Below are 143864 nucleotides of genomic sequence, written 5' to 3'. Positions count from 1 at the left end.
CTGCTGCATGATATTGGAATAATTTAAGCTAATTAGTATTACAAAAAAAAAAATTGAAACATAAGTTCAAACAAATACAGGATGCTCTGATTTGTCAATATATCCAAAGGCTTAAAATGTTACCAATTATTGGAAAATTAGAGCTTCAAGCTTCAATTTTACTAAATATATGTTGCATACTTTACTGGTGCCAGACTAGCTCATATATTCGATTCTGCTAAAATTCTGTTTATATCCTGAGTCAAAGCACCTTAAGTTTGAAGGTCAAATTTTTCCTCTTTGGTGTGATATGGATATTGTGAGAATGAAGTCCTTGCCTGTTCAAACTTCATTTCTTTCAGCTGATTATTTCAATGTCTAATGCTTAACTTTCATTACATAACTTTAATTCAACAAATCAAATTGAATAATATAAATAATTTAACATTGTCTGAAAAGCTGTTGATACATGCAACAAAAGAAATTACTTCAATATTGGAAAGATGATCTTTTAAAGAATATCTCCATTTTGAAGCATTTGTACAAGTATGTTCTTTTTTTGAATATAATATAGTGAACTGAGAAAATTTATTTTAGAATATAATCAGAAAAACAACTAAAAATTGAATAAATGTATTAAGTGACTATAACAAGTTATTTTGTTTATTTGTAAATGATATGGCTTTAAGATCTGAAAAATAGAATTTCACTGATTGTCAAGTTAACTTTTAATCTACTTTTAAATTATTTTTAAAGTTATGTCATAATTTTTTGAATCAGTAAAATATAACTGCCTACATTGTTGCAATTTTTGTATCAGTTGGTCATTTCTATTTTGCACACTATTATCTAAGCTAATTTCAATGAAAATAAGAACTCTTAGTACAAATTGTTTAAATATTTAAGTTATCTTACATGCTTTCTTTTAGATAAGAGCTCACATTTCATGATGCATAATTAATGTATCTTATTCATTTTGTTTCTGAGTTAAAAGAAATGGATTTTGGTTATAGATATGATTAAAGTAAATTTTATTCCATTCATATTATTGCTTATATTTTATAATGGTATTAAAGCATGAAAATTTTTATTGAAATGAATATTTATATGATTTAATTACTGTATTTTTACATTTCATACTTTTAAAACTTGATTTAGTATTTTTACATAATGTAAAGAAGTATCTTAAAAATTATTATTCTTTTATTTAAAAATCTTTAGAATATTTATTTATATATTATTCAGTAACATTTATTTATTGTGTTATTTATTTGACGAATAAACAGTTTTTAGTTCTTAAAACTCATTCAATTGCTGTTATTTATTATATTGATAAATAAACAGTCTTCTAAATAGAAATAGTTTTATTTATCATTTGGAATTTTTCTGTTAATGAATTTTTCTTTATTCTAAAATCTAGAGTTACGTGCATATGGGTTATATATATGTAGGAGATTTTAATATCTAATTTAATCCAAATTAATTTCCCAAATGTTTGCTTAATTCGGCCCATGTCCGGGTCATTCTAAGTTTTCTCTTGTTTCGAAAGTTTTCTCTTGTTTCATGATCCCATTCCACTGTTGAAACTTTGTAAAAATGATACGTCATCAGTTCCACGTGTCAAGTGAAAATGATCCCTTCGGTGCCCTTATCCAAGGTCAACACGAGTATTGCATTGACACGTGGCCGGAAATCCCATTTTATATAAGACTAATGATCCTTTGTTTCGCCCTTCCTTACTTTCGCTTTTGTTTCGCGCAGTTGTGGATGTGTTCTGTCCGCGCCTGCTTGTAAATAAACATTATTTTGGTTGCAACAGAAGGCAGGTTTGAAGACATCGAAGACGCTTTGGATTTTTAATTTCGTTTTATTCTCTACCTTGAGACAGACATGATTTTTTACAAGAAGGTGCAGTGCGACACAAAAGCAGAAGTAAGAAAAGGGATGAAGGGCAAAATCAAATGATCACTGCTCTTATATAACATGGGATTTCCGGTCACGCGCCAATTCAATACATGTGTTGACCTTGAGAAGGGCAACGGAAGTATCATTTTCATTTGATACGTAGAACTGATGGCTCATTATTTTTACAAAGGAATTAATTTAACCGAAAATGGAATTGGATCACGAAATAAGAGAATGAACTTACTATGGGCTAAATTAAAATAAAGTTTTGGAAATTAATTTGGATTAAATTAAGAGTTTAATATATATAGTTTTAAATTAATTTAAAGCATTTACTTTAAATATTGATTTGTTTGCAGTTGCATGGACTGTAGATTTTTAAGCGTAGGCTTAAAACTCTTCAGTCTATTTCAGTACAAACTTTATTATATATATTTATCTTTACATATGTATATACAAAACTGTTTTTAATGAGATAAAGCTTATGATTATTTTAAATATATGAAGAAATATAAACAAATGATCTAAAATACAGACATGACACAATTTTGTAGAAATGTGGATTATTAGCATTTTTGGAATCAAATGTTATCATTCTTGAGATCGATTAATTGTTTTGTAATAATTCTATAATACTTTTAAAATCTAAAGCGCTTTTTGTATAAATTTATTCATTTTATTGCTCAATTAATTATTTTATTTCTGGATACTTACATTTGGCACGATTCATTATTTTATGAAGTTGAATTTTTTTTTTATCCAAGCCTGTATCGTGTCTAAAAATATTTACAAAAATAAAAAATAAGTTTCCCTTGAAAATGATAAATATTTAAAAAAGAATAACCATTTTATAAGAAATGCCTCCCATATATCTTTGAATCGTAAATGTTGCTCTTTGATGTATACGTTTTTATTCATATATTAATGCATCAATAATTATTTAAAATATGTAGCTAATGATGTATAAAATGATTGTCATTTTTGAATTGCTGTTATTGATGTTTATGTACAAAATTGTACTAATTAAAACTACCTGTGTAAGGATTGCAATTAATTTCTATTTATTAAGAATATTTTCTGAATGTAACTGATGTTTATAATTATGTCCGTCTATTCATACGTTGTATGAAGGTTATATATAAAAAAAGTTTGTAATGTTCTGAGTGAAATTGATTCATTACATAATATTTATAGCTGATTTAAAAACAATTTAAATTTGTATATTCAAATTCTATATTAATTAACTGGCATGCACAATTTTTGTAAAGAATGTTTTGTTGTATTTGTATAATATACTTTTTCCTCAAAAATATATTGTTTTATTATTTGTAAAAATATTTATTTATTAGATTTTCTGAATTTTAATTAATTTTATCACTGAATTTCGACATAATAATATTATAGAATTTTAAATTAATATTGATAAGAAATGAATGTTTGCAAATGATTTTGTATTTGATATTGATTTGCAATAAATAGTTCTACACTGTTTCTCCATGTTTTTTTTATCTGTAAGTTCGGTAGAAAAGAATAAATGGGAATAAATGCGATATTTTGAACGAAATATAAGCGAACGAACGATATTTTGATGCGAAAAAAAGAATCATCAAACTTGTCAGTATAATACATACATTGTACTTTAAATATATTTTGTGCTTTTTTTTTTATTATTATTATTTTGAGAGTTGAAAACTACAGAACCTATGTATATGTTTTTTCCATGGATTTTTTCAGGAAACGACTTAAATTTGTTACAGAATATAGAGGGGTACATTGAGAAATTCTTTAATCAGATTCTTCTCTGATCCAGTCACGTATTTTATCAAACAAGTGCTTGAAATTCCAAGGTCATCGCTCATAATTTCTGACATTTTTTTCAACCTTCTTGAATTTTGTAAGTAGTTTGAATTACTTAAGGCATGATGGATTTTTTTCCACCTTTCCGTTTTCCCTCCCTTTTAATATTATAATTTAAAAAAAGTATAAAACCAGTCCTTGTACCTCCCGTCAATAATGGCTTATGCAATTTAATCATCATTATAATATTGTGCAGGAATATATTTTGGCTCAGACTAAATTTTGCCATTTTTAATAATTAATTTATAAGTTAATAAAAATAATGAAAATGTGAGCAATTACTGATTTTTATTAAAAAAAATTGAATTAAAGTTTTTTTTTTTTGCAGTTTTTTATTTGCGTGTATAAAAAATAATTATACAAAAAAAAGTGGTTTTTTTTTTTTTTTTTTTTTTTTTAAAGGTTAAAATAAACACAAACGTGAAGAAGCTCTTTTTTTAAATTCATTTTTGAAAAAAAAAAATTGAAATACAATATTTTTCAATTAATTTTTATTTATCATTAAGTATCTTCATTTTTAAAAAATTCAGTTGGAAAAACATTTTTGCAGTGATATAAAGTTTTAAAACTCTGCTTTTAACTTCTTGGAATTGAAATTTTACAAACTGTGTAACAAAATCGGTACTGCAGTTTCATAAACTACAGGACCATTAAATGAATGTAGACAGATTAAATGTGTAGCAAAAATGAATGCACTTGTTTCTGGATGTGCGCGTTAACAGAAGTCGATATTCAATTAAAATTCAGTACTTTATGAAATTTTCTTTCTCTATTATCGAGAAATAAATACCTTTTTATCTTACGTGTCCCATAGCCGGCGAGCAAGGGAAAATTATAGATACCACGGAGGGAAGTTTTAGGGGCCGGCATGAGGAATAAATCATGAAAGGTGAGAAAAAAAAAAAATTGTGGTCCGGACGCGGAACGGATTGCCAAGTGATATTTATAGTATTGAAATTGTATAATTCTGTTCAATTCTGATGAATGTACATTGACTTGAATACAACTATATTTTTCCATTATTCCACCCATATGTGATAGAAGAAAATAGAAATGGACAAACTAAAATAAATTGATTGATTCAACTAGTTTTGCTAATTTTTCTCAAATTCACTAACTTTCCTAAATTTGAACGATGTGCCTTTTTAAAATTATCTCTCCGATTGTGGATTCTAGCCTGGTAGTAAGGTTTTAGTTTGGAACCTAAGATTTCAGATTCGAGATTCAATTCCACCGAAGAACCATCGTGTAAGCGGTTTGGTGAACGTTAAATACTACGGGACTGAACGTCTTCCCGCCAGTGTAGGGGGGGGGGTGACAGCTCAGGTGTCGTTCTCGTCCTCTGACCGCGGCTCAAAATTACGAGGTCCGTCCCAAAATAGCCCTAGTGTTGCTTTAAAACAGGACATTAAAATAATTGACTTCAACCGATTGTGGATTCAAATAAGGTAGCCTTTTAGATAACGGTTGGAAAGTTTCGGTTTCTATTAGCTTCATCATGATGTCGATTAATCTAAGCATGGTTTTAATTATTTTTTTACATTCGCTGTAAAAACTTATTTTAAGTTGGATTTGATAACTGAGAGGATTGCATTCCATTGGAATTTGTTAAATTCTATTCAAAAGGATTTTTTTAAACCTTTAAATTTACTTTGATTTGTTGCCAGGATTGACCTGAGAACAACACAGTGCCAGACTTTAGCCGACTGGACTGATTACTCCCAATCAGGCCCTCGTTAAAGGGCCCCGTCTCAAAGTACAAACTATTCTTGACTCAGTGGTTCAGTGGCCTACAGAGTATTACAAATTGTTCGAATTATTGAGTATTCTAAATAGTTAAAAATTTTAAAAAGTTAAATTATTTTTTCTTAGCTCAGAATATTTTCAAAAAATGGTTCGAATCAAATCTAAATAAAATTAACACATGCGATCTTTTTGTTTTGCTATGTTTTTTACAGCTTTTTCTTGGGCTATGGTATAGCCATTTAAATTATTTATTTTTTTTCGATTCAAATTTGTTTTTGTACCATTAATAAAAATAAAAAAATCAAAATTTTACAAAAGTGGATCACTTTGAAGATTAAAGAAGTATATCAAAGAAATTTCTAGTTTATTTTTCTTCTTGTAATCCACGTCCCCCCCCCCACATTCTTTTTCTTTGATTCATTTAAAATAACGTGAAAAGAAAGAAGAAAAACATGCGGTGTAAGTTCACTGAAAACCAAGGCAGTTAATACATTGCAAATGGGCCCCGTGCCTCCCAAACTCGGCCTTGAGTAAAACGAATAAATTGTCAAATAAAACATTTGTGAACAGATTTGCCAAATTGCGATTTTTTCTGTTTTACGGGTAAATTTATTTATTCTCTCATTCACACTTTGGTCACTCACCTGCAAAAAAGCGAAACTCTGCTTGGATTTTTATTTTGGAAGAAGCATAAAAAAGAAGGAAGAGGAATTAGAAAACGGATTTTTACCGCTTTGTGAAATCTTTATCTGAAGCCTTATGAACTGCACATATTAACAAAACGGAATATTTACTTGCTAACCTTGGATCGCAGCTGATTGGAGGACAATTTGTCTTAATTAATTACTTTCCATCTTTTCAATGAATTCATTTAAGTGAAATCAAAGTCAACTAATAAACAGCTGATCTTGGCTAGCTGTTGGAGGCAAACATGACCCTAATATCTTCGGGACATTCATTCAGGAAAATAAGAATGGAAAGGAAGAAAATTGTTGAGACTCCTCTCCCCCTGCCTCTACTATTAAGTTATCTTGCCGTACAACATTTTTTTTTTTTTTTTTGGTTAAGCCAGTGGTTAAAATCATTTCTAATTTTCCTCGGTTAAAAACAATAAGCGGCTTCATCCCATTTATTTTCAATATTTTTTGAACATCTGAATCTAATATATGTTTCATCATCAACAGATAAAAAAAATGCAAGAAATAATTTCACATTAATTTTTCATATGAGTCAAATGCTCTCATCTTGTGAAAAGAGACGAAACTGAAGCCCAATCTCGATTTAAGGACTGCAGGATTGCAGTTTATTGAATACATGCTAATTCAATAATGCTATTGCTGAAGTATTGGAAATTTGATATGTCATTTTGTGACTTATAATTCTGCAGAAAATTTTGGTTTTAATCAATCGAAAAAAAAGGTGTCCAAAATGCACATTTAGTTTTCTGGTACTTTTTTATTAACAATATCCCAGAGATGAATCGTAAAATAATTGCCAAATATCACACGTTAACCCGTTATTTATCGAATTATTTTACCATCCATTTTCCAAATTTATTTTTGGACCATTAGTTAAGTTTTGATACAGAATAAAACCAAGAAGGAGGAAAAGAAACTTATTTAATTAATTAAAATAATTTAATTACTTAAATTAATAATAAAAGATGTTTTAATGTTATTTTTGATTAACATATACTGCTTTCTGTTGGAAATGCGTTCTTCGTGTTTTTTTAGATACTGTTAGAAAAAATAGTCACATTGTGAAGATATCAGATGGATTTAAACGATACTTTAAAGTACCATCGGTAAATAAAGGGTTAATAGGCTCTTTCGTAATTATTGTTCGCCACTGTGGTGAGCTTAATAATACACAAATATATGTATTAGAAAGTACGCGAAAATGTTTCGGGGAGACCGCTGTTATTTGCTTACACTAATGGCACGTATAATAGAATAGACCATTATTATTATTAGGGTTTTTTTATTGTTGCTGCGCAACGAAAAGATTGCGAAGTGATGAGAAAGAAAATGTGGGAAAATTTAAGTGATATTTTCTTTTTCCACATGGGACTTAAAATTCATAAAAAATGAGAAAATGGAGATAATAATCACTTTTTAATTTTTTTTTAATTTGCCTCTATCTGTTTATTTTAGCATTAGTTGTTAAGGTATCCGAACACGTTGAAAAGGTCGATTTTCAAAAATGACCAAAATGGCATTAAAAAAAATTCTTTTATTGGAAGAGACCAGTCTTTGAGCTATCCAAAACAGGTATACTTTTATCTGTAAGTTAATTAGAAGTCAAGATATTAATATTTTCGTAATAACCGGTAAACCGGAAGTGAATATTTAAATAACCGGAAGTACTGATGGTTCATATAAACACTTAACAGACAATTAAACTAACACATTTTTAATTTCTGTTAAAAATATTTTCTAGGGAGAATCATGAATATTAAGTTATGCACAAGTGAAAGTAAGCACAACCAAAATTCACGGTGAATCAGCTGGTCTCCAAAAGCGGCTAGGATTAATATAAAAGAGAATAATGTTTTTCACCTATGTTTTCTGTAAGAATTTCTAAATTTCATGTACTGATGTTATCATACCATATATTACTTCAAAATTGAATAATTGCTCTATAAATTTATCTTGTTCTTTACTTAAAGTAAAAATCTGAATAAAACAGATTTTTTTTCCTGTTTAAATCCGGTAGTTTCACTAAGCAAGACATAGAAGAGGGTAGTGTCTTGTTTGACAACTCTTCAATCACCTTTAGACATGGGTGTGGATAAACTGAAAAAGCATTCTATGATAATTCCAAAACAAATTTTTATTCTCTTTGGATACAAAACATTTCCAGAAAATTAAATTCCGAGAAGTACAACCGCCAAGGACAGTTGCCATTGTCAATGGTAAAAACCGAATAGACCCGGGAACTGCAACCGTAACACTTCCTTGTGAAAGCTAAATATGGATTTTTTGACCCATGAAACCTGACGTGCCACGCCTAAATACCTGTCTCTCAAGTGCGAGCACGTCTTTAATGCTCCATTAAACTCTTATTCATAATTATCATATCTTTAAAGAATAGAGTCTTTTTATTCCTGAAAGTCTGGGCAGAGATCTTGCATACAAATGTGATGCATACCCACTGTCCTTCCTTCTTATTATTTGCAAAGAAGTATTTTATTTATTTATTTTTCTGATCAAAATCAGTATTCAAAAGTAATAGTGGGTTCATTGGCAAACGATTTTTATTTTTACATCAAATATCAAACGATTTTCCATTTGTATCAAAATAAGTGACATATTTAATTTTTTTAAATGATTCATCAACAAATTATTACTATCTTTCCATTTTTTTTCTGAAATTTTTTTTTCGCGAATTGTGACAATGAAACTCTTTCAATATTTTGGATCAAAATACTTACATTTTACTGAAGCATTTTTTTTTTCATTTATATTTAAAAAAATAGTGAAAATTATATACTTTCTCTGTAATTTTTTTAACTATGAGCAATGGATTATTTTTTTAATACGCATAGCTTTAATTTTTTTTTTATTTCCATATGTAAGTTTCCTGCATATCTGCTATAAATTACTCAGATTTCTTTGCCTTGGATCAGATTTCTTTGAATTTCGGGAATTCTATTTATGCCCTTAAATCAGCGATTCTCAACCTGTGGGGCGCGCTTCCCTAGGGGGGGCGCGAGCACACTAGAGGGGGGGGGCGCAAGAATATCCAAGAAAAATATATTATTTAAAAAAATTGATTAACTGACTGAAAGGAAAGCACACATATACATAGAAAACAAAATACATTTCGACATATTTAATAACTTATTAAAGTAAAACAACTTACTAAATCAAAACTTACTTAATCAAAACATACTAAATTAAAACAAACTTAAAAATTATTAGTGTCTTCCTGGGGCCTGTCTTGCAGAGCAAAGTTTTTCGAAGGAAGGCTTGAAATTAGAAATAGACACTCTCAGTTCTGTCGAGATTTATATTTTGTCTTCACTTAGCCACAGCAGAAAATCCAGTTTCACAAAGGTAAGATGTTGAAAATGGTAATAGAATGCGAAATGCCCTTGTCTTTAGTGCAATTAAAATCATCCTCTACTCCTGTCCAAAATTCAAATAGTGATTTGTTACTAAATTGTCTTCTAGTTTCGCCACTTGTCGTGAGGTCTATGAATTTTTCTTCCTCATCAATTGTGAGTCCTTCAGGAATCTTATGAAATGGATTCCTAATTCAATCGTAACTTGCTATCAGTTTGTCATTAGCAAGAAAATACATTTTAAAATTCTTTGCCAGCATGGCTAAATGATTTTCAGTGGTTACAGAAACAACTTTTACATGTTCTTCTTCAGCCTTGTAGTTTTAGTACAATCATCCACATTTGCAAATATTGTTAGATTTCTTTGCTTAAATATTTTGCTCCCCAATTCCATTTTTCCACAAAAAGCATTAACTTTATCACTCGTATCCAATATATGTGTATTTTCTCCTTGGAGTTGAAGATTCAAGTTTATTGAAATTGATCTATTTGGTATGTCGGCCAAGTAGCTCAATTTCATCACAAATAAACCATCGCGAAAATTCTTGTTTTCTTCTTCTAGCAAAATGGCGATTTCTTCTCTTAATTCATAAACACGTTGCAAAAATTTCCCACGTGATAACCATCTTGCCTCGCTATAAAATAGTAACGCTGAATGCACTGAACTCATGTCTTTACAAAGTGCGGAAAAGATTCTCGATTTCAGGAGGTCTCATTTTTATATAAATTACTCCTGTTACAACCGTATTTAACACAATATTCAGACCAAGACTCATTTCTTTCGAAGCCAAAGCTTCTCTGTGAATCATGCAATGTGTCCAGACGCATTGAGGCGATTTTTGTTTTACAAGTGCTTGTATATCTTGGAATCTTATGGACATTGAACGAGCACCGTCGGTGCATATTCCGACGCAATTTTTCCATTCTATGTTTGATAGTTCATAAAATCATTTAAAATAGCAAATAATGCGAGGACTTTTGTTTTGAGTTCTATGGTTTGCAGAAAAGTAGTTCTTCTACTACTGACATATCACAAAATCGAACATAGGCAATTAAATGAGAATTTTTATTACTGTCTGCTGTTTCATCAAGGTGTATTGAAAACAATTTGTCACAACTTCGAGAAAAGCTGACACTACATCTTCAGCTATATCACCAATTCGACGAGCAACAGTATCATTTAAAACAGGTACTGACTGCAATTGTTTTGAAAAATTATCTCCAAACATAGTTTCTACAATCTCAATTGATGCTGGCAAAATAAGCTCTTCACCAATGGTGTTAGGTTTTTTACATCTAGCTATTTTATATGAAACTTTGTAAGATGCAATAAAGCTTTTTTATTCACAGACAAAGTTTCTTTAAAAAATGATTTTAATTTTAATTCGAAGAATTCTCTGGGTTTTTTTACGTACTCACTATGAAGCGCTTCCAAATGTCGTTTCATGCTGCCTGGGTCAACATTCTTGAGTAAATAATATACAGGGGCCTTTCTTCTTCATTTACTTCAGTACTGGTAAACCCAAAATTTAAGCATTCTTGAGAATATTTTCTTGATTTTATTTTCAGAACCATGCTCGTCTATGTACTTGTTGATGCTTGACTGTCGTCTAATGCTCGCTTACTTCTACAAAAAAATTTATCCATGAGTCTGCATAAATCTGCTGCCGTAAATATTTAATATGGTGAATTGCAATTAACACGAAAACATATATAACATAAACATTCCGGATATATTCGATAGCGATAGAAGGATCGACTCGAATGAGACTGGCTGGAATTGAAACTTGCGTTATCTAACATTTTCCTTCTTCCTGTGAGAAAACATCTGCGCGTGTTCGAGACGGCATCGGTCGTGTGGATTCTCTTCCACAAACATCACTTATTTTTTTCTCTTTTGTTTATACATGCTTCTGTTTTATTTCTTTTATTATTCGGAAAAATGTATTCCCAGTTTCTAAATTTAGCTCACCCCGGCTAGGTTAACTTTCATTAACGAATTTTCCTACTTTCTTATTCTTTTAACGTTGTCTCCCTGTTTGGCTTTCATTTCAAATATAATATTTAAATTTTCCCCGCTTTCATTCGATTCGTCTGTTCACTGCCCGCTTTGCAAAATGCCAGATGTGGTTTCTCGCCAATGTTTGGCTCGCTTTTACTCTTTTTTTGGCAGTTAGTTAAAAATAATTTAAAAACATATTATGTATATAACATAGTATATACATAATTGTTGTATACTTTTTATTGTAAGCGGGGGGGGGCGAGATGAAAATTATGATTAAAAACTGGGCCACGAATACTGAAAGGTTGAGAAACGCTGCCTTAAATTCTTCGCATGCTCACTAACAAAAATACTATTTTTAATATTTGCTAAACACAGTGCGCACATTTTTCCAAATAGCATTAGTAAAATTCCACAATTACCTTTTTTTTTATGATGGCTGACATTTTGAATTTCAAAATTATGAAGTTTTTAGGAAAAGATTGCGGAAATTCTTATGTGAATAAAATAATACGTAAGCTATTTTAAAATTCAGTAAATTCTCATTTATTTATTTAATTTTCAAATTTAAGTAAATAAAGTAAAAAACATCAATTTAATAACGTCACTTCCATTATCAAGTTATTTTATTCTAATTTCAATTCTATTTATTTATTACTACGAACACATCTATTCAAATAAATATATTTAAAATTATCACTAAATGCATGGGAACCAAGTTTGCAAATAAAATAATAATAGGAATATAAAAAATAATTTCTTTGATTATATACAATTAATAATATCAATATAAATATGGCTTTTTTTAACTGCATAATATAGTGGGAAAAAAAAAACAGTAATGAATTCTGAAAAAAAGTTCCTTTTTATCTTAAAAGATTTTATACGAAATTTTTGCTTTGCTGTAATTGTCACAGATCAATTTTTATTTACTTAGCTTATTTCATTTTTGAGTTTGTTTGACTTAGAAATTTATTCGTGTGTACTTCCCACACATTAAATTAAAACACTAAAAATAATTTTTCTCTCTTTTAGGAAGTCTAAAATGGAGATTTATCAAAATCTGAAAAGTGAATATTTTAAACGATTACAGTATTTTTTTCTGTAAAGCAACGAGAATGAAAGTACATTGGCGATGCAAATGAAGTGAAATGCTTATTATGTTTCGTATCAGATTGAAAAGGCTATTTTCGTATTCGAATTCAGAAGCTATTGATTCTATTAGCTGCCGGAGGCTAACCACTATCATGCCATCACAATCTGTAGTGAAAGTTGAACATACGGAAAAAAATGAATTCTTCAAAGCAAGTGCCTGGAATAAACGTAAATAAAAATTATTCAAATTTCTATTTTAAAACAGATTTACTCTCTTTTTTTTTTCTTAGAATATCCTTTAACGTTACAACTTTTTTATTCATTTGAAAGTTCTTTGTTCCGTAAAAAAATGTTACCTTTTTTTTTTCTGTCATAAAACCAGCAGAAATGGTCTCCCCAGAACTTTCTCGCGTACTCTCTAATAAAGTTGTTGCCCCAGAGAACGCCTTACATGGAATTGGCGTACAATAATTAAGAAATATTAACCTTTGGATTCAGCATCTTTACTGAATCTATCGTGTCATCCTTGGCAAGTTACTTGACGATTGATCCCTCGCATACTCTAATGTTTTCCAAAAACCGAATTTGTGTTTAAGAAATGCTTTTCTCAATCGATTGAAACAAAAATTTAACATAAAACTGCACTTGTAGCCATAAAATCCCATACCAAATTTGATATATTCAAATTATTGTGTTTATGAATTATCGCGTTTATATACTTCTGAAAGTGCAGGCCGACAGCTGGTTAATCCTTTGTTGGATTTGGCTCAAAATTTGACAGGTGTCAACACTAATAAATGCTAAATATGTATATCTAATTTCATCTATCTAGCTTTTTTCGTTTTGTAATCATCGTGTTAACTTAAATTGAAACAGCCGAACAAAACGGACTTAATCTGATCAGATTTTACTCAAAATTTGATTGATGATTTGATATACAAAGCGCATATCAAATTTCAACCGTCTAACAGACAGACGGACATTTTCCATAAATGTGTTTTTCGAACACAGGGATGTCTAAAACGAGGAGGTTCATCAAAATATCAAGTTCAGATATACTACGTATACGATAAAGTAAAGCAGTGAGAAAGCGAACTCGAAATCTCTTTTATTCATATTCTCGTAAAGCACGTGCTGAATTTGTTTACAATTTAAAGTTGGAATCTATTGAGCATCTTCAAATTGCTTTTTGCTATGTTAAGAACAATTCTTTTGCCATTTAAGATATTTTTTGATAACATGAATCTAGTTTCTAAATTAGAAACTTAATTAGAATTTTTATTAGTTTATTAAATTTATCTAGTTTGATCTCGCTCATTTTCTTTTAAAATGAGCATATTTTGTGTTCGTCTGAATGCAGAGTTCGTCCTCTAAATCAAATTGGCAGTTTTTGAATATTTAGTTAATTGTACTTAAAATATTTATTAGACTTTTTATATTTTTATTTTTATAATTGATTATACAAATGTGTTGGGGAATCAAATAGTGGGACATAAGCATATAACATTCCCTCAGAATTTTTATCGATCAAGAGAGATTAATTAAGTGGGAACTTGGAAAGCTTATTTATACAAAAATCACTTATTAGTGCATCTCAAAACTGAAAAAGAGCGCATTCAATTTTTTTCCTTTACAAAAACGAGCAGTTACAATTTTTGGATATATGTTAGATAACATGTGAAATAATGTTTGTATAAAATATGTTATTATCACTTTTCGTGTAAGTATCACTTAAATTGGGTACTAAGAAAGCAGTTTTGCCAATTTTGAATTAAATTCGAACCTTTTTCTTCCTTTTTTTTCAGAATAACTTCTACACATTTTATTTTATACAAAAGAGCATTTAAAATGTATGAAATCAGCATTTTTGTATTTAATTTTGATGTCTAAAAATTTAAGAATATTTTATCATTGGAGATGCTTAAGAAAATATATGAATACATAGGAATTACCTTCTTTCGAATCAAACATAGAAAATAAGGGAGGGAATCCAGTCCCGCCATTCAAAAGATTAAACTTTATGAAACAATATTAAACCATTTTTTAAGCAACTAATTAAATTTTTTTTTTTAAAAAATCGCTTTCTATTTTCTGACCAATGCAGTATTTTCTTAAGAGATAATACATTGGATTATTAATTTAGTCTTCATTCCACAATTATTTAAAAAAAATTAATTTAAAAAAAGAAAGAGAGAAGAAAACAAAAACAGTAAAAGGGCTAGACCAAGTTCTCAACCAAAAGGGTGGAGAGCCCGATTTTAAGGGCAGAATAAGAACAAATAGTTTAAAATTCACAATATCACTAACAAGATCAGGTACTCTAAAATTTCTCCTGGCTTCAATCAACAAGTTTGAATGCTGAAGAAATCATTTATCTTTATGTCGTTCAACTCTTAGTAATTATGATCAAGGTAACAAACAATTCGAACTCCACCCGCTTACTTATTCTGATCAATTTTCTTTCTTGCTTCAAGGTTAAGGAACATTAAAAGCAGATTAATTCTTTTACATAGTTTTGATTGACGTAGTTAATCTGATTTCTTTGTTAAATAAATTTGTTTTTGACTGTGGTCGGAATTTCTTTTTTGTGAAATGCAGTCAAGTCTTGTGACGTCAAAGCCACATATATTGACCCCATTATGGAATTACTAATGATACACAAATATTTTTCAACTGATTTTCTTATTAAAAAAATAAAATTTATAGAGAAAAAATGTAGAACGGTATCTCTTATTTCGGATGTAATAATACTTGTACTAATCAGCTGGAGATGTTTTACCATAGACTTTCTTGTACAATCTTTAATAAAAGTATCATCTCCCCACATGATGCTTGCGGACATTGGACAATGTGGAGTCGCCACTTAAGATTTTTATGACCCTCAGAATTAGAGACAGAAAAAAGGTAGAAGATAATAAATAACAGATATGGGGGTTCGGCCTCCTATTTCGACAAACGCGGGACACAAAATGTCAAATATTTTTATTTTTTCATTATCTTAAGAGAATAAATTAAAAAAGTACTCGTAAATTTTTTGAATACTTTGTTTCAATGAATGGAAATCAAAATTTGATACAAATCTATAATTTTGATATTAAAACTGCACGCCAAATTTAATTGTTACTACAACTGCAGTTCTATGTACACTTCATATGTGCTTTGTTACATGTATATCATGCTTTTTGTGTAGAATAAAGTTCCGCGAGCCAGTTGCACTTTTCCCAGTATACCCACCGAACGGATTTTTCTTAATAATATACTATTCCAAAATGCATACATTTATTTTCAGTGAATGACGAAGTGAAGTACAAAAGGCTCTATATTGTGGAAGTAAGACAGAAAGCCGGAAAAACACGCTTCATTATTTACTTGATACATTTAAAAATACTCCATTGATCACATTTGAAAATCTGACGCTAAGCTTGTTCATTAAACAAAGTGTCTCATTTTGCCGATTGTCATTCGATTATAGATTTAGTTTAATTCTAAAATGTTAAGTTGCAACTTTTTTATTCAACTTCCGGATCACGTGTCGAGATTTTTAAATTACATATTTAATTCTTTTAGCATACTCGAACAAATCTGCGCGGTTAATTTTGAAATATTATCTATTATGTATGTAAATACCTCATAAAGCCTCTAGCTTATGTAAATGCCAAATAAAGTCTAAGTAAAACCCAACACATTAAAAAAGCCTCCTAATTATAAAGTTTTGTTTGTGAATAAATTATCCTTATAATGTTTCTTCGATAATTACTTACACTTTTAAAAAACTAACGATTATGCTACTTTCTTATAACTGTTTACCATAGAATTTTGATTTGAAAAAGTGTTGAGTATGCGTGCAGTGGTCAAATGAAAGATTAGCTAAGACTAAATTTTTCGTTCCGCCTTTTAATTATTTCCGTCTCTTAATATTTGTCATTTCATCTGGAAAAGTTTATCCTTTTTTTATTTTTAATGCTAAATAATTATTTGGAGTTTTGATTTTGCGATCTGAAATGGGATAATCTGTCTTGTTTTTCACTTTTCATTCAATTAATATCGTTTGTGTTAAGTATTTTATTTAAAATTCTTAGTTTTATAAATCATTCTCTTTGGTCTATTTATTTTGTATTTTGTTTTAAAATTGTCCAGTGAAAGCGTTTTTTAAAAACTTTTTATAGAAACGCAGCTCAAATCAATTGCGGTTTGTTTGAATCTTTTCTAACTGTTACTACCTTTTTAACTAACATACTTATTGAGATAGCATACTCAATAATTATAATTTCATTGTATTTACATTTTACAGTAAGATTATAATATTGTCCATTTTAAGAGACAAAACTTTATTTTATGACTAAGTTAGGACTGGCTAATGATTGTTTGAATGGACTAAATATTTTTCTTTGAAATACTATCAGTAGCAAGATACGATTATAGTTAATAGTTTTCTCATATAAATTCCATTCTTAGAATTTAAATCGTCGTGTTCCAATTTTAGAACTTAAATTAAAAGTGCAAAATTATGAAAATTTCAAAATCATACCACAGAGATACTGAAAAAGAAAAACGCACATATTTGATCATTTAAAAAAACAAAGTTGTTTTTCCTCCTTAAAATTGAACTAACTGAAAAGCACTGTCAAAATTAATTTAACATTACTTATTTTGATATCAAATAAATTTGATTGTTATATTACCTCAACTAGCCGTCATTGGCGACCAGCCGGTTCACCAAACTTAATGCTCATTAAAATTTTAATCATTAAATATTTTATGCAACTCCTATTTTAATAGCTTCTTCATCAAAATATTTTAAAGCTACAAATTTTGATAGTTATATAATTCATTCATAATATTATAAAGGCCTTCAACCATAACGTAATATGTATCTCTCTAATTTTCTGTTAGCTCCCGTAGAATTTATGCTTTAAATTAAAGTGGAAATGGTTAAATTGCAATTAATATAAGGACATTTTTTACCGAAACGAAGCATTTTTTTTAAATATGAGTACTGAAAACAGAGTCGCTGAGTATTTAAACTAAACCTTATGGGCACTAAAGAATATCTTTCTTAATTTATGTAATATCTCAAGAAGTTTTCTACAAACTTTTCTCAAATTCATCATGAACAGATCAATTAATTAACAATGTTTAGTTTTAAATGCATGAAACTCTAAGAAAATAAACAGAATCGTTTAAAATAATCGGTCGAAAACAGGTTAAGCCTTCAAAACGCCCGTATCCGTTGTCAACAATCAGAACACAATGTGCATGCGTGAATTTTCAACGACAGTTATGGTAACGCAAATGCGTGAATTTTTCTACGCCAGTTGGGGTAACGCTATACAGATTAGAAATTTTTAATTTCCTTTATTCTGTTTTATTTTAATTCAAAAGTACTTCAGAATGAATCTGAAAGATCGATTAATGAACAATTTTTAATTTTAAATGCATAAAACATTAAGAAAATAAACAGAATCGTTTGAAATAATTGGCCGAAAAATAGTAAGCCTAGCTTCATTACTGTTGGGAAAAAAAAACTGAAGCCTTACTCATTTAGCGGTGGGGAAAATGAAAAGATTTTTTGGCGGGAAAATTAGTTTTTAATTAATAGTTAAAATTCTAATTAAAAATTCAAAAAAAGGAACCCCAGGTGCACATTCCCGACTTCCAAGGTATACATGTACCAAATTTGGTAGCTGTAGGTCAAACGGTCTGGACTGTAGAGCGCCAACACACACACACACATTGAGCTTTATATAAGTATAGATGTAAATCATACAAAAGTTTATTTTTTATGGAATTCCGAATTATTACATGGTTGATAATCTTTAAAACGCCAAAGCAAACTTCAAATAAGTATTTGTATTATCTTAAAATTTGAAAAACTACTTTAGGATCTGAGCAGTTTATATTGGAATCACTATTAATAATAAATATGAGTATGTGTTTGTCTGCTGGCACTCCACAGGTGGCCAGACTGTTTAATCTCCAGTTACGAAATTCGGCACATATGTATAGCTATGTAAACCTTGGAGAGTTTTTTTTTTCTTTAAATGTTAATTCGTATTTGAATAAAAAATTAAGCGAATTTTTAGTGTTTCTCAGCGGTTTCAGAAAATTTTACTCCATCAAAATAAATTTCTCGCCATTTCGAAATTTAAAAAGTTTTTTTATTAATATCAATTTAATAGTCATGAAAATGTTTTCTGAATTTTGGCAATTATTTATTTATTTAGTTAGTTTGCATAATTTTCAGCAATAGATGACATTGTTGCTCTGAAATTCAAGCCATTTTTATGGTTTTGCCAAATTTTTAATCGCTTGATTTTATTCCGTTATTGTAGTTTATAAGGCAAATAAAATATGACGTTACAATACCGCAAAATTTAGAAGATGAATGGACCTTATATAACGCTATAATGTCATGTAACTGGTCATGTCTCTATTGGAAAGGTTCATGTACACAATTAATAGAAAATATGCAAAACAATTAAAATTTAACATTTGACAGTTTACGAGAGTCATGAAGATGAAGTTTATATCTAATCAGTTTAATTGAACTTAAATATAACCAGTATCCCGGAGAACCAGCTGGTCGCCAAAGACAAAAAGTTGTCAATAAAATCATGTTTACTGATTTAAGATAATACTTAATAGGTGAGTGCTTTTTCTCAGAGGAGAAGAAATAATAAGGATTTCACTGATGAATGAATCATTCTTTTGGCAAGAGAAAATTATTTATCAGTATCTATATTTAATGAACAGCTTGTTTCCCTCGAATACTGAATGCATTTTAGCTCTTATGCATGATAGTCATGGTCCCTTCTTTAAAGCTTTTATAAACTGACATAGAAATAATCATTAAGTACATATGAATTTCCATTATGGAATTAAGACATATGATATCGGAATTGTATGCAATCTCTATGCTATCTGCACTCCAAGAGAGAATTAAATGAAGCGCTTTTGTCCTTCGCGTGTATATATAGTTTTTCCGACAGAAACATTGAATTTTCCAGAAGAATCTGTGGATATCGATTCCAAATAGAGATTGAGCCAAAATTCTTCCATTTTATTCAGAATTCCATTTTTTTTTTTTTTTTTTTTGCCAAAGTCTCCAAATTCGCAGTCGGGTTGGCAAATAGTCGGGGGGTCACTGACTTAGCATCCGTTAAGAATCACTGTAAATCTCGCTTTTCAACTGTAGCACTATCTTGGTAGGTAAACGATAGTGCAGATGCTTGACAATACTGTACGAAGAGTTTACCACTTGCTTGAAAAATATGGTAGTCGTCACGGATCTCCAAGATATTACGGGAATAGAACATATATAATAATGGCCTGTTTTATGGTTTTACCAGTCAGGTATTCCAAACTACACTAGAGTGAAAATGTTTGACTGTTTGACATTTCCGATTTCTTACTCAAAATCTCCTCAGTTTTTAAGGCGATTTTGTCTAGGCTCCTTTGATTTTTCACGAAAGTGTGGTATCTCTACCAAAAGATAACAAAAAATTACAAATCGGAGAGTAACTTAATTTAAAGATTAAAAGTAGCTCTCTATTTTATGAAAATTTACAGATGTTTTTTCTCTTTCTTTCCTTTACTACAGTATTTATTAATAAACAATCGTATTTAATATTTGAACTATCGTAAAGAAAGAAAAGAAAAAATATATATATCGTCTTTTTTTAAAATTGTGTTGTCTACATTTTCCAAACCTGAATTACATTAATTATTATTATTTAAAGAAACAACAAGTGTATTTGAAACAATGCCGTATTATCAAATAGGCAACTGCTTAGAGACCCCGCAACATTAATTGGCACTGAAATTTCGACATAATTTTGCGAGTTATTTTCCGATTCGTTATAAATTTTATGATTTCATTTAATCCACAATTAATTTAATTTTCTCTCAAATTAATTTAAAATCCAAATTAATTATCGATTAAATGTTAAAGCATTATTCTAATAATCCTAATTAATTATTTTTTACAAGCTTTATGCTACGTTTTTTAAAAACTTATTGCGCTCGCAAAAGTTCTTTTCACTATTTTATTTAAACTTTCTTTAATTCTTTGATATTTTTTACATGAGAAATACTGAAATTAAATCTCTCGGAAAGCCCTTTCAATTAAATGCTTTGTTAGATTATCAGAATTAACTACATAGAACTGTTGACACAAATAATTAAGATTAATAAAAAAATTTGATATAGGAAGTTAGAGATTGGAAAGAGTAGGGGGAGGGGGGACTCGAATATGCATTGTTTAAGAGGGCCCTCTTAGACGGTTTAGTTCGGGCTTGATTGAGATAAAAGAGAATTGCATGTGAGGAATACATATGTCAACATATAGTTACATGATCAATGCAACTAATAAACTTAAATGTACTATATTGTATTTTGTGATACTACCTATACTTATTTTTATGCTAGGTTGTGACGCCATTACTTTTCACTTCCATGCATACTCAAATTCAATACTATGATATGTATCGATTTCTAAAATTAAACTGCATTTCGCATGTGACGTGCTTCTCGTGAACTTGAATTGGCTGTTTTATGAATTGCAGATTTATAACGCATAAGGATTAAGAGGTTTAAGTGATCAATTTATTGGTGTTTTTTTTAAAAAAATGCTGAAAATAAAAATATTGTGAAGAAAAAAGAAAACGTTGGATCTTATCAGTAATCTACGATTCATAAAATCATTCAGCAAAATGAAAGTTAAGGGGAAAAAAAAGCATAAATTCCTAAAAAATATATATATTTAAATATCTTATCCTTGATTGTTTAACCAAATAAAAGAAAAACATCAGCCAGCAAGAAAAAAAGTTTTGATTAAGTTTACCCTATGATTAACTTTTACAATAGTATGTTCTTTAACTTTACTTTGACTGTTACTCAAATAACCTTAATCAGAACATCGCAACACAATAGCACTAATTTTAAAATCTCCAGATATGTGTACATTTTTAAATGTGGGCCATATGTCCATTTGATCCTTCATACGATGTTATAAGAGTAAATGATGAAAATAGTATTCGAAATTGCACCGTCTCTGAAACTCCATTGTTCTGAAATATCTGATAATACTTGCCGATGGCATCACCAAAACGAAAACCTATGAATACTTTCTTTATTGTTCCAGATAATCGTGGGAAAACAGCGGGAAAAAAATGATGATGTTCACTCGCGATTTTGATAAAGAAAACACCAATAAAAATAATAAAGGAAAAAAAAAAGATCAAATTATTTTATATTTCAAACACTCGCCATACCAGTCCGGAATGGTTACAATCCTTTAATTGACTATCGCAGCGTGACCGCGGTACTACCACTTTCACTCCAGTTGATTCGAAGGAAATAGATGCGGAAAAGTAAAAACCAGAAATAAAATTCCAATAAAAAAAATAAAAATTCCGGTTCTTGTCACCTTGCTTTTCGGTAAGAGCTCGGAGACCTACATTTTCGGAGAGGGAAGAAAAACAAAAACAAAATGGTCGAATACAACTTCTTTTTTGTTACTCTTTTATTCCGCGGTTGAGAGTTGGGTTTAGCATCAGACGATTTTCGACCGGCGAAGGCGAACGTGAGTTGTGCTCTACTGTAGCTGCTTCCCGATCATCAACCGATCGGGTTTTGGAGGAATGGAGAATCTTCGTTTGTTGTTGGTTTTTACTGTTCTGTGTGCAGTCTTTAGTGATGGTGAGTTACATTTTGCTTATAATTTTTTTTATTAAAGTCTAAAATTCGAAAAAAGATTTAATGGCCTTTCCAGATTCTTTTAATTTTGATATATTGATAAGCAAGACTAATAAAAATGTATAATATATTTTTACAGAAAATAATCTTTCAATGAAAGTGAAAAAAGTTCTTTAAATAATTTAGCTGTTACTTTAACAGATTTAATTTAAAAAATATTTTTAAATCTGTACTTTGTAAAGAAATTCACAAATTTTTTAAAGGCGTAATTAAGAATTTTTTATCTTCCAAAATTTAAAAAAAAATGATTTGTTTTATTTCAAAACAAAACGTTTGATAATTTTTTTAACTACTTTAAATGACATATGACACAAAAGTAAAGTTAAAAAACAGAAAATAATTAACATTGCCTATAACAAATTAAAAAATAAAGATGCACTTAAAAACATACAACCTAATGTTACATTAATGATTTTAGATGTTAGTAGATTTCATTTACAAAAAGAAAAGAAAAAAAAAGAAGAAGAAGGTAAAGGCTGAATTTCATAAAATTAACTGTAGAAGGAAGATGGTTTTGATATAAGAGTTTAAAAAAATGATAAAATTCTTATTGAAAAAGAATTTAAAATTTTTTAGTTATTCAAGAAGTATAAAAAAGATTATTAATAATTCTGTTCCGATTTCATTTTCACGTGCGTTTTTCATTACAAACTTTATATCGTTCTACGAACAACTCTCAAAATATAATGGCTTGGGAATTGATCCTTTCTTTTTCTATTGCTCTCACTATCGGAAGACAAAATAATAAAATTGATTAGTTTAGACATTAGATCATTTTCTGCCAGACTGCAGAAATATAATACTACATTCATTTTTTTTTCTTGAAGTCCAAAATTAATTTTTTGAAAAATTTTTAATACGTTTCTTTCTCTGTCTGATACATTCATTTTTTGGTTAATATCGAAATAACAATTATCTCATTTTTTAGTTAATATTTAATCTTCCTTTTTCTATTTAAAAATATTACGCTGTGGTTATGAATCTGAAACATTTCCGAATTCCATTGACTTAATAAAACGAATATCTCTATTGGAATTGGAAAATAATATTTTTAACAAAATATACCTCTATTTAAAACAAAAGGATAGCTCTATTGGCGAAAAGAATATATCTATTGGAATATCACTCAGAGAATTATTTCCCATTAAAATCTCCAAGTTGAAATTTCTTTCAAAAATTCAAAGTAATATTAAAATCGAAAATAATAACAACTTAAAAGAATCTAGATTGGGATAGCCAGTTTATATTCAAACAAACATTCGTCTAAAATAATCAAAAAAAATATGAAGCAAAAGTGTATGAGGAAATACAATATTTTGAAAAACTGTATTGCAATAATATTTCTAAATAATTTATTTTAAAATTGAAAAATTCGATTAAAATTTTTTATCCACAATATATTTTATAATACGAAAGTTGATCATATTTGTATTAACATTTTCATATAGAAACAGTAAAAGAAATTGCGATGTCAAATATCTATTTTTCTCAAAAACGAGTGTTTGCTTCCGTGTGCAATGGAAGATGAGATCTATTCACAGAATATTCTCGATGAAATACAATATGTGAATAAGTTAGATTTCATGTGATCTCTTTAGGAACTCATTTCTTAAGCGATAATAAGACTTGGTTTTTATTATTTGTTAACATTATTTTTATCTTATATCAGCAACAATTTTCGGCGAAGCAGAAAAAATTAAAATTTTTATTCTGAATTTATATCTAACATTTTTAATTTCTTAGTCACTGATAATTTTAATTTAAAGAGAGACTAAACATTCATATATGTAGATTCGGCAAATCTTGTTAAGATTTTATTCTTTCAATGTCGATATTCGCGCTCTTTCGCAAAAAATCAACCGTTAACATGTCATTATCACTTTAATTAGTTATTAACCCCTTACTGATCAACATGCAATCAGTCATAATTTCTTTGAATTATTTTTCCGACTGGTCTAACGGTATTAACATAAAGGGATAGATCGGAGAGACGGGTGCCAGCTCAGGTGTCTTCCTCGTCATCTGACCGCGGTTCAAAATTACGAGGTCCGTCCCAAAATACCTTAGTGTTGCTTTACAAAGGGACGTTAATATAACTAAACTAAAAAAACTAAAAAATAAAGAGCTAGATTGATTTAAATTTGATACACAGTTTTAGCATCTAAAAGTCTATACTGTCGCATACATTTAAATGCATATGAACGAAATGATTTAAGTCATTGTCATTCTGTATGTGATTTTGTGATTACAATTGTAGCTCAGTGTCAAATTTTGGTTTCATTTGCTCAAAAAATAAGGCGCTCAAAATATATATTCGAATAATAAATACAGTAGAAATGTTAGATTCAATACCAACAACCATATCTCGTAACTGTTATTCGCCCATGCCGTCAGCTTACCCAAGGTGTTGCAATTTTATGAGGTGTGGAAAGGGAGATATGATCATAATTGGAAAATATGCGAGAAAGTTTTGGGAAAAAACACTTTTGCTAGTTTTAAATATCAATGGGGATTCATATACATCTTACTTCACTTTTCTAAATTATATTTATCATAACAAAGTTCCAACATTTCCAAAACTAATACAGACTAGCTGTTTAAAGAAATTTTATTTTTATTGAATGCAATTAAACCCTCATTTTTTTAGCCACAGTTTCATCCAATAAATTTATTTCTTGGCCATTTCTTATCATAAGAATTCAGAATAATCCATTACTTCAAAACAGTTTCGTTTCTTCCTGAATCAGGAAATAAAACGTTAAGTGGATAGAAAGAATTCTCCAGAAATATTTCTTCTTTTAAATTCATTTGTGAGATTTTGAGCGTATAATTTGTTTTTGTACACCAAAGAAATCGATTAACAAAATATTCTACTTTTCTTGTTTCAGGTTCTATTCCTCTTTTTGAGGGGGGGGGATGTTAAAATATTCTTACTTAAAAGCTTCTGATAAATAAATCGTGAAAAAATTTATTAAATAATGGTAAAATGATCTTGCAAAAAAATTCTACATTTGACTCAAATGTAAAAAAATTACTATTTTGTATGAATATTTACTACCATTGACTGTATGTATAAGTAGGAATGTCTATTCTATTATCGCAAATTAGTATCGTTGAGAGTCTTGTAAATACAATACATAAAACTTAAGCAGGATCTGCTCGAAACCTGTGGTATAAATATCAATACATTTGTGCATCGATGTATTTTTCGCAAACAGTTTGACCACGAGGTTTTAAATTTATTTTTTAGATATTTGTCTTATAAATATGGTAAATCTTTTACCTAATAATCTTTTACGTAATTTTATAAAGATGTCCTCTGAATTGATAGAAACAAATAATTGTCGAAACAGTTTCAATATATTTAAAAAATATTTCGGAACATTTTTAATTCATTAAATATGTTGAAACTTATTCGTTACCCTATACAAAAATGAACACATTAGTTAGATCCTCTTTCCATCACTGAAATTATAATAACAAAAAAACAAAATATGATTTCGAATTCCTGAATGAAAACCCGCACTTTGTATAACAGTCTCCATCTCTTTGTGATGGTACAAATGGGTACAAAAATAATGTAAAATAATAAACCATGAGAGCATTAAGATATTGAGGTCTTACGTTATTTAACTTCAATAGCGAAAGTTTTTCCCAACCGGTTCATTTCTTGAGAGACTCTGAAAAAATTGTGAATAAAGACAAATTGACCCTATTACTCCAAACAAATAGTGCCCACCTATTCACCTCCGAAATATCAACAATTGCAGCATTAATGATTTCATCAATGATAATAAGCAATGAAAAAAAAACAAAAGGTCAAATGATAGTTTTTTAAACAAAGCACAATGCGATGCTCATTGTTCCAACTTGAGTTTCTCAGAGCTAGTTTAGAAGTGCAAGAAAAAGAAAAAATCCGTTGCGCTCATTTCGCCAAAAAGATTGAATGTACCCAATGATACTTTTCACTCACAATAAGGCATCGATTACAATAAGGAAGTGAACTTAAAACACATCATTAAGCTGGGAAATTTGTCAAACGTGAAACGGAATCGAAGGCCATTTGTTACAAACAGGCGATAAATGTTCTACAGAGCGTAACTGTAACTGCGAGATGTCGGTTTGTACAATATAAGCAAACTAGATCACATGGGATTAAAATGAATATCGTAAAATTATCGATTATCTCTTTTTCAGTAATAATATTTATTAGTCTTATATCTATAAAAATAATACTAGTATGAATTACTGCTATCCCGCGTACCTTACTGCTTGCTCCAGCTGCGTATCCCGCGATTTCCGCGGGTTGGCAATCAGTCCATTTTCTGTAGCATCCCGCGTTTTTCACAATTTAGAGTGTTTATTTTTACAATGACAGAACTTTATTATATTATATTATTATCGTGTAACATATAGTATCAATTCGCTTGGTTTGAAAAATATTTGAACTTATTTGCAAACATCGCATCTAAATAGTGATTTTAAAGAATTATGTAGCCAGAGGGTTGATCGAATATTTATTCTTAAACCAACCGTCTTAACCCCCAAAAAAGATTCTGCTGATGGCAGAGCCGGATAGAAGTTTAAGCTATTACGCTTAAGGAATTTTGTCTAGTTAAACTTGATTATGAATGAAAGTATTATTTTTGTTGCGAATAGAAATGTAAGTAAAAATCCATTATTTTTTCTTTTTAAGTATTGTAAATTTCTCATGAAAATGGCATAACAGGGAATTGAAGTAATTTAAGTTGAATGATAGTAAAGAAAATTAATCATCAAAAAGAATAAAATAAATCAAAATAAAGGTTTGAGTTTGGAAATAAGACAAACACAAACGTGACAAATTTTCTAAATAAGATTTTAAAAAATCAAATGGGGAAAATATTTAAAAATTTTTAATTTCATATTGTGTTTAAGTTCAAACGATACATTTAAAGGATTTATCAAAAAAGAGGAATTTAATTTCGAAAAAGTATAATATAAACTTTTGTAGAGTTTTTACGTAGCCCGTACGTTGAAAGTTTGTTTGAAAAACCGATTAGTTCGAAGTGAAAGTGGAAACATTACTCTGTTAGTAGCAAATGTTTTGAATTTGAAATTTTTCAATTTAGCTTAGTTTACACTCAATTAACTCTTTATTTATCAAATTAAAAACTTTTTAAAACTTCAATGTAGCTTGAAATTAAACTCAAATCGGTTTTTTAAATGAGGTCAGCTGAATTCAAGAAAAATAGAACAGACTTGTACCGATTGTATGAATTTCGGTGTGTTATTATAATATAAATGTTAAAACATTATCAAAATGAAGAATTTATTTTTTCTAAATAAAGCACAATGAGTTATAAAATGTTGCCAAAATTTAGAAAACAGGGCCAGTAAAAATAAGATTATTAAAAATAAAACTGTCAACCAAAAATTAATTCTGTCCTATAAAGATTCAATATATAGTATGTTAATTAAATGGCAATATCGATTTTTTGCTTATAATGTGAACTGTATATTCTATTTTTGAATCCCACCAGCGTTTTACACTTAGAAATTAATTATTTTTGGCACATGATAGATTTTCTATATTTAAATGAAGTTCAACATTTATTAGACTTTACATATGCAAAAGCTTTTATTAATATTTTACTTTTCTATTTGGAGCATGAAATACTTTGCATTTTTAGAATGAGGAATTTCGATTTATTGCAGAATTTAAAATAGCATTATTGTTGAAGATATTTCCTCATACTATTAAAATCTCCTATTCCAATGATGCATCTACGATAACAAAATGCTTATAAAAATTTTATAGATATTTTTAGAAATTTCCACATGCGATTAAATTTGTAAGGCAAGTTTCCTTTATGATGTTTAAATGCATTTCTTTAACAGATTCATAATCTAAAGTTAATTTTTTTTCCAGTTTAGAATATTCGGTTAAAATTTTCGCTAAGAATCACTAAATCGAATGATTTCTATTTAATTAAAATACCACTTATTCATTAAAAAGAAACGATCCTATATATTTCGAATCATTCTACGAAAGATTTTAATATTGTTTTTTTCTAATTAAACACTTAAAGCTGGAACTTGTTGGAAAAATAGATGAAACTCAGCAGTGCAAACCTGTAAAACAATGAAGGATTAAAAACAAAATTTGAATCTTGATTGATTCCGGTTTGAGAAAAGAAGCAAAATATTAAATTTTTTAAGATAAAAATTTAGATATGCTTTATTATGATTTTAACTGAATTTTATATAACCAAATACTCTCGAATGGCATCATTAAGAAATCATCAATGTATATCCAAAATTAAATTCACATTTTTTAAATTTTTACTTTTTTTTTATCGATGTATAGAGGAAGTATTGCACTCAAAAAAGAAATTCGAACTCGAAATTTTAACGCTTTAGCCGTTTCTGAGTTCGGAGAGCACTTTTGATTTTTGTCTATCTGTCTATGTCGTTATTTCTGTCTATCTGTCTATGAACATGATAGCTCAAAAACGATTTCAGCTATATAAATGAAAATTTAGGTAAGGTTTTTACCCAAAATTTGTAGACTTCTTTCAAATTTTGAGCAAAATCCATTGAGAGGAAGTCTGTCTGTCCAACTGTCCAGAAAAGTTAGTACGATGAGTGTTATGAGAGTTAGATGGATTACTTAGTACATAGATTTAACATTTGAAGTGCATACGCCTTTCAAATTTAGAGTCAAATCCGTCAAAGTGTTCACTTTTTGCCGGTCTGTACTTTTACAAGCATGTAAATGCTCAAAGATGCTCAAGTCATAATCATTTAAACATATATGGAATTTGATATGTGATTTTGTGACTACATTTGTAATTCTGTATCAAATTTTGTTTTCAATTGATTGGAAATATTGTGTCTAAAACATAAATCAATTTTTTGATAGTATTAATCGCATGCCAAGAATTCATCTCCAAAAAATCGCTCAAGTTTAGACGATAAATTGAACAAAAACGTTATATTTACCCCAGAGATCTATATTTTGTAACTATTATTTCATTCGCAGCCTCACCCTTGGTCCACAATATTGTGCGAAAGAAAAAGAGTGAGGATAAGATCTTTATAAGAGAGTATGCTAGAATGGTTTAAAGAGATCACTCCCTCTGGTTTAATTCGTGAGATATTTTTAAGCCATCTGAAAATTCAAAAGGTTATATATTTATTTGATTCCTTAGCTATTTCTTTACAATTTCCATATTATTTTTAAAACTTCTTTGTGGATTATAATCATGACAAAGCGTAAACAAATAAAACTATTATTTATTTTTACTGGCAGATGTGAATAAATATATTTGCTAAAAACTTAATCATTCAATGAAATTGCCAAATTGTTAACATGTCAAAAATATGTTAAAAATATTTGTAAATTTATTATAGTTTGTAATAAATTAAATAAATTCAATTGCATAGTGACTAAAAAATACTAATACTTTGAAGCTAGAAGTCACGTGATCAAAATGCAAACTTTTTCCGAGTCGATTTTTTATTACTTTTTCCAAAAGGAAACATATTTAATAATAAAATATTTTCCAAATTTATTAAAATGCTAGATTTAAAAGTAAGATTCTGTCGGATATGCAGATATGCACATACCCCATAAAACTACTCCAGCGGATATGGGTCTGTCTCGGCAATAAACGTTCAATTAAAAGTGCAATTGTTCCGCATCCGAATTTCGAATCTAACTACAAAAGTATTTTACTTAAAGAGTATGATTTAGATCAATTTGGATGCATGCGATCACAATGTGATTATTAGGTTGTTGCGTAACTGAAATATGTGTAATGAGAGAGACTCACCAGAAAACTAGAGAGAAATAGTTTGAGGGAAATCATGTTGTACAGTAGAATTATATTGACGAATTTGAATAACATTCTGATTGAAGAGCGTTGTAAAATATTGTACAGAAAATGCTTCGAGACAAATAAATAGTCCTGTTCGTTCCGTTATAAAAATAACTAGATAAAACATTTGAAAAGATTGAAATTTAAAAAGTTAACTTAAGAATGCTCTTTTATTAGGTTATTAGAAGAATCTTTAATAGTATGCTGTATCGGAAACGGCTTATGAGATGATACTCAAAATGAAAGCCATACATGACCGCTTGCCATAGTGCCAAGAGTCAGAGATAATTCGAATTAATATATCTGTCATAAAAAATTGAGCTAATTTATTATTATACCCATACAAATAGTCCTGAATGTGATTAACTTAAACAAGAAAATTTAATAGTGGTAATCAAATAATTACTACCGATACAACGTTGGTACCATTTTGAAATGTTTATAGCTTTGCAATATAGCCACTGCTTCTGTAAACAATTTGTTTATAACACTGTGGATTTCATAGAATGCTGCAACTATACTAGTCCTTTTGATCATTCAAATGTCTATTCTATCGCTTTAAGAATCTTTGAAAAAGTTCCTAGAAATTAGATAGATTTTCTTACTCTTTATGATTGGGAATTACTCTATCCGAATTAAAAAAACAAACAAATCTGATTATGTTTTGATTTCAAATACGATAGACCCACATCGTGATCAAATTATTCTATAGATTCTTAAAGAGACAGGCTGCTGAAACCGAATTATTAGCAGAAATAGCATAACTTCAAATATCCTATGATTCTCATTTTGCTTGAAATTAGTTGCACACAAGCCTGGTATATACATCGCAGGACTGTAGACATTTCCAACATCTTCTGCATTTATGTGATTTTCATTATTAAATTTCTAAGATATGTATTTAAAATTTACTAATATATTGAGACAAAATTTAGTTAATTAAATATTTTTAAAAACAACCAGTAACTTTTTATATTTATGTCGAAAGCTGTTAGTTTTACAAGAAATTCTTCTTATAAACCAAAAATGCTTGAAAACAAAGAATACGCCTTTTAAAAATGATGCTGTCGTTTAGTTTGTAGATTTTAAAAAAATACCAGATAAACTTCAGATAAATTAGAAAATGTGATTATTGGAACAAAAATTAATTTAGAATGCATCGAAATTGTTAGAAATAGAAAATCTACATTAATAAAAAGAACAAAACAAAATCAAAAAGGCGTATTAAAGAAGCTCCAATTTAGGATTCAATGACCGCGTTCTGTAACTTTTGAGACCATTAAACATACTAATAATGGTCTTGATTTCAGTATATTATGTCACTAAAATCATCCTAAAAATTGATGCCATTAATATCGACGCATTGTTACCCTCATAAAAATCACATCATACACATCATACCCTGCTGGAAAATTATTAAGTGGTGACGATTTTAAAACCCGAGAACTAAATCTTTACATAATCTCTAACCAGACCTGTTCCGCACTATTTGAAAACACAATTGTTTTCATGGAAAGTGGGGAAAAGGAAAACAAAGAACTTTGGAAAGCCTACGCAACCTTGAAAAGATGAAATCATTCTTAAGCTGCGAACTAAAATTCAGTGGAAAACTCCGCTTCGAGCTATTTGTTTATCCTTTTTAATATTCTCAATCAAAAAGAACTAGAGCGAATAAAAGTCATTTGAAAAAATGTTTTCGATTTGTAATTTGTTTTAATATAAAAGGAAAAAATATATACTAAATGCATAAAGAAAGGATTGGATAAAAAATATCTGAAAGAACTATCGGTTCAACTTTCTCTTATGTTCTCACATAAAAATACCATTCACGACCAATGGTCAAAAATGATGGCTTTTTTCTGCCTAACTTTTCTACTTTTTCTCTTACTTTCTTTTACACATTTTTGGACAATTACAAAGAGAATCGATAAAAACCCTCTATAATCGTCCACAAATAAGTTTTCTTTTGAGAATTTGACACTATTAAGTAATAAGTGACTTAGTAATCGTAATATTTTCCAACGTCAACTTCAAAAACTTGCATGTGAGTAAAAACACCGTCTGTTTTAGGATTTTTAAGTACAAATATTTATTAACTATGGCTAATTGAATATCAAGCCATTATTTTGTCTGATTTTCATTACATTTTTTTAATATATCAGATTTTATTGTAGCCACGATAACTTACACACTAACAAATAAAGCATTTAATATTTTCATTGGATAGAGTGGGCATTTATATACGAATAAATATAGTATCTAAAAATATTTCAATATTTTTGGAAAGTGTGCAAGGTAGAGAATTAAAGGAAGAAATTCCTTGAAGTAATAAGAGGTACTTTTCTGACTTAACAAGTATGTACTTTAGAAAAGTCATCTCTTCACGTGAGCGAATTTAAATCTAAATGTGATTCAAAGCTACAATTTTGCGATAAGGACTAATAATGCTAAATTTTTAGTCATCTAATTTGTTAATTTTGCGAACTATTATGTTCACATACACATGGATGGACACATTAGTCTCCACTTTATGTTCAAATGTATCCAAATGGAGGTGAAAGATACAAATCTATAATTTTAATTTTAACATTGTATACCAACGTTTCTTCAGTTTACTTTCATATTTTGATTTATCATATTCACATGCTATAGATAAGAGTGTATAGATAATTTCCGGAATGACTTTTTTTTTAATCAGGGAGTTTTTAAATGGGAAGATTTATCAAAATACTAAGGTTGATATATTTTCTTTTACGATTGTATTAGTTTCTGTATGTATTATATGTATATTTCATATGCGATAGTATAAAAATGTGTAAAGTTGAAATGATATAATTAGATACAAAATAAGAATGCAGAAATGCTGACCCTTAAAAATAGGAACCGAAAATAAACGCTGAGAAAAGACTAAACAAGATTTTGTTGAATAACACACATTCAATTATTTGACCAATATCACATATGATGAAAATATCTTGACTCTATTGGTGCTGAATTGTGCTTACAGTTATAATCAATTTCATTATATAATTATTTATTTATAGCTTTCGTTTTTAACTTTCTAGTATCCAAAGTATATAAAGGAAAAATATTAAAATCCTAAAGAAAAAAAAAATCCGAATAAGGTTTTAAACACTCTGAATCCGGAAAACACATTTTTAAAATTATGTTTTTTTTTTTTTTTTGAGAAGAGGATAAATAATGATTTTAAAAAATGGTTTGAGTTAGATAAATGAAATTTTTTATATATCTTTACACCTAATTTATAGATTTCTGTTAAATTTTGTACGAAATCCATTGAAAAATGTTTGTCTATCTTCTATCTCTCCAAGTGCAAGTGAACACGATATTTACAAAGCATAAATAGGTAGAAAAATAAAATTTGACCTTCGATTTTAGCATTTAAAGTGTAGTCTATATCAAATTTTGAAACAGATTCATTTGCGGGTCACTTAACTGTCATCGGTCTGTACACTCTTTTTCATTAAAACGCTATGATTGAAAGACGCAACTACTTAGATAAATGATATCTGGTATTTATTATTTATTTAATTTTGTGCAAAATTTATTTCGATCGATTGAAAAACGGCTTCTAAATTATATTGTTCACTATACTACTAAAACGAAAAGCACCCAAGAGCCGGATTTTGAAAATAAGAGCATGAGTACTCTTTGCACTCACGGCTTTGTTACAATTTTTACGAGGAGGAGAAGTTGGATAACACTTTTAATAGGGAGTGTTCGAAGAGGTTCCGGAAAAAAGTATTCTTGGGGGATTCCCCCCCCCCAGTTATTGTCTTGTTTTCAGTAACACTAATATATACAAATAGAATATATTTTATATGTATCTATAATAGTATATTAAAATAATACTTTATTAGAAAATACGTATTATGAATTACCGCAATTATTAAATAAACATGAATATATTTTGAGCCAACATTATATTTTTATCCATGTATTTTGTTTAACCTCTCTTTCTTAATACGTGACTGATATCATTGTCTATGTTGTAAACTGGTATATTATTCAGTTATCCATTCCATGCATAAACGCGCACCAGAAGAATACAGGAAAGAACATTTTTTAAAAATCAAAAACCTGTAAATTAAAATTTGATGGTTGCAATCAGACACTTTAGTCTTTCCTCTATTGACACTGATTAATACCAATAAGCTCTGAGTACCAACTATAAAAAATAATTAAAATTGCAATCTTAATTATGTCGCAGAAATCAAACAAACTGTATTAGATGTGAATTTTCACTCAGAGATAGAATATGTACAATTAAAAAAAAAGAAAGAAAAAAGAAAATCATGGATATTGGATTTGCATCCAAGAACGACAGAACAAGCTCAACCAGATAACGAATACCAAATACTTTCGTTTTTATTTCTTTATTTATGAAAAAGGGAAATGGTGATCTGCACCCTTAAAAATCCCATCAATTCACTTTGGAAGGATCTTTGTTCAATCGCGTTCATCTATCCGATATTGGGGTCAAGTCCGAAATGTCTTGTATTAATTTAAATGTGTAATTAAGGTTCCACTTCTTCAAGGTTGTCACCGATGTCTGGCCTTGAGATCCACCAGAAGTGGATCGCCTTCGTCCATCCGCAAATGATGGTCAGATTCGGAAATGCCAATAATTAAATTCTACAGTGACACGAAACCGGTCAAAATATTAGATTTGTTAGATAGACGCCAGACCTGCTGGTATTTAAAGTAGTCTTGCATATATTCTGTCTAAGGTATTAGGGCCTTGTGGGAGAAAGGTTCTAAGAAAAGTCACGTAGCGGAAATTAAAAATAATTATTTTTGCCTAAATTTGTCTCTTTATATGGTTTCTTTTTAAGGTATTTATGCAAAATTTGTATAATGCTTACCTAAATTTGTCTTTTTATAAGTGATTTCTTTTTGCAGTATTTATGCCAGTAATGTTTGTCTGCATTTTAGCAAAATGCAATTAACGAATACTATTTTACAACATTTATTTTTAATTATAATAAAACTGCCATAAAATTTTTATTATTATTATTTTTATTTACTAAATGCAACCGGCTTGCGCTGAAGAATTTAGGCCATGCCGTGCTTGTCCAACGTAAGAAAGGACATATCTTCATGCCTAAGGTACCAGTCAAAATTTCAAAAAGGAAAAGAAATTAAATTATGCATACCTCAATAGCTTTATGCTAATTGATACTTAATTTACTCACAAAATGAATGAATTTTTGCTAATAGAAAAATTATTCAGAATTTAAACTTCTAATAAATTAAGTTTAAACTTCCTTGTAGACAAAACATAGAGAAAGTATTGCAATCGTTAAAAAATTCGAGCTCCAACTTTTGGCTAATCTCCACATTTCAGAATTCTCCGAGTTCTAAAAACACACCTTTGGCATTATATCTGTCTGTCCGTCTATCTGTCTATGAACACAATAAGTCAAAAATGCTTTGAGTTAGATGATTGAGCTACATGATTTTAGACCACATTGGTAGATGTCTGCCAAATTTTGAACGAAATTCATTCACAGAAAATCTGGCTAAGAATCTCAAGCTTGCAGATTACAAGTGAACTCCGTAACTTCAAAATGAAAGATAAAATTTGGTACTTCAGTTTAGGATCAAAAATATATATTCTAATCAAATGTTGACTAAATTTTTTTACTGACTTGATCATCTGTCTGTTTTTACTTTAGCATACATGCAAAATCAATACCTTAAATCAATGAAATTCAGTACGTGATCTTGTGACAACAATTATAGTTCCGTGTGAAATTTTAGTTTCTATCGGTCGAAAAAAGGCGTTTAAAATCCTATCCGGACAATTTATTCAGTAAATACGCTAGAATGATGCCAAAGATCTATATTTCGTAATTGTTCGCTAATGCTATGCTACGCATTCGTGGTCTTACCCAAGACCCCTAATTTTAAACGGGGGGTGGGGGTGAAGGGATAAAACATTTATTAATTAATACGTAGAAAAGTTTCTGGAAGACCACTCCAGAAATTTTATTTTAGATATCAAACAGTTCGTTAACCTTGCAAAACGATATAATGAAACAATTTATTTTTTAATAAATTAGAAAAAAATGATTATACATTTTGTTTCGCATATGAAATATATTTGCATAAAAATAAATACAAAATCAGGTTCTATCAATATATTTTAATAAAATTAAAGTATTATATATTTGAATAAAAATTTATTTACATGTGTGTCCCGATCTATTTGAAAAGATGTTGGAGTTCAACTCCACGATGATTTTCAGAATCTTAAATAAGTCACAATCATCTCAGTTATAGTCATAAAAAGTGACTGCCTAATGATTGCAAAAGAAATTTTTAGAAAATTATAAATATCTGCCGAAACTCCCCCGCAGAATGTTCTGGCTATTAAAGAAAAATTTAACAGGAGCTATATCCCTCCTAAAAATAAGAGAGAATTTCTATCCAATGCAATTGTGTTGGCACTCAGCATCTTAACCATTCGACTCAAATATATTTTTAAATTGAGAATATATGCATCTCAAAATAATTTTCGAGACATTTTATTTAAAATTTTAATTAATTAAATATTGAGCGAAATGGTGGGGTTTCCCGACGATAACTTTCGAAAACGTTCGAAATTGAACATTATTTTAAAACGAAAAAAAAAATGACACTTTAAACATACGAATTTACTTATTGTGCAGCTTTTTCCGAATTTTGATTATTTTTTTAAATATAATTTTTGAATTATTTACAGCAATAATTTCCATTGTTATAATGGAATTTAATCCATTTTCATTAGTTCATCAAATATTTAATCACGTGGTATTTTTTTCGTGGTTAAAGATTAAAAGTAGATTCTTTTTCGCAGTATTTTTTGCAGCAGTATCGCGAAAGATAGCTTGCAATGAGGAAATATATTGTTCAGATAATTATGTTTTAAGAGCTTTATGAAGTAATGGGACACGATTCCACTAGAAAAGTTTATACACACAATAAATATAACAATTGCAAGGCTGTTCTAATTATATGGTTTTAATCTCTATCATAATTTGATGATTAAGGAAATCTTGCATAAGAAATTCAACTGAAACTAAGCACAACCAGTATTCCAGCTAATCGCCGAAAGTGACAAATAAAAAATAATTTTGCATAGACTTTAACAAAACTAGCGCATTTACTCAATAGATGGCGACATCAGCAGAAAAAGAATTTGGAATTTTTCATGGTTATTTTGTCAAGCATACAAAAATCATGTTTTTAATAATTAGAATCATTAAATAAATGTTTAATTTGAGTAAAGCGTGAGTCTTTTACATTACCTGCTATTTATTGCATGGTTCAATAAATCAAAATTAGCAAAGAAAAGAATTTTTGCAATTATTCCACTAGGTTGAAATTTGGAACAAATAGACTTCGAAAGTGTTGACCATCCAGGATGATTTCGACACACATTATTTGTCATATTTAAATAATTTCTCTTCGAAAACAAATCGAAAGTATTTAGAGGAATGTCGCAAGACGGAAAAGAAGCAAAGAATCTTTCGGGTCAACGTTCTGTATCTGTTTCGTGACACGAACCAACAAACAAATATAGTCTTGTTAAATAATGTTGTCTTTTTTTTTTTTTTTTTTTTCGAATCGAATGCGTTGGCTGATAATTGTAAGAAAGTCGCTTGCTTTAATTTACTTCCGGTCAGTATTTTTTCACTTTACAACGCAATTTCGATTAGGAAATGTAATGTGTTTTTCCAGGCAAAGCGTAACTGGTCGATACATTAGAAAAGAAGCAACAAATGGTTTGAGCAATTAAAAACACATATCAATGTTTTTAAAAACAGAGTAGCGGGAAGTTATTTAATGATTGATTAATCACCGCATTTTCCTATTTGATATGTGGTCATCAATCTAATCAGGACACTTATTTCGAAAAAACAATGACATCAGTCATCGATTTTGCGATAGATTAATGGATTGATTTTATCAAAAAAACTAGTTTTCGTAATTTAATATTAGCTTTTAATTTTGATTTAGTTAATTTAATTAGATTCTGATTCCATATCAGAAAGTTGCATGTTCAATCACGTACGGGTCACCAATGTGGATATTGTCCATAATATTCAATTTAATAATTAGTGTAAAAAATAACATTTTTATTTACAGGAAACACTAAGTTTTTGCTATTTAATGGAATACATATATAAATCTCGAAAAAAAAAATACAGTTGGCTCGTGCAACACGTGATTAATCCGCTTGCACGAGCACGCAGCTTAAACTGCAACGTCATCTTGATGAAAGCAGAATCATCACAAATATATAATAGAAATACAATTTATCATTCAGCCCTATTTTGGACAAGTCATACAACATACCACCAATAATGTAAAACATTTAATTTTGTGACAAAAAAGGGGATATTAAAAATATTGAAGTATCTGATTGGACAGAAAAAGGGATTGGAAGGAATCAAAACCCATATCATGTTGCCATGACAGAGTAAAATTTATCATTTGAATAGTGGATGATATTAACAATTTTGTTGACAGAGTGTGACGATAGTAAATTTGAGTACACATCAAATGACAGTGCAAATATGCAACTTTTTTCAAAGTTATCAGGTGATAACGAACTACAAACAGAGTTATCGTAATATTATAGAAAGAACATTTTACTAATAGAATATCAAAATTGTTAATACATAATGCAGTTTTTGTCTGGGATGACTGCAGTTGCTAAAATGCAAAATATTTAGAAGAAATAAAAATCACAACTGAGGCTCGGTGCTCATTTTTCAAAAATTTATTTTGACACCTTTTGTCAATATCATATCTCAGTATTGTCCTATAGAGAAGATATGAGGCTTATTTCACTTTTAAGAGTAAAACATTATTAATATTCTTCATTAAAAATGAATCATAGACATTTCGAAACGATGACACAAAAACAGTACTTCTGAAATATTATAAAATATTAAAGTAACTTTGGATTTTAATCATTGCAGCAAAGAATGGGAAAAACAACATCTGTTGTATTCTTATCTTCAAACAGAATGATATTGTTGATATTTTAAGCATTTTAGAAAAAGGAAATTTCGTTATAAAATTGCTTTCATTTTACAGATATGAAAGATATTTTTAAGAAACATTGCTTATAAATATAACTCTTCATCCAAAAATGCTTATAAATATAACTCTTCATCCAAAAATGCTTATAAATATAACTCTTCATCCAAAATAACGGTGTTGGTTTTTTCCCCCCCTTGTACCGTCATTTTTTTTTTTTTTTTTTTTTTTTTTTTTTTTGCTTAAAAGATACACAATTGATTTCAAAATGAAACTGCCACGGCCCATTTCACTTGCACTATGTGAACTTATTTTTTTTTCGAAGAACCGTTTTATTGGGAATAAAAATTTTACTAAATAATTTGACATGCAGTCATAAATAATTATTTTTTCTGAATGTGAGCAGATTCATAATATCATTATGGTTATATATTAGAATGCAAATAAAGCATAGCAAAGGAAATTTAAACTTTTAAAAACATTTAAATTCGACATCATAACAGTTCTATTGCCAAACCAATTATCAATCTTGATAAGGCTTTTGACCGAATCAGCATTCAGTATTGTCTTTCATTTTCATTTAAATTCAATTATTCTCTCTCAATAAAAACAAAGATTAAAAGATTATCTATAAATAGACACGTATGCAAATCATAAATGATAAACACAACTTATAGCACTTTATATTTCTTATTAAAGAACTTCTCTTGCTGAGTTTTTATCTTGTAAATACTTAGCAGAAGATTAATGAATTAAAAGAAGTCTTTTATGTCTTTTTTTTTCTTTTGGCAACAAACACGATTACGAATGGGAAAGAAATGGGCCAGAACTATTTGTTTTCATAAAGGATTACAAAAAGTTAAATTAAAATTACTATAAGAAAACAGAGCACACATTAAAATATTATGTGATTATTTTCATGAAAGTTATATATTTGACTGCTTACTATACAAGACAATATTGATTGTTTTTAAAATATAAGATGGTGTCTCAGAAAATATTATCATTATTTTTTGCCTGATTTTTTTAAGTCTTATTTGATCTTTATTTAAATTTCACCATCGGGAAGTCAGTTTTAATTTTGATCCGTAGAGCATGATTCATCAGCTTTTGTTCTTGGAACTTTGTTATTGTAGGCTCTTTATCTAAGAATAATTAATAACCTAAACAGCAATGTAGGGTTTACATATTTTTAAATAATTCCATTTCCGAACTTAAATAAGCCAGACAAAGTAAAATGACGGCGAAGTACAACTTTATACTACAAAAGATACATAAAACTAAAATTTATGTTCTATTCTTAATTATGCTTTATTAATGTATCTAGTCACATACTAGGTGCTTCAAAAGTCCGAAGTAACTTTAAAATCAATTACTCACAAATAAATTTTAAAAAAATCGAAATGATACCGATTTTTTTTTGTCTCGATACCAGAAAGGATTGACAAGATAGTTCAAATATAAAACACCAGATAGTTACAGTTGTGCATTTGATGGCTTACATTAGAAATTGTGATACATAAAAATTCTGGTATAATGTTAAAAAAACATAATCCAGTTTTATTGCCATCTTTTATGTGAAAGTGAAATTTTTTCAATCGTCACACGCTTTCAAAATATTGATTTTTAAAGTTGCACTGGACAACTTTATACCACATTTGTATATTTCTGTTTTTACAAATAATAAAGGAGGAAGTGTATATATGTCGGGACTGTAGAGGACAAAGCTTTTAAGTAGCACTACCAAATTTGGCATAAATGTAGTTTGGAGGATGAGAATATGCACATTGGAACAATTTGCTTGAAATTTTAATAAAAGTTTTAAGCATTAAAAAATTAAGGTGATTTTGGTATTTTCCGCAATAACTCCAGAAAATAATATCACACAGAATTTGTTTATGCACCATTTTAAAACTTATAAAAACTGTCTTTTTACTATTACCAAATATATCCCATACTTTTTTCCTAAATTCTGAAGAAAAAGAATTTTAATACTTTTTACCTAATTTTTCATAATAGATTAAATTGTTATATTGAAATTTAAATCAATTTCATTTTTTTTATCAATTATTTAATCATGTGATTCTTTTCCACTGTTGAAAGTGAAGGAAAAAAATTCTGTTTAATATCTGTGTAGTTTATAAGACAAATAAAAAAGTGATGCTTAAGCAAAAAGGTCGATTAACCGGGCATTTGCGTATTCTATAGCACTATAATGTCAAGGGACTTGATTCTATTAGAATTAACTCTTTTGCATGTACACAATGAACAGAACAAGTGCAAGGCTATTAAACTAACATGGCTTTAATACTTAAACAATTTGATGCTTAAAAATATATTTTGAAGGATTCAAGAATACTAAGTTCTACATAACTGATTTAATTGAAAATAAAGACAACAAATCTACCTGACAAACCACAAAGGAAAATATGCTAGTTTTATTTTTCTTTGGTATTATTTGGTTAGTACCGTAACAAAATTTAATGATCATTTATTCTAAAAATATTCTAATAGCTGTTACTGTAATTTGTGCTGAAAATTATATGATTTTTATTTGATTAATGTCTTCCTTTTCAAAGCTAGGTTAGGATTATTTTAGGATGGACAAGGAAAATTTTAATAGTCATATGATGCAAATGACATCTAAGATGAAAGCCCATGAAACTTCTCTTTACATTACATCGGCAGAAAAACATTTATTTCACTAAGGGCGTGTTCAATATGTACCAGATCCATATATTCGGAAGAAATAGGATTTTAATTGAAGATAAAATTATTTTCACATTAACCGCATTTGGCGGCCAGCTTGTTCGCTTAGATTATTGACATTTTAGGATTTTAAACTATTAACATTGAATACATTTTTTCAAAAATACATCTTGTTTTTTAATAAAAGTATAAAACATGAATTTAATTGAATTAATCTACCACAAATAATGGCGAATACTAATTAAAAAAGTGCACTGCTACAAAATAAATGCGGAAGTAAAAATTCTAATTCGGAATTTATATCCAAGGAAACCAATCTTTTTTTCTTAATTTTAACATTGACAAAAACATGCAATTTGAATGTTTTAACAGTTGAATTTGAATTTCATCACAACATTAAAAATATTCTTATATATTGTATAGCAAATTAAATTAAAAAAAATGAATTAAAAATAAAGAAAATATAATGGAAATGAAATTGATATCAATAAAAACGTAATTTTTTGGGGTTCAATATAACGAAAAAAAATCATTTTTATAATATTAGTTAAGGAAAATGTAAGCATCAAGTTCCATTGGCTGGTTATAGTGATTATTTATTTGGCAACTTTTTAACTTATTTTCGTGTTCGATTAAACATTTTGTTTGACTCATATCCCAGTCATCTTTAATTCTTACCTCCAACGGGAACGGAGGTTTCGTTGATATGGCGAGCCTTCTTTCTGGTATTTCTATAATATATTGCAGTTTCATTAATTACTAAGCGAAACGTTAAATTAAGTATAGTTGGAAAAACATTCAAAACGCATTCGGAAATATTCGTACGGCGATTGTGTGCATTTTATTGCTGCCATCCAACAGTAAGTAATAAGAACGATTTCTGTGCCACACTTTATATAATAAATTATCTTAATTGCATTAATTTCACGATAAAAATTTCTTTTCGTTTCACATTATAGATTATTCCAACCGCACAAGTTTCGCATCACATGTTAGGTGGTGAAAAATTTAAACTCCAATTTAATAGTGTTTTTATTTTAATTTAACAATCAAGGCTTTAACATTTTGTAAAAGAAAAGAAAATCAAATTTAAACCGGAATTCATTGGCAGATTCAAAAAGAAAAAAGAAACTTAGATAGTAGCTGAAGCCAAATTTTTCTTACCTTATCATGTTTATCTGATCAAAGACATGATTTTTTCTTGATACGACTGGCTCTTGAATAGTATAAATTTGACCTTGCACAAGGCTACCAAGTAATATGTCCCTAGAAATGAAAAAGATATATTTATTCTGCGAAATGGCTGAGTGCATGTTTGATAGCATTTAATAGCACAAGGTCTAAGTTAGAAAAAAGAATGTTTCAAAATCGCAAAGCAGGCTTAATTAAAAATAAAAATAAAGTAATTAAGATGAAAATTAAATTTATTGTGGAAAAAATTCTTTTTATGAAAGTATTAAAAATTTTACTATTGTAATTATTTAGCATGATATACGCCCTGTCTCAAAAATATAGACACAGATAAAAAAAAAATGACATTCCAAATACCTTTCATATATTTTCAGGTGTGATTCAGAAATATGTTTTAATTGATTTATTTGATCTTAATGGAAAAAAATATTAGAAAATAAGTAAAAACTTTGTGAGAATTTTTTTAAAAATTAAAACTCGCTTTCCCATAAATATAGATATTGTCTGATTTTACTCAGAAATATTACTAGTTAAATATTTTTGTCAGCAAACGTTATCTAAGTGTACATTTCTTGAAAGTATTTATCGTTTCCTTTCCTGACTTTTTCGGCTTGTTTTTGATTAACAAAACAATGTTTTTATAAATTCGACAAAATGACTACAGGTAACGATATTTCGAAGTAAATGATCATCAAGATTTTAGATTTAAAACTTAAAGTAATCATTCGAAAGATATATCCAAGATTTTGAAAAAATCTTTAAAAAGTGTTTACAGAATTTTGCATCATGTCGAGAAGTGGTCTAGTAAAAAAAGACTTGGTCGACAAAGAATAACATGTATTTGCAAAGACAGTTTCATTCTAAGCATGACATCTAGAAAAAATATATCATCGCAACAAATTTGCATCCAGATTTGGAGTGTCAAAAAATATCATTCACAAAAGAATATTGGAACATAAACGAATAAGTTTCACGAAAATGTGAAAGAAACCATGCTTAGAAGTACATTTCAAAATTGGATGTTTAAACTGGGTAAGAAAATAATGTCTTATGCTGATAAATGGCTGTCAACAATATGTAGTGAAGAGAAAGAGTGAAACTTAGATGGATCAGATAAATATAAATTTTACTGGCATGATTTAAGAAGAGAATCAAAAAGATTTTTAATAGATAGCAAGGTGGAGAGTCAGTTTTGACTTGGGATGGCTTTGGATCTAACGGACAAACATTTTTGGCAATTTGTAACAAGAAATTGAACTCCCAGAACTATCAGCAAATATTAGGCGACCACTTTTTCCCACTACAAGATTTGCTACAAAACAAGCCGCTTATTCAAATATCTGACTCAATAAATATGTGGTTCAACAAGAATAATATAAATGTCATGGACTGCCCATCACTTATTCCGGATTTAAACCAAATAAAGTGTGGGAACATTTAGCATGAAAAGTATATGAAACTGGACACCAATATTTTTTGATCAAGGACTTTAAAGTAGTGGTATGGCACTCATGATATGAACTATACCCATAGATAATGAAAAATTTAGTACTAGTTAGATGGAACCGTATAGTTGAAGTGATAAATGGAGGAAACATGATAAAATATTAATATTTGAGCTTTGTTCTTGAACCTTAAATATATTCCATAAAGCAAATATTTTCTATCATTATGAGACAACTATTTTCTGTTTTGTTAAAGAAATTCATCATTTATAGGTCTTTCTAATAAATTGACTCTAACTTGTATTTCATGTAGTGTTCAAAATTATACATATATGAAAAAAACTTAATCTCATTCTTAATTTTACTGTGAAATCTATTTTATAATTTCGGCTATATTTTTGGAATGTTTTCTGATAAGGTAAATTAAGATACTACCACAAGCTTCCATGACTAAAAGAATTATGTCGTTACTGGTAGTTATGAAAAAAAAACATTTTTTTCTTCTTATTTGTTCATTTGTTGTATCTCATAAAAGATTTTTAACATAAATCATGTTGAAGTTTTTTTCGTTTCCAAAAGTTTTATATAATAGATTATTCCAATTGCACAAGAAACTTTTGAACTGACCTCACAATTTCCTAACTTTAAGTAATTTTTGTGAGAGATTTGTTTAAAATGTCAATTTAAAGCATGGCGCATATTTCAATAAAAATTTTAGATATTTGTTTGGAATCTAAATTTGACCCTTACCTACAATAAAGCAATTTCAACAAAGCAATTACTTATCTACAATAGAAGCAACGTTCTATAAATTTATACTTATATAACTTAGTAAATCACCAGTCAGTCTAGTGCCTCTGCATAGAGTTGATTTAACATTAATAAATTAAGATATTTATAGTGTAATTTAGGCAATGAAATTTTAAAAACCATAACTAAAAATATGTAGGCTATAAAATTACATTCCTATAATTAAAATCAACACTAAAATATTACTTCCAGTCTTTTTCATTTCGTTCATTTTACATAGAAAAATCTTGCTTTTGTTCGTAATTCAAATTCAACAGTAAAATATGCTTTATATTATAAATTGCAATATTTTATTATTAAAAATAATTTTAAAAACTTTTATCGAATTTTACAACATTTGTATTTTGGCAAAAGAGGAAAAAAAGTTTAGAAAACAATGTTAGATATGCATTAAATTCCTTCAAAAGTTAAAAATCCTATTCTGCTCCAATTCATGCTTAATTACTAAAGCTTTACAATTTCATTGATTTTTATACTTTCTTTCCCATAAAAAAAATTATCAAAGAATTTTTATAATATATTTAATTATAGAAGAAATTTCTTTTTATTTTCTTGAAAGTAATACTTTTCTAATGCAAACAAATTCTTTAAAAAAAAAATGCTTTTTGAACCTGTTTTTGAAATCACTGTTTATAACTAAACAAGAATTGCATTGCTAAAACCTTTTTTAAAAACAAAATAAAAGTATTTAGAATAACTGACATAAAAAAAGAATTCATGAGATAAATATTTCCAAAACGCTGGACACAATGTGTATGCCGTGGATAACAGACACGAAAAGAAAGAGAAGATAAAAAAGAAAAACTGTTGTATAACAACACGCGCCTGTTGCTTGCGCAGATATCTGTGGAAGTGATTGCACAACGTGAGCGAAACAGTAGAGCACTCGATCAATAACAGAGTCAATAGTCTCTTTACATAAGTGTAGATGGCGCTGGTGAATGTTGACCTTTCAAAATTCGTGGATGATGCAATTCGACAGGTTCCTTGCACGTTCTGCGACCTTTTTATTATAAAAATGATTCTTGGGTTAAAGAACTTTACAACGGGATAGCACAATTTTTCTCCACTCTCAATAGATTTTTCGATTAACTGCTGGATTTTCTATGAATGAAGTTTTATGTTTTATTATCTCGCCTTAATATATTTTTTGTTAATTAGTCTTAATTGATATATTAAAGTTAATGGTCCAAAAATATTTTTTTTTTTTTTCATTTCTGCAATTTATAAATTACCAATTTTCCAATTCTTACATTCTTACCAATTCTTACATGCTTTCAAGCAAAAAATAAAACTTAAAGTATTTAGAAGGTTTTTTTTGTTGTTGCTGTTTCTTTATTTTTGACTCATTTAAAAAGGAAATGAATAATTGATATTCATTTATTACTTATTAGTTAACTTATAAATAAAAAAGTATAGAGAAATTTAAGATTAAGTCATCTTCAAAAATAATTTTAAATTCAAGAATTTCTTTATGATGAATTTTTTTTCTAAAGGATCCCATTCATATCATTCATCACCTATTTTTAAATCACATTTTTTTTTATAAAAAGAGTGGATTCAAAATATATAAATTATGAGATATTTTCATTTAATTTTTTGCAAATGACAATTAAAAAACATTACGAATAAATTTTTATATATCGCTTTGTCAACATTTTTTTCCTTGCAAGTTGCATCATTGCATGAAAAGATGAATTTTAATTTCTTTTGTTTTTTAAAATTTCCCTTTGATAATTTGCATTCTTTAAATTCGAACATTACATCACTTAAAACGTTAGTCCGCAGTCTGTTTTCCAATTATATTTCAGAAACTATTGCATGCCTTGAAATATTTACATAGTGAAAAGAAAACGTATTACATGATTACACAGTATCTGAATCTTTTATTTAGATGCCCTATAAAATGGCATTTTGTTCTTCATTGAAGAGATAAAATGTGCTTAATTCATACAATAAAATATTGGGTTTTGTTTTTAATTATTAATATTAATGTATTATATTATTAAAATTATTAATATTGGGTTTTGTTTTTAATTATTAATATTAATGTATTATATTATTAAAATTATTAATATTGGGTTTTGTTTTGTTTTTCGATAAATTTTATTTTATTTTATCGATATTTTTTAATAAATATAAAAATATCGATAAACATTATCAATATTTAAAATTTTTAAATTTTATTTTATTTTATATAAATTTTATTTTATCGATAAACATTTGAATTGCAATCTTGTTGTTATCGAACAAAATGCCGTAATCGAAACACGTAGTATAGAGATCAAATTCAGTTTATATGCAATTATTATAGTTTAAATAGGATTGTTATCACGAAAGACTAGAGCTAATTTTATAAAAATAAAAATAATAATTGATTGACATATTAGAAAAGAGTTTTTGTCATTTTAACATTTTAATTTAATGAGATTGAAATTAGTTTATAGAATATCATGCAAAGTTTTTATTTTTTAATTTTTAATAAATTACATTGGCTGAGTTCCGAAAAGTCATTTTATTCCAAATGTTAAAATGCAAACTATTCTCTGTTGTTCGACATACGAAATAATTACAAATGATATACATTCTGCTATCATTTGTCAATTAACTATTCACCCGATAAATACGCATGTATATTCGAAAAACACTGATTAAAATATTGTCGAACTTTTTTTTCTCATAAAAAATATTTTATAATAACGTGTCTGCAATATGACATAGCTTGAAGGAAAGTACGAGAAAACTTCTATTGGAATAAACTGATAAATAATCTGAGGCAAAACGACTTTCAAATATCTGATAATCTGTTTAGGAATGTTGAATATGATAAACATACCACGAGTTGGATATCAAACCCGGAAAGTAGAATGAATGAAAGAAAATGCACGGGCGACCTTGTATAGAAAGAATGAGGTCAGATCCAAACGATTTCACTACTCCCTCGGGGATAAAGGAAAACAACTCAACCAAACCTCTTCTCCTTTTGCGCCCTTTCCTTCTTTTCGGATTGAGCACCCTGACATAAATCGAAGGATTACCTGATACTTTCATAGCATTTCAATGAAAGGACGGATTTTCATTGCAATTTCATAGGTTCGAGTTTCGAAAGATGATGTATGCCTCAAACAAAGCATGCTTGGAAAGAAATAATGTTTGTTTGAATTGAACAAATTGTGGACATCGTAAATAAAAGAAAAAAAATTAACAATGGGAACAAAGAGATAAAGAAAAATTTATCTTGTTGATATCATAACAACATCCGGAATTCTTGATATAAACATTACCGTGCCTCGAGCGAAGCATGTTTGATGTTTTTATCCCTTATAAATTACAAGAGTATCATTACTATGAAAGCCACATGCGAAAAACAAGTATTTTTTCAAAATTGTATCCTGTTTAAAGCCAGAGCATTCATTCTTTTGTAGTTTGGGTTTGTCCCAACATTATAAGTTTCTTCTCACATTCATATCTGTAAACAAAAAAAGAAAAAAATCCACTATTATTTCTGTTCTTTTTTATCCGTCTCCCCTTCCCAACGAATTTTAGAGCTTTAAATACTTAATATCAAAATATTTAATTATTTTGAGCAACAAATGTATGCAATACAAGTTTTAGCCATGTAATAGACATTGTGTGAAAGGATTTGTAGCCGTAAATGATTATCCAAAATAATCTTTTATTCTTGAAATCTTCACACATATCTTTAATGAAGGGGGTAATTTTGTGTATGAAGACAATCGTCGATGGTATTTTAGATTATACTATTCATGACCGATTTTTGTGAAACATAGCATATGGAGTTTAGTGATGAAATATACTTAGCAGAAAGAGTGTTATGCTGAGTAGAACTACTCTCTTGAAAAATGAAACTAAAGAATTGCGAAATCGTAATTTAAATAATATTTGCAGTGTTGATTATGTAGTGAAAAATCAAATTAAAACAATTAAAATTACAACTATTAAATTGTGATAAGCATGTCTAAATTGTATTTATCATATGTATTTAACTTTTTGTAAGGAAAAATTTTAGTTTTTATCAACAGAACGTAACTTTAATTATTTTTGTGCCAATAATAGGTGATTTTCGATTTTTTTTTAATTTCATAATTTGATCATGACATTCCGCAAGTAGAAAATTTCTGTTAAAGTTAAATACTAGGTAAAAGTGGTTTTTTTTGTTTTGTTTTTTTTGTTTACAGAACCAAAATTACATATAATATCTATTGACATTCGATTCAGAATTTTTATTAAAATAACAAACTGCAGAATCCACACCTAGATCTATTAATAATAAAAATCTTTTTTTTTATGTAAAACATGATGAAGAATTTAAAATTATATGATTTTTTAATGCTTAAAAATTGTTTTTACCTTTCATTTTTATTTATTTACTTAACTTCGCGAAATAGTAATTGCATTTTTCAAACTACTTTTTCAACATTCTCAAGTTGATTTTAAAGCATTTAAGATTATTCAAATTCAAAATTTCCAGGCTTAATTTCTTTGTTTTAAATATTATTTAACTTCTCAGAGCGGTAATTTTCACAAAACGAAAAATTTAATAAATAATTTTATGAAATAAATAATGCAAACGTTTAAAACTGGTCGTAATAATTTTTCTGAAAAAAAAATGAGTGTTTAAATAAAGAGTTTTAAAAATACAATATTTTCCCGTTTTTGCTCTTTTTAAGATCAGGAAATAATTCTGTATACTGGGGAGAAACGCTTACTATGTACATTAATTATTTCTTAGTTTAAAAGTATCGACATAAAAATGTTTAGACAATGGAGAAACACACAGGAATGCGAAAGCAGGTTTCTCTTGTGCTTTCACTAGTCTCAACATATAATATAAAATCAAAACTAATTTTTAAAATGCAGTTTCATAAAAATGATAACAAATCATTACACTTTCGAAAGAATAATGCTAAACGAAAGCAGCTATATAAACGAAATCTATTTTTCACAAACGCATGAAAAACAAAATGAAGTATTTTTAACCACATTTTAAAAATAAATAGGATTTGGGAGACAATCGAGCTTCCTCATTTTTTACTACAGCGAGCAAAAGAAAGTGTTTTTATGTAACTAAAGAAAAACAAAGCATAACAAAATCTAAAATCAAAACTTTCCTGTTGATTGAAACACGTTCTCTCACTTCCTTTTGAAGGTTATTTTTATCAAAAAAATAAATCCCAAAATAACCACAGATAACGCTGACTTGAGTTTTTCCTTCTGGTATGTTAGAAAAAATTCTGATGCATGTTGTTTTCCTTCAGACATTTTTGATGAATAGTATTCATTTTAAGATGGCCTAGCAGAAGTTTAAAAGTTGTTATAAAAAGACTTATAAAAGTAAATATAAAACTCAGCTTAACATGTAGATGGGTTTAACAATTTAAATTATATAAATAAGAGATAAAAGGTATTACAGTCTACATTTTAGATTTTATTGATCTGAAATCTTAACATTCAACAGTTAAAAGTGTAATGTTAAATGAAATCTGAGCGTAGGTATACAATGTGACCACACATTCCGCCATTTGAATCTTTATTCTGGATAGAAAAATGCCCAGATTTTATTCCATTTTTCAGTGCAATAGTCCGAATTGTGTATCCTTTTTTTACTTCGGAAAAATAGTTTTATTAAAATATTTTCTAATGATTAATTCATTTTAATTTTGAAAAGAGAGTTTCTCAAAATTCCATTTCTTAATATTTACCATCTAATATACCCTTATTTTAGTGAATAGTTCAAATCGTAATTCTTACGAATAATTCTTTGTAGTTCTTTAGAAGAATTCTGTGATTAAGCTATTACTATTGTAAATGCTGACACATAAAGGTAAAGTGACTACATGCGATGTAATTTAGAATATTGGAATATTTCCTAATATGTCGATTTGTTGAAACACCACCTCCGTTTAACATATAAAGTGCCCTGGATCAAACATTCAGTAACTTGATTTAAACAGCAATATTTTTACTTTATTAAATTCAAAATATGATAAGGAAAAGACATAAAAGTATTTAGGCCTGAAACGAAACGATTACGCCTCTTACGATTTTTTTTGAAATATTATTTTCTTATGATAAATTCGAGTGAAAATATTTTTTAAAGCTTCATTTATTTATAATTTAAATAGAATTGATTTTTTCAGTATTTTTTGTCGAGTTCCAGATAAATAAGTAATTAATTGTGGAAGTTTTCAAGTTTCAGTTAGATTATAAATTAAATTCTCCTCCCCTTCCTTTTTTTTCCGCTCTATTCTGTGTATCTCCCCCCCCCCCAGTTGAATTTTAACATCAAACATATCCGTATAGTTAAAAACGCAAAACAAATTTAAGTGCTTGATCCAAATTTCATATTAAAATAACTTTTAATTGCAAGAGAAGTAAGAAATAACAAAAATATGATAGATTTTCTGAAGCTGCAACTTGTCAAAAACATTTTCTCATTTGATGCTACTCAGAATATTTTGCTAATATTTTACTTTACAAAAAAAGACATTTTATTTATATGTTAACATTTTTTTTCCTTTTCTAGTTCTCACTTTTCTTTTGCTCGATTATGCTATCACTGTTCCGCATTAAAACACAATAAGATTTGAAATTGCACTATTTTTTGTTTTTAGCGTGTTTGTTATTTGATCAAAGAGGGAAACAAATTTTATTTTTCACATTTGTACATTGAAGGTTTAATAATTTAAAGGATATAAGCAAACAGGTGAAGAAAGATTTATAGCTGCATAAGTATGTTAGCCAAAATTTTAAATGATATTTGTAAAACTTTTAACTAAGGGAGATATTTACTTATCAAAATTCTATAGAATCATTGTTTCACTATCTATATGTATGCTGCAGCAATATTCCTTCATAATGATTTTCTCATAATAGAGGATAATAATGCCTAACTTTCTTTCAACAAATCTTTTTTTAAATTCGGATAAAAATAATTCGGGTCAAGAAGGTCAGTTTTGTTACAATCACTTAATAATTTAATAACTTTTTTATTTGCTTTTAATTCACTTTTTATTAATTTAATCACTTGCATCAATTCAAACTTATATAATACACGTCAATTATATTACATCTATTCAATTTTACAATTCATTATGCAATTTGCTAAAGGAAAATGAAATGAAATTACTATGTAAGACGCTGTATTATTGAATGCTAGATGGCATGCAAAGTCATTTGGAGTCATGTGATTGTGATACCACGAAATTGACACCAACATTCGATTCTTGAGTTTATAGAATAACATTTTCTTTCCATTATCTAATCTGGTTAATTAATTGATCTATGATTACTAATAAAAGATTAAACAGTAAAATTATTTTTGTTTTCATTGATTATATCTTATTTTAAAAAAAGGACGTTATTTTTGTCATTATCATATACAATTAACGCACATAACTTAATCTTCTTCCATTGTCTCTTTCCAGGACTGGCACAGAGCAGAGGCAGTTCAAGGTATTCCCCTGCGGAAGAAGAATTCGAAGGAGCAAGCACCCTGCCACAGCGTCCACCGCCTTCTAGAAGAGCATCTGTAAGGCGACGAAAGCCAACCCCAACACCAGAACCAACGGAAATCCATAAGGAACTGCCAGATTATCAGGTAAATAAAAATAAAAGAAAACTAAACCATATTAGATAGCGTCAAAACTTCGATGTTTCCGAAGAAATTGTTTTGACGGCAAAATGAAATTAATATATAGGGTAACATAAAAAAAACAAAAATTAGCAAAATTGAGAATTAAAAAAGTATCTTTTGTTTTCTGATGTTTTCAATTAAAATTTATTATAAAATATTTTTTAAACTGTTAAACTATCAAAAATTATTTTATTCATTTTGAACACTATACATTAGATTCCTTGCTCATTTAATAATAGTTTCAGCTAGCAATTTCAATGAACGGAATAATGTGCACTTAATTTTGTAAAAAAAAAATTAATTTTAAATCACTGATTGTTTAAAATAACTTCTTTAAACATTGATTGTTTACAGAAAAACAAAATTAATATACTGGTAGCTCAGTATTTCGTATTAAATGACGCAGTAATCTTTTGATTAAACAAATACAATAAATCTCAGTAATAGTTCAAAAATAACGAATTCTTAAAAGCTTTAGTTAAATTCATTTGAAGTATTAAAGTTTATCAGTGAAGGTTGGCTATTTTAATATGGCAACAAAAACATTCCCATATAATAAATGATAAAAAAAATTAACGAAGAATTTATGTAAAATATTCTGTCCTTTTTATGCAGTTGCCTAAGAGAGAGGGAACTACTGGTAGAAGAGTGCCATCCAGAGTTCCAGCAGAGGAATTCGCACCACATGTTCCAGATGTCCCAGTTTTGCCTGATGAGCCCATACTACCAGCAGTTGTCGATGAACTGCCTCAAATAACCACAGCAGCACCTGAAGATAAGCCTCAAGGTAGAAGGCGCAGACCAAAGAAAAGGAGGAGGCCACAAAATGGAGCCACAAAGCCAGCAACTAATGGGGAAAAACTGGAAGTAACTGAACCTGAAAAGAGTAGAGTACCTGTCTCTGTTCCTGAGTTGCCAGATGTAGACCAAAAACGACCTGAGCCTTTTTCAGTTAATCCTGAACTGATAAGTAATCCAAACAAATTTGATTCTCCAGCAGGTTTGGAAGAAAAACCTTTGTGGTCTGATGACAAATTAGTTAGCACGGTTGGAGATACCGGTCGAAGAAACTCTGACTCTGTTCCATATTACCCTCCTCAAGTTGGCACAAACAGATTGCCGATAGAAGACAACGAAAGAATTGAAAGTAATAGAGAACTTCCTGAGCCAACCCCTCCTACTTATCTGGACATTTCAAACAAAAGATACTCTCAGCCAGTAGATGAGCCCCCAAGCAGAGCATCTTACGTTCCTGTTCTTACTCCTATTCGAGCCCCAAGCGAAAGTCGTTCTCATATATCGGATGAAAACTTTCCTGAAACTAGAAATCAGGAAAGCACTCGACGTACTAGGCCATCAGATCGCCGTAATCCACAAAGAACACCCCTTAACAGATCTCCATCTATACCCATACCAGAAGTTGATGAAGAAAGAAAAATAACGGAGGCCAGAGCACCTCAGAATTTTATCCCACGTGACAGCCAGCCCAGCATTCCAGAAAAAGCCTTACCCGAAGTACGATTACCCGCAACTGAACCACCTTTTCTTGCCAATGAATTCACAGAAAAACCTGGTTTTGAAACAGCAGAAGAGCTTTTAGAGCGCTTACAAGAAGAGGGAAATCCAGCAGTTGAAGGTATTGATCTGCAAGGACCAGATGCTTCGAGTCGTCTTCCTAATCCAGGTGATATTCCTTATGATGATGCATACCCACCTTATAGTGAAATTGGATCTGAAGAAAGATCTGCTGGTGCTGTGCCTCATCTTCGAGAAGATATTCCTTCTGCCCCTAAAGCTTCTTTCAATGATATACAACCACAAGAAACTCCTAAGCGTCAAAACACTAATAACGTTGATACTGATGGTAGACAGATTTCTAGATACGAACCTCCTCTACAACGAGGCGGATTCGGAAATAGAGGATCTGAAAGATCAGAAATAACAAGAAGTACTTCTGAAGGTAATTCACCAACACAGGTTCCTACACGAGGTCGAGGATCAACCAGATATCAACCAGAAACTGCCCCTGCAGAATTTTCCAGAACAAGAAGTACATCTCGATCATCTTCCGGTAGTTCTTCCAATACACCAACGAGGGGTTCTCAAACACCTAGTCAATCATCAGCACGTAGCAGAAATACTCAGAGATATCAACCTGATCCAGCAGAAAGCAGAGCAAGAGTAAGTACAAGGAGACAGCCAGAATACTCCGCAGATATAGTCAATCCAGATTACAGTCGCAGACCTCCACTTCCAGCAGATCCAGAATACACCGAAGACCGTTCTGTTCATGCAGATTACCAACGTAGACAGCCATCTCCGGCAGACGAAGAAAATTCACAGCATATTCCTCCTCCACCACGAAATGCTCCGATTAATGTTCCCGATGAAGAATACATTCCAGGGAGAAGCGCAGCCCGATCTCGTCCCCCTCAACATGAAGCTAGAGATACCGTCGAACCTTATTTGCATGAAGAATTGCCAGAAGATCAGCCAGATCCAAATGATTATGCACCAGAATATCAAGCACCAAGACAACCAAGTCGAAGACGCCCAGTAGATCAAAGAGGGCCTCCCTTGAGAGAACAATCAACTGATCAAAGAGTACCTCCATTGAGAGAACAAGCTGTAGATCAAAGAAGGCAGCCTTTAAGGGAACAGACTGAACGACAAGTATCCAGACAGACAAACAGAAGAGAAAATGTGGGGCACCGAAATGCAGCAAGACAACCGCAACCTGATCATAGAGCTCCAGAAGAAAATACTAGATATCAGCCAGAATACCAAGCACCTCCGCAAAATAGTCGTAATCATGCAAGACCTATACCACAAAGGGATTCTTATCAAGAGAGACAGCCAACCCCTCGTCAACAGTCGAGATCCAGACAACCTGAAGTGAGTCCAAGTCAAGGTCGTTCATCTGGTTCAAGCAGGTTCGCCTGCCCTGAACCCTTTGGTTACTTCGCAGACCCAGTTCAGTGTGACAAATACTATGAATGTCGAAATGGCACGGCTGTAGAAAATCTGTGCCAAGATGGATTAGCTTTCAATCATGTCGCTGCGCCCAAATTCCTGAGATGCGATTCTCTTAGAGATGTAGATTGCTCATCAAGACCCGAATTACGTAAGTTTATAAGTTCTATTATGACATAAAAAATGTTATTATAAATATAAAATAATGTATTGTAGCACACATATTACAATCTAAAATTTAAATTGTATTTTCTGGTGTTAAAAGTTAAAAAAAAATCATTTTTAGTTAATTATCTTCAGAACGGATATACATATTTAACTAAAATTAAGTATATATGTACGCACATTGGTCTGCATAATAAAAAAAGGTCATGCAATAGTTATAGTATGCATGTTTGATCGTGCATTAGAGCTAAGAAAATTATTGAAAGAATAGGTTATTAGAGGTTATGATTACAGGTATGCTGTTATGCATGTGCAGCTACTGTGGGTATCATGAACTGATACTCGAAATTAGATTCTAAATTCCTGTGGTAGTCCCGCTTCTTCAGAAACGCGATTTTTTACATTCTACATAGTTTTGGGAGAGAGAAGACGAATTTTACTCGTTAAGATCTTTTCAGTCATCTTTACAGGATTCAGATGCGAAAGTCTGCCGACAATCCATCGAAGACATCTACGGGCGTTTTCGTCAATGTAGCTTAACCACTGAAAAAAACGGGCATATATTCTCTAAGTGAAAAAATATACGTCTAGTAATTAGTTTTGTCGAACCATTTTGTTTTCTTTACTATCTGAAATAGAGACCATTATGGCCATTGCACTTTATGGTCTATGCAGAGATGAGATTTTAAAATTCTATATTCGTCTTTTCAGCGATACAATTGATCCTGATTTCTTATTTATGGATCAGAAAGCTTATCCTAAAATGACTTATCTGGTCAACGAATTTCTTGAAAAAGAAAACATCCATTGAGTCTGTGGATCACTCAAATCTACAAATCTTAAACTTTGACAGCATTATCTGGAAAATTCTTGGGAGGATTGCAACGCTCATTACTCTTTTTATGAACAACCCAAAATCTAAAATGAACAATTTATTAACCTATTTAATGTTCGATATTTCAACTTCTCTGCTAGACTTTCCTGCGCCGGAAGAATTTCCCCAGAATCTGTATACAGTAACTATGATATGATTAATGTTTTTGTACAATATCGATTTATGAACATACCTAATTTCATTAAAATAATATCAGGAGATCTGGAGATAATAGATCAAAATTCATAATTTTGAACATTTATGTATAAATAGAGATCCCGTTCAACTTTAAAATTTTAAGAAAAAGAGTAACTTGAATTTAATATTACGATTTAAATTACTCAGCTATAAAAAATTATATAATCATAAAAAATGGAAATTATTTATACCTCCGAAGTGCCTTGTTAAAATAGCGATTAAATAACATCTTTGTACTTTTATTCGAGTTTCTTATAACAAAGTTTATGGAAAAAAACGATTGTTTATTAGACTAACCATTTAATAACAAACACGATATTAAAATGTGACATAAAAGTCATTGAAAATATATACTGTAAAGGTGTGTTCATATTGCTGAAGAAGTCAACAATAGTGAAATATCAATGAATTTACATAATTTATTTAATGAATTATATTTTTTAAACTTAAGGATAAGGTATTTGTCGGAATTTTTTATTTTAAATTAATGGTAGAATTTTTTAAATTAAAGTATGTAGCAAATAACAGTTAAATCGAATGAAGCCTTCATAATAAAATAAAATGGGTGATATTCAATAAGTGCCATAAATTGCCTGTTCGATTAAAATTCTAATCATATCGAACTATTTAATGTTTCCTTGAAACATGGATCTTGATCTAAAGTAGAGGCCTTAAATTTAGGATACCGAAAATACTGAAAACGAATGTTTCAATTAATTTTCTGAATGAATAAATAAAAATATTTCAGAAATTATTCTTGATTTAAAACAGTTTTCTAAATTTGAATAATAAAACCATTTAATTAACTTCATTATATATTGTATCTTTTTTTTTACTTTATTTACGATGCTTTACTTTTCTTATTTTGTTTTATCACTTGTGTTTTTTCATTTCCAAATATGGAAATGAAAAAAAAAATTAATGAACAGATATTTAGGAGCAGAGCTCAATTTATTAGCATGCACGTACTGATCCTTTTTTATTTTCAGAGGAAGCTAAGCCCACTAAGAACTGCCCCAGGAGGTTCGGTCTATACCCACACGAGACTGACTGCACCAAATTCTTTAACTGCGTGGACGGAGCTGCTACTGAAGTCCAGTGTCCCCCAGGTTTGGTTTTCAACGATGACAGAGCAACTTGCGACTGGGCCGATCTCGTTAAATCATCTTGCAAAACAGAAGGTACGAATCAAACAATAACGTATTTTAAAATTAACTTAGTTTTATACTATTAACTTAGTTATATAGTTAATATCCATCAGCTCATAAAAAAATCACATCAATTTTAAAAAGTTCTGATTTTTATTATTTATCGATAATAATTTGAACTGCATTGGGGATGCATTTTGTGCAAATGAACAAACTTGTAGATATTGATTTCAGAAGGAAAAATTATATATTTGGATACTGTTCTTAAATTGCTTTTGCCCATATTTTAAGTTACTGATCTTTAATTGGTAACAGCAATTCTAAACAATAAAATTAAGTAATTAGAAATTATAAAACATTTTCAATGTTTACAGTATTTATATTTGCTAAATGCTTTTTCATGCATTTCATTCTAAAATGGTTATGATAATATATTCAAGATAAGAAATAACATTTTACATAGTTAAAAAAATAAGGCTTACGGCTTTCAAGTAAATAAGGCTCTGGATGAAAAATTTGAACTAAAAAAGAATGAATAAAAGGACCTGAAACTCAATTAGAGTCGAAGATACCTTTTTTGTTCTATTAATTCAATGTCTCCAGCATCCAATATTGGAAATTCGTCAATTTGGAAACAATATAGTCATCCCACTAAGTTTCGGCTGTCTTGCAAAATTTTTCCAATTCATAAAATTTCTAAAAATATAATATACCGAAATTTGTTAAAGTTTTATAAGAATTCAAATCGTCAAAAACATCATAATTTTTTTCAAAGTAATTCTTATTTTTTCTGGCTGCAATACTGATGAAAAATATCATCGAAAGTTCAAATGATAAGGATATCATAGAACTAGCGATTAAATTATTTGATTTTTTTAATAAATTTTTCAGATTTAGTGGGTTTTACTTGCCCTGAACCCAACGCCCATGATCTGCAGGACGGCGTGTACACGACATACCCTCATCCCGACAACTGCCAGCTGCATTTCGTCTGTATCAAGGGAGATGACGGTCTGAGACGGCCCAGGATGCTCAATTGCAATGAGGGTCTCGTCTACAATCCCACCACGAAATCGTGCGCCCGACCTGATGAAGTTCCAGGATGGTAAGCATCAGCTCATGCAAATTGTCATTCACGGTGTAATTTTAGAAACTTTGCTTTTCTCATAAAACTATAAAAAGTGCCTGGTGATGGAGAGATACTGCAGGGAAGACCTATGTATTTGACAGTTTTGGATTAAAATAGCACAGCATTTGAGGATCTGAGTTCATAGATCAGAGAATTTTTATTATATTGATTGACGGTATTTTATGAGCCAACCATCAGTTTTTGTCGAACTGCCCCGAAGAAGAAGATTAACCCTTCTTTGCATGATGATAGAAATTTTCATCATAACATTTAGTGAACAAAAAATTGTGCTCAAAACGGGTGTACTGTAAATTGGTTGATGTTGGCAACTTTTTTCACGACTATTAAATATAAAGAGCGTAGTTGTCAAAAAAAAAAAAAAACATGTCAGATGCCACAATCATTATAGCGGATGTGAACTTATCATTCCATTGTTTGTTGTGGTTTGAAGAAATGTGAGATTTCTTGAATACTTCTTTATAACTAATCTGGTATTTGTTTTGCTAATAAAAGCGATAATGAGCGAAGAAATGTAGAAGAGAGGAGCATTGAAGATTTTGTACTGAGCTTAACTTATAAATTTGCATGCTGATGGATATTTCCATCATACTGTTTTTAATTATTTTATATTATACATTTATATTAGTATTTTTGTAAACATTTTTTCCTTTAACCTAGAGCGTGAATTATATCACCCCGATTTATTTCACAAAAAAAGAGAAAAAAAAATCATGCAAAGAAGGGTTAAAATCGAACACAAATTCAAAATCAGATTAAACTAGTGTCGAAAGTTTATTTATTTATAGACAAAGGCAAATGATTAATTTAATATAAAATTAAAATTTTACATTAAGATGGTGATGATTTATATCACGCAAAAGTCTCAACTACTTCAATTTCTCAAATGAATAATAATAATAATAATAAAAAACCGCTTATAATTCCAAGTATAATATCTTGGTGGAAATATTCTTGCGTATGATGCAAAATAGTACGTACCTATTCAGTAAATGAACTTGCAATAGCCTGCTTCTTAACTTACTCTTTACTCGGAGTCATAGAATTAGGAGCTAAAGATCATATACGACCATTGATTAACTTCTGATATTTTTACCTGGTAGAGTAGTGAAACGTCTTCGCGATAGAGTGTGCGAGTTTTAAACTATCTTGAAGATGCTCAATTTTCCTCCTTGTCATTCTGTTATTATTCAAAATTGCGAAATGCATTTAAAAATAATCTAAGCCAGTTTCAAAGCAATTGTATGTCTTACAAGATGTTGTTGAGGATGGGAGGTTTGTTGGAGATCTCTTTATGAGAATATTTTATGTCAAATAATTCGATTGCTTTGCGAAATTTCATCTACTCAACAAACCTGTAATAATGCAAAATATTTTTAATCATAAACTTAATGACTTTTGCCACATGTGAATATATAAAAGTGATATTAAAGGGCAACAACGCTTTAAATAAAATGCAACAATCCTTCTTTGGATCTGTGAGTAATATTACCGCATTCTGAGAGGAAGGACTTGTGTAAATGTGTTATGGAAGTGAAAGATTTTAACCTTTTTCATAGTATTAATTTATTTAAATTTTCTCGTATTATTTTAAAAAATTATTTTTAAATTATTAAAGTCACGCATTTTTATTTAACAATCAAATGTAAGTTACTTCTAATTTCTTCTAAACATCTTTTTTTGGCTTCTTAAACGAATAAAGCTACTGTGTTTTTTATACAGTGTCAATTTTCATTATGCATGTACACTTATAGCACTGATCTTTTACTGCCTGTTGGAGCTTTTAATGAGCAGTTTCGCTACTAAAATCCAGTGGCTAGCAAGCGCCACATAAATAACCTTTAAATTTTTACCGACACGTAAGCTTATTATTAAAATACAATAATCTAATAATACAATAATCTAACATTCCTCTTTTTTTTTTCCAACTTCGGGGAATGCCTTGTTTTCGAAACGATTAATTTCATAATTGATTTATTGCGAATGGCAATAATTCTGAATCTTATAGGAGACTTATTTCCATTCTCAAAATAAAATAATTGTTCACAGTAATAAATATGTCCAAATATAAAAATAATTTCTTATGCCAATTTTCAAATATTTTCCAAGAAACTGACAAATTCTTGCAAAATGTAGGCCTATGAATTCCGCTGGTTGTGTTTCACTTCATTTCATTCCGCAATAAAACAGCAATATAATACTAATGGCGTAAGATACATTATGTTGCGATCACTTCCCAAAATATTCGTTGCTATTGTTAGTAAAAATGGTGCTCCAGTGTAATGCGATTAAAAAGCAATCACTGATAAATGCTGTAATTCGTAATTAATACGATAAATCTGTAAATTCAGAAATTTTGAAAATAAACTATGGAATTTTTAACAAAAAAAATTGTTACATATACTTATATTTGCTGGACATTAAATATATTCTCAGTGAGTCGCGAGTTTGACTTTCTTATTAAATAAAATCAATCGACCCGTTAAAAATATAGTTTAGATTCTGTTCCAATTGATATTATTGGTCTTTTGAAAATTCTCTTGTCACGATAAACATGACCTCTAAAACATAGATTTTCATTTGAAATATATGTTTCGGATATCTTATATTAAAAAGAAAAAAAAATTATTAGCAAAATATTTACAATGATTTCAACTAAGAACAGTTTCTTTTCAAAATTTATAAACATCAGTAAAGGAAATTCATCGATCTTTTCGCTCGACATGTAACAAAAAGAATGAAGTTCATTTTTAAATAAACAAAAAATATAGCATTTTGTAGTTATACCATAAAATTTTCTCTTAAATAAACGCGATGCCATTTTCCCTAAGCATATATATATTTTATAAGTAAAAGAATTTTCATGATTATAACTCAATAGCAGCCATTGCCCTTTTCTTTAAATAAGAAATCTAATCATTCATTGTCTGATGTTTATTTCCTTATTTTTTTAACAGTGAGGATTTCTACGGAAGCCGTAGCCCACCACCCAAGGCACAGCGAAAACCTGCAAGGGAACCCATAGAACCGGAAGAATACGAGGAGCCACCTACGCCCAAACCTAGAAGAAGGGTGCAGCATAGGAGACAGAGAAACTGAAATGACGTCAACCCACCAATCACACCCACGTGCCTTTTGCACGAATCTTCATCCCATCTCATCAAACGAACACTATAGTGCGTGCGTGATGCATTTCAAGCTTTTTTTCCTCTTATTTTGCAAGCAAAATGCTAAGGGGTGGAATTTCGGCAAGCCGTTAGAGACATTATAATTTGTATTGAATGTCACTGTAGAAAATTTCTCGAATTTCCTGAGATTGCACCGAAGGGATTTAAGTAGATCATGTAAAGATTTTTTAAAAAGTTTGATATACATGAAATGGTAAAAAAAAGAAAGAGATATTTTTTATGTATATCTATACGTTGATTATATAAAACTTTTCGTATTATAGTAAAAATAATCGAACGCAAACTTTATTAAATGTTTTATAATAATTACAATTTCAAATTCTGTAAAGAGGTTTTTGAATTTTTTTAGCGTAAAAATCATTGCCAAAATTTTAATGCCATATATTGATTATTAAATACTAGTTTTATTATCAATTATTAAAATTAATTATTAATTTAATATTAAGGTTTTGTTTATTATCTATTTTCTGCAACTTTATTTTGTTAAGTAATTGCAAGTATTTTAAATTCTTTTCTAAAATTGCAAATACAATTGATAATTAATTTTTTTCAGTTCTATTCGATGATTAACAAATCAAAAATACAAAAGAAAAAATTATTTTTCTGCATGAGTGTTTAAAAAATATCATAAATGAAACATCAGGCATAAAACGTTATTAAAAATTATTATTACTTATAATTTCTGAATTAGCAAATAGTTCAGAACATAACGACTAATAATTACAAATGCAATGATATTATAAAAATCTAATATTTATATTTTATAAATGCAAAAAAGTGCCAAATTTAACAAATGATATGGAAAAATTTTGCTTGAAAAACAAAACTGATGATTAATATTCCTGCTCATCGTTCACAATCTTCTTGATATTAACGAATTATTTTGAATAAGTGAAGGAATATAATCACAATCAAAAGCCCTATTTTTATGTTTTAAGATGAGCAAATCCTACAAAAGATGAGTTTCAAAATACAGTATTATAATTTAAAAACGATTGTTTTCATAAATATGCCAACGAGTATAATCCATTTCAGTTCTTTGAATAAAGAATGGATTTCCAATAGGTTGAATTTTTTTTTCAAAACAATTTAATTTTCCTCAGTACTTAAGATGAATATTTATAAAATGAATAGAAACAATTTGATCACAGCATGCTTCTGTTGTTCAATTCACAAGCCATTTATTTTTAAATATTTCAAAGCGAGGAATTCTTACATATAGCCAAAAATATATCGTCTTTTAATTTTTATAAGCAGATACAACTCAGCTCATCTTCAAATTATAGTCTTAATCCAGAACATTCTCGCTTATTATATCGTTTTTATTTAGAAATTCTGGAATTCAACTAAATTAGTATCATAGCTTTAGATAGTATTTTACTAATTACTGCAATATGAAAATTTCCTGTATTTCATATTTCACATTTTGCTGAGCTATTATACTATGTTTTTCTTTGATGTATGTACGTAAATTATAAAACGAGTCTCAAAATGTGTACTTTAAAAAATAATTTCGAAATAAAAATGTTTATTTTCGTGATTGAAATTTTTTATTTTGTCTCTGAAGTGTCATAATATTTGTATGATATTTTTTATTTTAGTTTTCAGAATATAATCATGTTATATTTTTACATAATTAATGAACAAAAAAGAAAATAAAGTGAGTTAAAACTATGTAAATTTATAAATTCAATACAGAGAAAAACAGAAAAATTATGTAGTACAAAATAGTATAAGTAGTGTTGTACCTTTGAATTTAACTATCACAAGATTAAAACTAATGAATATACACAATAAAAGCCAAGCACGTCGTGACGATTATACCAACATATGTTACAAATAACTGATTCAAGTTCCCGCAAACGTGTTTTATTAAAAATCGATATTCAAGGTGCATAAACCCATTAAGTAATTATATCAGTCAAATAAAAAAAATGTTGATTTTTCCTAAAATCAAAAAGAGCCTTTCCAAGATCATGCAAAACACGTTAAATGTATCGCTTTTATTTAATTTCGGAATCCACAATATATCTTTCGCAGAAAGAGGGAAGATTACGTACTAATAAATCTTTGTACTTACCTTTTCTGCTGGTCCTTTTTTTAATTAAAATTTGTTTTTCCATAAGAACAATATTCTAATAAACAATAATAATAATATAACAAATATTTATTTGAATTTCTTTCTTCTAAGTTGCTTATCAACAGAACTGCATATGTCGAATTAAATTTAGCATTTAAAGAATTATTTTAAAAATAGTTTTTTCTGCTAACTTTAGAACAGAAAAGAGCATCATTTTAAACATTGATAGTGTAGAGAATATTTATTTAGTTTAATGTTGACTTATAGTAAAGATGAATGTGTGCGTGAGAGAGAGAGAGTGTGTTGGCGCTCTATACTTTAACCATTTGACCTAAAGATACCGAATTTAACACATATTTATCTCGTGGGGTGGGAATATGCATCTCCGAGCGATTTTTTTTTTAAATTTTATTTAAAAATTTACGGCTATTTTGGCGTTTTGCCGCGATAACTTCCGAAAATATTAGAGCATAAAATTAATTTTTGACATTGGCTTACAATTTAAAAAATTATCTTCTCAATTAAACCACTTTTAAGCCGCATAAATATTTTTTCTACATTTAATCAATTTTAAAAACATATTTTAAGCATATTTTCCAACTGAAATATAAATATTCTGAGCGAATATTAAACGCATCATGAACGATAGTGCAAAAACATAAGAATTCTGGAAGAACACCAAAGTGATTGATAAAAGATATTATTAAAGTTGCAGATGTTTTTTTCGTTTTTGTTTTACATTTTGAATTATTATTCTGTCCTTAACACAAAACATTATTAACAAGTAGATTTCAAGCAAGCAGGTGACATATTTACTTAATTCTGGCAAATGATTAAAAATAATATTTAAAATATTATTCACAACCCAATTTTACAAATATCAAAAATAACAAAAACAAATTTTACATTATTAAAAAGCTAGAAATACGCAAAATGTGCATATTTTTTAAGAATTGTAAGGGATCTGAAGATATATAAAAGAATAAAGGAAATGCATATTATAGTATGAAATGAACTGGATATTATTTTACATAATTTTAAGGCATACATAATTTTGAAATTAGACATAATTTGAAACAAAAATATTTTGCTAAAAAAGTCATTAAGACCATTAAATATTTATTTAAATTAAATATTTATTTAATGGTTGCATAAAATATTTATTTAAAAATTTTAGAAAAATACATAAACTTCCAATAGCACGAAAATATTGTAGATCTAAATCATTTTACTTAATGAAAATCTTAATGTTTTATTAAATTATGTATTATTCTTTTGTACCATTAACCCAGGTTAATCAATTCTAAAGTCGACTAGTGAAGAAATAAAAGTTATTGAAAAAAAAACTGAGCTACAGATATATGAATTACGCATTGAAGGTATATGGTTTATGCAGAAAAGAACACTACACGCATTAATAATGTAAAGACCGTTCTGTACATTTTTATAAAGAGTGGAACCGCAAAAAAAATTAGAAGGTTGGTTGTGAGATTTAGTGGCGTATGAGCCATTTTCTGGCGGAAATGCAATAACATATTGTTAAAATGTCTCAAATTCATACATTAAAATCCACTCTAAAAATGATTGCATGAAACGATATTTAAGAAAAGCGTTATTTACATTGAAAATTCAAATTCTGCTCAGTAAGTAAAAGTTTTGAAAAGCTATTAGAATTAAAATAGAGCTAAAATCTAAATACAACCATTAAAAATGATTTGTAAGATGTTTTTGTAGTTCTGATTAAATAAAAACCAATATATATCATTAATAGTTAAGAGGAACTGCTTTAAAATATTATCTTTTTTCAATATAAAAATATTTCATATTTTAATTTTATATAATTAAATAATGAAATTAATTTAAGGCTTATTTAAGATATATGTCAAGGAAATAACATAAAAAAACCAGGGGGAATGATCTTTCCTAAACTTTTTTGCATACTCTCTAATAAAGATATCATCACCCCTTCTTCGCGAATAAAAATTAGTGACCTTGGGAAAAAGTGCTCAGATTTTTATTTTCAGCGTACACATATGAGTATTCTGTGCTTTTCAGTTGAGTGGGGAAAAAAGCGAGGATGCATTTTGAATGCTTTGAATGAAGTCAAAATTTGCCATGAAACTAAGATTTTGGTAACAAGATCACATACAAATTAATGTAATGTATCTGCATTTTGAGTTTTCCTAATTGTATGCATGTGAATGTACAGACCGATAAACAGTTAGTCATTTGTGAGATTTGGTTGAAAATTTGATACAGTCAATAATTATTAAAAAGAAATATCAAATTTTACCAATCTGGCTCCTATAATTTTGTAGTAATCATGTTCTGTTTCACTTAACAGAGAAAATTCTTGTAAGTAGATTTCGCTCAAAAACAACAATTTTGGTACTTTTACATCAAACCAAATTTCATCCATCATGTTCGTGTTTTAGTTAGTTATCTGAGTTATCCTGTTCACAAATCCAAAAATCTATTTTTCTGCCTCAAAAATTTCTAAAATGAGGAAATTCCTGGAGAGTTCGAATTTTTTGACGATTATAATACTTTCTTTTTGTAAACTTCATATACAAGAAAGTAAAAATAGTATTTATAATATATTCTGGTATGAAATAGTATTCTGATATAAAAAAAGCAGATAGTTAGTTCCAAAGAAATGTTAAACATCATATAAAACGAATTTAAATTCAAATTAAAACAAAATTTTAAAATTATTTTTCTTGCATCTTTAATTCAAATTATTAGCGAATTTATTCTATATCAAGATATAAAAAAAATTTCGATTTTAATTTTATACTTACAGGTAATTGAAACTTCAGTTTTGATTCAAAAATTATTTCGAATGTCCTTGGAATAACTTGAATTTTAGGCATTTCTCTGATGTTAGATTTTGACAAAAGAGAAATATAATTTTTTCGTTCAATGATGCCAAACAATTATAAACTAAATTATTGATAATTTATAATATAGATTTCATATTTAAGTAAATTGTTAATTATTAAAATTTACGATTATTGTTTAATTTTCAAGATACGATAGTATATTACAAAATTTTTTGGAATATATATGTGCCATACTAAAATACATAAAAATATTTATTAACTTACAAATCGATAATCATAAAAAAAGAAAAGGTCGCACAAGAGCATTGCATTCATGAGCTTATGCAGCTTTGATTTAAAATATTCTTCTCGATTATCAATTATAATTTTCTACTATTACATTGAATGAAAATTTAAATTCCTGATGAACAAGCTAATATGTAAAAATAATAAATCTAGTTTTACTTTCAAGGATGATTTAGAAGGGCAATTTAAGGAATTAATAAAGAAAATATAAATAAAAAAATAAAGTTATTTTTTTAGAATAAATCAAAACTATTTCCGAACGTTATTCTGTCGGTCATTTTTTTTATCGTTTGCATCAAAAACATAGATTGCTAAACTGAAAAGCTTCCTGTTCAAACCGGTTAAATGCAGTTCGTGGCAGTTTTAAGAGATATGAAATACTTTTTTTCATTCGAGTTTATCCTCGCCAAACCAAATTTCCTTGAACTATTTCAATGAATATCAATTAGACGAGATTATTTCCCACAGTAAAAAGATGTAAAATTAAGAAAAATCTTTAATTCGTTTTCTTTCATTTAATTTTCTGTGTTCAATTTTATTTGCACTTTTTTTATAAATTTAAGATTGTTATTTATTTTAGAATTAGCTTTGGTTAAAATTGTATCTTTTATTCAACATTTCCTTAAATTAAAAGATGTAAAACTTAGATTTGCTGTTCATTTTTCCCCTCTCTTCATCTGTTGTTCGTTCCATTTTATGAGCACTTTTTTATATATAAATTTAAATTTTACGGGATTTTTTAATAAACTTCTTCAGATATTGTATCGATGGTTCAGTACATACTTAGAGCTATCTCTTGTACTTTTTCTGGAAAATGGAAAAAATGGAACCGGTTAGTTCCCAAGCTTTGCTACATTTGAACAACTTCCCGTATTTAATTTTTAACATTTTAAATTAATTTTTGATTTAAAAAATAGTTTTGTAATTTGTAGAATTTTTAACGTTTTTTTTATTGAAATTAATAATTGTAAATAATATTTATACAATTATATTTTGGTAAACTCCTGACGAATGTGCTTAATTTCTAGGTTAGATTTGGAGTAAAGAAAAATTTTATTTGAAAATTTTATTTCATAATTTTGCTCCAAAATAGACAGAAATATGATTATTGAAATAAAAGTCTGCGATTGTTTTTTAATTGTAAAACTCAAAATAAAGTGCTTTCGAAGAAATTGATGAACATTTTTGAGTTTTATTTTTCAATTTTTAAAGCATATTAAATGATAATTTTTTAATCCGTATTTCATTAAATATGAAAAATCAATAAAACAAAAAAGATGATTGTTCATAAAATCTTAATATAAAATTTTCCTGACAATATTTAATTTGCATAAGCTCTGAACAAAGAACTGTATTAGGAGACTGTAAATAAGTGTAAAATATTCTTTATAATTTGCATTTTCGTCCACTTGTTATGGATTCATAAAATTTTGAACTTCTTAACGTTAAAAGAATTCAAGTAAAACAGTAATGGTGTGATACAAAATGCAGTATCCCCAAAATTTTTTAATCTTCTTTTCTTCCTACTTGCTAAATATCTCATTGCATTAATACGATATCATTTTAGAATTTATCAGCACATTTTAAGAAATGAACTCATTTTAAAATGTTTGTTTACAAACAATGTTTCTGAAGTAATTTGTTGAAAAATCGTAATTTTATCGTTGATATCTTTTTAAACGCATGCCAGAGTTGCCCTTGGAAGATAACTGACGACGATAGTTCCTGATGATTACACTAAGTGAAAGTATTTGTAAAATTAAAATGGAATTCTCTTTTACATATCCCTCTTCTTAGATTTATACCTATTGTTTTGAAGTATGTAATCGTCCTATAAAAGATTATTTGATATCTTTAATAATTTGACAAGGAAAGATAAGTTTGCTTGTTCTAGTTTTCAGCGACTTAATGGCTTTGACACCAGTTCTAATAAAGTTATTTGACATCAAAAGTCTCGTTTCTTTTCTGTATAGCCATAACAATTTTTCGCCTATACCATGTGAAATTGATCGATTAATAAATTGCTACAATTTATTTAAAAAGTATCGCGTGATAATAAAAGGATTACAAAATATCTTAATTTATGTTTCGATATTGGTATCTCAATAGCTCAGAAACGAATAGATTTTCGAAATTTGTTTCCCGAACTTGAAATATAAGCATAATTTCTTTTTGCTTTGTATTATTTTAAAATTTTTGATGTGGCTATTAAGGTTCCTTTATTTTGATTAAATTAATTGTCTGTTCTGTTGTTCTTTTAGTAATTTGAAAAGATTTATTTTCAGGTAAATCATTTTATAATACATAATTTTATACAGCAGTTTTCCATGTCAGTCAACATAAAAACTTTTTTACAAATTTCTGAAGAATTTGGTGTTTTAAACATATTTTTATTTTTTAAAATTAAACATTTACAAATTATTGTTTTTAAAGTTTTTAAGACTGAGCTTATACGTCAGCCTTTAAGACTTTGCATTAAATTTTAAACTCTTTATACGCTTTCCAATTTATTTAAAATTTGACTGCATATAACTTTTAAATTTCATGCAACTTTTTAATTTGTAAAGGCGTACAGATTTACAATTTTTTTGTATAATGTTCATTCTGTACCTTGCATTCTGCAAATAGGGTTTCTTTTAGTAATGTGTATTTTTTATTTAAATGAACAATAAAACACAAGACTTGGTAATTTTTTAAATTTGAAATTTAGGATTTCTTATCTTTCTTAGCCTTTTTCAACCATAATAATTCATATTTAATTTAACACTTGATTCATAATTAAAGGAATAAAAGCAAAACAAATGTTAATTTTGAAAACAATTGCTTAAAATTAAATAAATAATATGAAGTAAAGTCAAAATTCAAGCGGAGAAGATAAAATGTGATAGAAACATTTATCCATTCATTAAGAGACTGCTTTGTTAATTGCGCCAGGAATAGAGAAAACGTCATATTCCACCTCAAAATACGTTTTGTCAAGTGCATTAAATGAAATTGCGTACTATTCAAAAACAGAATTTTTTACAATTATTTCATTTTTATCATGTTTAATTATTTATTTCATCATTTTTTCACTGAATTAGTTATTTTGAATTATATTTAACAAATCTTATAATTTACATCAGATTTTTGTATGGGTAAAAAAACTTATAAAAAAATACAATTGACTTTTTAAATTAATTATTTATCCAATGAACGGTCCGGTCCAAGTTTTGTAGCAATTCATGGTAGCATTATTTTAAATTCTAATAATAGAATTATGTGTTTGTGTGAGAGTGAGAGATAATTTTGTTATCATTATTATTCATCCTGAGGTGACTAACTGATTCACCGGAAATATTGATTATATTTAATTTCAGATAAATCGTTTAGATATAACTTCATGCCCATCATTCAATCAAATTATATTAAAGATAAATATTTAATTGCATTATTTAAATTCTGTTTATTGTACACACGAATCCTTCTAATGGAGAAATAACATCATAAAACCGTTTGAAATGTAAATATACAGTTAATCTATCTTCTAAATTTCACGATATTGTAATTTCATTTTTTGTTATTTAATTTTTAAACTAAAAATATTAAATGGAATTTTTCTTTAACTTGCAATAGCGGAAGATAGTCAAAAGATTAAATATTTGGTAAAACAATGAAAACGGTTTAAATTTTGGGGCAACATTGTGATATAATGATGTAAATTAGGTAAAAAAAATATTTTAAAAAATTTCCAAAATTCAAAACAAAAATTTGCATGATTATTAATCTGGTATGATTAAAAAGACATTAAATATTTTTAAATGATCTAAAATTCATTTTTGTGCAATGATATTTTCGGAGTTCATCACGGAAAAACGACAAAATTCAGATTAATTTTTAATTAATTAAAATTTGGAAAATCTCTCACCGAAGTACTCACTCTCCAGGTTACATATGTGATAAATTTAATAGCTGTTGGCCAAGAGGTCTGTCCTGTAAAGCTCCTATACATATATATATTTATATTTATTATTAGTAGAGATAAAGGTTGGCAATTGATAAATGATGGGCTTTTTTTTAGTTACGTCAGTAATATTTTTGAACTTTGGAATGCGTTAAATACATTAATTGAAAACCAGAACATCTTGTATGAGCTGGAAAAGTTGATGTCCTGTTACAGACGGACTGACGACTGAAAAGACATTCCACGACAATGCTCTGGAAAAAAATCCAAATTTTAAAGAAAATCTGGAAAAAAAATCTCGAAAATATTTACTTTAAAAAGTAATTTCATAAGATATGTGTCAACATATTTTAGAATATCTGTCATTCAACCAATTGCTACTAATAGATACAAATTACTACTATGGATACTAATATATAACATTAGTATTCATAGAATTGCTCTTTAAAATTGCATTGAAGATGGCTTAGTTCAATCCTGAACTAACAATAACCTTATTTTAAACAGAGATATTTTAAGTTCTTTTTTATTAAGTCTAGTCTAATATCATCAACATATTGCATTAATTTCAAAAATATTGCTTTAATGACAAAACAGATATGCTAATTATGCTTTTTTATTGAAATAATAAATTTTATGTTTGAAAAGTGTCTAACATAAATAAAAGAATTAATAAATTTTTCGATGTAATCAAATTTTTACGATATGCTTTTTGCTTTAAAGTATGCTGGAAACTCAATTTAAAAGAAAGAATGGTAGGAGTTGACAAGCATTTAACTGAATTTTTCCAAAGAAGAAAATAATGGGTTGGAGTTTTCTTCTTTCTTAATAATTCAAAATTATATTAATAGAACTCATTTAGGAGTGGCATGCTAACACCCTGTTGAGCTGTAAATCAGAATTTCAGTAAAAGCATGACATTCAAGATAATATATGGTAATGGATTATCTAGAAAGAGTTATAGAATGTTGCACAATACTTGGATTTTACCTACATTCTCACTTGTAAACGAAATAAGTTTTATTAGGAATTACATAAAAGCAAACGCCACCCTTTTTTTAACTAGTTAATTTTTTTTCTTTGTAGAAGTCGTTTAAAACCCTGTAGTGTTCTAAGTCAGGGCCGCCTAAGAAACAAGACTGATGATCACTTCAAACTAGTTCTTCTTAACCTCGATTCGCCTAGTTGCCATTTTCAACGAAACAATCCTAAGTGCTTACTTCTGTAGCGATGTATGGCAACATTATCATAATCACAAAGCAGTAAAACGAAAACAGATTTTGTTTGCCCCCAACGTTTGACGGATTTTTCCCTTCTATCTATGACAGATAACGAGTCCTAAATTCTAGGATATTTTTGTTATTTTATACAAAAGTCCTTTTCCAAATGGGACCTTTATCCTAACTTTTGAACTCCTTAGAAACCTGTCTGGAATATTTCGGAACGTGTTCCGCACCCACCTGCCTCTACTCCAGCCTCAATATCATTTGCGCAGGCGCAGTTCTTCGGAATAATATCTTGCAGACGATTTAATATTTCTTTTCGTTCTAATATTTCTTTGTTCGCAAGTGAAATTCCTAAGTTCTTGAAACGATGGCTAAAATAATGATCTGTTTGCTGTTTGCAGTTCTCTGTTGCCAAATGGGTATGTAGACATAATCACAGAATGTTATTTCCTGAATTTTTTTGTAAAAAAGGTGGGGCATTTTCGGAGAAAACTGGGTCGATACACAAAGCGAACATTCTTGCATTTCAAGTTCTAACTTACTGTAATGACGTATTATGACGTCATAAGAGTTATATTTCTCACTGATAAATAAAGAGAATTAATTTTAGTTTCTGTGCTTTTTCAAAATTTGAATTAAAAATGTGAAATGATGAAAACCTTTATTTTCAATTCTTTATTAGCTTTGGAATGTTGAATTTCAAGCTTTTAATTTTTTTTATTACTTAGCTAAATGCGAATACTGCATTACCATTTTTCTAATGAGAAATTTAATTATGTATGATTAAAGATAAACTACATTTTGCATTCATAAATAAAAGATGATCTTTAACAAAAAAAATTGTAATTTTTCAAAAGTAAATTTTTTATGACGCTATTGTAAATATTTATATATAAAATTCTTAAACATAATCTTCTGTTCTTGATTTATTTTCCGCTTGAAATAAAAAGCCCTTTTCATAGACTATTGAATAAATTCAATTTTTTTTCAATGCAGAAATTTGTTTCATATAATAAAAATTAAGCTATTCTTCTCGTTCAAGACAAAAAGAATAACGGAAAAAAATTCAAACTGAATATGAATTTTCTCATTGTTTTGGAACTACTTTTATTAAAAACTTCAATATAGCAGGATTTTTTTACGTGTTTTTGTTCGCAGCATTGTCATTCGTATCAACGAATAAATAAATAAGCAAATATTTATTTGCCTGAAAAAAATTATAGAAAATCTTTTCCCCTTCAGTAAACCTCAAAAACTTTTTCATAATCAAGAGTAGATTAGTGTTTATAAAATTCATGTATTTGTACTTTAAAAATTTCAAAATTAAATTTTTAATTTTTTTATTAATTGGAATATGAATTAAATATTTTTTCCCCTGAAGACATTTCTACATTACTAAATATCATTCAAAAATTAGAAATATAGTTCTTAGAATCATAATATGAAACCTGCGAATATTAAGGCACATATGGTTACTCATTTATCTCATAACAATTTTAAGTAGTGTATATCATGCAATATAAATGGCGGCATAATCTTTTTTGAAGCAACATTTTTTCCCTTGGTTCAAATGAATATTGATCTTCATAACACAATTTTCATTTATAGAAATATTTTTCTCATTCTCTTCATTTTAACCCTTTGCACTGCGATAAAATGCACAACTCATCCTATGGGGGGGGGAGTCAGATTATCAAAATTAAGAGTAGCCAGACCACATCCGCATAGCCAAATATTCAAATTGGACAAAAAGTTTATTTTTTAAGTAAAATATCCGAATTTATTTGCTTATAGTGTATTAAAAATCATCCATATATTTCAAATAATTAAGAAAAAACAAAGAACCAGTCCCCTAGACACTGATCCAATTTTACCAATTTTTATGTCATATGAAAGCTTATGATAAATATATAAGTGACTAAAAATATTAACTAGCCAATATCATTTAAAAATATATTTCTGTTCAACAGTCGCCTATCCTTCATTCCATTCTGCCCATTTTTGAGTGAAATCTCAAAAATACTACTTCAGTACACATTTTCTGTTAGGGAAAAACAAAAAGCATGCAAGCCTCAATTCCAAACACAACACCGATTTCACCATTTTTTACTTCATTTGAAAGCTTATGATATTTAGATATGTTGTTAATGATCTTTTGACCTCCGATCACCATTTTTGAGAGATGTTTGAAAATAAAACTTTACATTAGCCGCCAGCTTTAAAAAACTAAAGCGATTTCGCAAATTTTATTCATTATTTTGTGTTGAAGCAGACTAATCAAAATGCTCTATGTGTATTTTGCAAGAGTAGTTTAAAATAGCAGTTTTATTTACTGTGATAAAATGTGATTGGCTAGCATGACTATATTAATGCTATCAACGAGGTAGGTGAGCAATTTAGTTTAATTAGAGGCATAACATTATTTACATTTTTAAAAACAACTCTGCTTGAACATATCATTCTGAGTCAGGCATGCCTCTATCTATACTTGCTTTTACTCAGAAAAATTTAGATTGGGTTTGTTTGTTTTTTCCAAAAATCTATAACCGAAGTTCTGCTGCATACAAAAGTGCGTCATTTTGGCATTTATTACAAATTTCGATGAATAAAAAAAACTTTTAAACAGCTCTGTATCAGAATATTCTTGCATGGTGGTTGGTTCTCGCCACCCTGGAGGGTACAAAAAAAGGTGGGAATTGGTAGGGAAGGGTTGTACCGTGGGAAGGGTTGTACCCAAGGGAAGGGTTGTACCGTGGCCGGTGATAGCCACTTAGGTCTCAATTACAGTTCCTGCCAATGTTGCTACCACGATGATCCGGTCATTCAGTTTTATCCGTGTGCCTTCGGAAAGGATCGGAGTAGTCGATTTGCGATTATGATTTATGATTCCGTAGATAAACGTCCGTTTTTGAAATTACATAAGAATTATTTTAGAATAAACTTCGTTTTTTTGGACCATGACCGAAAGGCAAGGAAGACACCCTGTTACCCAGATTTCCACGCCATGCCAGTCGAATGATCAAGGCTGGTGGTTTAAGTTTAACAGGCATGCTTACAAAGCAGATCAATAGTGAAATCGGTCTTTAAAATAAGACTTTACCACAGTAGCTCGAACTACTTACTAAAATTCAAAAATTTTAATCAATGTTGTAATTAGTATTACATCCCATTTTGAAGCAACACTAAAGCAATTATGAGACAGATTTTTTAAATTTTTAATACGCCTCAACGATACCTCAGCCGGCATTTACCTTTCCAAACTTCCACGCCACACTATCTGGTGACCAGTTTGTTGTGACGGATTTAACTGTTCCATAAGTAAATGGCGGTTATTCGGTAAAATCGGTTTTCGAAAATATAACACTTCGATTCGGAAATCAAAATTTCATATCAGACCACCCATTTAAACAGTAAAATTTTCCCGCTTCAAAACATAAAAAAAGTTTAATCATAAAATGAATCCAACTTTAAATCTAATGGCAGCCGACAGAACGTGCGAATCAGGATAAAGTAAGCACTTATTTGATTCACAATGTCGCTGACTGTATGAGAGTTCAACTTCAAGGTCAAATAAACTATATTTATTGAATAATATCATTTAAAAGAAAAGATTTTTCAGGATTTTCCGGTTTCTTTTTACGATAATTTGTTTTTAATTAGAAAAAATAAAAATGGAATAAGTTTGCTAGTTGTAATCCATTTTCAAATAAGTTGTTTCTGAAAAGTTAAAAAAATTTTTTCGCAAACTTTTAATTACTATTATATATTAATTGTAAATAGTAATACTGCATAATTACTATACATAACTACTATATATAATTAATTATATACAGTAATTAATATTAAAACTTCTATATACATATTAATATTATTACCATATATTTAATTGCGATGTAAAATAGATATCAGCTTCCGTTAAAAATAATCGGCATTTATATAAATATGAAATTAATGCATATTTTTAAGCTACTTTTTATTTATTTTCTACAACAATACTTTAGCAGACATTTTTTTTATTTCTAATACTATTTTTCATGTGGCACCTTTAATAATTTGTTAATTTAATTTTACATTTCTCAAAACGTTTTAGCTTAATCAACTTTTTTATGATTTAATTGAAGCTGATATATTATTTTAGTTCCATATAAGTTTAATTCAACATATATTTTATTAACATACATTATATTTTATTTATTTTTTTGTTTTAAGAAGAAAAATGACTAAGGGAATAAAATCTCTGAAAAATTAATAACCTTCGATTAATTTTATTATTATTATTATTGCTTATTAATACCTTAAATACCTTTATTGCTTACAAATAAAGGTATTTAATTTTTACAATATATCATGTGAAAATAAAAAAAATTCAAACAGATATAAAATCCAAGATTATTATTTTGCATAACCTGTCAAATAGAACATAACACAACTAATTAAATGAATAATTAATATCCAATACATTATAAATAAATAATTAATTTTACATTTCTTTATTTAATAATAATTTAATGTAAACATATATTGTAGCTATACTATTTTATGATTCATTAAAAATACAATTTTCACATTTTTTTTTTTTTTATTTTGCATAGAAACTAATAATTTTTTTAATTCTCCTGCGTATAGTATGTTTTACAATCTTTTCAGGCAGCAGCTGCTTAATAGGAAATCCGCCATTGACTCACAAACATTCATAATACAGTGTTTAATTAAGATTTATACAGCTCTAAACGTAATACATGACGTTAATGCAATTTATTTGTGACATCATAGTTATTCACAGTACTGAATAATAACGTCACTAGCCGTTTCAAAATTAACGGAAAAAGCTTTGCGCAAATTCAAATCGTCTGCAATAAACAGCTGACGAATTTCATATTCATAAACGTTTCTTGAACATAAATAGCTCGAATTCAAGAACAGGAAATAAAACGATTTGGAAATATTGTTGAAATAAAAAAAAAGAACAATAATAATATTCATTGATATTTTTTTTACAAACTGGACTAAAATTTATGCTTGATTTGTTGATGCCAAATGTGAGTAAAATTAGATGAATAAAAAGAAGAAAAAAATCTGAAGATAAAATAATGCTTCTTTCCGCGTTTCAACACCTTAACTACGTCAAGTAAATATTTGAACAGACATCTCAAGGGATCATTCAACCAGCACGTGGATTACGGTGTGGCTGCAAATGTCCGTTTACGGTTTATGACATCCATTCTTTTCGCTCTGTTTAAAATGAGATTTGCTTATATTTCATTCAAAATATTTCAAAAACAACATATTTTTCTGGATAGTTGAATTCATTTATTCTTAACGAATTGCAATTCGTTTTTCACTGTAACAAAATATTTTTCTTAATATTTTTGGAATTGTTTCTGAACATGAGAAAAAAAATGGCGTTAAATATTTTGCTATTTAAATGTCTGAAAATGTTTCATTATAGTAAGAAATCCGCATTAATAGTCAATTATATTGAATTGTTGGTATTGAGTTCATTAAATTAAATGCCTTTTTTTTAAAAAAAAAAAATGTATTTCTGAATAGTGTTTTAGATTTTTAAATCTTTCAAAGTGCAAAACCTTCTATTCAGAAAAAGAGATTTGCTTATATTTCAAAAACAACATATTTTTCTGGATAGTTGAAGCCAGTTATTCTTAACGAAATGCAATTCGTTTTTCACTGTAACGAAATATTTTTCTTAATATTTTGGAATTGTTTCTGAACATGAGAAAAAAATGGCGCTAAATATTTTGCTATTTAAATGTCTGAAAATGTTTCATTATAGCAAGAAATCCGCATTAATAGTCAATTATATTGAATTGTTGGTATTGAGTTCATTAAATTAAATGCCTTTTTTTTAAAAAATGTATTTCCGAATAGTGTTTTAGATTTTTAAATCTTTCAAAGTGCAAAACCTTCTATTCAGAAAAAATTTTAGAAACTAATCATAAGTTTCAACTAGGGAATAAATTTGTCGAAAATTTCTTGATCCAAATTGTTAAAAGTTCTCTTAAAATACCATGCGTACAAATTTAAGTGTATTATATTTTGAATATTTATTGTTAATCTAACTTTTTGTAGATGTATTTGATATTCTTCGATGAATATGAGAACGAATTTAAAAAAATAAACTATTTTTAAATGCATATTTATCATTGTGCAATTCTAAAACAGTTTTTGAATAATAAACAAAAATATAATCAATTAGGAAAAAAGAATCTACCAATTATTGTTATTATTATATTTGCTATTAAAGAAAACAGTGAAACTTTATTAAATTTTCAAGTGTTGTTTCAGTGTTTTGGTGATACATTTTAAATATTTTTAATAAACTGAAAAAAAAACATTTATTTATTGCTCTTAGCAACAAAATGAAATCAAAATACTAATAATAAATGCATTATTATTCTTGCAAAACACTAAGTTTTATCTGCAATTGATTTTACAATAATATTATATCAATTATTCTACAATTACGTTAAATTGCGAAGTAGAAGCTCAACATTTTAAAAGTTTCTTATTGTAATATACGTTAAGGTGCCTATCGGTTTTACTGGCGACCAAAAAGCGCCAAGAAAAAATTTCGCCAAATTATAAAAATACACTCAAGTGTATAAATATATATGTGATAAACATGTGCATAAACATATATCAAATCGCTTGCGAATCACATGCTATATAATTTGCACGATTGAAGTCGCCAAATTGGCGTTACTTTCGGCGTGTTATATCATTTCATAAAAATTATAATACAAATGAAAAAATTTTGTGTTGAATGTAGCGAAATTTCAGAACAACAATCATCTTTATTATTAATTTTTCCCCTCGAAATAAATATATAAATAAATTCGATTGAAAAGTGCTTTAAAAACAAGTCTTTTAAAGTGCGAGTTTTTCACTTTCCACTGATGATTCAACTTCTAATAGCTGCAATTACTCGTTTTTTATGTGCTATTCTTCAGAACAAAGAATTCATAAAAAAGAAGCATTTAGTCACCTCACTAATGACCTAAAACTTGACGGTGGAAAATAAATGGATGACCGAGATTTGGAAACATGATTTATTTAGAACAATAAAAAACATACAAAGAAACAATCATAAAAGTTTTATTGCCTAATAGTTTTTAATTCGAACTATAGACATTTTACCTGCTTACATCATCAAACACGTTAATTGACATTCTGGTCGGGTAGCCTATTGCACAACGTTAAGTTACGCTACTAAAAATGATTGACGTTAACATAGAAAGTAAATTTCACAATACTAATTTAATGCTAATGGTAAACTGTTAAACATTATGATAAAGTTTCGTTTTTTTAAAGAAACGTATTGATCGCTTTCGCTCAAAATATGGTTATTAGCGCGATATTTCAGAAAAATTGATCATCCAAAAATATTCTCTCACAAAAATGATTTCTGCATTATCTTAAATCTCAAAAAATTACCATCTTCATTTCATTTCCGCACATTTTTTTTCTCTTTATTTTAACTTTTTTAAAAACTTAACTTGATAAACAAACTACAAAGATATTTTTTAATGTTATATGTAAATTCAAATTCATATAATAAAATATTTAATTGCGTGCTTTTGCCACCGTTTAAATGAGAAAAAAATGCTGTGTTTCGACTATAACTCTCTCTCTCTCTCTCTCTCTTCCGCTTTTACTTCTTAATTAGGTTTTGCAGTAATATTTAATTAATTTTTTTAATTTGAGTTTTTGTCAATGCGATGGCAACACGTTCATAAAAGCTAATTTTTTCCCATGCACGCGTAATATGCTCGTGCGGATTAAATTTTATTTTTATTTTGTAGGAAATAAATTGTTGAAAAATATGGTTAAAATACTTTAAAAAATTCATTAAAAACGGGGACAATTTATAGTATAAAAAATTTGAATTATCAAAAAGATAATTTTTTGAACTTTAACTTGATATAAGAATCATTTTTATGTGATAATATCTTCTAAAATTAAGCTGAAAAAAAACCATAATTTATATTAATTTTTAATTAAATAAAATTCTAATAAAAAAATTTAAAAATCGCTCCGAGGTGCACATTTTCCACCTCCAAGGTTAACATGTGTAATATTTGGTAGTTGTAGGTCAAACAATCTGACTTGTAGAGCGTCAACATACACACACACAACCACAAACACACATATTCAGCTTTATTATAAGTATAGATAGACCCTTATAATAAAGTACATTTTTCAGTTTGCAAGTGCAGTAATTTGAGTTGACTGATAAAATTAAATTCAAGCTTTTCAATCTTTTGGCATGATAAAATTTAACTGCCCATAAAATCAATTATCTGGGGAAACCAGCTGGTCGTCAAAAGCATCTAATTTTTTTTTCAATCATAAGTTGATAAAAAAAATTGTTTTTTTTTTCTTCTTTGTAGCATTTGCAGAATTCAAATGTCCAAACAAGTCCGGCTATTACGCAGATCCTGAACAATGTGACTTGTACTACGAATGTCGTAATGGAGTGCCAAAAGAAAAACTTTGTAAAGATGGGCTGGTCTTCAACGATCAGAATCCCCTCTACGAGAGGTGCGATTTCCCTTTCGTGGTCAACTGTGGAAAAAGACAATACCTGCGTAAGTTACATAAAACTTGACAGTCGCCTGATAGGTGATCGCTATGGCATGCATCGTTAAGATCATAAATCCATTATTTCATACAATATTATGTGTTATTTCATGAAACAGCTAGAAATTCTATGAAATGACTGATCAATCATGCTCAGTTATTTCATGAAATATCTAAAAATTCTATGAAAAAACCTGAATTATACACTTTAATGGCAACTTATAGATATTTTAATTTGCACGAGCAGTAATTTTCTGCAGACAGATTTCATTTAATTCATATATTTCAATCTTATTAAATTACAAGATGAAATTTTAATAAATAATTTTAAATTTAATAATAGTTCATCAGCCTGAAATTCTGAGCGAACAAGCCGGTCATCAAAGACGGATAGTATGTAAAGATTTCTTGAAACTAATAACATAACAGCCTTTGGAAAAACATTGAGTTTTTAGGCTCCTACCGGTCATTTTTTTTAGATTAAATCTTATTATAAGAGTTTAACAATGTTAAGAGAAGACGAACCTAAAGGCTTTTTGATCTCAGATAGTAGTCCTCGATTTAATACTTGATGTAATACCATATGTGAACTTCTTAATACAAACTGCTGCAAAAAATAGAATTCCAGCAATTACAAATTCGAATAATGCGCAAGTAAATAATTTTCAGGAAATAAAATGCAACGTGCATGTTGAAGAATGCCAATGCACATATAAATGAACATATATCTCGAAAATAGTTAATTTTTTTTATTTATTTATAATAATTATTATTATTTTGTGAAAATGTTTGCTACTGGTTTTATGAACCGCATTTATACTCGATATATTTCAGGAGCTTTGATATTCAAATTTTCTCTTTTTTAGACAAATATTCAAAACTTAGTGCTTAAATATTGAGTCTGATGATTGGCAAATAGTTAAAGGAATAAAAGAAAATGTCTGAATTCTAGGTGAAAAAAAAAGGCTGAAGAACTGTGTTTTACATTATTTTAAAAATTAAAAAATTGTCTTTTCAATGAACCAATTAAGGTATCCAGTAATTTTCCTCAAGTTTTTGAAACTTTTAAAAATCCTTTTTTTTTTTTTTTTTGCATAATTTTCAACAATAGATTTCATTGTTGAAGTGAAATTCAAACTGTCCTTATATATTCAATCGCGTAATTTTCTTACAACATCATAAGTAAAGGAACACAGATTCTTCTCATTATTTTTTGCCAAAACAAGAGGAACGAGAAAGTGAATTTATATTACTGCAAAAGACAATGCATGCTTTGTAAATAGTTACCCTGACACCTAAGGTTTTAAGGGTACTGTGATATTTTGTAGCCTAACTATATAGGAATATTAATGTACAATACTAGAGAGACCAAGCTTAGCTCGGCAGCTCCCCCCCCCCCTCTCTTTTTTTTCCTTTTTTTTTCATGTTTTTTTTGGGGAAATATTATTACGGAACTTCAATTCCACTAAGTTCGTAAATTCACCCGGTTCGCTTGTAGTGGGTGTATGGTGTAAAAACAATCAGATGGCCAGTGACAACTTTTATTAAACACAAAGGCTAGAATACGCATACAACAAATATACAGCCGAGACGAACACAGGCAACACACAGCAGCACACTACAGCAAATAATAGTTCACAAGTTATAATCGGTAGTACTAAAAACCACAGCTCACAAAGCGGATAGACAGAATTCAGCAGGAGGAGGGAATCTTCGTAGTTTCTCCCTACGATCTCTCCAAACGCCTGCAATTCTACACTGTCTCCTCACTTTGGCTCCTCACACCGCCGACTCACTACTACACAACTGGCTACACTTCAGAAGATTTGATGCTGCTTCTACAATAAACATCAAAACTCGGCACGCAGCTCAATTCAGCAATCGCTTGAGCTCCACACAACGCTTACTCTTCGCTGGACTGATCCAAATATTTGCCGTTGACTATTTCCACGAATCTTCAGTTCAAGTTCGATGATCAACTTATCGGGGCTCCCGTCCTCGGACGATTGTCTTCAGCTTAGACTGCCGACCTTTTATAGTTCCCGGAGACGGGCAGAGATGGTTCTGAAGAAATCAGGTATATCTTGGTTCCTATTGGCTCTATCACTAAAATTCCGGAAAATTCCAGTATTATATATATTATATATCTGGAAGATTCCAATATTATATATTTATTTTGTCGTCAAGCCTGTGGGCCACTGATCCGGCATCCGATCAGCATCGAATAGAGCTCATCGTAAAACGGTCTTTCCAGTGATTGAACTAACTGTACTGGGAAGCGACATTACAGATTTGTAACAATATTTTGATACGAATCACATATTGATTACATACGAATATTTTTCAATCTTATCTACATATGAACTGCTCATTTAAATGAAAAAAATCATGAATTCACTTAGTTTAACATGTTATTCGAGACATTCTGCTGTATTACAGAATTCATTTTACAGTTTATCTATCATTACTTATATTTTTGGACTTACATTCAGTTTTAACATAGTGAAATCGGCTTCGAGATGGCGCTATATGACATTGTCAACATGAGAGCAAATAAAAAAAAAAAGTCTCTAATATTTAGTTATAAAAAAAATGTTAGAGCCTTTGTGAGATACACGAAAAAAATAGATTTTTATATCTACAAGAATTGCTCATTTAAACTTATAAGATTTTTACTGAAGCTCAGAGGTTTACCTTGGTTTGTTTAGGTTCTGCTTGGACTAGTGGCGCCATATCTTAGACTATAATAGTTAGTTATAAAAAAAATTTGTGTATATGATTATATATTAATATCTTTTTAATAGATAATCTTAATTTAAATGTTAAATTTTCTCAACAATTTTTACATTTTTAAAATGTTATTATATAGAGATTTTTTTTTTCTTTTCTTTAAGAAACTCCTCAACCTAGCACAAATTGTCCCAGAAGAAACGGCCTGTTCGCCAACCCCAACAGCTGCACCGCTTTCTGGCAGTGCCGAGATGGAATCGCTTCTAAAATGAACTGTCAGTTAGGCCTGGCTTTCAATCCAAAGATGGGAACCTGCCAATGGAAAGATCGTGTGCCTGACTGTGGCCAAGGGACAACAGGTATAAAAATGAATTTCTTATATGCCTGTCTCACAGTATTTGGGTTATACTGTAGGGGGGGGGGGGATTAATGCATTTTTTTCAAATTATTTTATATCTTTTCAACATTTTGTTTTTCCTTTGATCCTGTTTTCAAGATTAACCCTTTGCAATCAGATGGTGCCTCTCACTCAGCTTTTAAGATAGTGCATTATTTTGACTTTTATTTATTCATTTTTCAATTTTCATTTTTTTATAATACCTACAGAATGGCGAGAAGATGTAGATTAATTTTCGGTAAAAAGTCAACTCAAAACTACAATAAATATTACTTTTTTTTTTTCATAGCAATAAGCAAGCTGAATAATTTTGCCTCGAATTACTTTTCCGAGTACAAAGGGTTAAAGCTAATCAAGTTGAGAGTAAATTTAGGAAAACGCTTTAATGATGTTTTCTCTAATTTCTGACAATATCGTTATTAGTTTTATTTTAAGAACTTGAAAATTTTGTATTGTGTTTTCACTATTTCAGTTTTTTCTTTTTTAATTTCAGAATCCCAGGAATAAAGCACGAGAATGCAAGCACCAAGAACTTTATTTCACTCTGGAACAAAGTTGGAAAAAAAAATGAAGAATAAAAAAATAAAAATAAAATAAAGCTTGTTTATTTCAATTATTTTTAATCCTTTCGATAATCGTAATTTATTTTTCACATACTTGATCAATTTAGATATTCGTATTCAACGTAGCAAAGCAGCACAGTGGCAGAAAAAGATCTGATGGAAATATTCAGTTAATTATACTACTTATTGCCAATATTTGGCGACAACGCAGTGCTTCATCACAATTGCGCCAGTATTTTAGCCTGACAATTGATGCCGTGCTAATGAAAAAATCTAATTTCATTCTCAAAACCTGTCTACAATAAGTCAACAATCTAATTATTATTTGATTCATCGGGAATATTGGTTATATTTAATTTCATTTAAATCGTTCATGTCCATAATTCCATCAAACTATCAGATATTTTAATTATCTTACATATATTCTGTTCAGTATGTCCAAGAACCATTCTAATGGGAACCAGTCCGAAGACATCATAGCACTATTAGAAACGTAAAAAATACAGTTCATCCATCTTTTAATCTTCATGATATGGTAGTAATTTCTTGTTATATATATATATATATATATATATATATATATATATATATATATATAATATTCTTAAAGTACACAGATATTAACAGGAATACTTATTTCAACAAAGGAAAAAAAATTACGTGATAAAATATTCGATGAAACAATGAAAATATTTGAATTTGAGTCTTCCATAAAATTCTGATCCTGACAACATTTTTTGGATATATTTTGATAAGGTAAAAAACAATATAATCAATTGTTGGTAATCAGGCAAAAAAATTATTTTTTAAAAATTGCCAATATTTAGGAAAATTTTTCTCAACTATTAAATTGATACAATTGGTTTATATTCAATCTTAGCCACCCTGGAGGGTACACTAATAGATGGGGGATCTGACTCCTCCCATCGATGACGGGACGTACTTCCTTCGGGGAGGGTTGTACCGTGGCTGATGACGGCCCTTAGGACTCAACCACAGTTCCCGCCAACGTTGCTGTTGCGGCGGTCCGGTCATTCAGTTTTTATGATTTAAATCCGTGTGCCTTCGTTGCGGGTCGGAGAGTTAGATGGCTGACTTATATTCAATCTTAAAAAGTTGTGAAATTTATTTCTGTGCAACAATAATGTAGGCTCTTTTCCTGAAAAAATGCCTAAAATTTGGCTTAATTTTCAATTAAAATTCCAATTAATTTTTTCAAAAAACCATTTCATCGTCCAAAGAATTGAATGACAAATTTGGTAGCTATTGGCGAAATGGTTTGAATTGTAGAGGTTAGCAGAAATTAACTAATAAATGAATTATTCAAAATTAATTGGAAAAGTCACAATTTTAAGTTACGTCAAAATGAATCGCAGCACTATGTAGCATAAATTACTGTTCCCCAAGGCTATAATGTACGGGTTCCTTGAACACAAATATATAGCAACAAACTGTTATCTTCTGAATTCCAAAAGGTTGCACTTAATGGATGTCAAAGAATTTGAGAAGAATGATGACGTTTTTTTTTTTGTTTGTTTGTTGTTGTTGACAAAGGTTTGAGACAAGGGAAAGGAAAATAATTGATGCTCTGAAAATGAATACTGGATCGAACGATCTTATAAATTTTTTCCAAAATAGAACACTGTAGGATGAAAATTTTACCATTTCCTTCATTGAAACTGATATAAAAAAAAGATTGCCAGAAAGGTTGAATAATATGCAAGAGATAAGGAGCTATAGAGAATTGAGTATATGAGAAAAAACGATTGAAACCGAACAATAAAATTGTTATAAAAAAAATGCAGTTTTTAAATGCAGGTCCTGGTTTCGAATAAAAGAAAATTTTATTCCTCATTTTCTAATATAAACTTATATTTACACATAAATTCAAATAGAAATAAATTTTATATCAAAAATTGCTTTTCTAAATTAACAAAGCAATTTGATACCGAAATAAAGGAAAAAAATAGTTAGTATTTATCAACTTGAATTCCAACGCATTAAATAAAGTACTTTTATAGTTAATATATCAATACATTTATAGTTATAACTAAAGTTGCAAACGTATTAATTAAAGAGGATGAATGTTCGAGGGACAAATGAGTTTTATATAATAAAACGAGTGCCTCTTAAGATCATTCAATGTAAAGCCAGCCCTATTTACAAATATGCCAATGCATGCTATAAACTTGTTTTATTTACGTCCTGATTTAAACAAACATGGGTGCTACTTTCAGGCAGATCTCATAATTTTAAAATAAGTTAAATTTTAGGTCAAATAATTTGGAGACGCCTGCTCCCGTTCGGGCCCCGATTTCCCATAATTGGGGCCTTGCCTCCCCCCCTCTGCTTCACTACTTCAGCAATGAAGAACGTTCGTTAAAGAAGGAAACGTAAAATAAACTTTCTATTCCATTTGGGGGATCTGGGCAACTGCCCCGTATGTCCCTGCCTTGGTCAACCTCTTCTCCCGTTTCCATTTCCTAACTTCCGTGCCTCGCAAAACTAGAAGGATTTTTATTTGAAACCAACAAATTTAATGTGTTGGTTTCGAATCCATCGCTACGAATTATTATTTTCATATAGGTGACTTTCTGTAACCAATTTTGTAAAAAAAATGTTAAAATGTCTCGATAAAAAATGACACCGCATTTTTCGTTTATGCATTGCTAAGACATACGTTTTATTCCGTTGTAAATATTGAATGTTTCTAAAAGTACAAGCATTAAAAAAGTCAAGAATTCAAATAACCACTTTGCATTTTTCATTGTCAATCATACGGATGTTTATTCCGTTTAGTTACCTAATTAAATTTTTAAATGGATCTCCTTATTCAAATCTAAATGCAACATCCGTATTGAAAAAAAATATATATTCTCAATTTAAAATTATGATTACATATTGAGTTTTGATAAAATTGAAAAAGGTAACTAAAAAAATGTGCAATAGTCAAATAGTTTTTAGTTGCACAGAATATGGTATTTTTTTAAATATTGATGCATTATTTCAGATGGTTACAAAATCCATGGCATTTTGCCTTTTTCAATTAAATTCAAATTTAATAGACCAAAGAAATAAACTTAAGCCTATACAATTTCATTGATGTACCCAAGCCTTATTTGATGCTTTCAACATGTTAAATCAAATATTACAAAATATTTCATCGCAAAATGACTTGAATACAAGTTAATTGCTTGATTAGCAGGTTAATAAGCTTGAAATTTTTCGCAATCCTTCCAATATTCATGACAAATGATTTAATTAAATTAAATCATTGTAAAGATTTCTATTAAATTCTTTACATTTACTTCATATAGCAAAATTTAATGTGCAGTATCATATATTGAACTTTCATGATGATTGTTATTTTAATGATATGGTCAAGTTTCCTCTCTATTACCTTGTTCTAAAATTTACTCAAAATATTACATATACTTTTTTTAAAAATTATATTACTTGATAAGTTTACTCAAGATCTTCATACATAAATTACCTTGAAACTGAATAATCTAGTTCAGTTACTCGATAGTTCAATAAATATTCAATTTAGAATGCAAATGAGAACATTGTTTTTATTATAGTATCTCATCTTCCATAGATGGTAATTTCACTTACTACTCAAAGCTTTAATTAAGCATTCAAAACTAAAGTTCCAACTTTTTTCCCATTGGTTAAACAAATATAATTTTCATAGTTGAGAAAAGATAGTTCGTTATACATTTATATGAAGATTTAAATTTTTCTCCCTAAATAGAAGAGTTATCTTCAAAAAAATTTCACAAAGAAAATAAAAGAATGGAAAGAAAACACTTTTCAGTTACATAACTTTTATTTGGTGATACATGATTAAAAAAAGAAATAAAGACATAAAATACAGGTGGTTGAGTACTAATGAGCCCATTAACTACACAATTTCTAATGAGGACCCCATCTACAAGAACAATAATGATAAATGAATTATTTAAGTACCCCTTTCTTCTGCAAAATTTCGCACATAAGAGATTTTAAATATTTAATTTCCGAGACCAGGGAATCATGCTTTTTCTGTAAATCTTTCTGTTCGGATTCCAGAGTAGATACCTCATCCATGATCTCTCTTTGCTCCAACTTTTTCTTCATTCGATACCTTGCTGCAGCCTCTTTGTTCTGGACCTTCTTTCTGTCATTTTTGTTACGAGGTCTGCCACCTTCAGTTTTCTTGTACGGATGGAACACATTATCTAAGGAAACTCTGATCTTTGGTATTTCCTTTCCATTGTTGACAAATTTCCTTTTCCTTACAGACCTTGTAACCTCTTCAATACTAAGATCTTCACTGTCAGACAAGATGGTTTCGGGACTTATATCACATACCATGACAGAAACAGAAGATTCAGCAGTTGCCTCTTCGCTGACAGAACTTGATGTTAATTCACTTGGAGCTGGGCTATACACATCCGAGGATTCAGGGGATCCAAGAAAACAGCTGAAATCTGGAGGAGACTGGCATAAGTCATCAGACGTAGATTGTCCCCCAGGAGTACTGCAATTAGATATTTCACTAGGGGATTGTGAAAAATCTCTTGATGGTGATCTCTCCCTAGGAGTACTGCTGTAAGATGGTGACTGGCAAATCTCAGCAGGTACGACTTGTCCTGGTGGTGATAAGCATATTCCAGTAGATGTTAGGTACTCAGATTTATCAGCAAAGCTTGGTGCAGGAGAACCAGCTTCAGATATAGCTTCATAACTAGGAGCAGTGAAAGAAAAATCATTCGAAGAAGCTGCCTGGTCTTGAGTGCTATTTATGCTGGTGTCATATATATCCGATTCATTTTTGGCAAGATCTGATGACAAATAAGAATCTATATTGCTTGAATCAAAAAGAAGATTGACAGCATCATCTATGAGACGATATTCTTCTTCAGTTGGTGGAGTTTGAAGGATGGTAGATAAATCTACTTTTTCATCCAGCCAATTAAGATCTGAAACAAAATAAAAATCTATAAGAAAATAATGAACTACTTCTCCTTTAGGATACTAATAAATTTTTTATTTGTAAGTACACTAAAAGTTTAACTTTGCAAAAAAATTTATTAAAAACTATACAAAAAAAGTATAAAGCAACAAAGAGGCAGACAAGATGAAAACTTGAGGATGTTATATCAAAAAAGAAGAAGGGGGGGGGGCATTATTGCAACAAATACATAGCAGAATTGGAATTCAGCGATAATATAGCCTTTCAAGGAATACTAAGGATTTTTACAAAAAAAAAAAAAAAAAAAAAAAAAAAGAATATCAAACACTACAATATACTATTCTGAGAGAGAAGGGAAAGGTAATCAAGAAGCACTAGGTATTCTTCTAGATGTCTCTTGAAGATTTAACAGAAATAACAAAAATAAGTAAATAATCTTAAGCAAAATTCTTACTGCAGACACTAGCTTAATATCTATAAAATTAAGAAATAAATTCAAAACTAGATTAAAATTTTTAGTTTAAAAGGCTGAACAACAACAAATGTTATAGAAATAACATGGTAAATGATAAATTCATAAGTAAAACAGCATCACACATACCATTACAATCAGCAGCTTCAAGGGGTAAATCATTATTGATCTTGCCACCGAGGAGCTCATCGAAATTGAGGATGCCATTGGGCTCAGTAGCTGGAAAGAGGGTGGCATCCTCTTGCCACCCTTCCCAGATTAGTGGTTCGTATTCGATCATTTTGTTTGACTCTGACCACCCGGTTAAGAGAGGAGAACGTAGAAAACACATTGTGGAAAAGCCTGGAATAAACAAAAGCAATAATTAATATGACTTAAATTACATTTCATACACTTTTCACAATTTTGTTCATACAAAAAAAATGCTAAGGTTTTGTACAAGTCATAAGGAAGTTTTTAAAATTTTTTAATTAACTTAAATAAATACAGTTTAATTTTTTAAAATAGAATTAAACCAAGATTACAGAAAGATCAAATTAAATTTTGCATATTATGTTCAACACTGAAATTCTAACAAACTGGATTCTGATATTAAAATTTAAGCCCTCCTCTAAACATTCTATATATTTAATTCACTAGCTATAACATTAAATCTACTCCTGAAAGTTTTTTCAACTTCCTTGCGGCATTTCAAACTTATTTTTCTGATTTTTTTTAAAAAAATTTAATATAAAAGTTATTTTCTTACACTTAATATTAAAATACATTATGAAAAATATATAAAAACAACTTAATATTTTTCATTTTAGATAGATTTCTGAGAATTTGGTATCCTATCTTCAACGCAATTAATTACTTTATTTTAAAAAGGCAATTTAATAACTATTGGTTATAGTAGAAAAACTGAAATTTTAACAAAACTTTTTGTAAAATGTTACCATTTCTACGTTGAACTTTTAATTCACTCCTTAAATAATAGTTAATTTTAATTATCTCTATTAAGCATAAATTATTGATAATCTATAAATTATCAAATAAGACAATTTTTAATGAATAAATGAATGAGAAGTATTTTTGTAATATTTTTTTACATAACTATTTATATAACAAATCAGAACTTGGTGGAAGTACATCAAAATTTTATAGCCACTCAAAAACTATTACAGACATTTATTAATGATGCACATTTGTAAATAACTTGAAGCTAAAAACTTGTATAGAAAATGTGATTAACTTATTCATCAGAAAAGGATTTTACATCTTCAAATTAATAAATCGGATTGAAAAGTTCCATAGAATTAGGTCATTTTAATTGGTATGTTTATTCTTCTTTATAATTTTTCCTTAGACTCATCTTCCAACAAGAAAGCAACAGAAATAAATATGCTAAAGACCATTTAGTAAATTGCATACTGTTTGTATGTATAGAGTTCAAAAATAATAATTTTAAATAAGGATGCTTTTAATTAATTACTTGAAAAAATATATGAAATGAAATGAAATGAAATTATGGATCAATGCAATCAAATTCAATTATGGATCACAGTCAAATCTTCATTCGCATACATTATGAAATAAGTTAAAACAATAGTTATACAATTAACGATTTACAACAACGCTTAAAAATTTTAGATTAGGTGAACATTAAAAAAATATATATAAACTTTCCATGTATGGCTATGATAAATTAGCATTATTTGTTAGAGTTTCAAAGTTCAAGGATCACATAGGACCATGCTGCAGAAAACATATGATAAAGTTTCAATGACTTAAGATATAAGATAGAAATTGAGGTCACCCATTTTTTAAATTTTAAATTTATTCTTTTGATAAATATAAAATATGCTTTGTATATTGGGGTAATTTTACAGTATTTAACCAATTCAATCTTGTAACTGAATTAGTTAAAAACCAAACTAAACATTATTTCTCTCATACTAGTTGAAAAACTATTATATAATTTTTCTTCGTTAATACACACTCATTTTTTTTAATGCTTATGCCCTGAATGGAAAAAGACCAAAGTAGCAACTTAAGGATTCAAAATTAAACTGAATAACAATGCGTTATAAAAAATTATAGTAATAATAAATAAAGTATTCTGCTATGCTCGATAACGATCACTTACATAACGAAACATAACAAAACGAAAGAATCGAAAATAACTTTACATTCATATTGCTATATTTTAAAACCATTTTTAACTCTTTTCTAAAAAATTCTTGGTTCTTTTTTCCAATACAAAATTTTGTTTTCTATAATAAACTACTCCTTGCCATTATTTACATCTGATGACACACGGAAGTAAAAGATGGCGGAGTTTTGAATTATATAATTTAAACATAAATTTAAGTAAATATTAAAAATAAACTTACGCCATGATGACTATTTTTGTGCTGGGGCACCAAATGGTGCAAGTGCTTTTAAAGAAAAACACTACTCCATGATACTTCTGAAGACAGCCAACGCAAATACGTTTAATCTCTTTGGAATTACATGGAAAAATGATGCGATATCAAGTTGTTGTGTAATCGATTTTGACGTCACGTTAGTATTCTTCCGCGATTACCCACAACGATCAATAAAAAGAAAACAAGTTAACCAATAGCTGTTTATTTTATTAAATAAATATATATAAAACTATATAATAGAAATAACTTCGGAAAAAAATTATTTAAAATTATTTAATAAATTTGAATTCTTGGAACTAATTACTATGACGTAATAGATAAACTTCGATGACAATAAAATTCGATTTATTTATCAGAATGTAGGCATTTCATTTTCAATATTTATTGCACTAATAAATAATCATCTCTAATTATTTTAATGAGTTTTCACCACTTGCACATTTCAAAATATTATCCTCAACTCACGATTTCGTTCCTGCATCATTTTGGCAAATATAATGAAATATTCAAAAATAATTAATGTGTTTCATAACGAAGAAACCTAATTATCGTTATTACATACAGTCGCTCAAAAATGTATAAGGACCGATATTGTTTCCATTTCGAAACAAATACCCTGATGTGTCTATTTTCTTTCCTTTTGTTCAGTCCCACGAAAGTCCCCATGGACACTGTAGAGGTTTAACCACCAGAGAGCTGCTGGGAATGGAAAATTGTTGTTTATTCATTACTTGTTTAGTTATTATTTACTTTTTTTTCCTGAATACTTTTGTCCAAATGTCTTCGCTTATGGCGGTAGTTACAGAAACAGGTTTCTGTTGAAAAGATCCATTTCGAATAGGAGGGATCGGCCGGATGTATAAGGTTTTTCTTTTTCTTCTTGGCATCAATTTGAGACAGTAAAAAAAAGCTGTTAAACATACATTTTCTCGCTTTAACCGTAGTAGCGCTTTTCTTTATATTAGCTTAGCTTACTTTTATATTTTGCTAACCTTTCCTATTTATTATTACTTTTTTTCCTTGTCTCTTAAATCTTACAATCTTTCAAAATATCCTTTTAGTTTAAGAAATGGCAGACTTTAAAATCACAAATACTTCATATTATGCATAATGTTGAAAGTTTGCTCTGGGGAAGTTTCAGCGAAATCTTTGAGGATAGTTCTTCCTTGAGTTATGATAAAATTCTTAGACAACTGGAAATTTTAACATTGGATGGCATGGCAGTTTTGACAACACCTGGGAAGCACCGTAAAAGGCTTATTCCCAGAAATTTGTAAAACTACACTTTGACAATTGTATTATTCAGCAAACAATCCAAGTTTTTTATGTCCAACAGAAGAAAGTGTCGTCTTTAAAAAAATTACTTCCAGTGTTAGGAGGGAAGGAAAGTTTTCAGAGATCCTTTTCTACTGTACTGCTTTGCTTACTGATAATCATTAAAAAGAAAAGATCCTTTTCACCCTACTATTTGCAATGACAGTTCGTGAGAAAATGATTTTTTTTGAAATAATTGGGTTTCTTTTTCAAATCTAGGAAAATGAAAGCTTGAATAAAATACTGCCTAAAATAAACATGTACTTTTTTTTAAATTTATTTATTTATTTTTGAGAAATAATATAAAGCGATTTCTTATCCCACAAATTTTTCCTTTATCTTCCTGTGTGATTTGAAACTTTTATGAGCCCATCCAAAGTCTTTTTTAAATGTCTGGGCCTCGTTAAAAATTTTCAATTTTTTTTCTAAAGACATTTTAATGGCAAAATTTTAAAATTATACATTTATTCACTCATTCTTTTGCAGATATATGGTGCAATACATTCAAAAAATCATTTTAAAAATTTCCATCGATCCACCTTAAGCTCCACCATCTTTCCTCAATTTCAATGTAATATAAAGAAAACCAAATCTTTCTCTGTGCTTTCAGCATCTAATAAAAAAGATTTAAAATTGGGAAATACCGTGAGATGTTTCTAGCAACCACCCTACCTTCACTAAGCCTTCATTTTCTTCCACGATTTAAGTCAAGAGCTGTAAGAATATAGCAATAACCATTAAAAGTTGATTAATATCATCATACTTCAGATTCCAGCTCTGGGAACAAAAATAAAAATCTTGCTAAAAAAATCTTAATCAAGCAACAGCAAACCCGCAAACAGGAAGTGGAAAAAAGTCGTTTAAATGGCAATATCAGTTTTCATTGAAAGATAAAGCATCCGTGCAAATGAGATACCCATTATAGAGTGAACTCAATGGCCGAAGATGCGGGATTTTATAACCTCTCAACCAAAAATGTGACTCTCACGTGAAATTCATTACGCAATATGCACGTATCATCAAGGTCACAAGAGCCAGACTCAAAAATATTATTCGCCCAATCATTGTATTCTGTTTTTTAAATTTCTGTTTGGTTTCCGAAAACATTAAATGTTTTCATAAAGCATTTCTTGTCAATGCATATGCCCTTTTGGGTTTGGGATCGATTGCAACTTTGTCTTTTTCGAGTTGAATGTACATCAATGCGAATTACCATAGACGCTTTTTTCATAATTTTCGCCACGGCGGCTTTCATTTAGTTTAAAAGAGTATATGTGGATATTACAAGTTAGATGCTTTTAAATTATATCGCTGTGAATCCTCCATACGTAGTGGGGCTTCAAACTTAAGGAATTTCGTTTTTGCGCTATAACCTGATAAGGTGAAGCTTTTATGATTGAAGATGCCTCCCCGATCCGTGTCAACTTTATAATTTAAGTTCAATCGACCCTATAATTCGAACGCAAAAAGACATCGAAAATCCGAATCTAAGAATCAGATCCCGGTTCCTGATGCAAGCAACGATTAGATACGAAGCATCGTTACGAGTGTTCAGAAGAATAATGTGTGTATTGCACATTGGCAGAATGACTCTAATTGTCAAAAAGACAGAAAATTCGATGCAAAGTTTATTTCTGACCTTCCAAAGAGAGGGAGATAAACCCGAGTATGTCTTGCTGACTTACGTTCTGCATACGCTTTATGTATTTATCACATATAGTTGCATGATTCGGATGCAAACACAGCTTGAAACGCAATATAAAAATTTGCACTTCCGAGATTTGAAAGCTCATATTTTCTAAGTTTAGTTTAATTACATTAACGCCCCGTTTTAAAGCAACACTGGGGCTATTTTGGAACGGACCTCGTAATTTTGAAGATCGATCAGATGATGAGGACGACACCTGAGCTGGAACCCCCTTCTCCACACCGCACCAGGAGGAGGGCTTTTGGCCCGGACGGATTTAGCGTGCACCCACTTACACGACGGTTCTTCGGTGGAATCAGATCTCGAACCTGAAACCCATCGGTTTCGGAGGCGAGACCTTACCACCAGACCACCGCAGTTCATCATATTTTCTAAAGTATTAATCATAAGACGAAGAAATTTTTATCTTCTGAGAGTAGTGATGCTAGCTGAAAATTTTCGATACTGAAATCGAATCCTAGACTCTCCATTTCCGAATTGGGGCTTTATATGAAAACTACAGGCCAACATAAATTGCTTGACATCAAACACGATCAATCAGGATAAATTCGAATCCGAGAACCATCTAGATAAAATGGAGATAGAAACTTTTGATCCTCTTCAGGGAAAAAAAATCTGAAAGCAATCAAATGGTAAATAAAATATACATGTTTTTATTGATATACATGATTTTACAAATATGTATATGTAAAAGATATACATATTTTTGGATATATATCGTATTGCACATGTCGAACCGAACATATGGAACAACACTTAAACCCTTGAACCTTCTTGTGTAAAAAATGAAAGATCTACCTCCATGTGTTCGCGAGATATGTGAAGCGTTTTAGAAACTCCGTAGTCGTCATACTGCGCGTGCCTCAAGACAACATATCAGAACAAAAATCAGATGTATGGTGTAACCATGGTGATATAAATGTGATGGATTTTGCGCGTGTTAAACACAAATGCAAATCAAAATACTGGGCAACTTTAAGTTCTTCAGGGACATAACAATGTATAGTATAAAATTCTTAAATCAGAGCACGAGAATAATTGATATTTGCAAGTGAAGTGCGAGTTGCGGAATGAGTTCGCGGCCAAAGTAAGTCACCTTTTATAGACAATTGTTTATAAGCATCCGATTTTTTAAAAATTATACTGGTCCCACGTTTCTTTTTCACATCTGGTTTGGTGATCATGCAATGCCAACCAACGGTATATATGGTACCAACTTATTTCTCGACTAGCAACCCAACAGTCAATATCCATGCACCATTTCCTTTGTCAAATAAACAAATTTTTCTGGAGTTCAAAATTATAATCCTCAAGATGCTTACATAATTTGTTATTTGGGAAGATGAATGCTGAATTTAGCAGATTCAAACTTTTTCAGATGTTGGTCGAATGGATTGTGAAAAGAATCCTTGAGAGTTTCCTATTTTATTTTTATCGTCCGATCCAGATTTGCCGACAGAGATCAGATTACGAAGAGCGCCTTTCAGAGTTTCGTTTTAGTCCCAGCCACATTTTCCAGTCGTTAGATAACGAAAGTTTCTATTTATTGTTATGGTTTGGTCTGGTTTCATGTTCTCTGATATATAAAAAGGGAATCGTCTGATCAGAAGCATTCATTTCGAACAAGATATGGAGACATAAACTTCCTTTGCAAACCTCCAAATTCAATCATCCACTGATTTCAATCTGCCGCCGCTGCAATCATAACAGGAGATCCGAACTCCTCGAAGAAACCATCACCGCATTATCAATGGCTGCCTTCATCATTGGGCTTTTGCAACCCAATCTTCTCTGCCGCAAACAGCCGATATCACAACGGCTACTAAGCCTGGTTTTCCAGAATTGCAAATAGTCCGATATCACGAGGGCTGCAAACCAGGCTCTTCCGATCTATTTGATGTGACACAGGATACCGTAGAATTTGGTTTTCCCTGTCGTTCCCATATCTATCAGATCAGCCTTTCAAAGTTGTCCTGTAGACTGGAGTCGACTTTGAATGACGACAGTGAGGTCTGTTCTCTCGCAACACATGACTATTTGTCGGCAACCAGGGTGATTCGGAGCTCACCGATGAATTCTCCATATTCATTGCTGACAGAAAAAATATTGCTGTGAATAATCATAAAATTTATTAAAGGTGTGAAAAAATTAATTTTTTTTCGTCCCATTGATTTCCTTTTTTTAGCATTTATGTTTTAACCTTCTGACTTCAATCGAGGCCGCTGGTCATTCAAACATCCACAGAACGGTCGAAGCGAAGCGATTTTATTTTTTTAATAGTGGTTGCTTTCTTTCTCAGTGTCGCTGTTGATTAGTGTCTCCAGAAAGTATATGAAGGCAGATACTTAATTCACAGTATGTTTTCTGCTCGCTAGCTTCTAAAATCTCTTGCCAGAATATAGGAAAATTTTAACTCAAGAAGAAATTAATGAAACATTGTTTGATGGTACAGATGAATCTGATTTATCTTTAAGTGATAATGAAGATTCTGGATTTAACAGTTCAAATTATTTTCAAGATGAAAATAAATCTACTTTGTTAGAAAATGATTGATAGGGAAGAAGGTATTGAAGTTTGCCAAAATGAAAATTCGGAACAAATTATAGAATGGAAATTAAATTTGATAGAAAATCAAAATATTTCCATTCCGAAATTTGATCAATTTCGGGTCCAATACATATTTTACAGACAGGTTCTTCAACTTTTCAATATTCAAAACTGTATTAGATTGATGAAATATGTGAACAAATGAGATTCAACACGAATAAGTAGGCGCAATATTGAGCGCAGCAACGTAGATATGAAGATAGGTTTTGGTATCCAATCGCATACGTAAAAGAAAGTTGGGCACTTTTTACAGTTTTATTTTTATGAGCAAACTCAAGATGCCAAGATGAACGGACTATTGGACGAAAACCGTAACCCATGGAAATGAAAGAGAAAAAAGCATGATAGAAAAAAAAACAAATATAGAAAATTAAGTTTATTTTCACATATCTGATAGGGAATCAGAACTAAAGAAGAATGAAAATGGTTTCGCTTCCTCTCACAAAGTAAGGCCTTTACAAAAGCATATTCAGGAAAAGTTTATGGAAATTTTTAAGCCTATAGCAGAAATTTCAATAAGCCTACACAGCAGAAATTTCAATAAGCCTACAGCAGAAATTTGAACAATTACATAAGCTCTTGTCAAATTTAAAAATCATTTAGGAATAATTCAGTTAATGCCTCTGAAATTAGCAAAACAAGGTATAAAAATAAGGATGTTATGCATTCCACATTTCGAATATATCTTGAATTCCTAGACGTATTGCTGAAAGTTTGACAACAAGGAATGGTTTGGAATACTTAGAAAATAAAAATCATGCAGTATATTTTGATCGCTTTTTTCTTAACTGTGAATTTATTGTTGGATTTACATAAAGTTGGAATTTTTGCTTGTGGAACTGCAATGACTAATTGAAAAAATTTGCACTCAGAAATGAAAAGTTTAAAATTAAAATAAAATCATACAATTTCTACTTTCAATCCAATCATGCTCCAAATCTATTGTGCATGGTTGATTAGATAAAAACCAAAACAAATTTCTATTATTTCAACCAATATAAAAACTAAAATTTGTGAGGTGTATAGGAGAAAAGGAGCCGAAAAATTACCAGTTGAATTCTCAGTACTTTTCGTACAACATAATAGAAACATGGGAAATGTTGATTTAGCCGATCAATTCATAAAATATTTTTCTGTAGTGAGAAAATCATCGAAATGGTGGTGTACATATTTTCATTTCTCCTTAATGCAGCTGTTAACAAAACTTTGATTTTAATGAAGGTAACGAATTCTCCGCCACTAAAACGAATTTATCAACTTTATGATTTCAAGTTAGAACTTGGAAAGGAAGGATGTCGCAAAAAGGCTAATTCTGATTTTAGTCCAGCAGAATACAACCACGAGAAAAGGGAAATTGATGGTAGTAAAAGAACTTGCGTTTGTTGCAGCAAGCTAGGTTTTAAAACTCCTTCAGGACATTCAATTAAAAGTTAGTGGAAATGTACAATATGTAAGATCTGCTTATATTAAAACTGCTTTGTTGAGAATTAGTAGCAAAATTATTCTGTGTAAAATATAACTAATCAAGAATTTTCGGAAAAATTTCTACGAAAAATTTCTATTTTTCATTTTATAAATGGAAAAAATAGTATACAACAATTCAGTACTTTAGTTAAAAAAACAACACCGAAATTGCATAGAATTTGAAAATGATTCTCGAACACTTTCCTCAAAAAGGATAATTACAATAACCAGTTGCAGCATTTAAAAAGATAATTATAGTAATATGTACTATTCTATATATTGTTAGTATGAGATACTTGCCTTTATTTGTAGGATCAACAGCTGCCGTTCTATGTTTTTAGTATTTAGTTATAACCTTTCAAATTAAGCAATAGTCTAATTCATATGTAGAAAATTATTGCTCATAAAATAAAATTCATCATAGTTAAATAACTCATGCTACACTTCATGCCCTTAGTCGTTAGAAAAGGAATCTTATGTTTTGAATATGTCATATTCCCACGCAAAAGTAGGGGGATAACTGATGACAGTATAACAAATGCAATTCCTTGAACATCTGGGTTTAAACATATGTCCTGGTCTCTCCTGGGAAGTAAGGACTTCATCAGCTATTTAGACGACAAAAGATTTTTTTGAAGAAAATGCAATGCTTGTACGCATATTATAGAATGTCTGAAATGCTGTGAGTATAATACAGAAATATGAATAAGTTTACTTTTAGAAAAGGAATAAATAAAATAGCAAATGTTTAAAATTACATCTTCTAGCATTGTGGCGGAAATTATTTACTTAAAGCAAGATATCAGACAGCATGTAAAAATAATAAATTAAAAAATAAATAAAATAAAAATTTTATTGTTCCAGAAAACTGTGTTTAAAACAATAGTATGTATTTTTCGGAGTTCAATCTTCCCCATACCAGCTCTTGAACAGTTTTAATTATAAAAGCACGAATAAAATATTTCTTCTAAAAGGTATCTGTCTACGTGCGAAGACAAATTTTTGAAAAAACTGTTTAATTTTCATTTTTAGTTTATTGCAATTCAAAACAATGAATAATACCATTTAAAAAGTTTTATGTAATTTGCAACTCAGTCAAATGGGGAAATTTGGGTAAAAAACTGTGAAAATTGGTGTAAAACGCAAAACATCCTAACAAGAATTCTAATCAAAATTTTCAAATTCTTTTTCTACAAAATATAGTTAGAGCTTTAGTGAAGGCAATGAACTAGGATCTAAGAAATATTTGCATTTATAAGAAAGTTATAGCAGTTCGAGTATTTCCTAACTGAAAATTTATCAAAATTCTTATGCATAAACAACATTAATGAGCTCTAAATAAAAAAACTATTCATCTCAAAACTATAATCCTAGTTCATTGCCTTTAGGATAGTATAAATAACATACATACAAAATTTCATTAAAAAATATTCATAATATTTTGAGATATCATGTTTTGCGTATCAAAATTTTTACAAAATTAAAGTTCCTCAAAAAATGCATTTAAAGTTTTTAATTGTGTTTAATGAAAAATATCTCTCTTTATTTTTATTAATATTCACCACATTTATATGATACACCTTCTTTGTTAACAATTTTATCTGTTTTCTTCTTTCTAACAGCTCTTAATTTTTTCCTGGCAACTTTTGTTGTACCCAATGACTGCCTTTTTGACGTGATGATTCTTTTTTTATCGAGAGAAAGGAAGTGTCTCAGGGTATAATCCCCAGGAGTTATTCCCAGTTCAAAAAAAATGCCAAGAGACCATAAAATCCATCATTGAAAATTATTGCAGTTATTGATGCTCCCAAACGTAAAGTCTGTAGCTCCACAAATGTGTTTTTGGGAATTATTGTCCACAAAAGATTATTGAAGCTTTCATTGGCATTTTGAGCCTTACCGTGTAAGCATTTTTTCAATAAGTTTTGATCGCATAGCTGCATATATGTTGGCTTAATGATTTTAATAATGTTCTTTGGAAGACCTGCATTTGTTTCTTTGAATTTTTTTCCACAGGAAATTGCACGTTGATATTTACACCAACTGTCCTTTCCTGTTGGGCACTGTCCATGCATGGGATGTTTATTATTAGAACATGTATGAGCAAATGCAGCAATGGTTGCACTCTGCATTTGCAATAAATTCCCTGCATTAGCTCTAATTGCTATCCCATAGTAATTTTGCAACTTATTTATGAAGGAGTCTGTTAATTTCCCTTTGCCACCAAGAGATTTATTCGATGACTTTAATTTTCTCAAACGAGTGCCTACTCGCTTCTGAATATGGCCAATGCATTCCAGTTTTGAAACGGAATCTTTCCCATAAATGTCTTTAACTGTATCATAGCCCTTAGAGTCACCATCTCCATAGTATTGTGAATAAATGAGTTTACGACAACTCTTGGAACGCTCAAATATTCTGTAAGCACCAAGCACTTCCATACTTCCAGATGAACCCTTATGATTTGCACACTGATGTTTTGATGCTCATGATAAATTCAGCTTTTTCGTGTGACACCATTGGCAAAACTGAGACATCACTTCAATATCCAGCACCTTACCACATGTCACAGAGATTGCACTCACTACTCCATTCAGTGATGAAAACCCTCTCCGTTGCCATGTTCCATCAACAGATACACCACATTCAGTAATAGCAGCAGGGTTTTTATTGTCTTTTAACTCAGTAGCAGCAATATTCATTGAATTTTCTGCAACAGAACGAGCAGCACGAAGAAGCTTCAGTTCCTGCATTCTGAATGCTTGTTTGGAAAGAAAAGATGGAAAATTGAGGGTAGCAAAAAATTTCTTTCCAGCTGTATAACCCTTTCCAATGATTCTAAGTGCACACACAAGTCGAGTGTTTATTTCATTGGATGTGTTTTTCTTTTTAGATGAAGAAAAACCTTTGTAAAAGGAGCAATTCTTGCATTTGAGGCAGAAATTCGAACACAATCCAAAGGTAGAATCCTCTATCAAATACAAGTTGCTTTTGAAGCATAAAGGACAACATAAAAGAGTAAAAACACTTATTAATATCTCGATATCCCTAATTCAAAATCCAGAAAGGTTATTTGTTTTCAAATCCGGAACATTATCTTCACATAACTGCGAATTCAGCAGTTTCTTTTCGCTGCAAGTCTTTTGTTTTGAATCTGATACACCAACAGAGTCCAGGGGTGTTTGTGGGACCCCAAAAAATCCCCTGAAACTTTTACGGATTTACTACCGACATTTTGGAGTTTCGAGAAGGGGGGGGGGGGGAAGAAATGAAAAATTACGATTATGAAGTATTGAATGACCTAATTATAAAAGTTCAATGAATTACTTTTTTTGCAAAATTAAGACCTTTGAACTCAGGTCACGTGATCGCACATCTGATCGAACGAAGCCTCTCCCTTTTTTTTCTGCCGAGCCTACTTGCCGAAAAGAATCCAGAAGAGAATGTCCGAGAACCGGGGGAATGAGTCATAACTCGCAATAAGGAAAGAACAAAAAAGAAGTTTTCCCCCCTTTTCACGCATTATCACTGCCTTTGGAGAAAGAAAGGAAAAGTTTTCACCACACACACTGACCTTGCGTTTTCTGCTTTCAAAGCAAACAAAATTACCCAGATCAAAATAAATAATTCATTATTATTCCTACTTCCTTTTGAACGACGATCCCCGGAATTTCCGGGTATCGAAGTTCAAAATCCCCGGAATTCCGGAGTTTCCCCGGAGCACAAACACCCCTGAGAGTCTGCAGCTTGCATGGAAGAAGAATGCCTATTTCCATGAAACTTTCGTTTCTTACTTCTGTTAATGCTTTTTCCACCCATTTAAAACACTTTTTAAACAAAAAGCAATAAATATTCAAATCAAACTAAGCTGTATTCACTCGAAAAAGCAAAGTAAATAAACATATAACACGAGACGAGCAGATGTTTTCAAACGCAAACAATGTTCGAGAAGCAGCTGTTGCCAATCTTTTCTGTATATAAAGAGCTGAAAATTAATTCAAATTTAGGTGGCTTGCACATAGTTTTGTATAAATTTAAAAAAATAATTAATTTATGATTTTAGGAGCGTATGTTTGATGAAACGACGAAAAACATTCAACTTCCGGTAAGCACTTCCGGTTTCGTTTTCGACTCTTTTGAATTACATAAATCTTCATATCTCCATTTCTATCAATCGTAGGAGAAAAATAAATACAGATTTAGAAAGCTAAATAAATGCACTTTAAAATAAAAAAAATAAAAAAAAATTGTGAATTTTGACCAAAAGTGGCCTTTTAGACGTAGACAGATGAAAGAATTTTATAAATCGAGTGAAAATTGGCTGATATTGCATCTTCAGTGCACTGCTTAAATCAAAGAACGTAATTTTAAAAAAATGCTATTAAAAGTTTCCGTTGATTAGAAATTCGGAGTTTGATCGTTATCTTTAAGAAATAAGACATTTTTTTTTCTCCATAGTATTCACATTTTCTATTTAACAGCTATCGTGGGCTAACAAAAGTCATTTAAAAGGGGCATTTTTAATTTGAATAGTTTTGGTAGTATACCTACAATATTTGAAAATGATACATATCAGCTAGAAAGATGATATTTGTTCCTGATAAATATTCTTTGCCCTGTGTTGCATCTTGTCAGTAAATTTTTAAAATTTACTTTGTTAATAAAGTTATTTCTTATATATCTACATATATCTTAATAAGTTTTCAATATTAAAACTTTATTTCCTTTAAATACTAATAAATAAATCCAAACAATTGCTTTGGAAATAAATTAACATATCATTATAATTTCAAAGAGTTCTTAAGTGTTTACAATAAGTAACTCTTAAAATTAAAAAATAAAATGAAAACTCTTGAAAGATTGAATCTTCCATCGCACCAATGGTTTTAAATTTTAATGAACATGAAAGTATGCTATTTTAAAGTAATATTTTTACATGGAATTCATATTTCCGTAATTAACAAGCTATACAAAGCGGAAAAAATGGAGCTTTTAGTAAATCTGTAAATGAAATTATCAAGTGTTATTAAAATTTGTATACGGCCTCTTATTATTCAACAATAATTTGAAATTTAGGAACATGGCGATATGAGAACACCCACCCCACACACGTTGTAAACAAACACTTAACTGTAAGAAGGGGCAGGGAAAGTTTATCTTTTATCGTCTTTACTTTCGGCCGTTTTGGATTTTAAAAGAACTATATTTGAAAGAGTAAAAGGTTAAAAAAATTGAAAATACTATTAAAATCCCATTTTTCATTAGACAGGAAACGCACACACTTAAACTGTATATAGCTGTAAGAACATAAATGAATAGAGAAGTTAAGAGTTTGAAATTTTTTGCTATTAAATTGCCTTTAACAATGTTATTTTACAGAAACTTTAACAATGTTTCTTTAACACGTCCTAAATTAATTAAATTTTGAAATTTTGATACTAAAAAGGTTTTTCGATCTGATTGAATCGTGCAACTGTCGGTGCGGGATTGTATAAATCCACAACTTCGAAAATTTCTCTTGAAATTCCTTTTGTAAAGCTGGCACTATAACGCGCCAAAATGACTGATGCAAAGCCTTCAAAGCATGCAGGAACTAGGAACTAAGAGTTCTCAAAGCCTTTTGTGGGACCGAGCAAAAACGTGGAAAAAATGATTGCCTTGAAACTAGCGGAAAACATATGGTTGAATATATATTTTTTTGAGTGACTATAATTAATTTGTGCAAATATGATTTTTACTAGTTCGTATAAAGTGAAGTATAGTTTGGCGCTATGCGAAAGCTTCTAAATTTTGTTAACAGTCTTTCACTTTATTTTTACCGTAACCGCAGTGTTTATCCGGCAAGCGCCATTATTTCGATTGATTGTGAAAAACGTGTTCAGCTGCATATTGAATTGTTGAAACGAAATCATTGGACTAAACTCTGAAATTGGAGGGCTTTATACTCTAGCATTATGGTAAGCTTCCAAAGTATTCACAATTCTATTGTTGCCGTCTTTAAATTTATATAAAAGGGCGAAGTTGCTTTGCGGAATGAATATTTGTTCGATATTATTTTTGACTATCATGTATTATCTTCATTGCAAATTTATATTTTAATTTTTAAAATCTAAAATTATTTTTGTAGCAATAATGCGTACTAGTTCATGTCAAAGTTGAATTCATTTTTAAATACACGATTATTATATAGATCTGTCGCCACGAGGCAGAATTGTTGATTATAATATTCTTATGAATTACATTTTGAACTTTAAACATAAACTGCATATTCATAAACAAAATGTGATATAAATAATATTTGCCTTTTCACCAGCAATAAATGGCATACTTGTTTACTATATATTTCTAAATAGTAGTATTTTCTTATTGTACCGGCATTTCTGAATATTAAAATGGCTCTATAATATTTTTTATATTGGCAATTAATGTTATCTGCGAACAAAATTGAGAGACAAAAATAATTTGATGTATTATATTGTTTGATTACATAACTTAATGAAAAATGGATCTTAAAAGCTAACTTATGCAGATGAATTAAATGTTATTGCTGAATTGTGCTGCTATTATCGACTAATTGTACTAATTATTTGCTAAAAGGAAAGAATATGGTTATTTTTTTTTTGTTCATCCTTGCTAATCTAAATGCTAAATTGGTAAAAGTGAATTTTAGTGTTCTCCTTGCTGCGCCAACAATGTCAAGTTGTCAATAAAGATGGTGGACAAAATATACAAATACTTTCGTGGAATAGTTACGGTTACCATTTCTCGCCATATAATTAGGACTTTTAACTGATATATTTTTTTTTGCAGTCTGCCCGGTGCCTTCTACAGATGCATTTGGCATCTGTAGAGAAGGCACTGGTCAGAATTTTTTAACTTAAAAAAACATCCTACGATTTCACTAGCAGCGGGAGTGGGAACCTAGTAGCTTCGCTAGCACATTGAACATACGGACTGTGGGGATAACAGGAACAATACATAACCAAAAGAAAAGAAAGAAGCAATGGGAACATTCTCTTTACAAAATTACAAACAAACAACCTTTTTGCAACATCAACTTGTGAAAAAATGTATTCCACTCACCCTTCATCCATTCTACTGGTTCGATATCCAACCATTCTCCATACAAAATTTCAAACATTCCTTCCTAACTTCATCAACTCGCAAATATATTTATATATATATACACATTTTTCACTCGCCCTTCATCCATTCTGCAGGTTCAAAATACTGTCTTCCATCCCATTTACCCGACGTCTATTCTTGTACAATTGCCAACTTGACAAATTATGAAGGAAACGAACTGTTAGACCACCAATTAATTGCGAGAACTGCAAAGCACTTTATCCGCTAAATTAACTATGCTCAATACACCAAGTGATACCCATCAATAGTTACAAAAATTAGTTGAAAACTATGGATATACAGTGGGAAACTATAAAAAACACCAAAATACCCTCTTCCCAAATCTGTGCTCTCAGCAAAGCTGAGGGTTGGCAAAAAATATTTTGTTAGATGTTCGTATTTGAATGTAAAAGTAGGAGTCACCCCTCATTACAAAATATATACTGGAATTTATGATGTATTACTAAGAAATAATTAAAAAAAGTACAAATGTTTGCAGTTTAATAAAAGAATTGTCATTGTTTGACAACAAGTGTTAATTTGTTTGAACAACAAATCCATGTTGTATGGAATTTTTAGGTAAAATTATTTCACTTATATATTATGTAACAGTTTACTTATATATTATGTAAAATTATTTCACTTATAAATTATGTAACAGACATTTAGTCGATACTAAATGTCTGTTACATAATTTTGAGTAAAGTTTTAGTTAAAATTCTCTGGAAATATCTATTCAATAATTTATGGATATTCTTTATATGTAACATAGCTGTAAGAAATGTTACAAATGATGAGGTAGCTAATGCTGGAGGATATGCTAAATTTAAGGTGGATTCACACGTGGCCAACTATTGCACGCAATTGTTGTCTCTCTTCTGTTGTTCCTGTATTGTCCTCATGTGAACAGTTGAGAAAATGGCAAATGATTATCCCGACAGGATAACCATTTGTCATTTTCCCATTGCGGTCACATGATTTTCCTGAAGTAGGCATGACCTTCTATTATGTGCAATAGTTGGCCTTGTTTGAACCCACCTTTAGGAAGGAAAAAATTGCATTCTTTATCATCAAATAGCTTTAAATTTGGCATACAAAACTAAGCGTAATTTAGTGTAATATATTATGTTATAAACAAATGGATTGCTTTATCTCGTCTTAAGGCTGCTTAATATGTATATATGGCCACAATATATATATATATTTATATAATTCATATGCCTTGTTCTTTTAATTTGTAGGAATTATAGATAACATTATCTGTAGGACTTCATATTATCTATCCTTCAGTATATATGTGATCTATTGTCACATTGTGTGAGTATAATGTAAAACTAGCACAACTCTATTGCTAATACCCATTTTACACATTAAATCTTTTTGCTTCATGAACAATTACCTATTTCAAATTATCTTTAAATTTATTTCTTTGAGAATTTATTTCCAAGCATTAATAACATGGCCTGAAAATATTCTTATCCAAATATATAATTTTAAGTGTTATTTTCTGCTTTGAGTCTGGATTAATGCTTAGATTTTAATTGTAACTTTTCTTCAGATGCTTTGATTGGAAATCATTCACAGTTTAATACAAATGTTATTCAATAAGATTATTTACAATTTGTACACACACGGAAGATGGGATGTTTAAGTTACACTTAGTATTGAAAGATTTATTAGTTAGGATAGTTCTTTTTATTTCTCAGCTTGCCTTGGTAAGTGATCAAATTTGCTCTAATTTGAAATATAAAATGTTTATTTCTATTTAATTATATACAAAGTACATTTTATTAAAAGCTTTCATAAATTGTGCGTGGGGGATGATCGTAAGGAACTTTGAAAGCTTGCAATGGGTTTACTGCAGTTGGGAATTTCTTACATTGATAATTGAATGAAAAACTGAGACACATTTTCTCTTTTAGTAGATTCTTAAATTGAATAGGTTCGTTTATTTTTTTTAATGATAGGAGGTTGAAAAATTCAGTTTTGATTTTTATATATAACTTTCCATAGTTGTCACCTTAATTATTTCAATTCTTCATCTTAATTATTTCTTATTAATTATTTATCTTGCATAATTAGGATTTCAGTTTGAAACTTTTTTTAACTAAACCCATAATTATGTAATCATTGTTTAAATTTTTTTATCAGTGATTTTTTTTATTTATTTGGTGAATCATTTCTTGAATCTTAGTATTTAGCAATGTCACTAGTATTTTGTTTCCAAATAATCTTACAAATTTTAAATTGTCATTTAGCCAAAAGAAACTTAATTCAAAATACATGTAACATGTTTATGGAATATTATAAGCAATTTTGTATGAATTTTTTTCTAATGTAGATATTTTTTTTTATATATATACAGACTGAAGAAGTTAATCCAAAAGCTTACCCTTTAGCTGATTCAACTTTAACCACTAAAATTTTGAATCTGGTACAACAAACTTCTAACTATAAACAGTTAAGAAAGGGTGCCAATGAAGGTAAGTTATTAATATTATGGATTTGAAATTTTCTTTGAAAAATTGAAGATTTCAATTTTTCAGAGTGATGTTTCATCTTTAATTTGTCTATATTTTAAAAATTTAGTTATTTATATTGCAGTGAATATACACTGTGTACATTTTGTAATATATATGACATATATGGTGACGACAGAACAACATTTGAATCCCTACAAAGTTCTTATATATTATGAAAATCATTGCCTGCTCAAATGAAGAATTAGTTGAAAAACAAATGAATTGATTTTTCTTTTAACTTGGTAATGTTTAGCTATGAATTGATGATTTTGTTAATTTAACTTTGGAAAATTTAAAATTTAATTTATTATAAATTTAAATAGTAGAACTCTTTTCAAAACACAAGTTTTTTGCCACAACATAAATGCTCATTAACTTAAATTTAAATGTCAGAATTTTGAGTGGCTATTGGGTTCAGTTTTGCATCTTTTCTTTGTTAGAATAGCCAGCATAACCAGCCCTTTTTCGTTTTAGCTTTGTATTTTACAAAAGGTGATGTAATAGTCAGAAATATCATGATTCTTATATCATGGAATCACATGTACTAGTTTAATGATTGTATTCAAGGGAATGCAGATCACACTATGTCATTGTTCTATTTAATGTCAGTTGAATTATTATGCTGTAAAAAACCAATTCAAATATAATTAGCAGTTACATTCTCACATTTCTTCATACTTAATTTGGGCTTGATAATAAAGCTTGTGGCATTTTACAAACATAATTGTTTATTTTCTTATATTAAGTCAACAAATAGATTTGAACATTAGAACTTATAATATACAAGAAGAACAGATGAAGATACATTAAAAAATTCTGGACAAACAGTCATTAGCAGAATAGAAAATTTTTTTCAAACAGTATGTCATAAACAGTCATTTTTGAAAAAAATGAGAAAAATTCTAATATTACATTTTCATGCCCTCCAATAGTTATGGAATTTATGTAATTCTACAAAATTACAAAAGAAAATGCCAAAAATATTCTCTTCTCGAATCCTCACTCAAAAAGACGCAAGTAGTAAGAGAATTTTTAGCATGGTTAGAACAAAATAAAGGGTATCTTGTTCCAGCATGAATCAAAAAGCACAGAAATTGTTCCTTACAACACCAATAAACGGAGGATTTTGTTATGGTATTTATTAAACTGTGCTAAGATGACTTGAGAAAAGCAAAAGTGCTTGCTATTTAATGAAAAAAAATTGTAAATGTCTTAATGAATATTGTTAATTTATTTGATCTGCAAAATCGTGTCTTGATTAAAAATTTTTATTTTTTTAATTTTATTTAGTCAATATTAATTCTCTTAAATTATTTTAATATCTGTTTTAACTTGTTAAAATTCTTTGGAAATACCTATTCTTCACTAATTTGTTGATATTACATTATATGTAATATATCGGTAAGAAGTGTTTCTGATAATTGGCTAGTGTTTGAGCATTTGTTTATTTATTATAAACGCAAGAATTTATGTATGAATATTAACACATGGTCTTGTCTTACAGCTACCAAGACATTGAACAGAGGATTAGCTGAGGTAATCGTTATGGCTGCAGATGCAAAACCTCTTGAAATCCTTTTGCATCTGCCTCTTCTTTGTGAGGATAAGGTATGTAAATAATTGCTTTGGAAACTTTGACTTGACTATCAATGTGAATTTTATTTGGTATGATTTTCTTGAGTGAAACAGCTTTTGTTTAACTAAACATTTTAACTTTCTTCATTTTGCATTAGCTGCATTAAATATTTTTCCAATTATCAGTTATTATAAATAAGAATGTTTAGTTTTTGTTTCTAAATTTTTGTAACGTTAAAGAAATAGAGACGATTGATTTTCAACACTTTGTAAACATTTGTTTTTTAGTAATATATCTGTAGGATTTTGTCTTCTTTTTTCTTTATTTAGGAATTTTATTAGGTTTATTGCTTATAAATTTCTTATTCTATGCTTGATCCATAATAATTGGTATTAATTTATTTTTTTTAAATTTCAGAATGTGCCATATGTATTTGTGAAATCAAAACATGGTAAGTTGATGCATTTTTATATTTTAATTTTTCATGATTTATAGGGAAAATTTTTAATTGACCGTGTTTTGAAATTTTGATAGTGAAAAACATTTGCAGTGTTGTATTTTTTGGCGACAGTGCTGATAGTAATTTATGATCTTGAAGTTCATCGATACTTTTGAACATAATCGAGTTTTCAGTTTAATACTCACATTTTTGTGTTATTAAACTGCATTAAAATGTTTAATTTCATGGAGCTTTTTATAGCTCTAAGATGCATTTTGAATAATTTACATAAAATGTTTTATCTGCTGCCAACTTGAATGGGAATTGATTAGACAATTGCTATTAGGTGGTGATGATTCATGAATTTTAATTCATAAATTTTATTTCAATTTAAGAATGTTAATTTTCACTGATGAACTTCAGGTAGCATTTAACCTTCATAGATATTACATGTATTAATTTTTCTATTAAAATTTTAAGAATTTGTAAAATGGTGTCATATTACTATTAAATAAGCAATCTGTCAATGTTAAAATGGTATTTAAAATTTATAGTGAAGGTTCATATGTTTATGTAATTGTTCTTATTAACCTTTTGGATACATTTGACATATCGGAGCGTTCCATATTTTTTTGAATTTGTTTCCATTTTTTTAAAATAATTCTAATTGGCTTAAGTTTGCAGCAGTATATATGTTCTGAATAATAAGAAATAAATAATTTCTTACGTAGAAGCTACTGCTGTCACATGTTCAAAAAATTAATTGCACTTCAAGTAAATACAAAAGTTATTTCAAATAAATGTGTAGTCAAAGAGTTAATTAGATATTTTAGTATTGTTGGTGTTCTGTGTTTATTAGAATATTGCCGAATGTTTATATATCCTTCATCTCTCTCTCTATATAGAGAGGAATATTTATAGAAAGACAAATATACATAGCACAAAAATTGTTCTTGTTTTTTATTTCTGAATGGCAACAGTCAAATGTAAACAAATTGCCTGGCAAAAGTTTCAGGCTGCTTCCATAAACATTTTTACAGCTGATTAATTCATCACTTTAACTGAGGTGCAAAATGTGTTTAAAAGAGAGTTTGCTAGGTTTTCAACACTCCATTCTGTTAAAGGAAACAAGACGTATAAAAGAAATAGGTATCAAACAGAAAATTTAACTAAGTACAAACTAGACTTTAATTGTTGTTAGATGGGTAATTTCTGTGACTTTACTGTGGAAAGTGACCTTATCTCCCAAAAACTGTTATCTTTTTAAAATATGGTTTTTGAATTAAAGTTTTCATTTCCAAAAATGACAATTTTTAATGTAAGTTTTTAAAATTTGATGTGCAATCTGAGTATTTTATTATTATGGCATTTAAACTCATCCGTCAAAACAGTTAGTAGTGTTTTTATCAGCGTTAAAATTAAGATTTAAAAAATTGGACTTGGATTCTGAAGTAGGATTTTCACTTTTATTTTACAGTATATATTTTACAGAATAGTTCAATTAAATCCATGTTTTTCAATCATATAAATAAACAAGTGAAATTTTTAAAAAAAATGCATTATATATTAATTGTATAATTGCCTAAAAAGTCAAAAATTTGGGCAAACAAGCTGGCTGCCATTGGCAGATAATTTAAATTAAACATCCATGAAGTAATGTTTTTTACTTGTTTATAAATGAATATGGATTCTTAAATATTTAAAATTTTGTATTTTCATTGTTGTAAAATTTCTTATCCTTCCTTTTTTATTCTTGTATTTTGTTTAAATGTACTTCTGTTTTTCCAGCTCTTGGTAGGGCTTGCGGTGTTTCACGACCAGTCATTGCATGTTCCATTATAGCCAATGAAGGTTCGCAGTTGAAGCCCCAAATACAAGTCTTGCAGCAAGAGATTGAGAAACTGCTTGTTTAAATGTACATAAGTTTTTATCATTCTTCATACTGTATTATACATAACATTTGTTATTAAAAAAATTAACTCTTAAAATCATGTCTTGGTTTTTATTATAACTCATGTGATTTGTTTCATCTTAAGTTTATCTATTAGATTATTTGCAAATATTTTCTTATACCCTGAAATCATATATCCTGCAAAGAGTTTATTCTTGATATATTGGAACAAGGGTGCAGCCATATTAAACTGTGTTTGGCATAGAATTTCCCATTTTTGTACTGATTGATGTTACTACATAAATCAAGAGAGTGGTAATATTTCTTTCTGAAATTAACTGCCTCAAACTTGTTTCCTCTAATGAAATTGTCATTTTAAAAAATCCAATTAATGGATTTTCCCAAATGTTTAATGATTTATGTATATGTAAATGTTGTAGATTGTAGAGCCAAGTGCTAGATCTGATTTATCTGTCATTGGAAATGAATTATGTATTTGATAACCATTTTTGCTAGCTTATAAATAGGATATATACGTAGCAAATTAAATTTCAGATTTCTAAATGTATTTCTTTATGAAATCTTGTTAAAATGTTTCATGCTATAAAACATCTTGCAGAATTATTTATCCTTGAACTGAGTAATGCTTTTAAAGGAAGCAGAATTTTCATATTTTTGGGGGGTTAAATAGGATGCTATATTCTTATTTTGATGCTTAATCGTCTTTCCCCTATCCCATCTGCAAGATTTCTCAAAATTATCCCTTCTCTAAATTAGATTTTGATTTTCCTTTTTAATAATTCTGAGTTTAGTGATAAATTGGTTTATGTAAATAGTTTTAAAATGTAGTTTTTTTTATGAACTTTGACAAATAAAATTTTAATGAGATGGGAACAAATTCATTATACCTGAATATATTCAAGCATATTGTTTCAGACAAAATGCCAACTTCAAATTTATTTTAAACTATTAAAGTTTTTTTCGGATTGAATAATCTTTAGTTTAAACATGAAAAATTAATGTTTGAAATTTATCACCTTCTTTATCAAGATGTGAACATAGTTGCGTATTTTGATATGCCACCTAAACTTTTAAAAGAAAAAAAAAAAAAAAAATCAAATTTTCTTGTATTAAGAGTACATTTCAACTGAAGAAAGAATCTTTTTATGATAATGAAAAATAAAATTTGGTCTAATTTGATTAAAGCAATAATATATGCTTTAATTTTGGGATGCATTGTTGGAAAATATTGAATTTAGAAAATCTACAAGATTTCGATATTTTTTTAACAGTGTCATAATATATTTAAATCACTTGGCATTTTACAGACATTGATAGCAATAAAATTTTTGAGATGCATCAAAAAATTTGAATTGGGAATTTGCTGGCAGAGTTTTGATTTCTGTACAAACGAAATTTTGAAACTAAATTCAGTTATAAATCCATTGCTTGCCTGTCAGAAATAAAGTTACTTGATTGAATATGACTATCTTAAACACCTTTTGTTACTAATTAAGTAAACACTTGCAAGAATAATTAAGTATAAATGATAAAGTAAAGATTTGATGAAAACTGCACATAGAATACTTAAAAAAATTGACAAGGAAAACTTATAATGTGTACACAACTTTATTTTTAAAATAATAGTTTATTGCAAATTTTCTTGTCCTTTTTACAGTATTCCTAGAATGCATCTCTATATACATACAGAAGAGAAAAGAGATTCTTTCCATCTAAACAAAAGAAAATTGTCTCATTATAATGTTTTATATTGCCTACTTCTCATTTTGTGCTTTTTTAAAATGTTGAATTAAATATGAAAAGAAAAGAGTAAAACTCGGAAGAGGGGACTTGTATCTTATCTTCTAAAACTAAGAAAAGAACTGAAGGTAATTTACTCAATACTTGAAAAGTATTAGATTATAATTTCAACCTAATTCTTTTTCCAACTTAATTTTTCTCTGATAAGAATCAAGGATTATTTTAAAAGAATTAATTCATAGCTGTCTTAGCTTTGTGATTGTGAACTTAAAAACTGTTATTTGCTTATAAAGTATTAAGTAGTGATAATTGATCTGTCTTCAAAAATTTCAATATGTTGCTGGCAATATATGAAATTTGGCATTCTATAGAATTGCAAAGTATGAAGTACATCCCTGATGCTAGAAAGAACATGTTTAAAAAACTTGGTTAAGGTTATAGTTGATGGATTAAACCAACTTGATATGTTTACCAAAAAGATTTGTTTCTTTTACCTTTTAAAGGAAACTAGGATATAAAAATTGTCAACAAATTCTTACCTTCTGTAGCTATGCTAATAGAGACAATATAATGGATATTTTGATATTACTATTGAAAGTAAAATAGCCTTAAAATTAATGAACAAATATAAACAAAAAGTGAAATTAAATTCAGGAAAAAAATTTCCACTGTTTCTGTGGAAACTATTGTGGGAGTTACTAATCATGACATTAGCAAGGGACAAAGTAATTTGTGTATTATATTGGGTAATGCAATGAGTGTGACAGAAGTCAAAATAGTTTCTATTACTTGGAAATTTCAAAAAATAAAAAAAGTTATATGCAAAATTACAATTCACATGATGCTCTAAGAACTTGCTTAAAATTGAATATGTTCCTGACCATTGCAGTTGTTCAATCCTGTGGAAGTGGTCAAGGATTTTTCAAATTATGCATAAAAGAGTCAAAATATGAAATGTTTTGAGTGTGAAAAAAGTAAATAAAAGGGTCATTCAAACTTATTTTGCAACAAGTTGCTAATTTTACTTTTTATTTGAAAATTGTTTCCTTTAATAAGAAAGGCATTGATTTTGTTTTATACAGCTTTTATATTCCTTTGAATCAAAGATTTTTCTTTATATATAATAACAGAGATGGTTTAATATTGTTATTATTGTATGAAAATGGTAAAATATAAATTAATCTCTGCATTAACTTTTCAGACTGCTTTTTTACACGTTTTTGTAGTTGCACTTAATTTGGTGCTTTGCTAAGCTAATTAATAGAGCTGCAGAATTTTATTAGAAATACTATGAAAACATTTATTAGGAGCATCATATTCTAAATGAGTACTTTTAGTTTCTCTCAATGTAAATTATGCTTGTAATACGTCTTTTATTTTTATGATATATATACCTTAAATATAGCCTATAGAACTATGAAAGCATTTCTTAGGATGTATGAAGTTTTTCATTGTGAATAGATGAAAAGTTTCAGCATTTTTAAAATTGGAACAATATTAAAAGCAACCGAAGCTATGGCATACAATAGAATTCAGAGGAGTACGATAATACAGTTAGCTTTTACAATTTTGAATATATGTATAAGTGATTAAAATATATAAATAAGTTATGTTTTCATAATTTACACTAACTTTGGTCATATTAATGTGACTACATTAATATGCCAAAGGCTTTTAAATAACCTTATCATGACCTTTTTTTCTACACTTTGTCTAAATAACATTTGTCATTCTATAGAATGTCTTGCAAAGTATTAAGGGGACAGTGGAATCTATTAGACATTTTTGCAAAGTATTAACTTAAGATTATGAAACTTTTTTTTGTATATATATTAAAATATAAGTAAGTCAAATTTCTTAAAAGAAGTAACTTTTTTAAATGAAATGTTTTATTTTTTAAAAAATATTCTAGGTGACTAAATTTTTCATTTTTCTGTGGTTTTTTTTCCCTTATTACTCAACATTAATTTATTTGGAACAAAATTGTGCATGGTTTTGTAATTAATTGCTAAATTTTTTGGTATATTTTTATACATACTTACTGAATTTTCAAGGAATTTTATGTTTTTCTAAACTAAAATTGACTTAATTATTTAAAAAAAAACCTTGAAATATGAAATGCATACCCTATTTTCTTTGAAAATTTAGCTAAAATCTTTTTTTTTTTTGAAAAATTAAGACACCTTTCAAAGATATTTAAATCTAATTGCAATATCATTTTGAGAAAAATCATTCAGATGTACTTTTTTTTTCTTCAGGCCCTTCAGATATTTATTTTATTGAACAATACAGTTTATAACAATATTTTAGTTGAATACGAACATACGTTTTGGTGATGAAACGATAAAAATAAAATTTCATATTTTCATCCATTTTTGCTTTTTTCTAAGTGCATTGTTCCCTTAAATAATTCTTATATTTCATACTTTGACTTATGGCATTTGTAGAATGTTGAGTGTTTTATAGAAGTTCCCTCCTCCCTGCTTATTTCTTATGACGAAAGATCTGAAGAAACCCCCCCCCCCCCTTCACACACATTTCAAAGGTGTTCCATTTATATTTTTTGTGAAACTTATTAAAAAGATCTGGTCACACATTAACTGATGTTTTATACTCTGCTAAATCTTTTTATTATCAAGTAGAGGGATATATTTTAAATGACTAATTATAACCAAAATATCTAACGTAGTTACTGTCAATATATTTTTATCCTATTACTGTTTTTTTCTTAAAAATCATGCTAATTGTTCGAAAGAGATAAAAAAGAATTAAATTTAAAAATCAAAATAGTATGTAAATATATGTTAAGATTATAATTTATTCACCTTTGTCGTCTTCAAGGGCTTTCATCTTGTGTAAATTAAAGTTTGTAGAACACACAGTGGGAAAGAATATAATATATAAAATAATTAAGATTAATGCTTCATATTATTGGTTTTATGAGCGCGAATTATTCTCGTCCAATAACAACTCTGAACACGATTAGACCTATAGATATCTTTATTTTTTAAATTCTTTACCTTTAAACGAATAGTTTCATAGCACCATAGTCTATTGCTTTCGATGTTATTTCTTTGCTTGAGGTGTTTCCTCTTGTGCATCATCTCCAGCTACAGTAACAATAGATGTTTTGTCACTATCCATCCCTTTGAAATAAAATCCCGAATTCTTAGAAATGTTGTTCAAATATCTAGGATTCGACGCATTTTCTTCAGTAATGTCTATTAGCTTGGGGAAATCGCCTGTTTTTGGCTCTTCTTCTTCAACTTTTGCATTTAAGTCTAAATTAATGATGTTACCAATGAATTCTTTCAAGTCACGATTTAAATTCTTATGCTGCGGGTTAGGGCTCCCATCAGTTTCTTGAATACTCAGATTTTTGAAGCTTTCAACACTTTCTTCAACCAATTTCGCTAGGAAGTCCAATTTTTCTATTAGGATATCTGCAGATTGTCTGATTCCAGCTGTGCCATGCTCTATCTGGTCTTTCATGGAATTCAGTTTTCCAAAACATCTATGTAACATCCCGACTAGGCCGCCGAATCCTTCTGGTCCGAGTGCCGAAATGTTTTTGTTGGCCAAAATCACCTCTTCAAACAATGAGAGATCGCTACTCACTTTCATATTGTTGGAAGAATATTGTTGAACGGGCATACTCATCGAATCGAGCCTTTTGCAGCTTATCAGATTGTTCAGATTGGACAACATTTCTCTAATTCCCTCCGTGGCATTGCCCAGTTGTTTGCTTATTTGATCCAGATTGGAGGACTTTTCACTCCATTCTTCTGCTGTTTTCTGAAGCCTGTCGGTAACCTCTTCGCAATGATCGGTATTCTTTTGGCAGCTGAGTTCGAGTTTCTGATAGATCTCGTCAAACTGGCCATCAATGTTGTCTAACACTTGCTTAATGGAGGAAACGTCGAAATTCAAACCTTTCAAAAGATCGAACACTCCAATCAGTTTGTCGCCGAATTCCTGGAACCTCGCTGCTAGACAATTTTCAGATTTTTCGTTCAGTGCCTGCATACATTTCATGGCTTCGCGTCCAACGAGTCCAAACTGTTCGAAGCTCTTTTGGTTTTGGTGTGTGGCTGTTGAGAAGGCGCTTTCAATCGTACACTTGATTTCTTCCTTGTCTTCAGAAAGCTGTGCGAAAATGACCCTCATGTCTGCCATTCCCTCTTCACGTTGGAATGAAAGATGTTTCTTCACTTCTTTGAGGAACTCAGCTAGAGCTTTCTTGATTAATGTGATGATGGATCTTGCAGCTTCATTATCTGCACTAACGTCATCCTAAAATAAATAAATCAATGAAATAAAACAAGTGCTGTTTGCTAATGTGAAATTGCAGCTACTGGACAGTTGATTATCTTTATATGCTAATGGAAATCCGTTTAAAAACAGCAAATACTTATTACGTACATAATTTAACAAAATTTTTTCATTAATGATATCGAGCGAAGGTTTTGCGCTTACAATAGGAATACTTCATGCCACGCATTTAAGATGTTAGGAAATGAAGAACATTTTGTAGAATGGGGCACTTCTATCTTTACATGGGGAACTATCTTGATAGAATCCATTTATCGGTTGAATGCCTGGATTCTGTTGAAAATCCAGGATTTCTGCTCCATCAGGATGGTTGGAGCAAAAAAGATGGCATTAAATTCCAGCCGCGCCCGTTGGATCGGAACCTTGATGGATTTCTTTTTGTGGGGATACCTGAACTGCAATTTTTACTTGCTTTACTACTTTAATTTACTTACTTAGAGTAAGTATTGTAATCGTTAAAACGTTAGAACTCGAAATTTGGACGAATCTCCGTTTTTCAGATCTCCCTGAATTTGAAATATACATTTGGCATTCGGAAACACGATAATACAGAAACGCTTTGATCTAGAAAAATAAAATTTGGAATGTGGATTTACAATCAAATTTGTGGATTTCTATCAAATTTTGAACGAAATCCATTCACAAAAATTTTGGATATCTGTCTAGTTGTTCGAGTATAAATGAGCTGGATAACTACAAAACGCAAAGAGGCAGGTAAATAAAATTTGGTACACAGGTTTATAAATTTAAAATATAGAATCTCATCGAGTTTTGAAACAAATCTGACTAAGGGTTGACAGTCTGTAGGTATGTACTCTTCTTGCATGCATGCAAATGTAATAACTTACAAACGCGATGACTTAAATCGATGAAATTTGGTATGTCTGTAGCTTTCATGTCAAATTATGGTTTCACTCAATCGGGAAAAAAAGCATCCTAATTAAATATATGTTCGTTCGAAAAATCTAATGAAAACTTTAGATCCACTCCAAAAATCTATATTTCTTTTTTGCCAATGTAATAAAAGGCCTTCGCGAATTTACACAAAATCCAAATTTTTTCTGGAGAAAAGGATACGAAATCTTCATTGGAGAGTATGCGAGAAAGTGCCGCGGAGACTACTGGTTATAAATCAAGCAGACCACGAAACTGAACGAATTGGGAACAACAACTGAGTGAGAATGTGTGCCAGTACTAACGTGTATTGTATGGTTTACAATGGCTGCTGGACGTTATCTGATAAAGATAGCTAACAATTTAAGTAAACTCTTGGTAATTTGTTTAAAATACCAAGAGATGCCAAAGAAATTTCAAAGACTTACTGTCGATTTCACTTGTACATTCCCTTGTCTCTTTTTTACGATTGTTTCTCTTTCTGTTTGTGACCAGCCATCAACAAGGGGGACCGAACGTTCTCTGGTCTTTTCCATCAATTCCCCTTGTTTCTGAATCATTTCTTTGACCCCCAAGAACTCGTCTCTGAATCCTTCAATCATCCTGTGGATTTTGCTGAAGCGCTGGTCATTCCGAATGCTCTCTTCTTCTAGGGACACTTTGACGCTGTTCTGGAGGAAGTCACTCATGGATTCGAAATCGCTGTCCAACCTCTGGATGAAGCTGTATTGTTGGTCCTTCATGGTAGTCATCATACTGGTCATCTCCACCCAGTCTTGAGCGATCTGAGTTAAAAGGAAATAAGTATATAATTAAATTTCAGAAGTTGAAGAAAATTAATATCTTATTTGGTAATTATAAGCTTTTGATATCGAAAAGTTTCCAAAAAAAAACAACAACAACATAAAAACATTTTTTTATTTCTGTGGTAAATGAAGACTCGATAATATACAAGTCACGTACTCCATAAAGTAACTTTATTTTAAATGCAGGTTTTCATTATAAAAAAGTACCGTTTATTCGAGTTTAAGATTAAATTTTCAAATAAATCAAAGATTTGCAAATGTCTCAGGACTTAGAATAATAATACATCCTAGCTTTTCCCGTTCTATCTGAAAAGCTGTCATTTGCTATAAATTCATGAATTCATGCTTTCATTTTGATTAATAAACACCAAAGCTGTCTTCTTGAATATGGGGAAAGCCAAATTTTGTTGATTTCCCAAACAGTAACAAAAGTTTTAAAAATTATTTGAAAAATTAAAGTACATAAATATAAATCGAATTGAATGCAGTTAGGGATGATTATGCTGCATTAAAATGGACTGCTTAAGAATTAGGAGAAAACATTGATTTCATTGGCTTATCTCTAAAATATCTATTTGGAATGTAATTTATAAGAAATACTTTTGGTTTAGTTGATGTTTTTCGACATACATTTACATCCAGTTTTTTCCCGCAGTTAATAATGAATGATTCATAATGAAAAGCAAAATAGTAATTGCGTAATGCAGCTGAATTACCTTTATTGCAATGGCTTTTCAGTACCTTTGAACTTTCACAATTGGTCATTTGCTTTGGAATCATATTAGCGCATTTACTTTTAAGTACCAAGGTTAATCTGGCTTAAAAAAACAACAACAACAATGACCTTTGGGCTGAAACAGTTTCCTAAGATGCCAAACGCTGGCTCGTCAACAAATACTATTTTTGAGTTGATCAACATTTTTGTATCGAGTGCTTTTTTACTAACTTTCGACGAAGAAAAAGATCAATCGATGTTCAAATTGTGTTCTAAGATAAAAATATGATATAGAGGTCTATCTTTGAAAAATAATATTTTCAGTTATATATCAAGGCTCAACAAAAACGACAGCGCCACACATGGATTGCAATTTCGGTAAAGAATTCTAAAGAAAAAGAAAAAAAAAAAAAAAAAAAAAAAAAAATGATGACCATCACCAATTTTCACCATCTTTTTTAACTTTTGAATGATTTATTTCCTGAAATTTGCACCATAGAAAAAGAAAAGGATCTAAGGAAAAGTTAATTTCTGTCAACAATATTTCAAGCAGTCTTATTTTACTTATAACACATACATCAAATAATCAGACGTTTAAATATATATATGTTATTTTTTTTAAAAAAGAGATAACTGATGTGAAACGATAAAAATTTGTGCTGTAGATATGGATTTATATTAAAAAAAAAAAGATCCATCTTTGCTAAAGACAATTTCTAGAAGTTCTGCTGACTTACCTGCAAAGTGGCTCTCCTGAGTTCCGACACTTCTCGATGGAGGTTGATTGCCACAGGATGCTGGCGATGAGTGAGCATTTTCAGAACTTTCGAGAATCCAGGAGCCTGGACACGTGCGTGAAGAAAAGATAAAGATAAAACAATAATATATGGTACAATATTTTCGTGTGAAAAATATGAAAAAATTCACTTTCACTCATAGGACATAATTTCGGGGCATTGACAAATAAAATATTTTAGGGTTATATCATGATAAACTAATGATTTAAATGCTAAAACATCAAAAGTTTGTTGAGCCATTTTATTTATGAAATAAGAGGTGGTAAATATGCTTTCCAAAGATCGTTAAAAAAAAACTGAAAGTGGTAAACATAATTACCATTGAATGTTAAGATTAAAAATATCATCGAATGTTTATCGGTAAGTATATTTATCACTCAATTTTAAGTAATTTAGAACAATTTTATACAATTTTTTTTAATTAGATGTCATGGAATTCAAATTCAGTAATGTCTTACATTAATCTTAAATTAGCTTAAAAATTTTACAGGCACATGCGTAATGTTCACTAATGCAATATTCGATTACATGTTTAGATGACTTGCGCATCTATGCTTGTCATATGACAGTTATTGAGATCTCATTATTTTGCCATTTATAGGAGAACCAAAAGAGGGATGATTAATATATAAAACTTTTATGAAATCAGTTTTTTTGAAATTATATTTATATTATTTCGCATCTCTTTTTGTGATAATCATCTCTTACATCCTTTGAAAATATATTACGAATTTCATGTTGATACTTTTAGGAGTTCAGATGTCACCTTTATCATCTGAACATGTTCAAAATATTTAAGTGTATTCCAAAATAACAATATAACTAGACTGCAATAACAATTCTATTTAAATAATTTCCACAACTAATCGAAATTGCTTGGAGCTCGATATTTAAATTCATTTTATCCTTCTAAAATGTTGAATACTCTCCTACAATATGCAGCGACTAGTGGCGCTACTTATTGAGCAAAAGGATTCTCGAAGCCCGAGTGCCATGGAGATAATATATTTATATTGATGCCACATTTTAAGGATAGTTGTGATGGATGATCGAAGAAAACAAAACAATAAAATCACCCCTCCCTTTTTAGTATAAAATGTTCGGCAAAATTGCTTTTGGTAGCTTCATAATATTATCGGCATTCAGAATATCCAGGAAAGTTGTACAGAACAGAACAAGATTTCCGACTAAGTAAGTTATCTTTATTTCCTGGTTCCTAAATGTATATGTTTGTTAAAAGTACGAATTCTATGAATTATAAAATATTAGTATAATATTTTCACTTCATGAAATGTAATTAATCAGGTTCCTAAATGTCTCATTACATTCGTTTGATTATTACAATATTTGTAAAACTAACCTTCTGTTTCAATAATATTATATATAAACGTGGATGTTGTGTATTTGAAAAAAGTAATAGATAAATAAAAGCAAATACATTTTCTAAAAGTAAATAAAAAACAAGTAATATAAAAAAAATGAAGTCAATTCCTTCTTAGGTCAACAAAGAAAAATTTTATTTTAGTTAACTTTTATTAAAAAATTACAATTAATATAAATATGTATATAAGTATTTATATTAAGAGTTTATTATAAGAGTCCTAGATCTATCACTGCATAATCTACAGTGCTATAATATTTTTCTCCCATATAAAACTAAAATTAATTAATTAAATTTAATTAATGAATTAATATTGAAAAAACTGTATTAACATCAAGTATCATCCACTACAAGTTTTAAAAAAAGGTATTTGAACTGGAGTGGATGAATAAAAAGTATTTTATTAACGATTGAAAATTTGAACAAGATATATATAGGGAGAGTGTGAACTAATAGTAGGAATTGAATGAACTTAAAATAAATAATTTACAAAATAAAATGGGACACTTTATTGATCAGTTTACGAAAACAGTGACCTGATACTGTAAACTGCCTAGGGTTGCAAACTGTCTAAATCTACCACTGATATAATATTTTATGCTGGTAGAACAGACTGTCGTTCATATATACTACCCGACTAATGACGACTAGGGCTGAAAAAAAAATCGTAATATGCCCTCGGTGACACTCATCTCTATTTTGCTTTTTTTTTAAAAAATAAGAATTATTATCAAATATTCTTAACTGTAAGTTTAATACAGATGTTATCTAAAATAAACCATAATATCCCACTAGCACTTAGTATTCGCAGTTTAAAGAATCAGCTAAGAGTGTGAAAAGTCATGAGTTCGAGACTTGCTTCTACAGAAGATCAGAGGTGCAAGGAATCTTTGAGCACATTGAGTGTATTGTTCGAGGTCAATACGTTTTCCTCATATTTGGTGTACATTCAGCTTTGGTAAATGGAACATTGGTTCAGATACGAGGGCTCTGATTTCTCTTTAGTATCTTGATAATTTAAAAAAAAAAAATCTGAATCAGATGTCTTAAAATCTTGATAGCCGCCCCTATAGCATGAAGTCGTTTAAGAAAGGACACTAACGCAACAAATCAATCAATTCATTGAAATATCAATAACAACCGTTCATCACAAAAGGATTATTTTAAAATTAAAAATTTTCACTTATTATTTTTTGATTTGTTCAAAAAATGTTTAAATGGGCGGAAAATATTTTCATAAAATTTTAATATTTCCTTATTTTTTTAAAAATTTAACATTTATAGTAAATAAATTAAATTTTCTTTCACAAAATGGATGAAAATCTGTGAGTAAATTCTCATTAATCCAATTGTTGTATTATGGTAAATATTTGTACGAGAAGCCACGTGACTAAAACGTAAAATAATTCTCTGACGATTTTCATACATTTGTCATAATTCACAGAAAAAAAATTAAACCAATTAAACTATATATATTTGTTTTTGCTATTTTAAATGCAGCAATATTAAAAACAATGAACTGACTAAATAATATAAGTATTTTTAAGCAACATAGTTTTTTAATGAAAATTTAAGAAATGAATATAAAAAAATAGAAAGTAAGTTAATGTTGATCTTGATGCTCATTAATATAATAGATTGAAACGCTTTACGCATTTCAATCAGCAAGAGAGCGATTCACAAAAGAATTTTATTTTTATCGCTCTTATCAGAACAATAGCGCTTCATTCTTTCGCCTTCTGAGTCAAAACATGATATTTTTTCCTGTTTTCTTTGCTGAACATTTAAGATTAACACTTTTACAATAAGAAGCTTTTTAAAATTTCGAATGAACGGAGGTCTGTTTCTACTATAGGTCACAGTAAAATTTGACTCTTCAAATGACAAACAAAAAGCAGTAATTAAAAAAAAAATAATAAGCCGTACATCAATTTTGATCGTAGGAAATAATATGAATATTTCTATCGAATCGATTAGGCCAAAACTCTCTCCAATTTTATTAACCGCTTCTTTTCCAAACTTGAGAGACATTTTTAATCTGGGGGATTTAGAACGCGAATGTTTCTTTGACAACGGTTTGCGTCGGTTTCCGTAGTGTAGTGGTTATCACGTGCGCTTCACACGCGCAAGGTCCCCGGTTCGATCCCGGGCGGAAACATGCTTTTCTTTTTGTTAAATTTTTATGTAAAACGCAACCGAATAAAATATTTCTGTATTTCTATATAATTTTAATACAATGCAATTCAAAAATAAAAAAATCCCTTATAAATATTTTTGTATTAATTTATATTAAATATATAAAAATAATATTTTATACATGCCTTTACAAATATGTAAACAAATTATTTGAGTCAGAGTGATAATTTGTGACCTTCTTTATAATGAAATTTCTTATTTTAAGTTGAATAATTTTATAGCTATAAATGCTATCATAAATTGTTGGGATACTTATTTTTTTAAACAGGAGCGGTGTGATAATGCCATTACTTATCTTTTTAATATCAATTTTTGGCATGACTTTTAAAACCAAATTTGGGGGCTTTTCAGTTAATCTGTCCAGACAAGTTCCAAAAAAATTGAATAAAAAAAAGAAAAGAAGAAAAAAAAAAAAAAAAAGAAATGACACATTTACATAATTTATAATTTTAATGTAAAATTTATAAAGGAAGCATTAAAAACATTTCGAATTCTATGAGGCTTTGATTACAGATCTCACCGCTTAGAACTCATGATAGATTGTAGGAATTAATTTTATTATACTTATCTGTGTTGGAGTTGCATTAATTTTAGCTTGTTAAATGTCCCGTTTTGAAGCTATAAGTAGATATTTTTCTAGTAAATTTGAACCTTTTAAAAATGAGGAGAATTACATCTAAGTTACCAATTTTCTTTTAATATGTCTCAATCGTCGCCAAACATGTATGCCAGAGTCAACATTCATCGTTAAGATATATAAATTTCGACACTATATTTGGAAGAAAAGAAAATTTTATCCCGATGAATTTTCTCCACATCAATTTCTTATTCATGGCAGATCTCTAATAAGATAAAATCTCGAACCCATAACCTTTTCGCCACGCCAGCTTAAACCCATGTGATTAGATATATAAAAATTATCCTCAAAAATTGATTTTTTTTTTAAAATTCTAGCTTTCATAAATTGGATATTTTAGGGGGTACTTGTTGGTATTAACGGCAGAAAAATTTCGCAAAATTATAAAAATATACTCAAGTGCATAAATATATATATATATATATATATAAGAAATATGTTGTTGTTGTTTCTAATGAATCTTGTCTAGACAAGCCCACTGACTTTATAAATATAGATCAAATCACGAGCGAATCACATGCTGCCAATTGAAATCGCCAAACTGGCGAAATTTTTTCTTTGCGCCTTTTGATTGTTGTTATAACTGACAAGTACCTTTTAGAGAAATAAGATGCATTACATTTCAGAAATTTGTTAAAATAAATCCTTTTTCTATCAATAGATCATAAACCTGTAAAGTGATACCAATGATACATTTATTATTTACAGTTGAATTTAAGAACACGGTAGGGAACAGATATCACAACGCCCCCCCCCTCGAACTTTTCCATTATAAATCTAGCCATAATAAGTCTAATATTAAATTTGGCGACTTATTATTTGAAAAAAATCAATCTCTGTATCATACCCTGTACTTTAGTTTAAAAAAACTGTACTTACCTTTTTTAAAATTTTTCTCCCAAGAACTAATCCTAGAATACCTATAAAGAGAAAATCAATATATTTATTATTACATACTTATTTATAATTTATAATAGTTAGTGTATAACGCATTTATTCTAATCATAGCCTAATTGCTAATTTCTAAATAGTTAGGGATGGGCATATGCTTCCATTTGGAAAAATGTTCTATGTAAATGACGTAAAGAATTATATATTATTTTGTTTGACCAATAAATGTACGTCTGAAAAAAGTGCGGAATCTAAATTTTATACAGTATTTTGTCCAATTAATTATATTTATAAAATTTTGGACTTCATAATTTTTACAATAATTCATTTATTGGCTAAAACAATATAACATATATTTCTTTACGCCATTTAAACGCCATTCAAACGCCATTCATTCTAACTTCACGCTTTCCAACGCTTTCCTAATATAGTGTCGAACGCTTTACGCCATTCCAACTCAAAGTACATGCTATTTTGAATGGGTTAGAATTTAACAATCGGGCAACAATTAGAGAGGAAACCTTGTATAATTAATATTGACAATATAGTCATTATTCATTAGCATATACGTTAGAGATGAGATACTGACATCATTATTAAATGTAATACAAAAAGGAAACAGGGATGATTCCTGAAGCATTAAAAAAATATCCTGGAGTAAAAATTAAAATCTGACATAGTTCTGAATAATTCAGATAATTATTAAACGATATACATGCCCATAAACATTTCTATATATTTTTATTTCCCCATATTATATTTTCATAAGATTTCATTCCCGAAGGAATCATTTTAAAAACATTGAACATTGATTTTCATTTGACGACATCATTTTACAAAATAGTTTTTTTTTTTTTATTCTCAACTTAAAAAAATATATATATATATTTTTGGCTAGACCAAATTGTACGACACCATCGGCGAAATGGAGTTTTTCTATCTTAGGTACTCAATTAATAGTACCAGGAGGACATTTTGTGAGTTTTATATGCTTGGAGCAATTTGGCGATATTGGCGAAAATGTCATACTGTATGGGTTCACCGATAGGGTTAATTTCTGAGAATTGCTCCGTTTGCGTTATACATACGAACAACTGCAATAAATTCAATGAGCTTAATTAGATGTTTTAATGTAAATTATTGTTTTCCATCTAATCCTTGATGTATTAGATTTGAACTATAAGCAAGAATGGGTGAACCGGAATTTAACCCCCTTCTTCACTAAGTTGCGATAACGCACCAAAGCTGGCAATCTCCAGACTCGCAAACCTATTATCTTTCACTTTTATTATGCGCTATGATTGGACATCTGCTTCCTCGCTTCTGAACATTTCGCAAAATACGGTGCAAGACCGTTGTTGAAGAGTTGGCGGTTTTTGAAAATTGTGCCAAGCAGGGGGTTAAACTCCGGTCGTACCGCAAGAATATTAATATATCTTATCTCCGGCAATATGCTCGCTTCTGCTATTTTTACACCGCTTCTAATGCATCTTTCATAGTTGGACTAGCTTCTGGGAATCTCTTTTTGAAAAAATTTTCAAAGCTGGCTGCGAATTTTCTTCATTTTCTATTGTGGTTTCAAATTATCGACTTTTCATGGTGATTTCCAATTTTGGGAATAAAAGAATTTTCACAAGTGAAGTTTAGAGAGTTACGACTTGTTATGATTTGTTTTAGAAAACCTATGGTCCAAACTTGGAAATATGATACGGTTGCCAAAGCTGGTGTTTTTTTTTTCTATTTTTATTTATGATTTTTTTTTTTTTTTTTTTTTTTTTTTTTTTGCCAAATGTAGAAATTTTACGACCATCCAAGTTGGCGAATTTTTTAAATGAGTTTTTTGGATAGTTGGCAAGATTTTAGCAGGCAAGGCAAAAAACCAAGTTTTTGTGTCTTGTCAGTTTTTTTATCCGCATTTGAATGATTTAACATTTTATGAATAATGTGATATGCTTCATTCTTTACTTACAAATCTCTAAACACAAATTTTACTGCAACATGATGCGTTTGCAAGCTATCTGATAAAATTATGTGAAGTACGCCCGGAGTTTAACCCCCTGCTCAAAAATCGCCAACTCGCCAACAACGGTCTTGCGCCGTGTTTTGCGAAATGTTCAAAAGCGTGGGAGCAGATGTCCACTCATAGCGCATAATAAAGGCGAAAAATAAAAGGTTTGCCAGTTTGGAGGTTGCCAGCTTTGGCGCGTTATCGCAACTTGGCAAAGCAGGGGGTTAAACTCCGGTTCACCCTTATGTGGAATGAGCTTTTACTTTTACACAGACATTTAAGCGATAATTTACACGAATCAAAGAACGCAACTTCTTATGAAGAGCACTTTTTGACATAGAAAGGTGTTCAGTTTCTCATAATCTTTTATGAATTCTTTGGAAAATTTGAAATGTTTGTATCAATGAATGCATTGGAACTGGTTAAAATAATTTTGTCCATAAGATTGTAGCAATATCGAAAATTTTACTGTTTAGATTTTGTTGATTTTAGGTAAAATTTCACATGTTGTTCTTTCATATTCAAAATGCAAATAATCGCCAATTACACAAAATACTGATCTTCCTGTACAATAATGGCGAAAATGTTATATTCTTGAGAAAGTGCTGATGTCACAACACTATAAAACATAATACAACGAGGAGGGTTGGCTGACTCGCAAACATTCTAATCTAAAAGTTTAAGGTTGAAATCTATTTTAATGTATTTTTTGAGTTTATCGCCAATATAGAAACCCAAAAAAATTTAGTGGAAGAGTTCAGCCAGCAATTCTTTGGTGACTTTTTACTGTATTACTTAACATAACGGCCATCTTGCATTTTGCCATTGGCGACTTGGCATCTTTGGCGCCATGACAGGGTATGCCAAAGTTGATTTCAACTAAAGCGTAGTTTTTGTTTGAACGTATCACATGTACTACTTAGTTTGATTTAGATAAAAAAAAATGGATCACAGAATATATTAATCTTTTTTTAAAAAATCTTTTTCAATTTGGTATAAATTGCCCTGTTATAGAAATTTTTTGAAATAGTCTTAAGATGCATTTATGACCCGAAAACTGTGCATGTGTCTATCCTATAACATTATAATAATTAGACTAAAATAGAATATAGACTAGAATATTTAAGATTGTTCCGCTTTCTGTTATAATTTCGCACACATATTCAAACTTTGAATGCAATTTCTGAACGATATGTTTGTTTCCAAAACAAGATTAAGTGAGAAATAATAAATTAAATGAGAAATAAAGAGCAAAATATCATTAATCGAGAAATCTTCGATATGAGAAAATAAAAGATCTTAGAATTTCACATTTACTATGATAAAGTCATAATTTCCATTAAGAATATATATTTTATAGATCTATATCAAAGAACTCTTATATAAAAATTCTGAATACAACATCAATAAAAATACTCCCATTAAAAACATTTTAAGCATAGTAAAATTGCTTATATCTATATATCTAGGAAGTGAAGATATATGCAATATTTATTTCATATATCCTTTTTTTTCATCTCTAATGATCTATAAGATATCTTATGTGGAATTTCCAAATATTTCTATCTTATTTTTCTTTTATACTAAACAATAATTAGATTTAATAGAGATTTTAGATTAAATTAACAATAATGTTTCTTATTTGTACTGTACCGAAAGATATAAATTAAATTAATATCATCAATAAATATAATAATTCAGAAGAAAATTAAAGACAGCTACAAGTTTTGAAAAATTGCAATGAACAATGACTTACTCAGGACAAGTATTACAGAAATCGTTAAAAATTGCATATTGCAGGCTTGCAGTTGCTCCTCCATATTTACATGAGAAATTCTTTAAAATGAGAAAAAATTTTACCATATTTGAATTTACGGAAAAGAATTGTTTTTGTTGTCATAATAACGTGATAATATGATTATTAACTGAATTGAATTGCCAGATAATTCAATCAAATTCAAGTCAAATTTTATTGTCTTTCATGGCACGATTTTTTCTACATTTATAACATTTATTTTTCTGCATTTTCAATTTTAGCGGAAATGTAAAGCAAGTTCATAAATAAATAAATGATAAAAACTTTTATGGATTGGTTTCCTGATTCGTTGTAAGCAGTTAATGAACTCATAATGCAGTTACATTTCTATTTAAGTTGTAATACTAACACTACTTTCAAGCGCTAAATTCAAATTGTAATACAAAAAAGATAAAATATTTTCTCAATATGATTAAGTGTTTTGTCAATTTTTTTGTGTATTAATTCCTTTAATTAATATACAATTTTTTTAAATTTATACGAAACCAATGGAGACATTTCTGCGAGTTCGCAAATTGTACAGACTAACTCTATGGTAAAGGATACCAACGTGCTCTGATTGGTAGATTTCTTTCGCACAGACTGTCTATGCTGTAGCTGCTGCAACCCTGTTGCATTGTTTCGTTTCTGCGTACTTTTTTGCCTGCCATTTTTTAAAATGGAGAAATTAAATCTTCCAGAGAAATGCAATTATAAAATAATTGAGATTGATGAGAATAGAGCTATTTTTCGTATTTCAGATCTTGTAAATAAAGTATTAGCACATGCAGCAATTTTTCTGTTAAGTATTATTAAAATAAGACTTGAAAATTAAGCTTTTATTTTACGGGAAATGATCGGCCAACTTTTTTATTAAATTTTCACGTTAAAATCATTACCATAAAATATTTATATGCATATATACTATATTTATTAAGATATTTAGATGACATTAAACGGAATAGAAATAATTATAATTCTTATTGAATATTCATGCAAAATAAAATAACACAAGGAGATTTTTATTTATTAATTTCGTATTCAAATTATTACCATAAGATGTCTATCTGCAAATGTGCTATATTTGTTAAGATATTTAGATTCATATAGTTATTAACAATCTAATTATTAATCTTGATATTTGTTATTAACTTTATATTAAGGCTTATAAATATATAAATAGTTTATACATTTCTTTTGAATACTTATTTCTTGCATTTCTGTAACACATATTTTAGGAATGGATTCAAGAATATCAACAAAGATCGTAAACAGTTTGGCACAGTTTTGCAAGGTTTGAGCCAAATAAGCGAAAACTAGATTATTATGAGTGCAAAACATTGCCAAAAAGATGCCAAGGCTTAAACCAATCAGAGCACGTCGGTATCCTTTGCCATAGAGTTAGTCTGTACAATTTGCGAACTCGCGACATTTCTCTTTCGACATTTTCGTATGCTAATTGTAAAGTAGTATTCATTTTCCTGAGCCCCTGTAAATGGAAAAAGAATGTTGACAACATTCATAGATGTTTTCCACAGATGTGCAGGTGGATACTTATTGTGTACAGCCAATTACCCGCCACACTGAACGAAGCAGTATAGACTGGATTTGTTGTAGCCGAATGCTGTCTTTATCATAATCCATCCATAACATCGGCCGATTCACCGAGCTGTTATCCTCTTCGAGGCGGTTGGCCCAAAGTGGTCAATCTCTGACCTTCCTCCTCGTCTTCCCGTACATCTATCACCCTATTAAACAAGAAGCAGGCCACTACTTTAAGAATATTTCCTCAAAATTCTCAATATTCCTCCAATTCCTGTTCCACAGCCAAAGAAATCCTAAAACTTTCAAATAGTTGGTAGAAAACTGTTGATTTTTACCTTCGTGTCCTTCAGTGTTTTATGATATTCAGGTGCCGTTCGTACTAAACTTAAGACATTATTATCAGTCAAATGACCAGATGCCGCTGGTTTCTCACTATTAGTTGTGCAAAGAGGCTTTAGGGCTTATTCACAGAATCTTCTTAACCGCAACTGTGACTCGAATACGATATTTGAAATATATTTTCGCAGACACTCTGTCTAGATGTTCTTTCAATCAAAAAAGTCACATGTTTTCCTATATTTTCAAATTCCTGAATATGAAGAACTAGATGACGTTAGTGACACACTGTTAACTGTGAGAGAGAGAGTTCTAGGGCTTATGCGCACACTCTTCTTAACCGCAACTGTGACTCGACATCAATATTTAACTCTTCTTTGTATGATAAGGGAAATTTTCGTCATAATATCTAGTGAACAAAAGATTGTACTCAAAACAGGTGTACTGTAAATTGTTTTTTTCATGACTATTGCGTAAGGAACCTAGTTGTCAAAAAAAAAAAAAAAGACAGATGTCACAATCATTATAGCGGGTTTGAACTTATCACTCAGCTGTTTGTTGTGGTGGGAAGAAACGTGCGATTTCTTGAATATTTTTTTCATAACTAATCTGAGATTTGTTTACTAATAAAAGCGATAACGAGTGGAGAAATTTAGAAGAGAGAGACATTGAAGATTTTGTACTGAGCTTAACATGTAAATTTGCATAATGATGGATATTTCCATCATACTGTTTTTTTAATTATTTTATATTATATATTTATACCAGGATTTTTTAAAGCATTTTTCATTTAATCTAAAGCATTTTTCATTTAATCTAAAGCATGCATTTTATCACCCTGATTTATTTCACAAAAAAAAAAAAAATGGGGTTAGGAATTCTTTTCTCATACACTTTGTCAAGAGATTCCCTCAATCAAAAAAGTCATGAATTATCCTATATTTTCAAATTTAAGAACTAGATGGCGTTAGTGACACACTGTTAACTGTGCGAGGAAGTTCTAAGGTTTATTTTCAGCCTTTATTTAATCGTAACTGTGGCTCGACATCTATATCTGAGATTTATTCTCCTAAGATTTCTGATTAGACGTATGTTTAGCCAAGAAGTTGCGAGTTGTTCTATGTTTTTAAGTTTCTGAATGTAAAGAATCCATAGTTGGAAACTGTAAATAATATGTACATATATTTTATATAAATAAATGTTTGTCCTAGATTGATTGCTTATTGATTCTCATCATACTTGAATAAACTACATTCAGCAGACACTTGGCTTGTCCCACCAATGCATCATGGGTATAGGAGTGGTCGTCCAGGGAGTTAGTTCTCTGACTCTTAATTGTTGCAGACAAAATCAGACTACTCTTACTCGCTTTCTCAGTGGGCACCTTAGAAATATGAAATATTCTGAGGGTTCTAGGAGCTTTGAAGTCTGCTACAATTGTTTTGCGGAAGAGGCTTCACCGGATCACATTCTTATTTGTCTGGACCTCTCTAGGCAGGACCTTATTGACAGTCCATTGCAATTTGACAGGTGTACAATTTTACAGACTTTATATAGCTCTGCTGTTCTAGGAAATGTGCAACAACAACACAACATATTCAGTAGCGGATTTAGACTTGATTATAGACACTAATCTCTTTGTGATATGGGGCATTTTATGCATCCATTTAAGTGGTATATTTGGTATATATGATGTTAATTTGGATTATTTTTGGTGTTGAGACCCCTATGCTTGTGAAGCTTGTAACTTAGAATCTAGCATCGACTACATTATACTATACGATGCGTTTTGTGGTTCATAGTGTAGCGAGGAAAATAAAGTATGGATTTGAATTTCTTCCTTTCCATCAATCGGATCCAAAACATGAAAAAATTTAAAAATTTGGGGTCAACTGTAGAAGTTGTTGCATTTTTAGATTACCATGTTCGCATATGCACTGACGGAGAGATGGTCAAGCCCGTGATGCATGTAGTCTGAATTTAGACACAGATCTACATTTTTTAATGATAAAAGTATATGATAAATTTTATCTTTTTAGGTATTGAAGTTTTTGATTTATCTTATTCGTAAGAGCATGAATAAATCAACAGACATATTTTTGTTGATAGATTTCGGCCAAAATTTCATTGACATTGTGATGAAAGTCATATACCAAATTTCACGACCAGAGTTTTTGAATTATCATGATCATAGACAGACAAACGAATACAATTTTTAAAAAAAATTCAACTAGGTCTGAAATTTTGAAATTCATTCGAATTCTCGAGTTCAAATTTTTTCCACTATTATATTACTTTTTTTTTTTGTATACTTCCAATTCGTGAAAATAGGAAGAAGACATTTAAGTATCTTGTTCGTAAAATTCAATTTAATATCTGGTGTAAAGAAATATCATTTTTATTTAAAGGAAACAATAAGCAGAAGTTTTTGTTAGTTAATGGAATAGATATATAAATCTTGAAAAAGAAAGAAAACACAGGTAACTCTTGCATGGCATGATTAATCCGCTTACACGAGCATGCAGCTTAAACGGCGATGTCTTCTTGCTCAAAGAGGAATCACCACACATCCAATTCGAACTGAAACTGAAACTGAAACTGAAATGTATATATGTTATATGCATGCGGCAGTAATTTTAAGCTAAGATCTTCTGAAAGAAAAAGGGAGGGAAAGGAAAAAGTATAAATCTTAATTTCCCACTCTATGTTCGTGGCGCCCTCTCTATCCCATACTCGCCAAGCCACAAAAGAGAACTGAGGATAATTGAAATTCTGACGTGCGGCTGAATAGGAATTAAGTTCCAAAAACTTCATAACACGGCATAGCCGCTGTGTATGTGTTACATGCTACGCATCCGAAATAATACGTAGGGTGGTTATAATTAAAGTTCCCCTATAAACAGCATCCTACAAAGCAAACGGATGAAAGGATTACAACGAAATTTGGTGTATAGACTATACACGAGATGTGCTCACGGAATTTCAAAAAATAAAATAAAATAAAATAAATATTCAAAATGTCTACCAAAGGACGCCTTTTCCCTAAAAACATTAAATTTAACACAATAAATGACCTAAACGGAATACAGAAACAATATTAACAATACAGAACAGGAATTATGAGTAATAAAATCTAAAACCGGGAAAATTTATCAATTCTAGGAAAAAAATGCCGAAATTTGCATGCTTGCGAAGAAGATGAAGCTTTATGCAAAACAGGTTAGGGTCAGAAACGTTTGCAGTCGTTGTCATGTTTTATGTCGATGTTTCCGGCTGTAATGAAGGCATCTTGTTACGACGTTGAATGACTTAAAGAACTCCATAACGCTTTATGTGCGAAGCATCACAATTGATCAGTTACGATCTGCTGTTGAACACGCTGTCCATCGACTTGAAATTTCGTAGGTGAATGAGGGTGGTCACATGGAGCACTTTCCTTTACAACATCCTGGATACGATTAACTATTACTCCTCTTGTGCAATTTCGTCCTAATTTGTTCTTGTTTCTGCAAACTGAACTGTTTTTTTTTTTACCCTTAAACAGCGTACTGTTATTATTATTATTTTTTTTTACCTTTACTTAATGTGGTTCCATGAAAAGATGATCAGAAACTAGTCAATAAATGTTAATATCGTTTCTGTATCCCATTTTGGTCGTTTAATGTGTTAATATTAATGGGGTTTTTTTTGGAAAAGGCGCCCACTGATAGATATTTTGGAACTAAAATTTTTTTTTCGAAATTCCGTGAGCGCATCTCGTATAGTCTATATACCAAATTTCGTTGCAATCCGTTCATCCGTTTGCGTTGTATGATGCTGATTGTAGAGGAAGTTTAATTATAACCACCCTGTATATTACATTGTGATATAATAGTAAACCATGGCTGCTATCATATTTTACTCTCATTAAATGGATTTATTTTGTTCTTTTATATTAATTTTTCACATTTTCTCTTATGAAACAATAGGATGTTTCCTTTTTGGCCATAGACAGCAAAATTTTGAACCATGATTAACTCTCGGGTAACCTGAACCGGGCACCCCTCTTTCCATATTTTAACGTCAATAAAAGCACGTTTGACTCTCGGTTTCTAGTTTAACACACACCAAGACCACATGCATTACGAATTTTTGTTGGAATCAGATTTCCAAATTTGAACTTTTTGGTTCTGAAACCCAGATCTTTAGGCTAACACTGTTCTTTTCAGTAGATAGATAGATAGATAGTGTAGTTCAAATTATATATTCTACACGAGATATAATATCTTTTCCGTTAATCTCATTCACTAGTAAAGGAAGCGGAAATGAGGACGCAGATTCTTTAAAATACAATAATCTAATTTACAGCCAATTTTTATACAATAAACCGTATCAAATCAAAATGTTTGAAAAAATATGCTTATATAACTCAAAATTCATTTGCATTAGATCAAGTACTATACGATTAAAAGATCACTGAAATCGCAGAGCCGATAAAATTTTCTACTTGAAATAGTTTGGCAAATTCTAAAAATAAACTTTAGAGCAGTTGCCATCTTTTATTTTCTGGTAAGGTAAAAGGATCAAACTTTCTGAACATTTCCCTGTATTTCGAGAAATAAGTTTCATTTAATGTCAACATTTCGAAACAAGCATTTCCAACAAGCATTGATGTTGCAAAGTCAAAATCACTGAACAGTAACACATTTATTTATTCTATACATATTCCTCTTTTCTCTTGATTGGAGGTTCTTTGGAATTAATTTCTTTCGTTCCAAAAAAAAAAAAAAATCTTTTTAAAGATGATTCGAATTTATAGTTTGAAATATTGCTAAGTAATGTCTTTGGCTTGACTCGTCTATTTTTGTTTTTAATTAAAAGCAAAATTAAAAAAATAGCAGCAATCATGTGCACACAAAAACGTTTTTAATTGCAATGCATATGATTATGGATTTGTTAAATAAAGTAATGAAAAGCTTTGTTGTAATTTAACCCTTTATTTACTGAATTATGTTGCCATCAATTTTTCAACTTCATTTTTGCACTAGTAGCTAAGTTTTCTTGCAGAATAATCCCAGCGAACCCAAGAGAAATATTTTAATTAATGGAAATATCTTAATTAATTTAATTATTAATTTAATATTAATTCCTACTTTTAGCTTATATTAACTTCATGCTATTTGGGTTACATTCTCCGTGTTCTTCAGAATACCATCAGCAAAAATTGTCCTATTACGAAGATATAAGCCAGATTTAAATGGTACTTTTAAGTACCGTCAGTAAATAGAGGGTTAAAAGATGCTCCAAAAAAGACGAACCACGTTTTAATTTGCTATAATTTGAAAAAAAGTATTCAAAATAAGGAAAGAGATTAATTTATATCCCTATTATTAATTTTTGATATATATTTTTGTAAATTTTTGTAGGATCCTTTTAAAAATTCATTAAAAAGATTCTTTTTTTTCTTCTGTAACTACATTTTTATAGGAAACAGTATATATTATAATTACCTAAATGAAAAATTATCAGGAGCATATATTAAATTAGAAACAGAAGTATAGAATGTACAGACGGTCAATATGTTGAAACTGTGCAATAGATTTTATCCATTTAATTCCTTATGTTTCTTATAATTTCGAGATAGACATGCATTTCTTAGGAATAGATATCGTTTAAGTTTGGTAGAAATCAGTAAAATCGTTTTAAAGATCACTCATCTAGATCAGAGCTTTTCAAGTGATCACATTCAGAGATATACTGATAAGCATCATTCCAAAAATGTGTTTTTCGGAATTCTCGTGGTTCAAAGTCTCGTGTTCGAATTTTTGGACGACTATAGTATTTTCTCTTTTTATACTACTTATACAAGAAAAAACAAAAACAAAAAGAGGTAATTATGGATAGAATGCCAAGAAAAGTGGTTAGTCAGGGAAGGCATTTCTAACAATATTATAAAAAGATAACTATATTAAAATAATTACATAATAATAATATTACATAGAAGCACAGTATGCGGAATTGAAAGAAAAACCAGCGAGGGTGGTGTACCCAAAAATTTCTCGTGTTTTTGGATAAGGCCGCGAATGTATTATATTGGCATTGACGAACAATAGTTAGGAAATACTGATCCTTGTCAGAAACTCCTCCCATCTTGGACTTTGGAATCCGACAGCAGCGCCGCTGTATTCCAGGTTGATATAAAGATGCATAATACACGATTTTTTGAATAACAAATAATATTGCTATTGTTATTTTTAAATATGCTTTCCAAATATCTGTTATTTCAATCATATTATTAATTAAAAATTATTACTTAATATTAAATATAAAATGTATTAATTGTAATTAATACTTAATTTACTAATTTAAGTAACGTGTGGTTGAATTAATTTATCTGTTTCAGCTTACTTAATTTTTATTTTTTTCTCAAAACTATTTATTTATTAGAGTGAACCATTTTCTGGAAAAGATGAGTTAAAAATATATGTCATTTCTTTAAAATGTTTACTTTAGTCCTATATTCTACCAATAGATGGCGCCAGCAGTCAACAGAGTACATGTAATCAAAGTCAATCATGTCACGAGCAATTCAAAATGATCTGTATGGAATAGTGCATCATCAAATACGAATATCGGTCACTCCCGTAAAGTGGGGCGGTGACTTCGCACTTTCCAGTGAAGCCTCGCACTTTCCGGTGAAATCACCGCTCCGATAAATTTCAGTGATATGTAATTCAATGATACGATATGATAATTCCACTAACCGGTCCGTTCACTTTTCAATCCAATCACAGATTTCTTTCGAGAGCTTCCATTGGACAGATCGTATCGTCACCGCTCCTGCAAACTTCAGTGATATCGTATCGATTGTTAGTTTCTATCGTGATCCAAAACCTGTAATCGAAATATCATCAGTAAGATCGTATCAAGAATTTGAATCACACCCCTCTTTAAAAAGTATTGATCACTTGTATTTGTGACTTTTTGATATTGTTTACGTAATAACCGCTCTGAAAATATTCGTCATCCCTAGGTTGATACCGAGACTTCCCACGGAAAGCACCAACACATGGTCTTCGGGTTAGATTGTAAACTGAAATTTAAGATGCCTTTCATTCTAAGTGTTATTTGTGTTTATTTGTGTGAATAAATGAATAAAGTGTGAATAAATGAAGAAGAATAAATGAAGTGTGAATAAATGTTTCGTCTCAAAGAATGTGGCTTATTTGTGCAAAAGTGATATTATTACTCGTCTATAATGGCGGTCCTGGAATATAAGGTAAGCCTAATTACCTTATTTGAATTAGATTTTTTCTCTATTTTTGCTGATAAAATGATAACCCTTGACACGAAGCTAGCTATTTTCTTGAATTTATCGAGTGATCCTTGATATATATATTAATCCCCGGCATGAAATTAATAATACCCCCAAATCGAATTTGTAATTTCAGACGCGCTTCTTTCTAATGGGTTGAAGTCAAAAATTGATACGGAACTATAAGTGATCTCATTACAAGATCACTTATCAGCTTTGATATGTTTAAATCATTGCATTTTTTAACTGTCGTGTTTACATACTTGTAAATGTATAGACCGACAGATGGTTAACCGCTTGAAAGATTTGGCTCCAAATTTGATACGTATCTATACTTTAGATATTAAATATGTGTTTGAAATTCTATCTATTCAGTTCTTTACAGTTTGTAGTTATGGAATACGTTTGTACTCGAACAAGCAGACTTCCTCTGAATGGATTTCGTTCAAAATTTGAGAGAAATTTATAAATTTTGTGTAAAGATCATAAGACAAATTTCATCCCTCTAGCTCAAAGAATTTTCGAGTTATTATGTTCTCAAAAAGACAGACATCACATCCAAAAATGTGTTTTTCGAACTCAGGATAATCTGAAACGTGAAGATTTGCCACGATCTCGAGTTCGGTTTTTTTTTTCTTTTGACGTTTCAATATTTTCTCATGTACAAGAAAATAAAGAATAAAAATATTTAGCTAATCGTTAATTAGATTTGCTATATTATGAATCGCTATAAGTCGTTGAGCGATAAGGCCAGTAGTGGGTGTAATACTCGGAAAATATTCGAACATTCTTTGGGATGAAGGATTGCTTATTAAGTATAGAACAATCAGATCCCACAAAAATCATTACTGATTTTTTTTACTTTCTCGAAAGTATAGAAAAAGTATTGAAAAAAATTCGAACCCGAAATTATGGCGAATCTCCAAATTTCATATCGCCCCGAATCCTAAAAATACAGTTTTGACATTATATATTATTATGTCTGTGAACATGACAGTGACAAATTCAAAACATAGTGAGATAGATAGAGGAAATTTAGTATATGGACTTGAGATCAAATTTATATATTTCTATCAAATTTTGATCGATATCTGTTCAACGAACGCCAGTCTGTCTTGCTGTTCGAGTGCAAGGGAATTTAATAACTAATAATAACTAATATCTGTACCGAATTTGGTACTCTAAATCAAACAGTCTGGACTGCAGAGCTTCAACATAGATAGACAAATACACATGCACATTCATCTCCATAATAAATAGATGCAGAGATGCCAACATTAAATGCAATTTAAGAACCGAAGAGGTCTCAACACAGCTCAAGAAATCAACATTGAATTCTATTAATTTCCAATTGAAGATGGATTTTTGGAGATATAATCTTTTGAGTGAATGAAAGAGTTGAATTTTTATGGATAAAAAATAACATAAAAATCTAGATAGATAAAATTATATCCAGATGTTTTTAAAATGTATATTCTTATAAAAGTTTGAACTAAATCTATCAATGGATTCGTATCTGTGTAAAAGCAATAATTCATAAACACCGTGATTTAAATCAATGAATTTTTTTATGCGATCTCAGTTTACAGATAGTACAGAGCCCATGAACCTCATCTTGTTTAAAAACTCCCATCATTCTCTTATCACTTACATTATAAACCTCACACTAATTTATATTTATATAGAATTTTATTTTATATATAAATTACATTCAGATCATCCGAGTTTCTGGACTTAAGTCGTCAGGTTCTTTCAAATGAATAATTATTCTATATTTCATGATGAATAGTGAAAAAACAAACAAACAAACATGAACTCGTCACTGCAAATTTATGAAGTTAAGTGAAATAATTTGAACCAAGTCATTCACTTGTAAAGCAGTGTTTATACGAGGCTAACTATTGCGCTCAAAGGAAGGCACGCCTATTTCAGGAAGATCAGGGGACCGCAATGGGATAATCGCAATCAATTGTCCCGATGAGACAACCATTTGCTATTGCCCCGTTGAAGTCACGTGATGTTGCTGAGGCGTGGCCTTCGATTGCGCGCAATAGTTGGCCTCGTGTGAACACTGCTTTAGTTCTGACACTGTGATTCTATTTATCTGTGATATTGGATTTTAAGAAGCATTTAGCTGTATTTATTTATACGTATTTCAATCGAATACATTTTTGAATTTCTTATTTTGTGTATCATCATCAGAGGTTTCAAACTTGGAGAATGGAGTTAAGTTGTCATCAAGATTTCGAATACCGACGACAAGCACTTAAGGATGGTCATACTTTTAAATTTCATTTTGCGGTACGTTATCTCAGTTTTAAACAATCATTTACCTTTCGGGAAAAATTCATGACCGAATGCAAATTTTTATCAACTTCTTGGTTTTGCGAGATGCTATTTCAGAAAGTGCAAGATGACGGCAGAGCTTGTGTTCTTTTTACTCTCAAAAGAAATGAATCCTACAGCGATGCTCTTGGTGTAAGAATTTCGCTAGAGAT

General features: G+C 29.4%; 3 protein-coding genes, 1 long non-coding RNA gene and 1 other non-coding gene across 5 annotated transcripts; 3 read left to right on the top strand and 2 right to left on the bottom strand.

Moving 5' to 3' along the window:
* The first annotated feature begins 22203 nt into the window (after positions 1 to 22203).
* LOC129987531 (cell surface glycoprotein 1-like) lies at positions 22204 to 85542 on the top strand. The gene is made up of 9 exons (XM_056095500.1): positions 22204 to 22349; positions 52926 to 53098; positions 53750 to 56258; positions 58334 to 58525; positions 59384 to 59597; positions 62597 to 62736; positions 81613 to 81810; positions 84697 to 84891; positions 85423 to 85542. Exons 1-9 carry the CDS (start codon positions 22292 to 22294, stop codon positions 85434 to 85436), a joined length of 3693 nt encoding a protein of 1230 aa, XP_055951475.1. The 5' UTR covers positions 22204 to 22291; the 3' UTR covers positions 85437 to 85542.
* A 3760-nt stretch (positions 85543 to 89302) lies between these two features.
* LOC129989093 (uncharacterized) lies at positions 89303 to 93455 on the bottom strand. The gene is made up of 3 exons (XM_056097417.1): positions 93297 to 93455; positions 91051 to 91263; positions 89303 to 90456 (listed from the first exon to the last, which is right to left on the bottom strand). Exons 2-3 carry the CDS (start codon positions 91250 to 91252, stop codon positions 89450 to 89452), a joined length of 1209 nt encoding a protein of 402 aa, XP_055953392.1. The 5' UTR covers positions 91253 to 91263; positions 93297 to 93455; the 3' UTR covers positions 89303 to 89449.
* Positions 93456 to 106245: 12790 nt separating this feature from the next.
* Positions 106246 to 114075, top strand: LOC129989381 (NHP2-like protein 1 homolog). Its single transcript, XM_056097890.1, has 5 exons — positions 106246 to 106382; positions 109916 to 110033; positions 111577 to 111680; positions 112066 to 112099; positions 113876 to 114075. The coding sequence occupies exons 1-5, from the start codon at positions 106380 to 106382 to the stop codon at positions 113998 to 114000; spliced, it is 384 nt and encodes a 127-aa protein (XP_055953865.1). The 5' UTR covers positions 106246 to 106379; the 3' UTR covers positions 114001 to 114075.
* Positions 114076 to 121611: 7536 nt separating this feature from the next.
* LOC129987916 (uncharacterized) lies at positions 121612 to 128419 on the bottom strand. The gene is made up of 3 exons (XR_008785615.1): positions 128377 to 128419; positions 123224 to 123328; positions 121612 to 121750 (listed from the first exon to the last, which is right to left on the bottom strand). It is a non-coding gene; the product is annotated as an uncharacterized LOC129987916 (long non-coding RNA).
* Trnav-cac (transfer RNA valine (anticodon CAC)) lies at positions 126750 to 126822 on the top strand. Its single transcript has one exon. It is a non-coding gene; the product is annotated as a tRNA-Val (tRNA).
* Positions 128420 to 143864: the final 15445 nt, after the last annotated feature.

The sequence above is a fragment of the Argiope bruennichi genome, chromosome 10, assembly GCF_947563725.1.
Source record: "Argiope bruennichi chromosome 10, qqArgBrue1.1, whole genome shotgun sequence".
Taxonomy (NCBI): domain Eukaryota; kingdom Metazoa; phylum Arthropoda; class Arachnida; order Araneae; family Araneidae; genus Argiope; species Argiope bruennichi.
Note: the sequence above shows the minus strand (reverse complement) of the source record. Positions and strands in the feature narration are given on the sequence as shown.

Coding starts and splice junctions, on each gene's coding strand:
- LOC129989093 (XM_056097417.1), bottom strand. CDS start 91,252: ATGTGTTTTCTACGTTCTCCTCTCTTAACCGGGTGGTCAGAGTCAAAC. Junction 90,457..91,050: donor TGAAGCTGCTGATTGTAATG/GTATGTGTGATG, acceptor ATTTTGTTTCAG/ATCTTAATTGGCTGGATGAA.
- LOC129989381 (XM_056097890.1), top strand. Junction 110,034..111,576: donor AAGAAAGGGTGCCAATGAAG/GTAAGTTATTAA, acceptor CTTGTCTTACAG/CTACCAAGACATTGAACAGA. Junction 111,681..112,065: donor CTCTTCTTTGTGAGGATAAG/GTATGTAAATAA, acceptor TTTAAATTTCAG/AATGTGCCATATGTATTTGT.
- LOC129987531 (XM_056095500.1), top strand. CDS start 22,292: ATGGAGAATCTTCGTTTGTTGTTGGTTTTTACTGTTCTGTGTGCAGTC. Junction 53,099..53,749: donor AGGAACTGCCAGATTATCAG/GTAAATAAAAAT, acceptor CTTTTTATGCAG/TTGCCTAAGAGAGAGGGAAC. Junction 56,259..58,333: donor CTCATCAAGACCCGAATTAC/GTAAGTTTATAA, acceptor TTTTATTTTCAG/AGGAAGCTAAGCCCACTAAG.